The 144,179-nt window shown below is 40.9% G+C and overlaps 1 protein-coding gene and 1 non-coding gene across 4 annotated transcripts; one reads left to right on the top strand and one right to left on the bottom strand.

The window, feature by feature from the left end:
* Positions 1-46,412: 46,412 nt before the first annotated feature.
* ZFX (zinc finger protein X-linked) lies at positions 46,413-101,017 on the bottom strand. Of its 3 annotated transcripts, none has more exons than XM_047076016.1 (8): positions 100,798-101,017; positions 77,977-78,065; positions 74,526-75,095; positions 52,793-52,942; positions 52,430-52,573; positions 51,907-52,056; positions 51,232-51,372; positions 46,413-50,387 (listed from the first exon to the last, which is right to left on the bottom strand). In XM_047076016.1, the coding sequence occupies exons 2-8, from the start codon at positions 78,035-78,037 to the stop codon at positions 49,204-49,206; spliced, it is 2,400 nt and encodes a 799-aa protein (XP_046931972.1). In that variant the 5' UTR covers positions 78,038-78,065; positions 100,798-101,017; the 3' UTR covers positions 46,413-49,203. The 3 variants fall into 3 exon arrangements, with proteins under 3 accessions (XP_046931972.1, XP_046931973.1, XP_046931974.1); XM_047076017.1 differs by lacking the exon at positions 100,798-101,017 and adding an exon at positions 83,948-84,327; XM_047076018.1 differs by lacking the exon at positions 51,232-51,372 and having other exon boundaries at positions 48,822-50,387.
* Positions 101,018-114,001: 12,984 nt separating this feature from the next.
* On the top strand, positions 114,002-114,103 carry LOC124509766 (U6 spliceosomal RNA). Its single transcript, XR_006961532.1, has one exon. It is a non-coding gene; the product is annotated as a U6 spliceosomal RNA (small nuclear RNA).
* The last annotated feature ends 30,076 nt before the right edge of the window (positions 114,104-144,179 follow it).

Here is a 144,179-nt window from a genome sequence, read left to right as displayed (position 1 = left end):
AGTCACGGTTAAGAGCAGGAGTCCTGGGACCGCCTCGGTTCAATCCCCTATCAGTAGTGGTTGTGTGCCCTCCAACAAGCTCTGGGCGTGTTGCTTCCTGCCTGTGAACTGGGGACGAGGAGGATGATAATGGTTTCTTATCACTTAGGGTTGTTATGGGAATGAAGTCGGGGAGTCTGTGCTCAGAACTGTGACGGAGCACAGATGAGCACGGATACGCGCCGGATAAACACAGCCAGTTAAGCTTACGAGTTGGAACTGCACGGGCCCTGCTCAGACGGCGTATCCAGTAACCAACACCGGGGGCTTCTCTCACCCCCCTCAGCTGAGCTGCAAGTAGGTAAAAAGCAGATTCTAAAACCGCCCCCCCAAAAAGAGGAAAGGAGGGTTTAACAACCGTTTTTCTGGGAATACCCCCCTCCCTCTTCAGATGGGGAGTACTCCCTTTCAAAAGAGAGTACTGTGTGACTCGGTGGAGCCGTTAGAGTCACAGTGGGTCGTCGCACGCTTCGTCTCGGGGCAGCAGGGCACGTGAGCCTGGCAACGGCACTGGGAATTCCGTCACGTCGCCCAGCCGCTCAAAGCGGCATAGGCTTGGGTGCGTGTCATTTCAGGGGTCCCGTCACTATCAGCCACCCACTCAATCAGTCATTCATACATTGATTCATTCACTTATTCATTTAGCAAATACTTATTTAGCACCACGTGGAAGACATATGATAAAATGTAACTGCTATGTTCATCATATACCCTTGATCCTCTGGAGTCCCCAAACGGATTGACCGACACATAGTTCACATCCTAGTCATTTACAAACAATAGATAAGATAAATGAGTAAAATGTGTGGTATTTTAAGACAGTGATATGTGCTAAGAAGAAAACATAAAACAGGGAAAGGGATACCGAAATGTCAGGGGATGAGTGCTGAAACTCTAGATAAGTTGGCCAGGAAACCAAAATCAGTATCCTTCCCGGTTCTCCAGAGAAACAGAACCAACAGGATGGAGACAGAAAGCATGGGAGATTTTAAGGAACTGGCTCACAAGAGTGTAGGGCTGGCAGGTCTGAAATCCGCAGGGCAGGCCAGCAGGCTGGAGTCCCAGGGAAGGGTCGATGTTGCAGTTTTGAGTCCAAAAGCGGTCTGGAGGCCGCGTTCCTTTTCCCGGGAGGACCTCAGGCTTTTTCACTTAAGGCCTTCAGTTGATTGCCCGAGGCCCACCCTGTTGGGGGAGGTCATCCAGAGGACATAACCGCTAGTTGACCCTTAAGCTGGACCTGGGCAGTCAGAGGCTCCCTCCCCTGTCCTTGGAATGTTTGTTCGGCTTACCGGTCCCACACTAGGAACCGGTTTCAAGGACACAGCCTTGAGAGCGTAAGGTGTTTCTGAGCCCATCTGGACTGGATACGTGGCAGAATCCTGGTAGAGCCCCTACATAAACTTTTAACATTCTGGCAGGGGGTGTGGAGATCTTGTCCCATGGTGCCCAAGACAAGCCTCACAAGTTCCCTTGCTTATTAAACCTGCCACCCAAATGTAGAGTGGCCTGCCTCTTTCCTCAGTCTCTCCTTGCCCTCCTCATCCGGGGGCCAGTTCACAAACCAACGACACCCACATTGTGGAGGGTAATCTGCTTTCCTCAAAGTCTACTGAGAAGGGGACTTTTGAGAAAAAAATAATCAGAAAATGAGAGAGTGAGCCACACAATACCCGGGAAGGAGAAAAACAGGTAGAGTGAGCGGAACAGGGCACAAAGGCCTTGAAGTGGGAAAATGCCAGGAGGCGAGTGAACAAGGGGAAGACGACTGGAGAGGAGACCAGACTTGCAGAGGGCAGACCACGCGGGGCCTTGTGGGTCTTCGGAAGCACTTCGGTGTTACTCTGAGTAAAATGGGGGGGAGGGTTTCAACGAAGGAATGATGGCTCTGACTTGGGCTCTAACAAGATTGCTGGCTGCTGTGTGGAGAACGGGCCGCGGGTGGGCAAGAACGGCGGCAGAGAGCCCAGGCGTGAGGCTGTGCTGGTAACCCAGGACGGATGACGGGGGGCTCGCGTCAGTGTGGTGGCAGTTAGGGCTCGGGAGAAAGGTCGAGGAGAAGTCCTTGAGTTCTGAATGTAGTTTGAAGGTGGAGCCAGGAAGACTTGCTGGCAGACTGGATATGGCATTGGAGCTGCCATTACCTGGGGTGGTGACGTTCGCAGCAGTAGCTTGGAGTGCAGTTGTGTATAGCAAAGACTCTGGGCCACATAACGGGTTACCTAACACACAGCAAAGCGGAGGTGTCATACAGGCGGTTGGATGTGCAGGTCTGGAGTGTGGGAGTGAGGCCCGTGTTGGGGATATAAATCAGAGATTAGCAGCATGCAGATGGTGTTTACAGCTCCGGGGCATTCCATGAAATCACCCAGAAAGTGAGAGCAGATACAAAAGAGGTCCCAGGAGTGAACCACAGGCCACGTCGACACTTGGAAGTTGGGAAGCTAAGGAGAAGCCGACAAAAGGGATGAGAAAGCGTGATCAGAAAGAGAAGACCAGGGGCGCCTGCGTGGTTCAGTCGGTTGAGCCTCTGACTCTTGATTTCGACTCAAGTCTCCATCTCACGGTTCCTGGGATCCAGACCCGAGTCGGGCTCTGCGCCGACAGTGCGGAGCCTGCTTGGGATTGTCTCTCTCCCTCTCTCTGCCCCTCCCCTGCTTGTGCTCTCTCTTCTCTCTCAAAGTAAATAAATGAACATAAAAGAAGACACAAGAGGTGAGTGGGGTATTGTGGGAGCCAAGGAAGAAAGCGTTTCAAGGAGAAAGTGACCAACATGTCAAATGCTACCGCTGAGGACTGCGAAGTGACCATTGGCCTTAGCAACGTGGGGTCGTTTGTGATTGGGGCAGTTTTGGTGGACAGATGGGGACAAGGTCTGATTGGGTGGGATCTTGGAAGAAGAGAAGCAGAGATCTCAGGGACTGGGGACAGATGCCACTGTAGTATTTAATATAGAAGAAATAAGGGCACATGTATATGCTGATGGGAGACGTCCAGGAAGAGGAGAAAATTGGAGATGCAGTGAGAGAGAAGACTGCCGCGGCCATGGCCTTGGGAGGGACGGAATCTGGCGCACAGGTGGAGGGTCTGTTCCCGGCCAGGAGCACAAACCAGTTATCCATGTTATTGGAGTGGAAGTAGATGCGGGGTGAGGGCGGCGGTGTTGCCTGGACCGTGCACAACTTCTCTTCTAATCCTGGCCATTTTCTTAGTGGAATAGGGAGCTAGGTCAAGCTCAGGTCAAAGTGAACACGGAGGGCAGGGGGAGAAAAGAGGTCGAGAGTTTGAAGCAGAATTGGTTTTTTTGTTTGTTTGTTTTTAAACCCAATGCTGAATTTTGCTTCAATTTCTGTGAGTTGGAAGCAGGCTGTCTATCCAAGAGTCAGAGCACAGGACACATAGAGCCTGGAGCGAGCCAACCCAAAGGCTTAGGTCCATAGAAGCATCAGTGTCCACAGAAGGGAGGGGGAGGAGAGCAGAAAGGACCCCAAGATGCCCGCGGCAAGACGGGAGGCACCCCGGAAAGGACAAAGGGTACATCAGGTAGGAACTGGGGATACCGGTGTTTAGCCACGTCGGCTAGTGTTAGAGCCCATTGTGAGGTCTGTCGGTGCCTCCAGGAAACAGCAGATGAAGAGCACTCCCTGCATCGTGAACATTTGCCGCCTTCAAATGGAAGATGGGACGTAGAGGGTCAAGTAGGGCCTCCCTTCCCCCACCGCTGAGTAGCAGCCCAGCTCCTCTGTTGACACTGAACGTGACAGTGGGGTGGGCCAGGGGGCTGTTAGGAGGAAGGAGAGGGGAGGGCCCCATTCCAACTCCTACACTCCAGTTCACCAGCGTGGTCCCTGGACCAGCGGCACGCATTTCACCTGGGAAACTGAGGAATGCAAAGCCTCGGGCCTCACCCGCGACGTGGGGGCCTCTGAGGGAAGGGCCCAGCGGGCTGTGTTTTACCCAGCTCCTCTGCTGTCCACCCGAGTTTGAGAAACATTGCTCCAAGGCAGCCGGGAAAAGTCTCTCTCTGCTCTTATCCAGTACTGCCACCTATTGGGCAAGCTCTCCAGGCGCTGGGAGGTTCATCTAAACTCGAGGGTTTCCTTTAACAGATTTAAACACTTTACAAAGCAAAACCAGAGAGCCGCCTTCTCGCGGCCCCTCACATTAGGTAAACACTAAGTTCACACGGCTGTGACAAATATATTGAAACTCCTATACTTTGGGTTTTTAAAAAATAAAACATTTTGCGTTCACTTTCCACGGCCCAGTAGAACACAGTCATTCCTTTTCTTGTACCGTGCCATCATAATACAATTGCGAAGTCACGGTGACCACATTTTTCGAATGTGATAAACTAGACATATGGTGCGACTGAGCATAAATCGACAGATGGAGACAACATGACCTAATATTTGGAATTAATACCATCCTGGGAAATCTTAGAAGTTTGTTATTGTATCACAAATGAGGCCATCATTTCCATGGTTTTGAGCACTCGAGCTCTTTACGGTTTTCAGTAGTTACAAAGAATAAAGCAGTAAGCACCTTCGCATAATAAACTGGTTTTCAAAGGTGATTTCTTTAGGATTACAATAATAAAGTAAAATTTCTAGCCCAAATGGCATAACATCACAATGGTACCTAAAGAAAGTTGAAAGAAAAACTAGAAGGAACGCAAACATTTTAACAAAAGAATCAGTCAATTGTGGCGCCTTCATCACACGCTGCTCGGCAGCTGCCGTAAATCACATTTACAACAAGCTTATACCATCGTGTCAGGGAATCTGGTCCACGTTCCGGCCTCCCATTATCTTGGGAACACCCTTCCTCTGTCGGTCCTGCCTCCCTGGTAGAAGCCAGAAATCTTGCTTCCTCAGCTTCCCGTGCAGATAGGCTCACACGTGACGTAGGAGTCATCCGTCACACGGACAGAAGTGAGACTTCGATTCAGAAGTGAGCATCGTGAACAGTCAAGAAACACGTGGCATGTGGCGCCGGCAGCCGAGGGTCCAGCGCCTGCTCCCCAGCCCTGCAGGTGCAGGCCGTGGCGCCGTGGCCGTGGTACTCACGGACCCCCAGCGGGACGGTTTCACCGCCACTCCCGGCTGAGAGGCCTGGAAGCCGGACACTCTGGCCCTCTCAGAGGTTTGCAGACTCCGTGATTTTCTTCAACAAATCCCCTCTCTGCTTGTGTGCTGGCTCTAGTACTTCTGCTATAGAGCAAATCACCCCAAGGCTCAGTGGATTGTGTGGCTTAACGCAGAATTTCTCAATCTCAGCACAATCAACATTTGGGGCCAGATAATTCTTTGTTGTGAGGGGCTGTTCTGTGTGCTGTACAATGTTCAGCAGCACTCCGGGTCTCTACCCGCTGGATGCCAGGAACTGTCCCCTCCTGCCAAGTTGTGACAACCAAGCATAAGGTCTCCAGACATTGCCAAACGTCCCCTGGGGGGAATCCCCTCCAGCTAAGATTGACTAGCTTCAAACAACAAAGTATTGGAGAATGTCTTGGCTGGAAGGTTCTGGCTTGGGGTATCTAATGCGGTTGCAGTCAGCTGGTAGTTAGAGCTAGGGGCTGGCTGGTAATGTTTGTCTTCCCATGGAGTCTCAGGGACCCTCCACGTGGTTTCTCTATGTAGGCTAGTTTGGGCTTTTTCACCACATGATGACCTCAAAGGAGTTGAAGTGCTTACGTGGAAACTCAGCGCTCCAAGAGGACTGGTACCCAAAAGAACTGGGTAATGCCTTTTAGAATCTAGCCTCAGAATGGGGCGCCTGGGTGGCGCAGTCGGTTAAGCGTCCGACTTCAGCCAGGTCACGATCTCGCAGTCCGTGAGTTCGAGCCCCGCGTCAGGCTCTGGGCTGATGGCTCAGAGCCTGGAGCCTGTTTCCCATTCTGTGTCTCCCTCTCTCTCTGGCCCTCCCCGGTTCATGCTCTGTCTCTCTCTCTGTCCCAAAAATAAATAAACGTTGAAAAAAAAAATTTAAAAAAAAGAATCTAGCCTCAGAAGTCACGTGGTTCCACTTCCAACATAGTCACAAGATTCGAGGGGAGGGGACAGAGACTCTGCCTCCGGATGGGAAGAGTGTCAGAGTTACACTGTAAGATCCTGTGGGATGGGAGGTGGTGTTTGAAAACGATCTGAAAACTGAAAAACTATCTGAAAATCTGTCACAGTGCTCTACAACGTTACTCATCAGAGAAGTGCAAAGCACAATGAGACCCCACTGCATACCCACCAGAATGGCTAAAAACAAAACGATCGACAGCACTAGGTTCAGACAAAGACATGGAGCAACTGGAACGATATTACTGACGGAATGTAACTCAGTATCACCAACCTTGGAAAAACTGTTATCGGCTGAAGCCAAACCTACGCCTAGTCTATGACCCAGCGATCACTTTCCTGGGCTCGGAACCCAAGGGAAATGAATGCGTATGTTCAACCAAAGGCACAAACAAGGATGTTCATAAAAGCTTTATTCGGCGTAATTAAAAACTGGGGGGGGGGAGGGGGGAACACGCGCATTGGGGCGCCTGGGTGGCTCAGACAGTTAAGCGTCCGACTTCGGCCCAGGTCATGATCTCACAGTTTGTGGGTTCGAGCCCCGCGTTGGGCTCTATGCTGACAGCTCAGAGCCTGGAGCCTGCTTCCGATTCTGTGTCTCCCTCTCTCTCTGCCCCTCCCCCACCACTGCCTCTCTCTCTCTCTCTGCCTCTCTGTCTCTCTACTTCAGAAATAAACATAAAAAAAATGTCTGTCTGTAGGAGAAGGCATGTATAAATTGGGATCTTCTCAAGGGGCGCCTGGGTGGCTCAGTTGGTTGAGAGTCTGACTTCAGCTCAGGTATGTCACGGAGCCCACTACAAATACTCTGTCCCCCTCTCTCGCTGCCGCTCCCCCACTCACACTCTCTCTCTCTCGAAAAAGAAATAAAACATTTAAATAAATAAATAAATAAATAAATAAATAAATTGTGATTTTTCTCATCCAAGAGAATGTTACACTGCAGGGGGCACCTTGAGTGCCTCTGTCTATTAAAGGGCCGATTCTTGATTTCGGCTCAGATCATGATCTCTCGGTTCGTGAATTCGAGCTCCGCATAGGGCTCTGTGCTCACAGCATGCAGCCTGCTTCAGAACCTCTGTCTCCCTCTCTCTCGGCCCCTCCCTCACTCGCATGCATGCTCTCTCTCTCTCTCTCTCAAAAAAAAAAAAAAATAGATGTTTTAAAAAAGAATGTTATGCTGCAATATAAAAGGACAAACAACTTATACACTGAACAAGGATGAATTTCAGAGACACTGTGCTCAGCAAAGGAAGTCAGACATACACATGGTGTAATTCCATTTAGATAATGTTCAAAAAAAGGAAAAACTAATCAGTGGTGATGGAAATCAGAGGAAATGGTTACCTGTAGTGGGGGAAAGGGATGAATACCAACTGCAAAGAGACACAGAGAACTTCTGGAAGGCTGGGGATAATCTATATTTTGATCTGGGTGGTGATGACACAAGTGTATATATATGTAACAGGTAATTGGGACACTTCAATTCGTGTGTTAGTGCCCTGTAAGCACTTTATTTTATCCCTCAATAAAAAGTAGAAATAAAATTCCTTTTCTGCTTAAAGTAGCTACTGGATTCTGTCAGTTACAACCGAGACCTTCACCACCGGACGGCCGGGTCTCCCGCCAGAGCCACCAAGTTCCTGTGTGACTGGACCCTCTGCAAATTAAGCCCTCTAGAAAACTATCTCCGCTCAGGATGCACCCAGGGGAATTTTCCTACAGAAGAGAGGTCCACCACCAAGCATTGTAACCCTAAAATATTAAAAACTGATGAACAAAACCATGTAGCTGTTGACTATCAGTCAGGAACATCCTACGCACAGCTGAAAGATAAATTAGGGCACAGAGAAGTTCCATTGAGAAGCTTTCCCAGAACACAGTGCAAAGAGATAAAGGGAGGAAAGGAACAGAGGATGTAAAGACACATGGAGGAAAGATTCAGTAGTTACAATGTTCTCTTAAAGTTATTTCCAAAAGGAGATAATCGAAGCAACGTTCAAAAAATGGTAATAGTCAAGAAATTCCCAGAACCCAAACACAAGTCCTTAGATTGAGAGAGACAGAGTGCCAATCGATATTAAAAAAAGAACAACAACCACCCACATCTAGACAATGTGGCAAATTTTCAGAACAAGAAGGACAAAGCAATTGAGAGGGACAGCGAGTGCCAGTCAGGGTTTAAAAAATAACAACAACCACCCACGTCTTGACAATGTGGCAAATTCTCAGAACAACAAGGACTGAAAGATACTAGAACAAAATGACCTGAACAAAATAAGAATGAAATTGACATAGACTTTTCCATCAGCAAAACACATGCAGAACTTTGTGATAAATTGCTGATATGAAGTGATAGATACTTGGGAGTTCATTATATTATTCCCTCTACTTTTCTGTAAGATTAGACTTTTTCGCAGTGCAAAGATTTCCTTCGTTGTTTTTCCTTTTGTTGTCTACTGGAGGGTAAATATATTTGAACTTTGAATTCTGTATCCATTCATATTGTGAAAGATGAAGACAAAATGAGAACATTTTCACATTATAAGGACTCAAAGCTATTATCACACCAGATGCTCCAAGAGAACTTCAACAAGGAAAAAAGTGCAACTAAAACAAGTAAATGGGATGAAAGTGACTAGGAAAAGGGTTAACATTGGGCAGGGAGAGATGAGGGACCTTCAGGGAGGCAGGCTGCAGCTGCAGGGGGAGGCTGAGGAAGCGGCAAGGGCAGTGGGAGTTTGGGGAAAGGAGGATGAGATCAACCTGTTCCGGACCCGCCCGGGCTGGATGCCGTGCATGGAGTCTCACGAACCCTCTGGTAAGGCCCCAGTAAAAAGTCAGGGACAGAATCCCTCAGCGGCTACCCCCTCAGGACCCCTCTCACTCTTGGGCACTTTGTATTTTCCCTCAAGAAACTCTCTCGCTTTGCTCACTCTCTGTTGTCCGCGAGATTCATTCTTCCACTCCATGAGACAAGGACCAGCGTCTCCCCCACCCTCCTGTAACAAAAGGGGCAACGGAAGGCAAAGAAGTCCATAAAATACGTGGTAAAACTAAATTATGATCGCTTATGAAAATGATGGTCTTTAACACCAAACCGTAACTAAATTCAAGATACATCAGCATGGGAGTCCTAGGAGAGTGAGGAAGGGGTGGAGTTGAGGGCAGTAAAAGCTTCTAAGGGTCTAATTGTGTCCAGCTCAGTCATACAGAAGCAAAGTGGCCTTTAGCCGAGTACGCCTCACACTTGGATATGTACATGAATCACCGGGGCCCTTTGTTAAAGAGCATTTTCTCTTTTTTCCTTGTTTGTTTGTTTGTTTTAATTTAGAAAGACGGAATCCCAGGCAGGCGCCGCACTGTCAGCGCAGAACCTGATGCGGAGCTCAAACCCATGAACCCCGAGATCATGACCTGAGCTGAGGTCGGGACACTTAACTGACTGAGCCACCCGGGCGTCCCTAAATAGCGTTTTCTGATTCAGCAGGGCTCAGGTAGGCCTGGGATTCTGCATTTAAAACATACTGCACAGACCACATTTTGAGCAGCAAGTCTTTAGGCTGTATTGTGGTTAAGGATTGTGCTGACTCAGGGCGAATAAATAGCTAAACTTCCCTCATTCTGTTTCAAAAATGTAAAAATGGTAAATACAGTGTTTCAGAAAGTATTCCGGGACATGATTTGTAAAAATCACAGACCAGAAGCGAAGTGGAAACCCACGGCTGTTTAAGTGTGGGCCCTTAGAGACCAGGAAGGACCTGACCCAGGCAGTAAAGTCTGGAATTTCAACTCCAGCCAAGGAATAACTCCAACCGCCGCATCCTCTCCCCCCACCCACAGTAGGGGAACAGATGCACTGAGCTCATGGTCCACCAGCCCTATCTGCAGGCTTACCAAATTCCACGTGTCTGCTTCAGAGCAGAACTCGAAACAAACTGTACATATTGTGTGAGCTCCTGGTTTGGAACTGTGATACATGCCTGCAGGGCAAAAGCCCTGAGCCCCTGGTTTCTGTCCTCAAGACACTGGGCTGAAGCAATCTTAAAACCACTTTTCAGGGACACTGAGTGGGAAAGAAAACAAAACCAAAAAAAGCCTCCACAAAGATGAACGTTCACAAAAATTTTTACAGGGGCACCTGGGTGACTCAGTCAGTTAAGTGTCTGACTTCGGCTCAGGTCATGATCTTGTGGTTCATAGGTTCGAGCCCCATGTCGGGCTCTGTGCTGACAGCTCAGAGCCTGGAGCCTGCTTCGGACTCTGTGTCTCCCTCTCTCTCTCTGCCCCTACCCTGCTTATTCTCTCTCTCTCTCTCTCTCTCTCTCTCTCTTTTCTCTCTCTCTCCCCCTCAAGATAAACATTAAATTTTTTAATTTTTTACAAAGGCCACAATGAAACCCAGCACTGCAAAAGGAGGCCACATGTAAGAAGAGTCACATAAAATAAAGTAGAAATAATAGAACAATCTGGAAAGGATTTTAAAATGTGTATTTAAAATCAACAAAAGGAGGAGGTTATGAATCAAGAACAGATGAAAATCTTGAAAATTAAAAAACAAACAAACACTGACACCATTTTTGGATGGTAGATTAGCCGAAGTCCAGTCAGGAAAAGAAAAATCTCTCTAGATACTTCCAACAGAGGGAACTTGATACAAGGAGTGTATCACACAGGTAAAAGAGGAACTGAGAAGCTGAGAGGGGACAGTGAGGCATCCCAGAGATCAAAACCAGCAAGAGGCTGCTACCACGCCTGTGGCTGAAGGGACAGCAGAGAAGGCTGTGCTGTCAGAACCCAGCATTTAGAGCCACGTGACAGGAACTAGAGCCATAGCAGGAGCTGCCACAGTGGAAGGTGCAGCTTTCCGACAGAAGACGGAGGCACAGAGGAGACACAGTCCCTTCTGGAGACACTGCCCAACACCCAAACAGGAGGGAAATTCCTCTCCCCGGAGGCATCTGCCAGTACCTCCCATTGGCCAAACCTGCCCAGAAGGGATCATGGGATACATAGGTCCCTGCAATATGGAACAGGACAGAGTAGGGTGGGGAATGAATCAGAGAAAAACCGACAAATGACCAACGTAATGAGATCAACAGGAATGGGCGCAAAAAGGGGATTCGTCATTCAGAAGACAGAGCTGAGGAAATCACTCAGAGGCGGCGCAGTGATAAAAAGATTTAAAATATGAAAAAGTAATTTTCATGGAGGGGGATCGATTGAGAGGCACCAAAACCTATTTAATGGAAGTTCCAGAGAGTGAAACTAGAAAGAATCAGGAAGTAGCAATATTTAAGGAGGTAATGTCTGAGAATTTTCCAGAACTGCAGAAAGACAGCCCCTAGATTGAAAAAGCTATTTCCAGGGGCGCCTGGGTGGCGCAGTCGGTTGAGCGTCCGACTTCAGCCAGGTCACGATCTCGCGGTCCGTGAGTTCGAGCCCCGCGTCGGGCTCTGGGCTGATGCTCAGAGCCTGGAGCCTGTTTCCGATTCTGTGTCTCCCTCTCTCTCTGCCCCTCCCCCGTTCATGCTCTGTCTCTCTCTGTCCCAAAAATAAATAAACGTTGAAAAAAAAAATTTAAGAAAAAGCTATTTCCAGGGAAGATCAGCTGTATTAATGGTACCATGAATCCCCATGAAAATAACTAAAGCTATGGGTAAAAATTTTTAAATCTTAACAGTGTTAAAGAAAAGTAATAAAAAAGCAAGCAAATACCAGGCCAAAATTCAAGAGAAACCAGGAGCCTGTAGAAAGAAACAGAATTTCAAAGCACAGACTTACTTTTACCCCCAAGGGATTTGCTAATAAGGAACACTTGTGCTTCAATTTTAGCCGCTTAATGGGAAAATTTGGACATAAAACAACGCCAGGGCCGGCTGAAGGTAGAGAAAGTAACAGGAGGCCTTTCCCATGTTAAGCTGGGACCCCATTGGCTTGGAGATATTTAAGAGCAGAGAAAAAAAATCCTTCCCTGTGAGGTTGTGACCATGAACTTGCAGCTCAGGTTCACACTGCCTGAGTGGTTCTGGGAATTTAAAGCTATGTACCTGATTTAAAGCGGTTGCAGACTGGGGCTAAGCCAAGAAGAAAAAGCAAATGCAAAACTTTATTTTTTTAAGAAAAGCAACTTCATCCTAGGCTTCAGTGAATCTCCAACAAAATAATTTTTCAAGTACAATAAACCAGCATCAAGTAAAAAATAACCAAACATATAAGAGAACGAGTCACCATGAGTGGGAACCAGATAAAACAACAGAGTGCAGAGTCAAACTTAGCAAAACGTCAGACAGAGATTAATTGGAAAAAAGGTCCTTACTGCATTTGAAGAAATAAAATACATGATTAAAAATATCTGCAAGAAGAAAAAACTATAAAAAGTGATCCTTACTGGTTTCTAGTGCTATTCTCCAATAAAAGGCATCAGGGCTCCTTGGAGAAACGATTGTTTCTAGAACTGGAGCAGGAAAAATACACAGTGAGCCTGGAGCACCTTGAACTGCCAGAAAATAAGGAAGTGCTCAAGAAACGAAATGTTAAGAGTATCTCAAAGGAGCACAGGAGACAACCCGAAGGAGCCACTGACAGCCAGAGCTGGGACAATTGGGGCAAGAGAAACAAAATACAGAAAGTAGTATTGCATTATAAACTAAAGTTATATTTACAAAATAAATATCTATGAGTCCATAATGATACAAAGAAAAAGTAATGGGGGAGAATAGACAAGTCACAGAATTCCAAACAGTTGATGTAGATACTCCCCCTCAAGGAGGTGAAGCTTAACTTTCTACCTCCTCCTTGTGGGCTCTGCTTTGAACCTTGCTTCCACAAAGGACAGCATCGAAAGGAAGGAAAGGAACTTAACAGTGGAGCGATCTGGCAGGTGCTACCTCAGCCAGGTGACCAAGGTCAACATGGCCAGAGAAATTGCGGAAACATATATTAACTACAAAGAAGAAACAGACAGTGGACTTTGCAACAAAAAGAACAGAGGCCAGGAGAAAATAGATAATTTCAGTGAGCTGAAAGAAAATAACAGCCAACCGAACAATCCATACTCAGTGAAAAAATATCCTTCAAGCATAAATGTGAAAGAAGAGAAGCAGAACCAGAGCAATCCGGACAATGAAGTTTTTAGAGAGAGACACAGACACAGAATCCGAAGCAGGCTCCAGGCTCCGAGCTGTCAGCACGGAGCCCGATGCGGGGCTTGAACCCACAAACCACGAGATCACGACCTGAGCCAAAGCCGGCTGCTCAACCGACTGAGCCACCCAGGTGCCTCAAAAGAGAAGATTTAAAACTCTGGCAACAAAATTCGAAAGTGTGAAGAGGGGTGCCTAGGTGGCTCAGTCAGTTAAGCGTCTGACTCTTGATTGCGGCCCAGGTGATGATCTCACGGTTTGTGGGATCGAGCCCCACATTGGACTTCGAACTGACAGCGCAGAGCCTGCTTGGGATTCTCTCTCTCCTTCTCTCTCTGCCTCTCTCTCTTTCTCTCTAAATAAATAAATAAACTTTTAAAAAAGTGTAAATAGAATCAATTGGGAATCCAGAACAAAAAAAATACAGTAATTGAAATTAATAACTTGAGTGATGGGTTTAACAGCATTATTATACGCAGCTAAAGAGAATTGATGAACTGGAAGATAAGCCAGGAGAAAAAATATCTGTGACAAAGTAGAAGGGGAAAAAAGGAAAATATAGAAAACAGTGTAAGAGACATATAGGTTATGATGAAAAGACCTAACAAAAGGGTCGTAGAAGCCCCAGAAAGAACAAAGAGGCAAAATGGGACAGAAACAATATTTGAAAAGACAATAGCTGGCAATTTTCCAAAACTAATGAAACATACAAGCCATATATTCACGAAGCGCTGTTAATCTGAAGAGGGATAAATACAAAGAAAACCATACGCAGGCACATCATACTCAAACTGCTGAAAACAAAAGCCAAAAAAAAAAATCTTAAAACACGCAAAAAAAGACAAGTACCTTCAAAGGAGCAATTATGACACTGACAAATAATTTTTAACACAACAAGCGAGAGGAAAATGAAATGATATCTTCACAGTGTTGAGGGTCATTAGCTGCCCGTCCCGAATCATGTATTCAGTGACAATACCCTTCGAAAATGATGGTGAAAAAAAAATATTTTCAGACAAGAGACTGATGGAAATCCTCACCAGTAGAATTTCCTTAAAGGAAATAGTAAAGAGTGTCATTCAAGCTGAAGGAAAATGATGCCAGATGGAAATTCGGATTTGCAGGAAGGAATGAAGTACAAGTAAAAGTGTAAATATGTGGGCAGTTCGAATATTGACTGTTCAATACAATAACAATAATTGCGGGGAGGCTTAGCATACACAACTGCAATGGCGTACGGGTCAGGGGCGGGGGTATAAATGGAATGTTCGAGGTCCTTGCATGGTCCCGGAAGTAGGCAAAAATACCGTTTAACATTAGATCTTAATCAATCAAAGACACCTGTTTAATCTCTATTACAACTACCGCCCAGCAATCGTACTCCTGGGTATAGGCCCCAAAGAGATGTGTAGACACGTGCACCACAGGAGAAGGGTAAGAATGTTCGCAGTAGCAGTATTTGAGACAGCCCCAGATGTTGATGGAGAAAGGATCAATAAATTGAAGTCTATTCATCCAGGGGAACAAAACAGAACGAGGGAGGGAGTTCCAGAGAGACTCTAACTGGAGGAGCTTGACAATCTTTCCCGGCGTAGCCACCGGAATGAATGAATTGATTTGCTTCGCTCCGTTTAGGATTAAAGGATTAAAAGTTCCAGGAGAATGAGTCAGCCTCACATACTTTACACAACACGCTGACACTTTGGCTCTACTGCAGTCATTAGAGGAAGAATCTGGCAGCTGGAGCCTTCAGGGGCCTCTTTAGTTTCTGTAGCAGGAGTTCTGCCAGATCCTCAAGTTATCATTCCACCAAAGATGGTGCCCACCTAGGGAATCGCCCAGAAGTAACCGTCCTTGCTGTTGGAGGAAGGGATGGATCGCTGCGGGCTGGTACCCCCTCCCCTCACAAAACAATCCATCCTTTCGGTCGCTCATTATTCATATAACCCATCTGCCCCTAGAGACGCTTCCCCAAATGCTGGGGTCTAAAATAATATAGAACGCGCTCACTCTTCCCAAAGAGAGGCACACCGAAGTCTCCTCGGTTTCTGTATCCAGCTGCAAGAGAAAGCTCTCTGGATCAAATCTGCTCCTCTTCTAATTCCACCACAGTTCTATGTTGAGAAAGGAGTGAGTCACAGATACGAGGAATTCTTTAAAATTCATAAATGTACATATTTGGCAAGGAAGAAACTTTGAGGATCAGAAATGGTCTTGTTTTTGCAACTAGTTCTGTGGTTTCCCTCCTCCATCATGCAACCCTAATTCTTCCTGCCTTGCTGGCGTGAGATGTCCCAAACTTGAATTTCTCAGAGTCTATGCCCCTGTCAGTCCTGCCGGGTCAGGTGTCCAGTAGTCTTGCCCAGGGGGGCCCGAGTTCCATCCGTCCCCTGCCCTACCCCCATAGCAACCTATTTTGTATGAATCAGAGGCGGTGGATTAAGCCAATATCACAAGCCCCTTGTTTTGCCTTCTCACAGCAATATCGGGAAGAGGCAAGAAGTTTCTGCACCAGATAAGCCCAGAGGCTCTCTAGATTAACATCCCAGCTGAAACCAGTCGCTCTTCCTCCCCACAAAGGGAGAGGATGCGCGTGATCTCAATTTCTCACAGGCTCTCCCAGTGCTATCAGCAACGGGCAGCTGATGCTCTCAGAACTGATATGCGACCCCCCCCTGGGTAGCTGGCATCCAACTTCAAATCCACACCCTCCTCACCTCCCCCAACCTCCCTCCCACACAACTGTTCTCCTAGAAGCCCTGTAAAAAAAGGGGGGAAAACCTGCCAAGAAATATACAAAAGGATTTTCAACCTCGCCGATAACCAAGGGAATGCAAACTAAAACAACAAGAAGTCATTTTTCACCCATCAGAAGGGAAGATATGACATTTGGGCAAAGTTTAGGGCAAAGAGGCACTTTCATTACCGCAGGAAGTCTAACTTGGCACAGCCACTTTGCCGAGGAATATGGTGGTGTCACTAAGTCTAAACACGCACATATTATATGATTCCGCATCTGCCCTTTTAAGTATCTGCTCTAGAAAACACACTCTGAAATAGACAGGAGATGTTCACCTTGGCATTGTGTATAAAAGTGAAAATCTGGAAACAACCTAAAGGTCATCAGTACAAGGTAAGTAAAATGTGGTCTTTTCATCACATAGCTAAGAATGAACTAGATGCCCAAGTATCAACAGGGATTTCAGAACTGGATGAGATGGTTGAGAGAAAAAAAAAAAAAAAAGCAAGGAGAAGTGAAAAGAGTGAACGACCCCGATAGGAGTGTATCATTTTTGCAAAAACAGGCACATGCGTGTTTACGCATATACTTTTTAAGTTCTGGAAAGATTTACTCCAGATTCATAATAAAGAGTGGAGAGGTGGGGAACAGAGGGACTTAGATCAGGTTATTTTCAAAGGTGACTTAATCTTTATTTATAACATACTTATTTTCATCAGGAGAATGGGTTCATGTTTTATTCTTACAAGTGAAAATTAATAATAAAAATAACGCATGTTACTCTGGAAAGTCTACTTACCTTAAAATGCTCACTCGCTTGGTGTATGATGAAGATCCGCCTTTGGTGACATCTTTTATGCAGGACCATAGACCAAGGGGCCCTAGAAGCTTCCAGGAGTACTCCCTTGGAGATACAAGGTCTAACAGGCAAACCAGGCAGGCACAGCAGAATGTCTCCATGAGTTTTAAGCCAAATTTAAACAGGAAGCTTCTAAAGCTTTTGAAAATCCACCAAAATTAGTGAGCTAACAGTGGCCCTTAAATGACTTATCGACTGCTGCATAAGAAATTATCCCAAAACATCATGGCTCAAAACGACACTTATTACTACACAGTTTTTGTGGGTCAGGAACCAGGGACTCTCACAGTGCTGCAATCAAGGTGTTGACCGGGGCTGCAGTCTCATCTGAAGGCTCCGTGGAGGGAGGCTCCACTTCCAAACTTGTTCAGGCAGTTTGTTGGCAGGACTGTGTTCTTCACAAGCTGTTGGATTGAGAATCTTGGTTTCAGTGAAGGCCTAAGTTTCTGATTGGTTGTTGGCCAGAGACTGCCCTCAGTTCCTTGACATATGGACCTCTCCGTGGTGTCGATCACAACATGGCAGCTGGCTTCATCAGAGAAAGCAAGCAAGACACATCAGACAGAGAGAGAGTTGTGACCAAGACAGAGGTCATAGTCTTTTGTGGCCCAATCTTAAAAGGGACAACTCATTGCTTTTGTCATGTTCTATTCATGAGAAGCAAGTGACTGGAGTGGCATACTCAAGGAGAGACAAGCATCATTAGGATCCAGATCAGAAGCTGCTACCATCACCACATGGGAATTCTGGGTTGTGTTTATGCTGTGTTATAATGGGGCCAATAAGGGGGAGGGGGGTGCCCCAAGCATGGAGGAAATATTAGTATCCAAGAGTCCTGAAAGAGAATTCCCAGTGTTCGAGAGAATATTAGTAAATCCAGTAGATGGCACCCTTCACTATGAGCTGGTACATACTCCCTTGAGAACAGCATCTTCTGACACAGCCTACCCTGGAAATAAAGAGATTTAAGCATCCAACTAAATATTCTTATTAATAGGGATTATGATATATACCTATTGATGACCAATTTTCAAAGAAAAATAATACAATTCTGCTACATTTCAAATTGATTTCTATGGTTACCTTTTTAAAATTCTGTTGCAGATTTTGGCATGTATGGTGACAAATTCTATCATAATGACATGTAAATTTTTTGTGTGTAAGCCAGGATCTGACTACTACTAAGTGAGCAGTCTTTTTAAACTACAAGTACCTCAATTCGGCATCACAACTGATAAATTCAAGATCATGTGTCCGTTTGTGCCTAACAAAATATTGTACTTCCAGAAAAATGGCCATACCATCAATTAACTTTTAAGCCTTTCTTCACATGGTTAAAGTCTCTGGGTAATTATAAACATTAAGGGTCATCCAGCAGTGATTTTCAATCTATAGTATGTGACTTACTAGTGCGTCAGAAGGGACATTCCCATGGGGGCTGAGCAGTCTTCTCGGTGGTTAATTTGACAACTACATGTGGAGTGCTCTCTCTCTCTCTCTCTCTCTCGCTCGCTCTCTCTCTCATACCATGTTCTCCAGGAGCTCGTGCTGAGCAGCGAACAGCAACAACGTGTACTCTCTGCATAAAACTCCCCCGGTAAGCCAGCGAGCCCCAGCAGAGACGCAGGCAGACAAGCTTCCCCCACTCTGCTCCAGCCCTATAATCCTTGAAACAAACTTCGTATCAGACCAAGCATCACAGCCACACGAGCAGGAATTCTCAAACACAAACACAAACATGCAAAACTCAGAGAACGTTTGAGGGGATCCATTGCCATGAAGGACAGGCACCAAGCTCACCCAACACAAGAAACACCAGAGTTGCCTCTCGTATTTATGGCGGGATGGTTGTGTGTGTGTGTGTGTGTCTTCTTCCCACTCCATTTTGAGGAGTCTGAAACATCTCAAAGCTGAAATAATAGGAGGAGGCTTTTTTTAAAAAATGTAATTAAAAGCTGAGAAGGAGTCACAAGCTCTTTCACAAGATATACACCAACAGGAAGTTGTCCTCCACAGAAATGTCTGATTGGTTTGTAACTATCTCTCCCGAGGGTCACCTCACCCCCATGAACTCTTCCGCTGTCCACGTCCACCCGCAGGACCTGAAACTTTCTCCTCCTCCCTCCAGGAGGGGAACTGGGTGGGGTACAGTACAACTGGCGGCCAATAATAGACTAATAAAAAGATCAAGGCATGTGGGAAAGAAGCAAAGATGTTGAAATGGTTCAAGGAAGTCGCTCTCTACTAGCGAAGAAGTGGACGCAGGCCCACAAGATGGGTGAACGGATGAGGACAAGCCACCAAGTTCTTCTTTAGACTCCATACGGCCTGGATTGTGAGGTGAAGAGTTCATCGTGTGTGTCTGGTTGGCTGAGGTGTGGGTATGCTGCATCTCTTCTCTCTCAGTCACTTACCAAGCCTTGCTTTCTCCTAAGGAGAAGACGAAGAGAGGAAAAGGTCGTGCATGGGGTTGTTATTGACCATCCCATCCCTTCCCCAACAAAGCAAAAGTCCTTAAGCCCAGACCTCATTTTGAGGCACTCTAAGCCATCTTGGTGTTTCAAGGTGTGATATTCAGCTGGACTTCAGATTAAAACTTTCGTGTTAAACAAGAAAACATTTCCACCATAAATGTCAGACTATAGAAACAATGATGTTGAAGAACGGGAGTTGCCCGGACGCAAACTGCAATAGCTCTGACATTCACCCCAGATAGCCCAAAAAGTGGGGGGGATGGAAATTGTGAGACAAAGCGGCAAATGTGGGGGAGAACAGGCTGTTGGAACTGCGTATATTAGAGAGAAACCAAACACACGCAGCGTTTGGTAAGTCTACCAAATTGAGCAAGTCTGAAGTCGTAAATCATGTGGCGCTTCAAACATAACCTCCACAGATGAAGAAAGAGAAGTTGTTCCTGGGTGGAGACAGAGGTCTTGTGACCAACACGGGTCCCCCCTAAGCTCCACCAGTGCCACTAGCCCCCTGGGACTTGGGAGCCTCTGTGAGGCTGGTGATAAATGGACGCTTTAAAGTCACTGATGTAGAACACTTGCCACCAGGAACAGGAGCAATTGGTGAGGCGGATTTCTTAAGGTACCAGATCGGAAGACTTTGATCTGTGATTAGAGATGCCAATGAAATGGGACAAGAGCAGAAGCCACAGGAGCAGAGGGACTATGAAGTGATTCCCATGTTAGGGTCGTTCACGGCCTCTAGGTCACCAAACTGGGTTTTTGTTTGTTTTTGAGGGAACAGGAGAATGGACGACGGCTGCAATCCGTAGGCCCAATTGATTAGCACAAGTTGGTGAGAAGGGGGACAGGCACCGCCTGCTCCTCCAGACCCTCTACAGCAGGGACCCCCTGGGAGAGAAGACAGCAAGGCTGGAAGGGCCAGAAGCACCAAGAGCAGAGCTTCTCAACCTTGGCTGCACGTTGAGTCACCTAGGGAGCTTTCAGAAAATACCAGTACCTTGACTCCTCCTCAGAGATGCACATCCTACCGGCCTGGGCTGAGTCCTGTGCCGAGAAACTTTTTCAGAGGATCCCAGGGGAGTCTAATGTGCAGCTAGAGTTGAGAACTTCTGACCCAGATTAAAAGCCTGTAATCCTGACGTATAGTCGAGATTTATTCAGCCATCTTCGTCTTCAGCTTAATCTTCAGAATTCTCACCAGGGGTGAAGCTAATCTGAGGAAGGGGAAAAGGTCATCATATCTGTTCTCCAAAAGCAAGATTAAATGACCAAGCTCCCACTGATCCAAGGGACAGAAGCGATCCAAAATACAAAAGTGGACCTGAGATCAGTAAGATCCCCAGGGTTTAGACAAAGCAGGATCCGAAGTCTGAGTAGGGCCCCCTCCCAAAAGTTCAGCTGGGAGACTCCACGGACTGATTTGACTTCAGTTGAACAGGATGAATCACGAAGGGACTGGCAGTGAGTTTTTAGCCACTCATACCCCAGCGTTCGGGAAACCCAGACACACGTAGATGAAACCTGAAGTGCCACCTCCAAACATCGGGAGGATCCACATGGCCTGGGTTTGTTTCAAGTTGTTAGGGAAGACCGCCAGCAGCGAGCGGCCCGCAAACATAAAGATACCTCCTTGGAGAACGTCTTCTCGTTTTCACACAATATAGGGCAGAAACGGCAGCATGTGCTGCGCTCTGGCTCTAAAGTACGGGCAAAGAAATCACGACGAACTTGGAGTGACGGGGTGGCTCAGTCGGTTGAGTGTCCGACTTGGGCTCATATGATTTCTCAGTCCGTGGGTTCGAGCCCCGTGTCCGGCTCTGTGCCGACAGCTCAGAGCCTGGAGCCTGCTTTGGATTCTGTGTCTCCTTCTTGCTCTCTGCCCCTCCCTAGCTTGTGCTCTCTCTCTCTCTCTCTCTTTCTCTCTCTCTCTCTCTCTCAGAAATAATAAACGAGGAAACTTGAAAGAAAGAAAGAAAGAAAGAAAGAAAGAAAGAAAGAAAGAAAGAAAGAAAGAAATCATGATGAACTCAGTCAAGCTCAGCATGGCCTGGCCTCCACAAGGCCAAAAAAGGAGTTAAAGTCACGTGAGCAGCAGAAGGATGGAGACTGAACTGGAGAAGTAGTCTTTGGATGCCACTCTCAAATACTGGGATTCTCTCTGCAGAAACTTGCAAATACTTCCTCGGGAAAAGCGCTAACAGGGACAACAATTGTATAGAATAAGCACACACGGTCCTCCCTCACTGTGTTCAGTTTCTAAGGAGAAAGAGTCTTTTTCACGTTGCAGCTCTTGGGTTTTCCTTTGTTGCAGAGAATCCACAGGTAATGCACATAGAGATTTTTAAAAATATAAAAAACATAGAGATTCCAAGTTGGAAGAAGAGCAATGCATTGGGGGCAGGGGGCGGGATAAGAAGCTTTGTGGACTAGATATTTGAGGGGATTTGAGAGGGTTGGAAGAGATTTTCAGAGATCTCTTACCAGCAGTGTAAAGTTTATTGGGGAAGCAGCAGTAGGGAGGAGGAATATTTAAGATGTTAGGTAGGCATTAAAAACGCATTTCCTCTTTGGTTTTTCTCAAGAGACCAAGTAAAGCTGTAAATTACTCATCATGAATGTTGGCTGCTGACCTAGATTTCTTTGGATAGATTCCTTGCAATAAATGGATCACATAAAGTCCTGCAAATTAAAATTATTAAGAGTAGATGTAGCACACAGAAAATGACTTAGAATTAATTAGTAATATCAGGAGAAAGATGAGAGAGGCTATCACATTCGTAAAACAAGAATTGGCTCTTCAGAAATAAACGAGTTAAAGATTGGAAAACAAAAAATTGAATATCAAAAAACACTCTAGCTGAAGAACATGTTTTTCTGAGTGACATTCTCAGAACACAGTACAAAAGGGGGAACAAAAGAGGTAAAAATGTGAAAGAAAAGTTAAGAGAACAAGGACAAATTTAGAAGAATCAGCACTGATCTAATGCAAATTCCAGAATAGCCAAAGGGAATAGAAGGGAGAATACAGTAAAAGAACTGAGATAAAAATCTCCCAGATGTGAAAAAGAGACATGAGCTTTCATATTTAAAAAGCCAATCAAATGCCAAGTAAGATAATTTTTAAAATATTTATCTGGGTCTACTATGATGAAATATCGGAACACCAAGAATAAAGAAAAAAATCCTTTAAATTCCCAAAGAGGAAAAACATATTGCCTTCAAAAGAATTGGAATAGCATTCTTGTCAGATTCTCATCACTGCTTCTAAATACTGTAAGAAAGGAAATAATATAGCTTCAACTACCAAGAGTGAGAACAGAATAGACATATTCAGACAGGCAAGGACTCAAAGTTTACTTTCCCAACCCCCTTTTTTAGGAATTTAGATGAAGTGTTCCAGCGCATGACTGTATAAGCCTAGAAAGAGAAAGACACAATGTTAAAGAAACAGTAAATACAATCAGGAAAACAAGTAGAAATAATTCAAGGATAGCAGCTGCACAAATAGACCTGGAGACAAATCAAGCCAGTTGAAACAGGGGAAGGAGGATCCCAGAGAAAAAATTTTCTGAATAAACCCAACCGTCCAAATGCTGAATTAAAATAAAAAGTTCAAAAACGGCAGTGCCATGGTAAAATGGTGGCAGAGGAACATCAACGATAAACTGAGAATTAACACTAAACTAGAAATTATGTTTATAGAATGGAATGTGAATTTCAAACACCTTGATGAAGTACAATAAAGTAACTCATAAAACATGGAATGTACATTTTCTATTTCTGGTGACTGTAGATTAATTTTGTTGCATACAAACTCTTTCACAAAGTACAAGCAGAAACACCAGGTTAGATGTTTTTCAAAATCTGTTTGAAGGTATCAGAGCCAATGCAGCGAGGACTTGAGAGCCAAGATAAAAGAGATGAGAAACATACAAAGATGAGACCAACATTCGCTGCTGACTTCTTTTCCCTTCGAGGCCTTTACTGATTCTAAAAAAGCAGCTGAAAGGCTGAGAAGCTTAGCAAAAGCAATGACTCATAGACTGAGGAACTGAGCGCTGCTTCCAATAGTCTCAAAGGGATAGGGGGGAAATTAAAGAGTTTAGGGTCCACTAAGGAAAAGGGACACTGATAAACACTCCATGTTTTCAGCTGAAATCTCTGAAGGGCCATATATTAGGAATAAGAATGAATCAGAAATGAAAAAGCGCTCAAAAAGACTTACTCCCAGCTTCAAATCAGTTTAATCCCTGATTATATTAGGGAGAATTGCCTCTCTTTCAGCTTCCAGCCTGAAGCTAAAATAAAACTATCCTGTAAGAAAATAACTCTACAGTGAATCAAATTATCCCTCTCTTTTTTTTTATATACACAATGCCAAACATTCCATCAACAATTATTAGAAGGATTCTGGCCAAGATGGAGTAAGGGGACTGAATGTGCCTTCCTATCTGAAACAACCAAAAGATGGGGAAAAAAAAAAAAAAAGGAAAAACTAGGTTACAAGACGCTGAACTTAAGGCAACAAATGACAGTGTTGGGGAGAACTGAGAAACAAGGTGATCGCTAGAACTGCCCCACGTTACTCCCTTGAGTTTCGAGCTCCCAGTGCAGGAAAGGAAAATTCAGGCACAGCCTGGCAACCTCCCCACGTTGAAGAGACAGAGCTGGAAATCCAGGGAGATCCACATGGCGAGAATCTGCAGGAATGAGTTTCAGAGAGGAAACAACTGAAAACACCGAGAACTCCAGCTATCTACAGAGAGAGCCCCCTTGAGTATTCAGCAGAGTGCTAATCAGCACGAGCATGTCAGCAAGCTGCCCAAAGCAGGGAAAAAGCTAAATGAAGAGGGACAGTACTCAAGCTTACACAAGGCCAACAACACTGCGTGTTCCCACCAACCAGACTGGACAACCTCAAAATTCACAGGAAATTTGGCAGAGTACTCAGAAGAATCTTAGGTCAGTTGTGGAGATAATTAACCCTAGACTAAACACTGTTCTGGTCCTGTCTAACAAATCTTAAAAGCAATACCTGAGAGGATCAAATTGTTTCCAAGTGACTTAACTGTGTCACAGAATAAAACTCAAGAATGTTTATAGGAATACAGAATTACCCGGCATTCAACAAGGTAAAAGTCACAATGGCTGGTGTCCAATTAAGAAATTACTAGGCATGCAAAGAGACAGGAAAATACAACCCAAAATGAGAGCGGGGGCAGGGGGGATAAATCAACCAAACCAACCCAAAATGACACAGATGTAAGAATTAGTAGACATTAAAAGACTTAGAACAGTATTTCATATGATCAGAAAGTTAAGACATGGAAGATATATATTTTTTAAAAGACCCAAATCAGCCTTCAAGAGATGAAAACTACGACGTCTGAGAGGAGCTTACACTGGATAAGATTAATAACACATTAATAATAGCCAAAAATTTTCCAAATATGATGAAAACTATAAATTCACAGATCCAAGAAGCTCAATGACTCCCAGGCACGAAAAAAAACCCATGAAGAAAACCATTACAAGGCACATCATAATCATAGTGCTCAAAACCAGTGATAAAGAGAAAATCTTAAAAGCAGCCAGATAATTAAAACACATGTCACACAGCATATTTCTCTTTGGAACAATGCAAGGAAGAAGACAGTGAAGAAACATCTTTAGTGTATTAAAAGAACAAAAGTCCACCTAGAATTCTATGCCAAGTGGAAATTTTCAAAAATTAAGGGAAATAAAGACTTTTTCAAACTTACAAAAGCTGAAAGAAGTCATCACACAGTAGGGAAAGGAGAGTCTGTCCATAAATGATGTTGGGAAAACTGAATCTCAAAGAGATACCTGCACTCCCACATTCGCTGCAGCGCTATTCACAATAGTCAAGATATGGAAACAATCTAAGTGCCTGTAATGAATTAATGGATAAAGAAATTGTGGCGCATGCACACACACACACACACACACACACACACACTGGAACATTATTCAGCCTTAAAAAAAAAAAAAAAAAAAGGAAATCCTGCCATTTGCAACAACACGGATGAACCTGGAGGACATTAAGCTAAGTGAAATAAACCAGACACAGAAAAACAAATACTGCATGATCTCACCTACATGTGCGATCTAAAAAAGTTGAACTCATAAAAGCAGAGTAGAATGGCGGTTGTCAGGGCCTGAGGTTTGGTAAAGGAAATAGGAAGATTTTGGTCATAGGATACAAAGTTTCAGTTATGCAGGATGAATAAGTTCTGAAGATTTAATGTACAACATAATGACTATAATTAATAATACTGTATTGGGGTACTGAGCCTGAGTGGCTCAGTCAGTTAAGCATCCGACTGTTGACCTCAGCTCAGGTCTTGATCTCAGGGTTGTAGTTCAAGCCCCACATTGGGCTCCACACTGAACGTGGAGCCTACTTAAAAAAAAATACTGTCATCGAACACTTGAACTTTACTGAGAGTAGATCCTAAGTGTTTTCACCACACACACACACAAAAAGGTAACTGTGTGAAGTGATGGATATGTTAATTAGCTTGATTGTGGTAATCATTTCACAATGTACATGTAGATCAAAACATTACAGTTTCAACCCTAAATATGTACAATCTTTATTTGTCAGTTACACCTCAATAAAGCTGGGGGTGGGGAACAAAGGGAACAAAGAACAGATGGGACAAACAGAAAACTAGCAAAAGATACAGACTTAAACCTAAACATCTCAATATGCACATTGAATGTAAATGGTCTAAACACCCCAATGAAAAGGAAGAGATTGTCAATTGAGATTACCAACAAGACCCAACTATACGTTGCCTATAAGAAAGGGAGCTTAAGATATACCAGTCTTATAGTAATAAGAAAGCTGGAGTGGCTATATTAATTTCAAACAAAGCCTGTTTCAGAACAAAGACCATTATGAAGAACAAAGAAGAGCATTTAATAATGATAAAGGGGTGAGTTAATCAAAATGGCATGCAAGTCCTAAACATTTCTGCATCTAATAACAGAACTCCATAATAATTGAAGCAAAAACTAATAGAACTGCAAGAAGAAAAAGACACATCCACAAATGTGGTCAGAGATTTCAATACCCCTCTCAATGATTTATAGAAGTAGGAAAATCAGGAAGGATATGGAAAACTTGAACAAAACTACCAACCACCTAGACCTAATTAATTGACATTTACAGAACACTCCTCCAACAACAGCAGAACACACACTCTTTTCAAATATTTGGTAATTAAATAACACACTCCTATATGACTCATGGGTCAATAAAGAAATCACTGAGGGGGGCACCTGGGTGGCTCAGTTGGTTAACTGTCCAACTTCTGCTCAGGTCATGATCTCATGGTTTGTGGGTTCGGGCCCTGCATCGGGATCTGTGTTGACAGCTCCGAGCCTGGAGCCTGCTTTGAGTCCTGTGTCTCCCTCTCTCTCTGTCCCTCCCTGGCTCGTGCTCTGTCTCTCTCTCTCAAGAATAAATAAACATTTAAGATAATAATAATAATAATAATAATAATAAAATCAATGGGGTGCCTGGGGACTCGGTCAATTGAGCATTCGACTCTTGATTTCAGCTCTGGTCATGATTCCAGTGTCATGGGATCAAGCCTTACATCGAGCTGCTGGCTGAGTGTGGAGTCTGCTTAAGATTCTCCCCCTACTCTCTTCCTCTGCCCCTCTCCCCCAAGGTCTCTTTCTAAAAAATAAATAAATAAACGAGGGAATTAGAAAGTAAACTGAGCTATCTGAAAAAGGAAACACAGCATTTCAAAATTTGTAAGATGACACTAAAATAGTATTAAGAGAAGAAATGTTCAGGACTAAATGCCCAAATTAGAAAAGAAGTAGGACTCAAATAAATGACTTTATTTTCCACCTTCAGAAACTAGAAAAAGTGGGGCACCTGGCTGGCTCAGTCGGTAGAGCATACGACTCCTGATCTCAGGGTTGTAAGTTGGAGTCCCACTTCGGATGCAGAGATCACTTAAAAAAAATTTTTTTTTAATATCAAAAAAAGAAACTAAAAATAGAAGAGAAAATTAAACCCAAATTAATGAGAAGAAAGATGATACACAGATCAGAGCAGAAATTAATGAAGTAGAAAAAAACCAAGAAAATAAACGAAACCAAATGCTGGTCTTCGGAGAATTTTAATAAATCTGATAAACCACTAGCCAGACTGATCAAGGGAAAGAAAAAGAAATCATCACAAGATATGGAAACCACAAGCCAACATCTGCCACGAACATAGATACAAAAATTCTCACCATCCCTCAAACCAACTTCTCCTCCCCATGTCTCTGCCATTGTTCACGCATCACCATTCAAGTCATCCCCAAATCCCGTTTTCTACTTCTCTTTTGCTCCGCTCCCATATGCAATCAGTCAACTTGTCTCCGATTTTCCTTCCCCACTCAGGGGTTTCCAGGCTGCCCCTCTTTCCCTTCTACCATCCCTGCTGTGGCTCAGGTCCTTCCTATCTCACAGCTGGGCTCTTGCAGTAGCCCTCGAACGGCATCCGCATCCGAATCCAGTCCGCCCAGGACACCTGTACACTGCTACAAACCAGCTCGACCTTCCGCGAGCACCAGTTTTGTCACCACCTTGAACTAAGTGCCTTATGTCAACAAGCACTAACCACAGTGTATTGTACGTCATCAGCACTCAAACATTGTTTACTGAATGAAACGAACGAGTTCCTCGGGCCACGGACCGTGTTGTTGTTTACCACTGGATACTCACGATCCAGCACAGTGTACGATAGCAGCACTCAATCAGTGTTTCAGTGAGTGAATAAACCAAAGGTTGCCACTGACCTACTCAAAGCTTGTCCAGGGCTCCCTCTCCCTATCGAATCACTGCTCAAACTGCTTAGTCTGGCATTCAATACACTTGATAAAATATTTCTGTGTTAGCCAAGGCTCTTTATGTTTTGAGAGATTAAAAATACAATTCTAAAGAATTTGCGCATGAGAAAGGGAACTTACTGGGGGACCCGGGTGGTTCAGCCAGTTAAGCATCCAACTTCGGCTCAGGTCACCATCTCCCGGTTCATGAGTTCAAGCCCCGCATCGGGCTCTCTGATGTCAGCACAGAGCCCGCTCCAGATCCTCTGTCCCCCTCTCTCTTTGCCCCTTCCCTGTTCGTGCTCGTGCGCGTGCTCTCTCTCCTGCTCTCTCAAAAATAAACATATTTTTTAAAAGTTGGTTTATCGGCTCGTGTAACTAGGAAGTCTAAATATCAAGAACAGGATCAGCGGAGCCGCTGGGTTCACAGTGGGCTATGGCATCCCAAGATGTCTGAGGCAAGATCTTGGGGGAAAGTCTGCACAAAGTTAAGTGGAGGCTGAAGAGACAGAGATGATGGGGAGCAGCGGGGGAGTGACTGATAGGTGCTTGAGGCAAATCGTGGAGTCTGCAATCCTGGGTCATTTGTGTGAACAGAGCAGGTCCACTTAAAGCAGCTTCGGTGGGTAATCCGCTGGTGGGTGTGAAGGACGAAAGGCCAGGACTGCTCGACCTGGGGGTGCGGGTGGAGCGAGGTGCTCAATGATGCCACACGGGGGTACAGTTAGTCAGGAACTTCTACCCGGTAAGAAAGACATTTTCACCTGAGAATACATACCCGTCTCCCCACCCAAGTGAAAATTATTTCCTTCCTGTCAAAGAAGAATATCAGGGTTGCTGATGGCCCTGGATAACTTCCACACTCATATGCCTAAAATCAGGCACCCGCACCAGAGGATTGCTCCCTGTGCCTTTCACTGCTCCGATTTCCTAGCTGTTGGCTTTTGTCAATAACATGGGGTTTCCCCAAATCAGAGAAGAGCTGATGGAAGTCAGTCATATATATACATATGTATATATATATTTGGAAATGTACGTGTCCCCAGGACCCAAAGCTAGACTCTGGGATTAGAAAACCAAGGCAATGAGGTTAACTGTAAACACTCTGGGAGTTTCTTCATAAACATGACGGGGTACTGCAGTTCAAAAGAAAATTCTTTATAAATAAACATCACACCTTGTACAAAAATTAACTCAAAACGGATCATAAATCTAAATTGAAATTGTAAAACCATAAACAAAATAGGAGAAAAATCATCTTGACCTAGGGTTAGACAGAGTTCTTAGGTATGATAGAAAAAGCATAGGGGCGCCTGGGTGGCGCAGTCGGTTAAGCGTCCGACTTCAGCCAGGTCACGATCTCACGGTCCGTGAGTTCGAGCCCCGCGTCAGGCTCTGGACTGATGGCTCAGAGCCTGGAGCCTGTTTCCGATTCTGTGTCTCCCTCTCTCTCTGCCCCTCCCCCGTTCATGCTCTGTCTCTCTCTGTCCCAAAAATAAATAAAAACGTTGAAAAAAAAAATTTAAAAAAAAAAAGAAAAAGCATAATCTAATCCAGCACCCTTTCTTAATAAAAACCCTTGAGAAAGTCGGGATAGAAGGAACATACTTAAAGATCATAAAAGCCATTTATGAAAAGCCCACAGCTAACATCATCCTCAATGGGGAAAAATTGAGAGCTTTTCCCCTGAGATCAGGAACACGACAGGGATGCCCACTCTCACCGCTGTTGTTTAACATAGTGCTGGAAGTTCTAGCATCAGCAATCAGACAACAAAAGGAAATCAAAGGCATCAAAATTGGCAAAGATGAAGTCAAGCTTTCGCTTTTTGCAGATGACATGATATTATACATGGAAAATCCGATAGACTCCACCAAAAGTCTGCTAGAACTGATACATGAATTCAGCAAAGTTGCAGGATACAAAATCAATGTACAGAAATCAGTTGCATTCTTATACACTAACAATGAAGCAACAGAAAGACAAATAAAGAAACTGATCCCATTCACAATTGCACCAAGAAGCATAAAATACCTAGGAATAAATCTAACCAAAGATGTAAAAGATCTGTGTGCTGAAAACTATAGAAAGCTTATGAAGGTAATTGAAGAAGATTTAAAGAAATGGAAAGACATTCCCTGCTCATGGATTGGAAGAATAAATACTGTCAAAATGTCAATACTACCCAAAGCTATCTACACATTCAATGCAATCCCAATCAAAATTGCACCAGCATTCTTCTCGAAACTAGAACAAGCAATCCTAAAATTCATATGGAACCACAAAAGGCCCCGAATAGCCAAAGTAATTTTGAAGAAGAAGACCAAAGCAGGAGGCATCACAATCCCAGACTTTAGCCTCTACTACAAAGCTGTCATCATCAAGACAGCATGGTATTGGCACAAAAACAGACGCATAGACCAATGGAATAGAATAGAAACCCCAGAACTAGACCCACAAATGTATGGCCTACCCATCTTTGACAAAGCAGGAAAGAACATCCAATGGAAAAAAGACAGTCTCTTTAACAAATGGTGCTGGGAGAACTGGACAGCAACATGCAGAAGGTTGAAACTAGACCACTTTCTGACACCATTCACAAAAATAAACTCAAAATGGATAAAGGACCTGAATGTGAGACAGGAAACCATCAAAACCTTAGAGGAGAAAGCAGGAAAAGACCTCTCTGACCTCAGCCGTAGCAATCTCTTACTTGACACATCCCCAAAGGCAAGGGAATTAAAAGCAAAAGTGAATTACTGGGACCTTATGAAGATAAAAAGCTTCTGCACAGCAAAGGAAACAACCAACAAAACTAAAAGGCAACCAACGGAATGGGAAAAGATATTTGTAAATGACATATCAGACAAAGGGCTAGTATCCAAAATCTATAAAGAGCTCACCAAACTCCACACCCGAAAAACAAATAACCCAGTGAAAAAATGGGCAGAAAACATGAATAGACACTTCTCCAAAGAAGACATCCGGATGGCCAACAGGCACATGAAAAGATGTTCAACGTTGCTCCTCATCAGGGAAATACAAATCAAAACCACACTCAGATATCACCTCACGCCAGTCAGAGTGGCCAAAATGAACAAATCAGGAGACTATAGATGCTGGAGAGGATGTGGAGAAACGGGAACCCTCTTGCACTGTTGGTGGGAATGCAAATTGGTGCAGCCGCTCTGGAAAGCAGTGTGGAGGTTCCTCAGAAAATTAAAAATAGACCTACCCTATGACCCAGCAGTAGCACTGCTAGGAATTTATCCAAGGGATACAGGAGTACTGATGCATAGGGGCACTTGTACCCCAATGTTTAGAGCAGCACTCTCAACAATAGCCAAATGATGGAAAGAGCCTAAATGTCCATCAACTGATGAACGGATAAAGAAATTGTGGTTTATATACACAATGGAATACTACGTGGCAATGAGAAAAAATGAAATATGGCCTTTTGTAGCAACGTGGATGGAACTGGAGAGTGTGATGCTAAGTGAAATAAGCCATACAGAGAAAGACAGATACCATATGGTTTCACTCTTATGTGGATCCTGAGAAACTTAACAGAAACCCATGGAGGAGGGGAAGGGAAAAAAAAAAAAAAAAAAGGATGTTAGAGTGGGAGAGAGCCAAAGCATAAGAGACTGTTAAAAACTGAGAACAAACTGAGGGTTGATGGGGGGTGGGAGGGAGGGGAGGGTGGGTGATGGGTATTGAGGAGGGCACCTTTTGGGATGAGCACTGGGTGTTGTATGGAAACCAATATGTCAATAAATTTCATATATTAAAAAAAAAAAACCAAAAAAAACCAAAAAGCATAATCTATACAAAGAAAAAACCCTGAAATGTTGGACTTTAAAAAATTTTAAACTTCTGATCTGTGAAAGATGATGTTAATACAATCAAAAGATAAGCTACAGACCAGAAGAAAATATCTGAAAGTCACATGCCCAACAAAGGCCTGATACCCAGAATACATAAAGAAAGTCCACAGTAAGAAAACAACAATTCCATTAAAAGTGGACAAAATGCATTAATTGATGCTAAAAGAAAGATACATGGAGAGTAGACATATTGTAAAATTCCATTTCTTTGAAATGACCAGAAGAGCAAATCTGTAGAGATGGAAAGTAGATTAGTGGTTGCCAGAGGCTGGGGGAGGCGGGGGGTAGAGGAAGCCATGAGGATGAGATTTCTTTTGGAGAGATAAAATACTCTAAACTTACATCATGGTGATGGTTGCACAACCCTTTGATGACACCGAAAGTATTGAATTGTATACTTTTTTGAGAGAGAGAGAGCACAAGCGAGCGAGGGGCAGAGAGAGAGGGGGAGAGAGAGAGAGAGAGAGAAGCGGGGCTCACCCGATGTGGGGCTCAAACTCACAATCCGTAAGATCATGACCTGAGCAGAAGTCAGAGGCTTAACCCACTGAGTCACCCAAGTGCCCTGAATTGTATACTTTAAATGGGTGGATTTTATGGTATGTGAATTATATTCCAATAAAGATGTTTTTAGAAAAATGTAGTATATTTGCAGAAAAAGACAAATGACAAGGACAGACAACAAAACAGAGAAATAGACCCGCATACGTAGGAATATAGTATTCTACATATTAGCCAGCTTTGCAAGTCAGGGAGCAGAGTATTGGTTTTTTGATGGGGTCCAACTAGTACCAGTTTGAAACAAACAAACAAACAAACAAACAAACAAAAAAACCCTTAAACTGGATGCCTAATGCATACATATCCTAAAACCAACTGTGGATTAAAGGCTCGAGTAAGGAAAGTCAAACCATAGAGCTTTTAGAAGATAACATGAGAGAATATCTTCTTCATAGTAGGGAAGGGAGGTCCTTCCTAAGACATAGAAAGCACTAATCATAATGAAAATACCTGTTTTATTACTTTATTTTTTTTAAGATTTTATTTTTAAGTCATCTCTACACCTAACATTGGGGCCCTAACTCACAACCCCGAAATCAAGAGTCTCACGCCCCACCAACTGAGCCGGCCAGATGCCCCTCAATTTTACTACTTTAAAAAATTGGGGGTGCCTGGGTGACTCAGTCGGCTGAGCATCCAACTCTTGATTTCAGCTCGGATCATGGTCTCATGGTTCATTTGTTCAAGCCCCACATCAGGCTCTGTGCTGACAGTGCAGAGCCTACTTGGGATTCTCTCTCTCTCTCTCTCTCTCTCTCTCAAAATAAATAAATAAACCTAAAAAAGTTTTTTAAATGAAGAACTGTTCTTCAAAACACAATAGAGGGGCGCCTGGGTGGCGCAGTCGGTTAAGCGTCCGACTTCAGCCAGGTCACGATGTCACGGTCCGTGAGTTCGAGCCCCGCGTCGGGCTCTGGGCTGATGGCTCAGAGCCTGGAGCCTGTTTCCGATTCTGTGTCTCCCTCTCTCTCTGCCCCTCGCCCGTTCATGCTCTGTCTCTCTCTGTCCCAAAAATAAATAAACATTGAAAAAAAAATTCAAAACACAATAGAAAGAGGTGAATGGCAAGCCACAGATCAAGAGAAAATATTTGCAGGGATTGTTAAATATCAAGGACTAATACTAAGAATATATAAAGGACGTTTGTAAATCAACAAGGAAAAGGCAAACAATCGAACAGAAAATGGACAAAAAAACCCCACCCTATACAGGCACGTCACAAAAGAGGAACCACAAATAATTAATAAACATGTGAGAAGATACCCAGTATTATTCATTAGAATACGCTAATTAAAGCCTCAATGAAATATTTTTTTAACATGCACAAAATTGGCAAAACTAAAGTCTGAAAATATCATGCTTTGGTGAGAATGCATAGCAATGACAATTCTCATATAATGCTGCACATCTTTGCCAAAACTGTGTTTTCAGATTTTGCTGGTGGGAGTATAAATTGGTCCACTTGGAAACAAAGCTTGGCATTGCATGTTACATTTGAATAAGGTGAGATAAGATAATTGGGGACAATGGGAATGTCTGCTCTCATAATGCTCTAATTATTTTCTTTAATTATTATTATTTTTTTTGGAGAGAGTCTGAGTGGGTGAGAGGGGCAGAGGGAGAGAGAGAATCTTTTTTTTAAGTTTATTTATTTATTTTTTAGAGAGAGAGAGAGAGAGTATGCAAACAGGGGAGGGACAGAGAGAGGGAGAGTGAGAATCCCAAGCAGAACCCGACGCAGGGGTTCCAACCCACGGACCATGAGATCATGACCTGAGCCAAAATCAAGAGTCAGATGCTTAAATGAATGAGCCACGCAGGCACGCTGAGAGAGATTTTTTTTTTTTAATTTACATCCGAATTAGCATATAGTGCAACATGATTTCAGGAGTAGATTCCTTAATGCCCCTTACCCATTGAGCCCATCCCCCCTCCCACACCCCCTCCAGCAACCCTCAGTTTGTTCTCCATATTTATGAGTCTCTTCTGTTGTGTCCCCCTCCCTGTTTTTATATTATTTTTGTTTCCCTTCCCTTATGTTCATCTGTTTTGTCTCCTAAAGTCCTCCTATGAGTGAAGTCATATGATTTTTGTCTGGCTCTGACTGACTCATTTCACTCAGCATAATACCCTCCAGTTCCATCCACGTAGTTGCAAATGGCAAGATTTCATTCTTTTTGATTGCCGAGTAATACTCCGTTGTATATATATACCACATCTTCTTTATCCATTTATCCATCAGTGGACATTTGGGCTCTTTCCATACTTGGCTATTGTGGATAGTGCTGCTCTAAACATGGGGGTGCATGTGTCCCTTCGAAACAGCACACCTGTATCCCGTGGATAAATGCCTAGTAGTGCCATTGCTGGGTGGTAGGATAGTTCTATTTTTAGTTTTTGGAGGAAGCTCCATACTGTTTTCCAGAGTGGCTGCACCAGCTTGCATTCCCAGAGATTTTTAAAAAAATTTTGTTTTAAGTTTATGTCTTGAGAGAGAGAGAGCAAGCGGAGCAGAGAGAGAGGGGAGAGGGAGAATCCCACTGTCAGCTCAAAGCGTGATGCATGGCTCCAAATGACAAACCGTGAGATCATGACGTGAGCCCAAATCAAAAGCCAGACGCTTAACCGACTGAGCCCCCCAGGCGCCCCAGGAAGGACATAGAATCTTAAGCAGGCTCCGTACCCAGCTCCGAGCCCAACAAGGGGCTGGATCCCATGACCCTGGGATCATGACCTGAGCCAAAATCAAGAGTCAGAGGCTCAACTGGCTGAGCCACCCAGGCGCCCCAATAATGCTCCCCTTCTTGCTAGCTTAACAAGACTTAGAGCATTCCAGGAAGGAAAGATATGGGGAACGCTTATCCAGCACTAACTATATGCTAAGCATTAAGTTAAGACCTTTTCACATGCTTCTTTGAAGCTGAGGCAAAAGGGGTGTCCAGAATGCTGTCATTCTATGACACGAAACTTCTGGCTGAAGTTCCTTCTACTAAAGAGAAATATCTCAGGAGCACTCTTACTCCATCAGGACAAGCTACACATTTACAAAGATTACCATTCTCTGGCTTCTTTCTTCAAGAGACATTGGTTCCAAACATTTCATTTTTTCAGTACAATCACGATCACACACTAGGGTGTGAGAATAAAGGGATTTTTCTCATCGGTGCCATTTTATGATGATGAGACAAATCCAGGAGATCTTATTTGTGAATCACAGGAATGCCCAAAGAAGCAAGATGCCAATCAGAGAAGTAATAAATACAAACATAAGAAAATTTCCTTCAGCTGAATAGGGACTTGAGTCATCCTGAAGAAAGGGCTCAACAAATAAACTCCAGACACGGTTAGGACACACGTGCGCACGCACACGCAAACGACAGATCCCGGTGAACCTTCTGAATTCCAAAGATAAAGAAAAAAAATCATATACCCTTCAGGCAACAAAGGAACAGGCAACATATAAACAACAACAGCAACAACAACAACAACAACAACAACAACTACACTAGCATCAGACTTCTCCGAACACTGAAGGTGGAAAACAGTGAAACATCTATGAACTCTCAGAGAAAAGGGACCGTGACCCGAAGTTCTAACCTCTCAACTAAGATATCATTTGTTAAGGCAAAGGAGGTATTTGGGGGTAGTCAAGGCCTCAGAAAGAATATACACCCACACAGCAGACATGAGGGAGCAAACATGAAGTATATATCAATCCAATGACAATTTATTCAGCACAGAGATGTCACATGGGGAAAGATAAAATGACTAAGAAACAGCAGTAACAATAAATCCTGTGGTGTATTGTACATTTACATCTAAGTAGATTATGAGAACATGACTGAGATTTGTAATGTAACAGATTAAAAAAAAAGATTGTTGAAATAGAAAACACATCAGATAAAACAGAATTCAAGATCAAATATGTTAAGGAGGACACAAATGATGTTCTGTAAAAGGCACAGTCATGAAGATTACATGTATGTAACAAAAATCTATATAGACACCAAATACATAAAGCAAAACTTGAAATACAAGGAAACTGCATAAAACACCCTTATGGGGGTTGATTTTAATATTTTTTGAAACTTAAAAAATTAAGTAGTCAAAAATTACCAAGGATGTAGAGGATTTGAAAATACAATCAACAAGCCCAATTTTACTTACAGATTTATACCAGATATGGAAAAGTAAACAGTATACTAATACAAAACCTATTATACCTCACCCAAAAGAAAACTTGAAACATTCCCCCAAAATGTAGAGGTTATACACACCATAGTTTGAACCCAAACCAATAAGACTAGAGATCAACACTAAAGAAATTAATAAAAACTTTTGCTATTTAGAAGTTAAACACTATTGGGGCGCCTGGGTGGCTCAGTCGGTTAAGCGGCCGACTTCGGCTCAGGTCATGATCTCACGGTCCGTGAGTTCGAGCCCCACGTCGGGCTCTGTGCTGACAGCTCAGAGCCTGGAGCCTGTTTCAGATTCTGTGTCTCCCTCTCTCTGACCCTCCCCTGTTCATGCTCTGTCTCTCCCTCTCTCAAAAATAAATAAAACGTTAAAAAAAAAAGAAAGAAAGAAGTTAAACACTATTGTAAAGAGGAAACCAAAACTGACGTGTAGAGCTGTCTTGAAAAGTATGAAAAAAAACAATTAATATGCAATGGGACACAGCTAAAGCCATATACCAAATAAAACGCACAGCTTTCAAGAAGTTCATTTAATAAGCAGTGAAAATAAGTGAAATACGAAACATGAGACATTTTAACTAGATAACAAAATAAACTAGAAGAAAACAGGAAAAGAAAACTAACAACAATGCAAGAGGAGATTAAATAGAAAACCAAAATATACAAGGAAAAAACAAAATTAAGAGCCCTTTCTTTGATAATATCTGTAAACAGCTAAAACTCTGAAAACCTGTTTAAAGAAACAGAGAGAAAGGGTGCCCTGCCGGCTGTGTCAGTGGAGCGTGTGACTCTTGGTCTCAGGGTTGTGAGTACGAGCTCCACATCGGGTATAAAGATTACTTAAAAATAAAGTCTTAAAAAAAATCGGGGTGCAAAAGGAGACAAAACCAGAAGTGCAAGAGAATAAAATAATTATGAGAGAATATTGTGTATGTCTTTAGGATAATAAATTGAAAATCTAGAAGACTAGTTCTTAACCTTGGCTGCACACTGTAATCGCCTGACGAGCTTAGAAAATTCCTGATGCCTGAGCCTCACTCTCAGAGATTCTAATTTAGTCGGTCTGGGGTGTGGCCTGGGCCTGGGGGAGACAAAGGCTGTGCCAAGTGATTCTGATGTTCAACCAAAATCTAGAACCACTAAGTCTTTACAGGGCTTGGGCCATGTGGTCCGTGAACCAGCAGCATCAGCACCTCCAGAGACCTTGTAAGAAATGCGGAATCCCAGCCCCCACCCCCCAGACCTACAGAATCAGGATGAGCATTTTCATGACATCTCCCAGGTAATGTATATGCACGTTAATATATGAGATGTACTGATCTAGAGAAAATGGAAAATTTCCAAGGGAAATATGGATACTAACATTTATTTAAGAAGAAAAGCTGATGGATTAATTAGTCAATTAACTAATGTAGAAGAGATCAGAAAAGTAAAGACCTACCACTTATAATAAGGCATCAGACTCAAATGCTTTCACAATTGAGTTCTATCTAATCCTTAACGATCAGATAATGCCTCCAGTTTTTAAACCATTCGTAACTATAGTGAAGTTTCCAAGTTCATCTCATGCAGCTAGTATTACATTCACATTCAAACCTGATGCCGTAGTACAAAACAAGAAAATTATGAACACAATTATGAACACAGATACAAAAAATTCTAAATAACACATTACCCAATTTAAGCAACACTCTATTTACAGAACAATAAAAATTGCCTAAGTAGGGTACTTTTATCCTAGAAATTCGAGCATGGTTTAACTTTAAAAAATCTATCAGTGTAACCCAGTATACTTTATGACATTAACAAATACAAAATGAAAATCAAGTAACTATGTCAATAGGCGGCTAAAAGGCACGTGATAGTATTAGCAGTTCCTAATAAAATCTCTAAGTAAAAGAATAATGGAAAGAAATTATCTAGCCTTGGTAAATGCTACTTTCCAAAACCGACATTATACTAAGTGGTTCAATACTCAAGTATGGCCATCCAAAGGAGCAATAGAGAAATGACTGCTATACTATATATTATTCAGCATTGTTTTAGAAGTTCTAGCTATGATAAGACACAAAAAGGAAATAATTGACATCTTTTTGTGGTGACTACACACACAGAAATTCAAGAGGCTACTAAAGTACAATTAGAATTGGGATGATAGTATGGTGGATTCGCTGGGTACATAAAAGTATATAGGGGCGCCCAGGTGGCTCAGTCAGTTGGGCATCCGACTTTGGCTCAGGTCATGATCTCACGGTTTGTGAGTTCGAGCCCCGCATTGTGCTCTGTGCTGACAGCTCAGAGCCTGGAGCCTGCTTCGGATTCTGTGTCTCCCTCTCTCTCTCTCTGCCCCTTCCCCACTCACACTATGTCTCTCTCTGTCTCAAAAATAAATAAACGTTAAATTTTTTTTTAAATTTATAAAAACCAATAGTTTTTCTCTATACACTAGCAGCGTCTAGGTAGCCAAAAAATTATAATGTACTCATGACAAATATGACCTATATGAAGAAAGCAGTCGTACTTTATTAAAGAAGGCAAAACAAAACCAGAATAAATGGAGGAACATGTACGTGAAGACAGTATGATACAAATATTAGGCTCAATTTAGTATTAAAAATTCATGCAATTTGGAGCAAAAAAACCCAATTCAATGGGTCTTCTAAGGGAAGCTAGGTAAAATGATCTCAATGTTCCTTTGGAAGAATAAATGTCGACAGAACAGTGAAAAAGAAAAGGACTTGCCTTTTGATATTAGAGCTCAGCGTAGAGTGCTGTGAGTAAAACAACATGCCAATGGTACAAGAATAACAAATAGATGAATAAAACATAACACACTTCATAAATAAATCCAAGGTTATACATGAACTTGGTACATACAATGTCATTTCAGTTCATCGGGGTCAAGGATGACCTACTATAATGATTCGCTCTCTAACCAAGAGAAAAGGGAAACTAGGCCCCTTATCAAATAACATATACCAAAATAACTTTAACTGTAGAGAAGTCCAAACAAAATTAAAACATCACAAGAAAATCTAGGTGTGTATTTGTGGAACCTTGGGGTAGAAAAGAACTTTTTAAGTAGGACAAGAAACCCTAGGAATCATAAAAGGGGGAAAATAAATATATCTGATTACACAAATATTACAGATAGCAGGATAAGCCATAGACTGAAAAATTGTGCAGCAAGTGTATCAAAAAGCTAACAGGCCCCATGTTCAAAGGACTAAGTAGGAAATGGGGCACAGCATTTGAACAGGTGATTCATAAAACTCAAAGGGCTATTAGCCATGTGAAAGTTTTACTTAGCTCCACCAGGAAATCAGGTCAAGGCTTACTGAAACAAGGATGGCATCTAGGCAGAGAGATTATTTTTGTATCCATGATACTGGCCCAAACAGCCAGTGTTTGTGAGACTGAGGCGAGCGGCTACAGCCTGGAAAACCTGAACATCCAGCAAGGATTTCTTTAGCATTTGCTACGTGCCATGTTGTTCTAGGTGAACAACAATGAACAAAACAGACAAAAGTCCCTGCACTCCTGGAATTTACATTCTAACCAAAAATAATTTGCCGATATCTAGTAACATTTTCAGGGGTGCCTGGGTGGCTCAGTCGGTTAAGCATCCGACTCTTAATTTGGGCCCAGGTCATGATCTCACGGTTCGTGAGTTCAAGCCCCAGCGTCGGGCTCTGCGCTCACAGCGCAGAGCCTGCTTGGGATTCCCTCTCTCTCTCTCTCTCTCTCTCTCTCTCTCTCTCTGCCTCTCTCTGTGCACCTCCCCCCTCACAATAAATAAATAAACTTAAAAAAAGAGCACATACCCTCTCACTTAGTAATCACATCATGGGGGAATCCACCCTACAGATATTGAAACACAAGTATGTAAGGATTATATGTACAAGGACAATTATTCCAGCATTCTTGTAGTGGCAGAAAACTGGAAACAACCTAAATGTCCATTAAAGGGGAATGGTTGACCAAATTATGGTGGGTTCGATCTCTGGAGAGTTATTCAGCTATTAAAGAGAATGAGATAGAGTTCAGTCCAGTGTCCCAGAGAGATGGACATGATATGTTAAGTGACATGCAAAGATATGCAATCTGACTTTGGTCAAAGTGTGAAATCTCTGCTTCACCTGCTCTCCCAGATTCCTCATACTCCCTTTACGTTATCCATCTTTATACGGGTTTGTATGAGTATAGAGGGAAGACACAGTCTGTTAACTATGACTACCAAAAGGAAATGGTTTGCAGAAAGCGTGAGGGTGAGCTCTAGGTTGTCTATAAAGACACATACTCATTTTGTATTCTATAACACTTGTGACAGTAACAGGTATTTTGCAACTGGAAAACCCAATAAAATTAAAACTCAGTACAGGTATTCTTTAAAAGACAGTATGTTCATCTAGATATGTCTCTTGAGGGAAGGGAAACAAAGCAAAAATAAACTGGTGGGACTTCATCAAGACTAAAAGCTTCTGCAGAGTGAAGAAAACAATCAACAAAACTCAAAGGCAACCTACTGAGTGGAAGATATTTGCAAATGACCTATCTGATAAAGGGTTAGTATCCACAATATATAAAGAACTTGTAACACTCAACACTCAAAAAACAAAAAATCCAATTTAACAATGGGTAGAAGAGGGGCACCTGGGTGGCTCAGTTGGCTAAGCGTCCGACTTCGGCTCAGGTCATGATCTCACGGTTTACAGGTTCGAGCCCCGCATTGGGCTCTGTGCTAACAGTTCACAGCCTGGAGCCTGCTTCAGATTCTGTCTCCCTCTCTTTCTTCCCCTCCCCTACTCATGCTCTTTCTCTCTCAAAAGTAAATAAACATTAAAAAAAAAAACTTTTTACAAAATGGGTAGAAGGCATAAACACACATTTTTTCAAAGAAGACATACAGACGGCTAACAGACACATGAAAAGATGCTCAATACCAATTATCATCAGGGAAATACAAATCGAAACTACAATAAGATATCACCTCACACCTGTCAGAATGGCTAAAATTAACAACACCAGAAACAACAGGTGTTGGTGAGGATGCGGAGAAAAGGGGAACCCTCTTGCACTGTTGGTGGGAAGGCAACCTGGCGTAGCCACTCTGGAAAACAGTATGGAGGTTCCTCATAAAAGTTAAAGCTAGAACTACCCTACGATCCAGCAATTGCACTACTAAGTATTTATCCAAAGGATACAAAAAACACTAATTCAAAGGGATACATGCATCCCTATTTTTATAGCAGCACTATTTTTTTTCTTTTCTTTTTTTTCAATATATGAAATTTATTGTCAAATTGGTTTCCATAGAACACCCAGTGCTCATCCCAAAAGGTGCCCTCCTCAATACCCATCACCCACCTTCCCCTCCCTCCCACCCCCCATCAACCCTCAGTTTGTTCTCAGTTTTTAACAGTCTCTTATGCTTTGGCTCTCTCCCACTCTAACCTCTTTTTTTTTTTTTTTCCTTCCCCTCCCCCATGGGTTCCTGTTAAGTTTCTCAGGATCCACATAAGAGTGAAACCATATGGTATCTGTCTTTCTCTGTATGGCTTATTTCACTTAGCATCACGCTCTCCAGTTCCATCCACGTTGCTACAAAGGGCCATATTTCATTCTTTCTCATTGCCACGTAGTACTCCATTGTGTATATAAACCACAATTTCTTTATCCATTCATCAGTTGATGGACATTTAGGCTCTTTCCATCATTTGGTATAGCAGCACTATTTACAATGGCCAAGATGGAAGCAACCCAAGGGTCCATCAATTGATGAATGCATAAAGAAGATGTGATACGCACACACACACACCGGAATATTATGCAGCCATAAAAAGGATGAAATCTTGCCATTTGCAATGGCACGGACGGAGCTAGAGAGTATAACGCTAAGTGAAATAGGTCAAAGAAAGACAAATACCATATGATTTCACTCAGGTGGAATTTAAGAAACAAGACAAATAACGCAAAGAGAAAAAATAAGAGACAAATCAAGAAATAGACTATTATGGAGAACAAACTGATGGTTACTAGAGGGTGTGTGTGTGGGGGGGATTGGTAAAGTAGGGGATGGGGATTAAGGAGAGCACTGTCATGATGAGCATCGGGAGTTGTATGGAAGCGGTGAATCACTATATCGTACACCTGAAACTAATCTAACACTGTATGTTAACTAACTGGAATTAAAATTAAAACTTTTTCAAAAACAAAAAAGATAGTATGTTCTAGGTAATGGGATTGAAAAAGGAAGGTGTTTTACTTTCTTCTCAGTACCATACCGAATCTTCCATATTGTCTCCATAAAGAATGTGCACTAAAAATTTTTTAAAGACAACCAATAGATATGGAAATAGTTGATGTTTGAAATGAAAATTCCTGAACACAGAATTGATGCTGCGGTAACGAGACAGATAAAGGATTCCCATGTACAAAGACTGGAAGAGAACAAAGATGAACCCCTTAAACAGAGCAAGTGGCATCGTGGGTGATCGTTTTTCTAAATTTTGTGACATGTAATAAAAATAACTTGTGAAGTTATCATCTTTGAATAAGCAAACTTGCCCTTGAAAAGTTAGTTTTCGGAGGAAAAACTAAAGTATACTGGCCTAGAAGAAACAGGAACTAAATCTTTAAGTCTGTCACAACAACCACCTGAAGAGCGGGCAAATAAAAGTTTACTGGGGAAAAACAACAAATATTTAAGGCTAAAGGCGAGAACCTCACATTCCGCTAGTGGGCTAACACCAGAAGGCAACCCAGAGCTGGACTAACCCTTCCTATTTTATGAAGATGGCATGAGGGGACTTCTCTGCCTTCTGTGAGTCCTGGCCTAGGAGAGCTGGTGGGGGTGGGGGTGGGGGGTTGCTGCAGCCATTCTGTCCCACTTGCTCCATTTCTCTGGTGGGAGACCAAGCAGTCTCAAGAGCTCCGAGTGACTTCGGGTGACTGGCTGCATCATTCGAAGCCTAAACTGAGGGGAACGAGATTTGGCCTCTGCATCCCTGATTCGATTTTACCAGAAGTCACACATTGAACTGGTGTTGTACGTCACTTCCCAATGTGGTTCGAACCCAAAGAGGAGAATGGGTGTAATCAGAGCCCCCCAAACCCCAACACACGACTGCAACAGCTCTCCTTATCTCAAAGAAGCTCGGACAAAAGGAAATGGCTTCTGAACGTAAAGCCAAACACAACCATAAAGGAGAAGCAGAAACTCGCCTCTCTTGAGAAGCATAACAGGGGTGCAGTTAGCTATTCTGTTTTCATCAATGAGTTTAGGTACTTCTGCGGTCATTCACATGACGGGAACAATAAAGGCCACCGAAAACCCCTAAGCTGGTTTTCTGCAGCCAAGTATCACAGCGGCTTTACGGTATCAGCAGATCACAATGCCATCCTTCGTGTCCACCAGTATCAACAATACAAGTAACACGAGAGACCGTGGGAATAGGAAAAAAAAAAATAAACGAAAATAATTCTTGAGGTTGACCTCAAACTTGGTAAACTAAGAATTCATGAAAGTCAAGAAAATGATTTTAAAGTCAGAGTAGGTGCAGATGCGATAGTGGTATCTCATCGATGCTAGAAATGCTGCATGGAAGGGGTCACATCACTTGCAGTTTGAAGTGTTGGGGACTTATTAACTTTGTGATTTAAGCCTCCCCATTTGTGTGTGTGTGTGCGTGTGTGCCTTGTCTATAGCCAACACTCCACTAGGGTAACTTAAAACAAAATAGGAATTTATTTACAACAGCAAAGATGTCAAAAATAACAGAAACGATATATAACAAGTCCAAGAATTATTTTATGAAAAAGGCAAACAATATATACACAAGAGATAAAATAAAATTCAAAAGGGCAAACTTAATTTTGACCTCATCAAAACAGCTGCAGAATGTGGCAAAGCGGTCTTTCAGGTATGAATTGCTTAAGTAATGTTGGGCCAATTAAACACATGCACTTTTCAGCTTTTCTCTCTTGCTGAGTCTTCTTCCTCTGAATCCTATGGACCTTTGAGGACTGTAACGTAGGGGAGGCCATACAAGATTTACAAGTGTAGGCTGTTTACATGGGTACTGAAAAAGGTATGCTGTCTGGCGGGCTCACACTTTTTAAAAAAAGGTAAACCAAAGGTACAAGCGAAGTCCCATTTCACCCTCCCTGCTTATTTCTGGGGTTGTGTGTGTGTGAGAGAGATCGTCTTGCCTACCACACAAAATGTTGCACCAGTAATCCTTCCAGCTCAAGTGCTCTAAAATGTTTTCCCCAACTTGAACACGCATCAGAATCACTCAGAGGGCACAGTAAGACACAGATCACTGGGTCTCGAGCTCCGTTTCCAGATTCAGTGGGTGTGGTGCGCGGCTGAGAATTTTGTTCCTTAACCAAGTCCCAAGCGATTATGATGCTGTCAGTGCTGCCAGACCACACTTCAAAAACCACTGCTCTAAAATATCACACCCCTTTAGGATTTTGACCAGTCACGCTTTTCCCAGAGGACAGAGCAGTACATTATGCGACCGCTTGGGATCAGACTGGTAAGATGCTGTCTACCAGGCATTCTATTGCAACTAAGTTTTTCACACGCCACGGTTTTGTGTGACTTACGGATCGGGACAGCGACACCATGTTCTCTTGACCATTTATCTCAAGTTCTAATTAGTTACTATTTCAACTATTAGGCAAACACTTGTACCTACGATAGTTGAAGATCTGAAGGATCTCGTCTCTAAAAAGAAAGATGGCTTGCGACGCCTGGGTGGCTGTCGGTCGGTTAAGCGTCCGACTACCGGTCAGGTCACGATCTCACGGCTCACGGGCTCTGTGCTGACAACTCGGAGCCTGCAGCCCGCTTCGGATTCTGTGTCTCCTCTCTCTGCTCCTCCCCTGCTCGTGCTCTCTCTCTCAAAAATAAACATTAAAAAAATTAAAATAAATAAAAGAAAAAATAAAAATCAAAGACGGCTCAAATCCATCTGTTACTCTTTGAACTCCTGGTAGCTCTTACCTAACATCTGATTTTCACATGACAGTGGCCGTTCTCTAGTACCTTAGCGTCTACTAACTAAAGCACTCCAAACTTGGCACAAAGGTGTCACTGGAGAGCAGGGCTTCTCTGCTGTGGAGGTGAGGACAACACCCAGGGATTAAATGTGCTGTGGGTTGATGCTGCAACGAACTTTAAGTGCGCTCAAAAACAACTTTATGCAGGGCAAATTCACGTCAGGGGAAAAGGAGAATGCTAATAAAACAAATCCCTTATGAAGATAAAAGAAAAAAAAAAAAAAAGAACTTCAAGGACATGCTCATCAAAGGACTCACCAATCACCTCTTAAGTTCTCTGCTATATGACTTGCAAATTCGCAGGGCTCAACTAGTATGAGTATTTGCACTGAGTCACAAAATTCAAAGCAATCAAGCATTTTGCATTCCACTGTTACGTAAAAGGAATTAAGAAATGGGGAAATGAAAATAATCCACTGCTTTTGATGTTTATTAGGTTTACAAAAACTGTACATTTTTTTCCTTAAGAAAAAGCATTAACTTAGTACTGGTATCAAATAGACTAAACATCCATTAACAGGAAAATATTCTGATTTTTATTTTTGCACGTTATTCTCAAGTACACAATTACAATAATGTCACACATCCCTATATGATTTTCTTTTTATGTATTTTACTTTTTTTACAAAGTGTACAGAGGGAGGGACATACAATATTTAATAGGATATTTCTACAGAACAATAACTTATATTATGTCCTTGTAAAAATCTGTACCTCTTTAAAACATTTAACTGAAACATCCATTTTTTTTAGCTTTGCTAATCAAAATTGTTTTAAGAATTAAAACTAGGTTGTAACTAATGTCAGTACATAACAGTGACTACAAGTTCATTTTCTCTTTATACAGACAAATACATCTTATCATATTCACTTGACCAAACCCTTAAATACCTTTTAAAGGTTTCAATATTGTGCTTTAAAAAGAAAATAGCTGTGTATGATTCCAGACTATGTAAGAGAAATATAAAGTGTGTACAGTGTTGTGTTCTTTATCTTTCAGTTTATTTAAAAAAATATAGTTAAATGACCAATTCTTTATATTTTCTGTACTAATTTTACAGCATGTTTTAAAGTTAATAACTTTCCACTTTCACTTAAGTGTTTTCTTTTACATGACTTCTGGGAAAAAGAAATTAAGGGAGATTTTAAAGGTTCTCACAAAAAAACAGACAGAGCTTTCAAGAATAGTACTGCAGGGCAATGAATCACACAATTGTAAGTTACGCTTAAAAAAAAAAAAAAAAAAAAAAGAATGTTTATGGGGCCAAGAGAGCACAGGAGCTCCCGCTGGGATAGGCCCATGCCTTGGCTTTAACTGGCATTCAGGCTGGAGTTCATACACCAGCCTAAAGCACTTGATTTCCAAGTGGATGAAATCAATCTAGCACTTCAGAGGCTTGCCAAACACCAAATATTTAGATTTCTAACCCTATAAATAGAATTCTTGAATACAAGTATCAATGGCAAAGAGAAAGATGAAAGGTTAAACCCGAACAGCACAAAGGGGAAGGAGCACCATCATGAAGTGGCAAGGCAGCTATCAGGTGGGAAGAAAAGTCCTTACTAAATCTCCTACAACGTGCCGGATACTCACATGCTGACATCCCATCTAAAGGACCCCAAAAACTGTTCTCCATTTTCCAAGATCCATCTTCGCATGATCCAATTCTAAGTAACTGACTTCAGTGTATGCGTTTCTGAACTGATTCAGAACTGTTTAAAAAATACCAACTCTCAAAGAAAAACAAAACCGTGAAAGACTTGGGGATGTTCCAAATAAGGCCTCAGATTTTCCTCATGCACTTAAACACACCTTTATCTTCTAACCAAAGCCAATTTGAGTGTTCAGGTTTTTAAAGTTTGCTAACTGTAACTAAGACATAACAGAGCAGGCTGGACCTGCCAAGCGGAAGTCATCGTTAGCACCCAATCTCTGGGACACGGAGCTGTGGCTTCCTTAATCCCCCTTCACTGGGTGACAGACACAGAGTTCCCTCAAGAGTTTCTCTGAGAGAACGGAGGGAGTTCTGCCTGGATGCTCATTAGCTTTTCAGAAAAATATAAAGGCATGGAGCTGAAGTTGTATGAAAACATTCTATCTAGAAACATCGTAACGTCTATTTTTCAATTACCAAAGATATTTAAAAGAAAATACCTTTAACTCTTTAAAAATACTAGTGTCCTTATTTTCCTTCTAATTCTTCACCTGAGTAGTCTCTCTGAAGAGCATGATTTACAAAATGCTCTCTCATGCATCCCTGCATCTTTCGTGTTATTGTAAATTTAATACTTTTCATTATAGATCTTAAACAACTACTACTGGGGTTGTGTGTATAAATATGTAAAATAAGCAATACACACAGATACATGTTCTCTATATATGTGCATATATATAATTCAGGGTACATTTACATATATAAAGTCGCAAAAGATCCTACGAGCCACAAATTACCTCAAGGAGATTCCAAAATGCAGTCCTCGATAATCTCATTTGTAACACACAACCATTCCGAGACAAAGCAGCACAGACGGAATAATCAAAATACAACATGACCAAGCAAAATTTGTCAAGGAAGTTTTCTAGAAGTCTGCTATGCTGACAAAAGATGTAAATACACCAAAGAAAGCCCCCCCACCCCCCCTCCCTGCAAAAAGTACAGCTTGTCTGCTCAACGAAATGAAAAGTAAAGACGAACCCAGCCACTGTTCTTTCCTCAGCGATGCCCCGGTGGCAAAAGCTCAAATGGAAACTTTCACTGTCATGTGGTCTGAGAAGAGCAAGCAAGACAAGTCAAGGACTTCCATGTTAGGATAATTAGACCTGACTGTAAAATCTCCCGTTTATGTTAGTAGATGTCTCTGACAATTTTATTGTGAGAAATTCATGGGGAAAAAAAAAATGAGTCAACACGAATACTTTCAGAGTTACCAATCTAAAGTTACCTTAACTTTAAGTTAAATGGTCTTAGAAGAGTACCATCAAGGTAAGCAAGGTAAATATTTAAATAAATATAAAACTTGTAAGATAGAAAAATCCAGTATAGCATCAAGGATTACTTTATTAAAAGCAACTTATTTGTTGCTGCTTTCCCCCATTTATTAAACAAACTGAATAGAATTCAGAACACACTATTAAACAAAATGTAAAAAAAAAAAAAAAAACAAAACTCAACTAGAAGCAATAATTCTATTTGTACACAGCATAAATCAATATACAGTATTGTATGTGAACGAGACTGACTGGCTTTAAAATGAGATTTCTGCTTCAAGGCCAACATCTCCATAAATGTCTGTAGAAGGACTATCAGGGCAGGCCAACCTCCTTATGATGTCGCATTATGTGCTGGTTCTTTTCTGAAGGTCGTCGGAACCCCTTCTTGCAGTACTCACAACGGTGAGGATAGTCTTTCGTATGAATGGAGATAACGTGCCGTTTAAAGCCCGAGGCGTCTGTAGTGCTATACTCACAGTACTCACACTGGTACACTTTCCTGCCACTGTGTGTCTTCATATGCTTTTTAAGCTCGTTCTGTTGCCTAAATCCCTTTCTACATCTCTTACACCGAAACGGAAGATCTTTTGTGTGAACTGAGAGAATATGGCGACTTAGAACAAACGGATCTGCAATCTTAAAGTCACAATGTCTACACTGGTGCATTTTTTTACCCTTGTGGGCAGCCACGTGTTTCTTGAGTTCAGAAGGCCTGTGAAAGCCTTTATCACACATGTCACACTTGTGGGGGTAGTCCTTCGTATGGACTGAAATTATGTGTCGTTTCAAGTCGCTCGAGTTCGAACTCTTGTGGTCACAGTGCAAACACTGGTGTGTTTTGCTTTCTTGGTGGATAAGAGCATGTTGCTGCACCTCTTTGGTATCTGAGAAAGTCAGAAGACAGATGTCACACTTGAATGGCATCTCTTTACTATGCTTAGTTTTTACATGCGTTTTCAAGTTAGAAGAGTCTGCAGACCTATATTCGCAGTACTGGCACTGGTACGGCTTCTCCCCAGTATGGATTCGCATGTGCTTCTTGAGCTCTGACGGGTGACGAAAACCTTTACCGCACTCCACACAAATATGAGGAAAGTTCTTGCTGTGGACCGCCAAAAGGTGGCGATTCAATAAGCCTTGTTCAGCTGTCTCGTATTCACAGAATTTACACTTGTGCATTTTGTTGGCTCCTTTCTCCTTATGCACCATTTTGTGAGTAAACAAAGCCCCAGCGTGAGAGAAATGCTTCCCACACTCATCGCATTCGATGGCCTTCTCGGCCTTGCTGGTCAGCTTGTGGCTCTCCAGGTGGTTGTGTAAACTTATCTTCTTGTTGGTAGTGTAATCACAGTCAGTACAGCGGTACTTCTTCTTGGTAAGGTGTTCGGGATGGTTTTTCATGTGCCTTTTCAAAAAACCTCTGGACTTAAATTTTTTCCCACAAATCATGCAGGGATAGACAGTCAAGGGATGTCCATCAGGGCCAATAATTATTGCTAAGAAAGGAAAAGAAAGGAACATGAGTGATCAAACCAAGTTCTGTTTTGGTTTCTTCAAGCATTCAAAGTGTGCGTTCTGAACATCATTAAGCAAGTGTTCCTACGTTAAGCTATTTGCTACTTAACATTCCTTCTGCCAGTTTTCAATGTAAGAGAGACAGCAACCTGGTCATAAAGAGAACCCTGGTCTGAAAACTTCATTCAGGCTGACTGTACCAACCTCAGTCCCTCCAGTTTGAAAAATCAATCAATAAATATGTGACTCCTACCAACTAACGATTGAAGCTGTATCACTCGGTAGAAAATTATTTTGAAAAATAAAGTGTCATAATCACAATTCCTGCTTTGCCGATTCCAAAAAACGTAATTTTGTGTCAACTTACAGTAGAGCTTAAACCCACCTATGAGAAATTTCATATGCAAATTGCCATACACAAATAGACAGGAATAGGTCACATGAACTCGAGTACCCGTCCTCCTGCTCTATAAAGTATGCCTACTTTATGCTACCAGAATCAGATTCTTTGTAGTCATTGAGTTTTTAAAAGAGTTAATGCCTGCGACATATTTGAGGGATTTCTTCTCATTTCCACATAAAAATCACCCACGTTTTGAATTTTTTTCCCATCCGTGTTCGATCCATTCCTTGTGTCTTTTTATCCCAGGAAATCATTCATGAATATCACTGAATTCTTAAAATTATATTTTCAAATTCAGTACACAGAAGCTACAATGTGGTCTAGCAGCTAGAATGCCATCACAACACCTCCGTGGACACACGCTAGGGTTTCATCTGAGAGCTCGCAAAGCACGCTGCGCTGTGGAACTCATGTGCCCTCACCTGTTTGGTACTGCCTGGAATCAGGTCTTCTCCTTTTCTTTGGTTTTTGTTTAGCCAGTCTGCCGAGCCCAGCAGACTCATCTATGTGCAAGAGGGCACTTGCAGTGCCATTCCGGGTTTCAATTCCATCAGAATTATTACCTAACAATGCGCATTAAAAAACAAAATTATACAGTATTATAAATTATAAAAAATTAGGGATTCTTTATTAACTATAACAATGAAAAGTAAGCCATGATACTCATGAATGACAGAGAGTCCCCATTCTAGGTAATGGGTTGTATGACCACGTTCATTATAGTGAGACGGTAGGAAATGCCTAGCTTCCAGATCTAAAAAACACAGGTCAGCATTGTGCCCCATGGACTCCCCTGTCGTCTCCCCAAATTGCAAAGTCATGGGCCAGATACAATCAAGAGGAAAAGTTTCGGCTGGAAAGCCTGTGCATTTCTTGCAGTACTCCCTTCTACGTGATAAACACATGAAGGAAATTCCTGTTAGAAATAAAGACAAAAAGTAGACTTTATAATCTTCCTCTACTTGTGTTCAAATCAAATAACCCTTACAGGGCACTGGTATTTCGTATTTCGGAACCCTAGGACAACAGGCACCGTTTCCAGGCATGGAGTCATGTTCACGAGCCAACGGCGTCCAAGGAGCTGCTGAGCGACTTACCGTAAGCTGCCGCCCACGCTATTGGCATGAAGGTCTTGATTTCGTTGTCGTCCATCTGCTGCTCGTGCACGGCGGCGGCCGCCGCGGCAGCAGCGTCCTCCTCTCCCACGATCACCTCCATATAAACTTCATCAGCGATTTCAGCAACATCTGAATAGGAAGTGATATAAACCTTTGTGACCGTGTTTACAGAGATGGCAGGGGAGACGTCTGTACTCAGATTCGGTGAAGAGGCAGGTAGAAAGGCCCAAACGTTACACACCTAGAACACAGCTTCCACACAGTCGTGAGCAGTCAACAGATACTTGCTGAATGAACCCTCCTCCATTCCTTGGCTTTCACCCTAACCCGTTTTTAAAGCAACATTCGAAGCGTACGTAGAGTCGCGGATACTGCCCCTGGGATACGGCAGCATAATAATCTGTACAGTAATGCTACTCGTTTCCTTCAAATTCTGACCAGATTTAAAGAGGGCGCTACAGAAACATAAAATTTTTCTCCCACAAAAAGGGCACCTACTTACTTAAATCTTCGTCTTCTTGTTGAGAGTCGTTGACAGTCATATAAACCATCTTTTCCCTTGGCACACGAATACTGCTATTCTGATCAAGTAATTCAACTCCGTGGTCATTCTCAGGTTCACTCTCCACAATGTCTACAGTGCCACCTATCAGGGAAGACGACAGCTCCAAGAATTTATCTGAAAACTTCATTTCCATCCGGGTGACTTACTACATTTTACAGACTTTTCTCCCCCTACATGGAAATCCTTGCTTAAAAGTTATCTTCCGAATAGGTTTCAAAGGTTCTCAATCCAGACCACCCAAAAGTCATCAGGTTGAAGTGGCTGATCAGGATGCAGGTTATGCTGAAACTTTCCTCTTACCTAAGTCATCCTCTCCAGGGTCGGCTTTAAAAATGTACACCTTGATGACTTCAGGGCAAGTGCCATCCACTTTACAAGGATCGATTTCCGACTCTGCATCCATGGTCATTCCAGAGGAACCATCGTGTTCTATTTTGCCAGCATCATCCACTGAAAACGCAGGGAATGCATTACAAATAACAATAGCAGATACTTAAATAAAACGTTACCGTTTTTAAAAGTCTTTTTTACGAATACAATCTCTAACATGAGTCATATGAAACTGGATAATTTTCCCTAGACAAGTAGACACGCAGGCACGGTGGGAAATGTGGCTGTCTGCTAAGCCAAAGCTGGGGTCACGGAGGGCCTTGTGCAACCAGGCAGAGGAGCTCAGAGACTTGACAGTGGTAGGCCAGAGGTTTCTCAATCGGGTCAGATGTCAGTATCTCTTAGGGAACTTAAAAACACAGGCCCCAGCCCAGCGGCACTACAGAATCAGAATCTAGGGGTGAAGCCAGGTATGTGGGCAGATTTAGAGATTCTGATCAGAGACTTTTAAGCCGAGCAGCGACAAGGGCACAGCACCATTTTTGCTACACCGCGCTGGCCTTTAGAAAAGTGGATGCAAAGGGATCAAGACAAAGCAAGGATACCACTTGTGAGTCTATAGCAATAAGGCAGGCAAAGGATGACGAGGCCTCGAATCAGGACAGAAGCAGATGGGGAAGAGGGCTGGACATGAGCCCCGTCTCAGGACTGAAACGGCAGGACTTAAGACCCAAAACTGAACATGACAGAGGAGCCAAGGATAACTATGGGGTTTCTGATTTAGGTGACTGAGTGACTGGAAGAGGAAACATCAAGAAGGACCTCTCTTCCTGCATGATTAATTAATTTAAGGTCCGAGAGGTAACATCCCTAAAAGCTCTCAGAGCTGGTGCCTGCCCCTATCCTTTTACATTCCCAGCACCCTTTGCTTGTTTCTCGCAGAGTATGCAGTTCCCTGTATTCACTGTCAGGGATCTTCCCCCATGCCTCCGACTGACAGAGCAGAACCTGCCATTTCATTATTCAGTCTTTCAGGACCGAGTCTGGTGATGGTGGATGCTCAGAATACTGATGAACCAATGATTCAGTCGACGAGATGTGTGAGGTCAGTTGCTGAATACTGGGAGTCTGAAAGGCTGAAGGCGGACACAGATTTGGAGCCACCAAGTCCGTGTCAACTAGCCCTGAGATCACACGGTGAGGACCTGCAGCGTGAGCGGAGAGGGCCAAGGATATCCTGAGGAACATCACGGTTTAAGGGAGGGACCAGATGAGTTCACAAAGGAATCCGAGAAGGGAAAGCCGGAGAGGTTGGTGGAAGATCACAAAGGAAGCTAGGGAGTTATAAATTCCAAGAAGCCTAGTGAGGCCCATGGCAGTAACGCAGCGTGCGCACGACTGAAGGAGGAAGGTCTGTAGTGACCACAGCAACCTGGAAGTCACTCCTGCTCCTGGTGAAAAACAGTGTAGTGAAGGCTAGATGGGGTCAGATTAAAGTGGAAGGTGTGCATTTCTTCAAGAAGTCTCATTCTAAAATGGAGAACAAAGGGGCACTAACTAGAATGGGTTGCACGGTCAAGGACTTTTCTGTTTAATTAATAAAAATACCCAAGCATATTCAGTCTGTGGGAGCAAGTACAATAAGGAGCTGAAGCCAGAGGACATGGTAAAACTTCTGGATCAAGATCTTAGAGGAAAAAGGGAAGATGAAACTGGAGGCAAAGATGAAGAAATTTCCCTTAGACCGGGGGAGCAATATGTTATCCTCTTGAAACTCGAGGTGGTAAACATGGATGCAAACGGTACGTTTGGGGGAAGGTACGTTAAGAGGGAAGGTTGTAGTGTCGGAAGCTGGACGAGTTCAAGGCTGATGGCTCCAACTGTGGATATGAAACTGCAGGCAAGGGCTGCAGTTATCAGTGAGAAGATGGCAGACTGGGTGAAGAGCTTAATAAGTTTGAGAAAATGAGCTGATCCGGGACAAGCTTCACGATATGAAGGTTCAAAGAGATCAGCTGGTTAAGCTCTTTGTGGTTTAAAAAAATAAAGAGGGGCACCTGGGTGCCTCAGTCGGTTAAACATCTGACTCTTGATTTTGGCTCAGGTCATGATCTCACCGTCCTGAGATGGAACCCTGAGCAGGGCTCTGCACTGGGCATGGGGCCTGCTTAGGATCCTCTCTCTCTCTGCCCACCACTCTCTAAAAACAAAAACAAAAACAAAAACAAAAACAAAAAACAGCAACAAAAAAAACCCCAAAACCAAAACCACAAAAACAAAGAAAGGTTCCCTGAACTCTGCACATAACTACCTAAATTCCAGTATCTTGACTATGCTTTATAAAAATGGTTTGTAGGGAGAAAGATTTGGGATTAAGTCCTTATTTCTGGCCTGATATGTATTTACCCTTTTTCAAAGCTAAATATTTTTATGACATACCCAGCTGACTGAGCCAAGGCTATTTTCTTAAAGGGAGCTTTGGAATTTCAAACTGAGGTAGCATTAGAAGGATGAAGATCTCACCAAACTCATAGGAGAGTCCTGAGTAAATCTGTTACATCTTCAGAGAAATCATCTCTGAACCCTTTGATGCTGTTAACGAAGCTTGCCCTTCGTCTGTCAAAACTGATTTTAACAGGTACTGGAAAATCAAATGTCCTTGTGTTTACAAAAAACAAGGTCAGGCTAGCTGTTTTGTACAGGTTAGTTTGTTGGTATTCACAAGATAAGATGTTTGATGACTGAGAAATCTAATCATTTTGGAACTTGCAAAATGTCATGTATTTAATTTACCTATAATCCGGAGTAAAAGACCTTTCTGTTTGCTTTCATAAATGTGTGGGAAAACACATTTGAAATATACAGGCTCACCTGAGCCAAGCAAAGCTGTTCTATTATCAAACAAAAGCAGAATTCACCTTCAGATTTTCACCTTGAGAATCTATCCCGCTAACTGAACTTAGGAAATTATTCTGAATATGAAATATTACAGAAGTGATTTGTTAAAAAAAAAAAAAAAGGCCCACGTCGATGGTTCTGTTAACTACTCAAACTTTCCCTGTGATTTTAGAGCTACCATTAAAAATGCATTTCTAAAACCAGACAAAGGTGCCTTTGATAAAACTGAGTCATCATACGTATGATTTCTGCCTAAGTGCCTTCTTCTAATGTGGTAATGAAGGACTAGAGCTTTGGTACTAGGCCAAAAGAGAAGAGCATAATTTCTGGAAATTAAGACTACTTCTAATAATAACTACCATTGGCATGACATTTTGCTATTTCCTCATCATTTGTATGTACTGTTATTTTGATTCTTACCTTTTCCAGATAGAGAGAAAAAGACTCGGAGATGGCATGTGACTTGCCCAAAGTCAGTGAACTAATGAGTGAGGGATGAGAGAAGAGGCGCCTATCTTTAGAACCCAGACCTTCATTTTCATCTTCTGATTCTTTTAAGACATGTATGTTTACTGTAAAATTTAGAATTACAACAAAACAAAACGCCAATAGTCCCACCAACCAGTTCCCATCACTATGTTAGTAAATTTTCTTGGCAGTTTTTCTAGTTTTGTTAAAGCAAAATTGGCATCACAGTTTCCTCAAGCCTCACATAAGAATAATCTTTACATCTCATCCGACATTTTAAACTTCAAAACTGAGAAACATGTGACTTATCGACAATCTCATTAGTAACAACAAAACTATAGCAAAATGTAGGCAGTATTTTATACTGCCTCAAAGGAGCGTCAGTAAAATCTCTCAGAGACCGAAAATCGAGGATGTTTATGTTCAATGTTAATAAATAGCATGGTGTCTAAAAACACAGTTCGTTAAGATTTCAGAAACCCAGTACTTTCTGGAAAAGAAAAATTACTGGGGTGGGCGGGGGAGTACACTACTTCAAGTCAACTGTTAAACGAATGTTGATCTAATTAAAAAAAATCCCCCAAACTAAACTGATAAACAATCTACATAGCAAGGAAGGATGGTGATTGTGACGGAGAACGGGAACATTTATGGACCCTGGACCTCATGGCGAGCATGATGATAAGCCCTTAAAATGTCCCATTTACTCCTCACAAAAACCTTACGAAATAGGTAATATTGCTTTGTCATTCTCACCTAAGTTTCTAGACAAATTTCATTACAATATTTGCCAAAATAGAAAAACTTGTGATACTGGATTGCAGCGGAATTGCATTTTGTACAAATGAACATAAGAAAAAAGATCTCTTCACCATTTGATCTCTCTCTTCCTACGTTTCCTACCAAAACCCCCTAGACACAGCCCTTAGTCAGCTTCCCTAAAATGAAGATCCAGTCCCCTTACTCTCTAGCCTACAATGGTACCCCATTTCCTACCAAATAAATTACAACCTGCACAGTCTAGCCACTGACCTCTGAGCAAAGCAGAGTGCCTTCTGCCTTCAGTCTCATCTCCCCCAGGAGCCCCGAGACAACCTCAAGTGCCCTGAACTTAGACAATACGTTATTTTTCTATTTCCATTCCTTTATGCTTCTTGTTCTTTGCTATATATATAATTTCTTGTAGAAATTATACAGCTTACTATTTAAGAAAAGTATTTTTAAAATACAAAAGGAAATAGGGGCATCTAGCTGACTCAGTTGGAAGAGCATGTGACTCTTGATCTTGGGGTTCTGAGTTCAAGCCCCACGCTGGGTGTAGAGATTACTTAAAAATACAACCTTAAAAGGAAATAAAAACGTGACCAAATCCCACCACCTAGTGGGGCACCTGGGTGGATCATGTCAGTTAAGTGCCCTACTCTTGATCTCAGCTTAGGTCTTCATCTCAGGGTAGTAAGGTTGGGCTCTGCGCTGGGTGTGGAGCCTACTTAAAAAAAAAAAAAAATCCTACCACCTAGAATTATCAATTTACAGATCATTCTTTAGACATTTCCCTATGCATATTTATAAATAAAAGGAAAAGCGAACTGATATTTTAATGAAAATTGGATACTGTAATATGCCCTTTTTTATTAAATTTTGGAGACAGCGCGCACACGACCAAGTGGAGGAGAGGGGCAGAGGGGGGTGGGGGGGAGGGAGGGAGGAAGGGAGAGAGAGGGGGAGAGGGAGAGAGAGAGAGAGAGAGAGAGAGAGAGAGAGAGAATGAATCCCAAGCAGGCTCCATGCTCAGAGCAGACCCCCACATGGGGCTCAATCTCACGACCCTGGGATCATGACCCTAGTCGAAATCAAGAGTCGGAGGTTCAAGGGACTGAGCCACCCAGGCGCCCTTTTAACATGGCATTTTTAAATAAAAATTATTACAATTTACTTGAAATCAACACCAAGACAAATCTAATTCCACGGTCTATCCATTCCCTTGCTCTCCCATCCCTTGCCCTACCCCTTCCTTTCATTTCATCATAGTGGCTTGGCAGAACCACAATCTAGCCTAATTGCAATTTTCCTCTACGCCTCTCCACCAGCACCTATGCAGCTAAATCTGACCAGAAACACACATGCACTCTCCCATGCATGCACGCACGCTGGTTTCACTTTAAATTCATGACCCTGAACCTGAAGCGAACCTCTCCTGCTACCTTCCCTCCTGTTTTCTAAGTCTGTCTCCTCAAATCTCTAATTTCACCTCCCCATTCTTGCTCTCAGTTGATCTTCTTACTTCACTGAGAACTGAAACAACTGGAAGATCCACTAACAGATCTACGCACCTACCCGGAACTAAACCCGGCATGTTCCCATAGACAACTCACCTGTATTCCTAGCTAAAGCCTGCCCCCCTCTCCCCCACACCTTCTGCTGGATCACTTTCATCAGCATATAAACAAACTATTCTTTGTCCCCCTTTAAAGCAAAAACTCTGGATCCCATTTCTCCAATTCTTGTTATTCCATATCCTCTAAACTCACTTTAGTCGGGACCATGACTTGACCAGAAGTGTTCATCAAGGTCACCTGTTCTCTGCATTCATTTGACTCTACTTCACTTTCCTCACTTGGCTTCTAGGACACAAGCTCTCTGGTTTCCTCCTCCTTCACTGGCCATACCTCCTCAATCCTTTTCAGGGGCTTCCTCTTGGCCTCTTAATGTCGTAAACCTCAGGACTCAGTCTTGGGTCTTGGTTTATTTACAATCACTCCTTTGGCAATGTCACTGTTTTATAGCTTAAGTTTCACCTATATGCCAATAACTCCCAATTTTGCATCTCCACTCTAGTCCTATCTCCCAAACTCAGATTTGTACGTGTCAAGTCTCTGCTCAAATGTCACCTTCTTAGCAAACCCTGGCCACATTTGCAACCCCAAATCCTCCTTATACTCTTTTCTTCTCCCAACAAGGTATCACTTATACCATATCACTTATTTATGTCAGTGTACCTCTGCTAGAATATAATCTCCAGGAGGGGAAGGCACGGACATCTGTTTCGTTCACTGATGTATCCCAAGTGCCTACAATACAGTCTGACATACAGTACAGATACAACATTCATTTCTTAAATATATGAATGCTGATCTTCGAGTAAATGTTTCGTCATTATACGAGTTCTTAACCTTCTAAAGATAATATACTACAAAAACATTTACAGTCATATTTTGCTTATAATACATGAATCAATTTTAAAGCCAGTATCTGCTGTCATCCTACTATGAAAGATGTGGAAATTAACACACTGACATACCTCCATTTCCCAAATATTTTATAGTTTGGTTCCCAAATATTTTATAGTTTGGTACTAAGTGAATGCCAGTACTCACTACCAATCCTTTTATCAGTTTCTCCATTCTACGGTTCTAGTGACTGACCCTTCAGTTTGCTAGATTCATTACCAAATAGGGTGGGCTGTCAAGAAGGGCTAATGGATACTACAGTTCCTGAGTTCTTGAATACATGAAAATGTCAGTCCGTGGCCTTTACTTGAAGAACAAATTGGCTGGCTATAAAATTCTTAAGTTACATTTTCTCAGAACTTTGTAGAGTTGTTCCACTGTCGTCACACACTGAGTACTTCTGTGTGGATGTCATTATACTCTTTATCCTTAAAGTTCACTAAACGTCACTACTGATTATGACTTGCTAGTTTTATCATTCTGTTAATTTCTTGAAACAAGAAAGATCTGATCCTTATTTTAGGAAAATTCGCTAAAAGATTCTAATCTTTATGTTAGGAAAATTTCTTCCATTGTAAATATTTTTGTATTTCACTGGTTGTTCCCTTCTTTCAGAATTTCACTTGTGTTTGGCTCCTTTACCTGTCTCCCGTATCTAGCCATCTTCTCCACATTTTTGTATCCTTTTTTTCCTTAACCATTTCATTATTGTGATTTCCTAAAGCTGGGCCCTCTGCCCATGCTTATTTACTGAGATATATTTATTCTTATAGTTGCTTCTATGGTGGCTTTTATCTTTTTTTTTTTTTTAATTTTTTTTTTTTCAACGTTTATTTATTTTTGGGACAGAGAGAGACAGAGCATGAACGGGGGAGGGGCAGAGAGAGAGGGAGACACAGAATTGGAAACAGGCTCCAGGCTCTGAGCCATCAGCCCAGAGCCTGACGCGGGGCTCGAACTCCGGGACCGCGAGATCGTGACCTGGCTGAAGTCGGAGGCTTAACCGACTGCGCCACCCAGGCGCCCCATATGGTGGCTTTTATCTTGATCATATTTTTATTTTTCTCTTTAACTTCTTTCTGATTAGTTTACTTTCTATCTGCCTCATACTGTCTTGTAATATATTCTTTGAACTTCTGCATCACTTCTTTGACTTTTAAAAAAGAGAACATGTTTTTTGCAATTTCACTGAGCCTATACAGACCAGTGCTAACCAATAAAACGTTCTGCGATGATGGAAATGTTCTACATCTATATGTGCACTAGCCACATGTGATTATTGAGCACTTGAAATGTGGTTGGTGCAACTTAGGAACTATATACTTAATTTTATTTAATTTTCACTTAATTAAACTTAATGAGCCACATGTGGCTAATGACTACCATATTGGAACACACAGGTTCAGACAGATGTTGGGATATATACTTTCTGTGTTTGAAATTTCAGAGATTCTTCTTGCAATATATTAAATAGAAGTATTTCAGAGAGCTGAAGAACATGAATCTTTAGATTCAAAGGGCTCACCGTGCATGAAAACATAATGCATGAAAAAGACCTACACCAAACTAAGCACAACTGTATGGTATTTCATACCAGTAGGGATAAAGAGAAGGTCTTTAAAGCTTTCAGAAGAAAAAGAAACACCTACAAAAGAATGAGAGTCAAAATGGCATCAGGCTCCTCAACTGTAACACTGGATGCCAGGTGACAGTGAAACATGGCATCACACATTCTCGGGGAAAATTCTTTTTAACCTAGAAGTCTGTACCTAACCAAATGATCAATCAAGTATAAGGTAGAATAAAACTTTTTTTTGTATACAATCTATACTCCTTAAGAAGTTATTTCAATATGTGGTCTATTACAATAAGGGAGTAAGTCAAGAACAAAGGTGGCATGGGGATCCAGAAAACAGTGGATTAATCTCAGGAAATGAGAAGGACATTTTCAGAAAAATGTCTGCATGACATTAAGCCTAGAAAGCAACTACTTCAGAATGGAGCTGAACAAGAAAAAGCTTTGAAAGGAAAATCACTGGGAGAAGGAAGACTCAAAGGAAAAAAAACCTAAGAGGATGGAGAAGTAGGTCAAACTTAAGGATATATTTCTTGGAAGGCACAAACAATTCAGAAGGAAATCCCATGCTAGAGGACAGAATCAGTCTCTAAGACAGTCTAATTAAGTTTGAAACCTATAAACCTATGGACCAGTACCCACAGGGAAGACAAGGATTCAGTCACAAAATCCCAGCCTTCCAGAACTAGAAGCTACCTGTAAATCTTGGAACAGGTTAATGTGAAAGAAAAATAAAGACAATTTCACTTCCTAAATAATTTACTTCAAGGGACAGACAGTCTGAATACACAAATCTTTTCCCAAGTTTTAACAGGATCCCCAGGCGTGAATGTTAGGATTAACATCAAGGAGGGAGATCGGGCCTTTTAAGAAGAGCTGCAGTCAGTATTGCTGTGGAAGAAAGAAGGAATTTGGTTCTCTGAATCAAAAGCCTGTTCTAACTTACTCTGACAAGTCCAACAGTCTTACTACTTAATCACTTCAATTGTTAAACCTCTAAACCCAAAATCCAATCAAAAGAAAAAAATTACAGAATAAAAGCTTGATACTATTCAACGAGTCCTAAGACTGCCTGTGTGGGCGGGTAGCTACTTAATTGGTAAAGATGTCACAGATGGGCAGTTCCTCTTAAAAGGATACTTGAGCTCATAAGCAACTGTTAGGTCCCAGACACTGTGGTGAGTGGTGTCCCTCTCTTTTATCATGAGATCAATCACAACAGCCTGATGACAGGTGTTTTGTCCACCTTACGGGCGGGAAACCAGAGCCCCTAAAAAACTAAGTAACTTGCAGGAAGCATTCTGCTGAGTAAGCAAATGTTCTTGTAGGTAAATACACTTAGAAGTTCACTTTTGGACCTCCCTTTCTTAGCTTCCTCCTCAGGAACCCTTTCTGGGATTAAAATCCCATCTTATTTTTGTTACATAGCCTATAAAAGATTTCAGAGAATTACTTATAATCTGATCTCCTTTTTAATTCTTGAAACTTCCCTGGACAGGTTCAAAGGTTTAATGAAATTAGCCTTAATCTGTAGAAAGGGAATTAAAGGATCAGAGCCATTCAAGCACCCGTCTTAAGTCACAGTGATCTCTAGCATGGTGTTGGAGATAGAACTAATGGAAAATATTCGCCGAAGTGCACTACTAAAATGGCACTAACTAAACCTAGTTAACCAAGAACTGGCTTCTTAATTCCATAAATTCAGGGGGAAAAGAAAGGAATGACTATTACAATCCCACCCTGTGCCTGCCTTTGCCCAGGAATTCCCTGATGAGACAACAGGAAGGTCTTAAGTAAAGCCAGTCCTGAGTAAGTCCTGCCAGCCTGGTTGATGCCACCAACGGGAGAGACTCTGTGGATGACAATGACCAGAGTTACTGACAGGCAGGCTCCATGCTGGGTGCCTGGTACATGGGATCTCTGATCAGCCCACAGGTCAGGTAGTAGGACTGCCATCTTACAAATAAAAAAAAAAACCAAGGCCAAAGAGAAGTCCGTAATTTGCTCAAATTCCTACAGCTAGCGAGCAGCAGGGCTGGTGTCCGTATGGAAGGATGGCTGGCTCTAAGCTGCAGGCACTGATTCCACTGCTTCTGAAGCACTGAAGAGCTTCTCGAAGAGCCTCAAACGAAAGGCACGTTCTCTCTCTCCCTCTCTCCGCCTCTCTCTCTTCCCTCCCCAACCCCCATCATCCCACAAAGTAACCACAGATCTGTTCAAAGGGCAAGCTATTGGACAATTTTGTCTAGGCTGCAAGCAGATAAACAATAAATAGGAGTCAGGAGGCCAATCTGAAGCTCCAAGTGCTTCTGAGGCTTTCAAGATACAGACTTTTCACCCAATGTGATTTTTGGTGGGGAGAGGGGAAGACAATATATTTGCCTTACTTGAGGGCTTTACAACTGATACAAATCTAACTGACATCCAGACTGAACAATGAACTGAAAACTCTTTAATTCCTTAATTTTGGTGATTTCTAAGTAAGTTTCAGAGTACCCACAGTAAAGACTATAGTTTTAGATGGATTAATAGCAATCTTTTTTTAATTTTATCAAAACAAGCTTAAAGCTTATTCAATATGTCTTTACTTTTTTTTAAGAAACATTTCCTTTTTAATTTTTTTTTAATGTTTATTTATTTTTGAGACAGAGAGAGACAGAGCATGAACGGGGGACGGTCAGAGAGAGGGAGACACAGAATCTGAAACAGGCTCCAGGCTCTGAGCTGTCAGCACAGAGCCCGACGCGGGGCTCGAACTCACAGACCGTGAGATCACGACCTGAGCCGAAGTCGGCCGCTTAACCGACTGAGCCACCCAGGCGCCCCTCAATATGTCTTCTTTAAATAAAACTTTTCTCACATTTCAGAAACATTCCCAGGAAGGTATGTATTTTTAAAATTCTAAAATTTTATTGTGGCTTACCAAATGGTTTGAGAAACAAAAAAAATGACAGAGTGCATATATAAAAATAATGGTAAGATACATAAACACCCAACCATCAGCCCACAGAACAAAGGAATAAATGACTATTTTACCGTCTCCTATGCTAACAGCCCTGAGAATCAGTAAATAAACCATCAGATTGCACTAATTCTCAGAGTTTGTGCCTTAAACACGGAAGTTTGGATTTATTTCTTCATTCATTCCCGGAATCACTTTTTACTGGAAGTCTACCACGACCAAAAGTTGTACTTAAGTAGGAGCTAACATCAGACCAACTGGTCAAAACACCTAAACTAGGAGGCCAGGGGCACCAAGGGGACATCGATATGTAGCAGCCGGACAGATCTCCGACATGTCCACACATGCTCCTCCTCTGGTAATTGTTTTGCCATCTGCCTAGCTGCACAAGCCAGAAACCAGAGAGGGAGCTTCGAACACTCCCTCTTCCTCAAGCCTAAATTTAACCCAAATTCTGCTCCCTAAATATGTCATGAACCAGTTTCTGCCAAAATCTACTGAGAGAACCTTATTTCAAAGTATTGTCACTGGTTTCTTATCTGAACTACTATCATCTCCCGTGGTGCAGTTTTTGTTTCTGATTTTACTCCTGTCTGCTTGCTCTCAACAATGCCAAGAGGATGATCTTTCTAAACAATCCACCTAACCACGTTGTTATTAATCTGCTTACAACCTTTTAACAGCTCCCCACATCAAAAAGGTAAAGTAGGCTTCTTAGTGCATTCAAAGGCCTTTATTTTGGGCCCTGCCTATTTTGCCAATCTTATTTCTCACCATTTCCTACATTCTCTTTGCCAAAGTTGTCATTTGCACTCCAAAGAGTCTCTGAACACTCCAAGATCTTTCACATCTCCTTGCCTTTAAATATGTCCTCCCTCCTCTGTGACATCCCTCCCTCCTTAGTCACCCGTTCATCCTTCAAACTGAGTTCACCTCAAATTATTTTTTAAAGATGTGATCATGACATTGTTTCATTTGCTTAAAAAACCCTTGTCTTTCAGATACATATACTGAAATAACCTATGAATGGAATGGCGTGTGGAATTTGCTTCAGAACAAGATGGGAGGGAAGGAAATGCATAGGATTGGAAATGAAATATGTTGACTTATGTCCTCAACCAAGCTTTCACAGAACTTTGGTTATACACCATTATTATGGTTTATTATTATAAATAATGCTTTCATAGGGATGCCTGGGTGGCTCAGTCGGTTGAGCGGCTGACATCAGCGCAGGTCATGATCTCGTGGTTCATGGGTTTGAGCCCCACGTCAGGCTCTGTGCTGACAGCTCAGGGCCTGGAGCCTGCTTCGAATTCTGTGTCTTCCTCTCTCTCTGCCACCACCACCCCCCCGCCCCCGCCCCTAGCACTCTAACATGAATAAACGTTTAAAAAAATAAACAATGCTTTCATAGCATGTAGCTCACTCATCTACCAAAAATTCCCCCACTATCTTCTTCCCTTAGTGCTTCCAAAATATTTTGTACATTCAGTTGTGCATCTTTTCACAATCAACAGTAATGATCTGTTTCTGTTTGTCTTCCCTCCAGGACTGGACTCTACATAGCCAGAGGCTTTCACTGCTTATCTCTAACAGCTACCAAGGTTCCTAGCTTATCGTGGCTGGTCAATAAATGTTTTTGAATGAATGAAGGCACAAGGAAAGTAAACATGGACAAGAGTAAAAATAATAGCTTATGTATGATTCCTTTTCCTCATTTAAACAAAGTTGAAAGAAAAGTAACATTTAGGTAGAAAACCAATGGAAGAGGGTTTGGAGGCTGTCTGCATGGTTTCTGCCATGAGTTAACTAAGAAACTGAGCCCCTTGGGGCTCCTGGGTGGCTCAGTTGGTTGAGCGTCCAACTTCGGCTCAGGTCATGATCTCACGGTTTGTGGGTTCGAGCCCCACGTTGGGCTCTGTGCTGACGGCTCAGAGCTGGAGCTTGCTTCAGATTCTGTGTCTCCCTCTCTCCCTGCCCCTGCCCCCCACTCACACTCTGTCTCTCTCTCCTTCAAAAATAAATAAACATTTAAAAACAATTTTTAATATAAAAAAAAGAAACTGAGCCTCCTAAATTATTGCTGAAATTGGGTATTCAATAATAAATTTTAACAATCACTGAATTCTGTTTGCCTCTTCCATCCACCAGTAAGCACTATTTAAGCCAAACGCTACTGCTCTGTAGTAATAGCTTTATATATAGACATATATAAATACACACACATACAAACATGAAGGAAGGCAATATGAGAGTGAAGGGCAGATAGACACTTTGAATAAAACACACTTGATTTCAAATCCTCCACCTAATGCCAGCTGGATGTGTAACTTTGGTCAAGTTACTGGAACTGTTCCTATTACCCAATCTGTAAAAAACAGTGATAACACCAACATTATAAGGCTGTGTAAAGAAAATAATATATACTAAGTACTGACACACAGATACTATCTATTGAAGGTTTACTATTACCTATTTTTGTTACCAACTTGTTAACAAATCTCCAACTAAATAATCTCTCTTGAACTAAAAAAGCTTAAATTAAAAAATATTTTTTTAAGTTGTCCAAATTGGCTTCATAACAATCAAACCACAAATACAGTCATAAATATTTTCCCCCTGAAAAGTGAGCTTTATTAACAACAAACCTCACCAAACGAACTTAATTCCATCTTGTGACAGAAATGCAAATTGACTCCGGGGTCATTAGAAAATAGGTCTGATGGGCTTGAAAGCATTTTGCACATATTAGCACCTGAGCTCTTTCCTTGCAATACTAATCCAAATGCACATCATTACACATATGCCACCAGACCAAAAGAGTTTAATAAGCATTAGTTAAGAACTAACCAATCTAATGACGTATTAACATTCAGCGTTTATACAAGCAGTTGCATATTGTAGAAAATAGTATTCCGAATACAACTTTATCTTAGTGAAAACATCTTTGGCCTTGAGAACATAAAAACAACTAAACTGGAGAGAACACAGCTATATATATTACTACTCCACACTCATTGTCATAAAATACTTTTATTAAAGTTATGGTCTGCACAAAGTAAAATTTCCAATTTTATAATCAACATGTTAAAAACGATGACATACTTTCATGTAACCAAACTAGTTTAAAGGGTTCTAGGCTTAAATTATTTGCTCGAGTTTTCTTAGTTTAGCTACTTTTAAACTGCTTAGAATAACTGAAAGCATGCATTTTATTAAAATGTATACGAGAAAAGAAGCATCATATAGGTTTATGTTAGAAAATAAACTCTCCGGCCAACCGTCCAGTTTTTGGCAGGAAGGATCCCATGCTCCAGAGGCGTATTAGTTGTTTCCTTTGAAGTTACTATAAAAGACAGACAGACCCAAGTACCCTTGTTTTCCAAAGGAACACATAATGTTGCCATCACTTATTAATTTTGTTACACCTTTTATGACCGAATTAAGCATTTTTGCCTGAGCTTTAAAATTTAGACTTTAATATTTAGGGTAGTAAATTGTGCAAATTCACTACCCACTCTGACAACATGGAACTAACATAAGGGTAAACATACAGATCAAGGAAACAGAGTTAAGAGTCCAAAAATTAATCCCTCACATTTACAATTATTTTTCAATAAGAGGGCCGGAAACATTCCATGGGGAAAGGAGAGTCTTTTCAGCAAATGGTGCTGGGACAACTGAATATCCATATGCCAAAGAATGAAGTTAGCTTCTTATCTACCTCACACCATCAACCAAAATAAACTCAAAATGGACCTAAGGCCTAAAGATAAGAACCAAAGCTATAAAACTTTCTTAAAAGGAGACACAGGTGTAAATCTTCATAATCTTGGATTAGGCAACAGTTTCTTAAATATGACACCAAAAGCTTAAGCAACAAATAATATATATAATCGGACTTCATCAAAATTTAAGACTTTTGTTCATCCAAGGACACTATCGAGAAAGTGGAGGCTATTGGCAGAATGGGAGAAAACATTTGTAAATGATAGATCTTATAAGAGATTTGTATCTAGAATATATAAAGAATTCTTTCAACTCAATAGTAAAAAGGCAACTCAATTTAAAAATGGGCAAGGCATAAGGGCACCTGTGTGGCTCCGTTAAGTGTCTGACTTCGGCTCAGGTCATGATCTCACGGTTCCTGAGTTCGGGCTCCGCGTCAGGCTCTGTGCTGACAGCTCGGGGCCTGGAGCCTGCTTCAGATTCTGTGTCTCCATCTCTCCGCCCCTCCCTGGCTCATGCTCTCTCTCTCTCTCAAAAATAAATAAACATTAAAAAACATTTTTTTTTTCAATGGGCAAGGTAGACATCTCTCCAAAGAACACGTACAAATGGCTAATAAGACCATGAAAAACCGTTCGACATCATTAGCCATCAGGGAAATGTAAATCAAAAACTACAACAGGATATTGCTTCACATCCACAATGATGGCTATGATTTAAAAAAAAAAAAAAGACACTATTAACAAGTGCTACAAAGGGTATGGAGACACTGGAACCCTCATACACTGCTGGTGGAAAAAAAAAGTGCAGCCACTTTGGAAAACAGTCTGGCAGTTCCCTAAAAGGTTAAACCTAAGAGTTACCATATGACCCAGGAATTGCACTCATATATATATATACACACACACACACACACACACACACACACACACACACACACCCAAGAGAAATGAAAACATATGTCCACAAAAGTTTGCATGCAAATGTTAATATTACAGATAAAACAGCCGAAAAAGTAGAAACTTACAAATGGACTAAAACTTACACCCAGACAATGGAGTATTCTTCAGTTATAAGAAGGAATGAAGCACTGACACGTGCCACAACATGAACGTTGGAAACATTATGCTAAGTGAAAGAAACCAGTCTCAAAGACGATGCATTATAGGATTCCATTTACATGAAATATCCATAATATGCAAAGCTATCCAGGCAGAAAGGAGATGAGGGGTTGCATAGATTTGGGAGAGACAGGGAGAAAGGGTTGATGGGAATGATAGCTAAAGGGTACGGAGTTTCTCCTTGGGTAACAAAAATTTTTTTAAATTAGATGATGGCTGCACAAGTTAGTGAATACACTAAAAACCAGTGAAGTGCACTTTAAATGGGTGAAACTGTATGACATGTGTTACGTGATGTTATATGTGTTAAAGCTGTTACCAAACAAAGTTTATTTTAACACATATGTTGAATCTAGGATTAGAAAGGAATACCTAGCTCCTGGTCATCTTCTACCTAACTGTTCTAATTAAAAGACATGGGATATGTCAACAAGACCTAAAGAATGACTTCTTGTTGATCACGTTAATATAAGAGGCACCCAGAGAATATTTTGCTTCCTGCAGCTGTTGTAAGGCAGTGCCTGACTCATGATCACCAGATCTTCTCCAACTTTCCCTATTGTACAAACTGATGTTTAACAAAATAGCATCTTGACTATGCAGCTGCAAAGTGAAACTCTGGGAGGCTGAAGACCACTGCAAAGAAATAAGGGATGTCTGGCAGCTGTCTTGGATTAAAGGAGAACTGAAAACCAATTTGGTTAACAAGTCGATGACTCAACATTCCATCTCTCAGAGACCCAGAAAACTCAGTACCACCATATCTAACCTAACCAGAACCAAGTAAGAACCACTAGCTTTCGGGAGGGAAGAAATATTATTAACACCTTAGATATGGCATGGTACCCACAGACTTTCAGCTATAGTCTTTATATATTCAACAAATATTTATTTCATACCTATCTGCGTTGGGCTTAATGGAGAAGATACATAAATGGCCAAGATGCAGTGGATAGTTATTGTACTCAGGAAACAGATCATCAAATTTAAAAGCCATCTTAACATCTAGACTGCAAAGACGAGATAAAGAGGTCATCCTGGCCTCAAAGGCAGCTCTACTGTGACAAAGGACATTTATGTCTATATACGCTATTATGACGATGTAAATAATGAGAATTGCTACTTCATCATCATTTTATTTTTTATTTATTTGTTTTATTTATTTTGAGACAGAGAACGAGCACACAAGCAGGGGAGGGGCAGAGAGACAGAGAGAGAGGGAGAGTGAGAATCCCAAGCAGGCCCCACACTGTCATTGCAGAGCCTGACGCGAGGCTCAATTCCACGAACAATGAGATCATGACTTTAGCCGAAATCAACAGACGCTTAACCGACTGAGCCACCCAGGTGTCCCCATCATCATTTTAAATGAGACCTTCAGAGCCAAGAAATCTGCCAAGATGGAAACTAAAGACTTTATAAAGCTGTTTATTAAGCTCTTAGATCCAATGACTTACTGGAATTTTTGAAGAGTATTTAGTTTCTGGTCATGTTCTTTGACCCATAAAGTGATGAATAAATATCACAGCGATTCATAGATACTACCATCTCTCACCATGTTATGAAAAGCATTAAAGTGGACTGCTAAAAATGGCATCTGTGCATTCTCTATCATGGAGAAAATCAGGCCATAGTTCCTCTATACGCTTACCACAAAGCTCTTGTCAATCGTAAACTTCTGAAATCAATTTAGGTTTTAAGAGAAAATGCAGCACTGGGAGGCAGAAACAAGAGAAATGCTAATTAATTCTAAAGCATCCAATTGGTTTGATTCTGAAGCCAATAGTAAATTACATTTTTAACATGACCACACTTTGAAGGGAAAAGAGACGATGGTGTGGAAGGGAGGAAAAATGAGTCAAGAAGTGCCTGCGTAATAGAGAAGACAAAAGACACAAGCAAAAACAAAAACAAAGACGTCACCATCTCTAAATCCAATTTAAAAGCAATCAAACCATTTCATTATAGTAAAATAAGGAGATTAGGTAACGTGTGTGTGTTCTTTGTATTCTTTGAGCTTGGATGTGACATTCTATTTTAAAAGGAAAACAATAAATTATCACTATGTTCTTAAAATACATATTTATATACATATATAAAATACACAAAAATACACAACAATAGCAGTTTGTGTCCATCCTTAAGAAACCCAGGGCCTAAAAGAAAGAGAACTGTAAGGTTTTTAATGAAAATTTTACAAGTCTGGACTCCGTAATACAATGTAAGAATCTAGTATACTATGTCAATCATTACTAAAGCAACTCCTGTTTTTTTGTTTGGTTTGGTGTTATGACATCCTCGGAGGGATGAACTTCCTAGAAGAGCAATAAAGGCAAGAGACAGTGATAGAATGCAGCTAAAGGTCATACCAACGCTATGCATTTCACTCCTGAGAAAACGAGTTTAAGTGCAAAGAGAAGTCAAGGAGAAAACCAAGAGGGCTTTTCTCCTGAATCTTTCATCTGGTCCTCTTCCCCTCGTCAAGCACGATGAACCCAACTCCTTACTTTCTCCAGCCTTGCCTCCGGGTTGCCTGGTCTTGCAGAAGAAAATCTGGCAGTGATACTTAAAAATGGCATTTTCATCCTAAATGCTGCATCTTACATACAAACTTCAGACTCCCAACCTCAGCGGGCCCCTCAAGGCAGCGAGGCAATCTATCCTTTGAGTTCTTAAGCTTCCCGCCCTGGTCCCTCCCTGTAAGACTAAGGTTTTTCAACTCTTCGTCTCTCTTCTTCAGCTTTCCACCCAACCTCTGCAGGTCCTTCCGTATCAGCAGGTAAATTTGCTACACAAAGAAAATAGCTCCCAACATTCGTTTTTTTTAAACATGCTATTTATTTAAAGGTTTTATTTTTAAGTAATCTCTACACCCAACGTGGGGCTTGAACTCACAACCCGAAGATCAAGAGTAGCAAGCTCCACCAACTGAGCCAGTCAGGTGCTCTGCTCCCAACATTCTAAAGCTTCTTTTACTGCCTCTGCCTCAGAGAAGGGGCCTCACCGAACAGCCCTCCACTGCTGCCCTGGACCTCATTCCCTTCCCCTTCTCTGGAACTGCTCCATCTGGTAGCCCTTCCCTTATCTTGAGTCTCTCTGTCCAACGGTTTGTGTCCTGCACCTGTAAGCCTATAAATATATGCTCAACACACGTTCACCATCCAGCCAAACATCAAAAGCTGTACTCCTGCCTCTTTTGTCCATTCACCGACCAAAATGGCCATTTATAGAAACTGCTTCACCTACTTCACTTCCACCAACTTCTCAATCCATTACAGCTCATCTCTTCCATCTCCACACCACTGGCCCATGCTTTATTGAAACTACTGTAATTAAGATACCAATGAATCTCCTAACTTCTCAATGAAACAGCTCCTCTCTCTCTTCTAAGCGACTGACACTTCCAGGAATTCTTTTCATCTTTAACAGTGTTAAAAACACTCTCTAAAGATTTTCCTCCTCCTTCTCTTCCCAAAACCTCCGGATTTTCATGGCCTCTTCTCTATCTACTTCTTAAATACCCAAAGGATCCATATTCGACACTCTTATTCTACAAGCACTCTCTGAGGAGGGCGCCTGGGTGGCTGAGTCAGTTGGATGTCTGACTCTTGATTTTGGTTCTGGTCATGATCTCGCAGTTTGTGGGATCGAGCCCCACATCGGGCTGTGCACTGACAGTGCAGGGCCTGCTTGGAATTCTCTCTCTCCTCTATCTCTGCCCCTCCCCTGCACATGTGCACACGCACTCTCTCTCAAAATAAACGTTAAAAAAAAAAAAAAAAAAGTACTCTGTGAGGGACCACCACCCATTTCCATATATATCTATATGCCGTTGTCCCAAATATCTTCCTGTAGCCACAAACTCTCTCAAAAGCACCAAGTTCGTATCATCAACTGCCTAGGAGAAACATCCACCAGATTGTCCCCAGCAAGCAACTCAAACTTCTAACAGGTCCTAAATCATGATCTTCCCACCAAATCTCCTCCTGCTTTCAGGTAATAGTATGACCAGGCACCCAATTCCCCAAGGTAGAAACCTTAGGGTCGTCCATGAATTCTCTTCCTCCCTCAGATCCCCACCCCTATTCCGTCACCAAACTTCTCTCGTTTCATTTACTTCCTAAACTCTCTTGAATCCAGTTCCCTCTTTCTGTCCCCATTCCTACGAAGGTACTTAGGATCTTCTTACCTCATAAACGAACCATTTCAACTACTCTCTACCGCTAGTCTCTCCCTCACCATATTCTTATTCTGTATAACTACCAAAATTATCTTGCTGAAATAAATTCAAACTTCAAACAGGCCACCATATTTTTCCCTGTCAGACTGGCAAAAACTAAAACAGAAAATAATACCCTGTGCTGGTCATTTGTTTAGGGAAATGGACATTCTCATAAACTTGGTGGGGGAGTTATTATTAGGCAAAATATTGAGATACTATCACCAGACTTATAAATGTGTATACCCTTTGATCTCACAATTCTATTTCTAGAAATTTGTTCTATCAAATTAACCAGAAAGTATACAAAGATATGTCTCCCTCCCACTCATGCCCTTCTTCACCTGGTAAAACTAGAGCTCATCCACGAGTTCAAAGGTCAGCAATTCCCTCTTGTGTCCACAGCAACTTAGTCACACCTCTGCATCACAGTGCAACCTATCTTTCTCTCCTGTAGTAAACTGTAAGCTAAGAACAATGGTTTTCGGTGTTTCTTTATCACCTATCCATATCTGCACTACTTACAACCACATCTAACACACGGTAAGGGGCCCCAATGCACATGTGTTGAATGAAGGCATTTTCTTCCTCTTTACACAAAGAAGTAGGATTTCTAAAATCTGGAACTTTTAAAAGGTATGTCCTAAAATGCTGGTGGACTCCAATATATGCTTACATTAAATTCCTGTATTATAACAGGTATTCAAGCAAAGCAAACAGTCTTGTGAATTTATATAAGCAAATAGTCTGTGAGTCTTTTTTTGTTTGAAGTTTAGTTCCTAAAGGCATGAGTATCCCCATACTGGGTCAGAACTGTGGTCTGTCCAGCTGAGGATTTTCTCTCTGAAAATGGTACCAAGAAATATGTTGTAAGACATAGCTATCCTTCCCGACGTTAGGTTAAAAATGTACAACTGTGTTCTAAAATACCTGACTTTTCTTCAATAACCTACCATGAGTCCATCATACTTGAAATTATGTTTTGGAATCATTTAATGTTTCGATACTACACCAGAGCTCTCTTCCATGCTATCTGTTATATAAATAGCATTTTACATGTAAGTAGAGTAAGTACATAAGTAGCACTCTACATCCATATACAAGAATGTAAGGAGTTTGGTTACGCATGTTTTTCCAAGTTGAACTCCTTTTAAAAAGTTTCAAGAGGATTCCTAACCCTAATAAAGGCTTCTAACAGCCTAATCCCATCCTTCATGATTTCAGAAAGTTCAGTTCTACTCCTTTCCGTCCTTGTCTTTCTAGACTGAAGAAATCTCATCTTTCTATTGTGTCCTTACAGAGAAACGACTCTTTACTCTGCACTATTTCACTTCTCTTCATTTTGAGTTATGTTACAGGATCTAAACTGAAACAACAATGTAGTTAGGTCTATGAGATTTACTTCAATTTTATAGAAGTCAAGAGAATTTCACCCCTGATGTAAATTAGGAAAGACAGCCTTCAAAATACCTTTGACAATCACTGTACCCCAAGACTTACAGGAAATCATAAGGTAGTCCTCACAGTTGCTTTTGTCATCATCTTGCTGGTCCACAGGGATCCCATTGGCATCTATGACTGCTTCAGAGCCACAATCTGCTACCAGTACTTCTTCTGAAACGACATCCGTTGTCAGAGGATCGGTGACAATTTCTGCTTCTACTACATTGTCATGAACGACATGTTCAACATGTCCAACATCAGACACATGTATGGATTCACTCGTCAAGACATGTTCTGGCATAGACATTGAGGCTGAAGTAATGTCGGAAGCCAAAACATCATCTGGGACCGTGCAATGTGCTAAAGAAACTTCTTCGGTTACATCTGAGTCCAGCACTTGCTCTGGAATGATGACCGTTTCAGATACATCTGCTTCTTCCATGATATCGGGGCAGTGAACATCTTCTATAACAACATCCTCAATAACATCTTGGATAACAACAGAGTCTGGGTCATCAGGAACAAAGTTATGCACAGTTATGTCTGAATCCACAACATCTGAAACAAAAACAGTCTCTTGTACTTCCACAACAATTTGATCACCATCCATGTGTGTAGCATCAGCTCCTTAAAAAAAAAAAAAATTAAAACCACAAATTTCAGGTAGGTGTGCAAGTCTACCTCAAATAATGTAAATGTTATTCGATTTCTAGCAGTAAAACAGACTAGTTCCACAGTTTTCTCAAACATTAATGTAGATTAAAGAAGAGGGAATCTATTTTTGAATCATATCAGAACAGAAATTTTTAATACATGAACTTTTATTCTCACCCCAAATCAAGTTAAGATAAGGAAATACAGAAAAACTAAGCAACCGAGCCAATCACACACAAAAAAATTCATGAAAGTCAAATTCTAGGCTCACTAAAGTTAAGCTCATATACACAGGTACTTAAGGGAAGATTATAAAACCAAGTGATGGAACTTCTGGTGGCAAATACACCATTTTCCTTGATTATATGAGTTTTTCATTTCTTTTTCCTTCTTGCTCTCTTTCTCCTCAATATTTTTTCTTCTTTCCATCTCTCACAAGTATTTTTTAATCCACTTTTTCCCCTTTCTCCCCCTCTGTTCTGGAGTAATATCTCACCAATAACCTCTATTTATGACTATGGAAATTTAGAAATTATCCTCTGAATCTAGGATATAAAAGGATTGGGGCATAAATGAAAAAGACGGCTAAAAGGCCACAGTTAAGAAGAAAAGACAACTGGTTAAGGAATCTCTGTGGACAGATGAAATGCACACAAGCGCAGGTGCTCTGGAGTGATGGAGGCCAAGGTCGACTGGAGTGGTGCCTGCCCCCACTTCACCAGGGTATTCCAGCTCTATCCAGCCTCCTCCTGTCCCCCCCGCCCCATACCCTAACTCCCCAGGCAGCTCCTCAGAATATAAGAAACCTTACTCTGCAGTTAAGGAATGAAGGTAGAAGGTTGAATCAATTGAAGCCCAGTGAGGTTAAATGACTTCACCAAGATCACACCGTTTGCACAGATTATGGTGCTCAATAAATATTACTCTGAATGAATGCCACAAATGGGAATCGAAAACAGATATCCTTGCCAGAAACTAACATAAGATAAAAGAAAACAAATCCAGTATCTTGGATCCTAGTGTAGGGAAAAGCAAAGTTTTATCAAAGTCTTACCTAAAACACCATTCTGTCGACTAGTGCTTCTGGATGGGACTCAGACCAGGCTGAGTCCAAGCAGCTGTCTAACTCAATGACTGTGTGTCACTGGCCAGGCCCTCAAAGACACATGGCTTTGTTCAACCAACACAAATGACCGGCCAGGGCCAAAAATACCATTAAAAATGTAAGAAATCTTAAAGCCAGTTAATATCCATTTTAATCACATCTAAAAATAATAAAACAAATATGTCTGCTTTAATTTCTATAGCACTTCTACAAAATGTTCCATACTCATTTGTTTCCCATATTTTCAATATTAGCACCAGCAACAGATCACTGTAACCTCCATTTTGCAGACATGAGGATGAAAGCATTTAGTGGCAAGAAGACTGGTTACAAAATCTAAATCAGAGAACAGAGTTTGGACACTGATTTGTTTTGTGACCTTGGGCAAGTCATTTAACCTCTGACTTTTGGTTTCCTCATCAATAAAATGAGGACAGTAGTATCTGGCATGCATACCTCACAGGACTGTTGTGATGATCAAATGGGAATGTATGGGAAGTGTTCTGAAAAACTGTAATGAGAGGTTTCATTATTATTAGGACATGAAAACGGAGGCCCTGACTGATTAAGTGACTTGCTCAAAGGTAAACAAACACCCTAAGTGTTACCAACCAGGGCTAAAATGGAACAGCCCTTCAATCCACCACTTAGCCCATGACCCAGGCTTGTCTGTGGCAAGATTAAGCCAGTAGAGAGTGTACATTTTTCTCCAAAGAGCCTAGTCTCTCTTTAAAGCACATTAATTATACTTCATGTTCTAATGAAGAATTATACCTCTGCATTGATCATTATCAAAGTGAAGTTACCAAATGTGAACTCAAAGACTATCCCAGGTTGTTAAGAGAAATACATATACCCCTGCTGGATTTAGAGACTTAAGAAAAGTTAAAGATTTAAAATCATTAATATTTAATTTCCTGATAAAGTTAATCACTATTTCTTTAACATACTGCAATACGATCAAGTCCAACGGAAAACCGGTCAACGTTTTATTTATAAGGGTAGCTAGCTAGTGTGATATAAAACCATTTTACATTGTAAAACCTAGCAAAATCACTTTACAATGTTACATAGTTGGAATCATGGGTAATCTGAAACTGTGAATACATTTTTTTATAGTATTAGAACTTCATGAATTTATTATTCCTTACAGTTTGGAGCGTGAGGTAAGACTGTCTTCCTGAAGCAAAGGGCTCCTTTTGTCCCCTTTTGAGAGACAGGGTTGTAAAAGTAGGAAAGGGTCACAATGCGCAGGGCCTAAGGTTTATACGTTACCTGCTGGGTCATGAACGGAAAATGGAGAAATGACACAATCCACATGTTATCTTATGATGAGTGTTTTAACTGGTGGGCTAGACAAAAGAGACTAAGGGTAAGGAAAATAAAAGTTACCGCAAACTAAGAATGAGATGACGGAGCCTGTCCATGTGGCAGAAAGTAGAAGGAAGAGATGTAAGCAAGGGAGAAATAATAGGACTCAGTGCTGGAAATGGGCAAGAGATTAACTGAAGAGGACACTGACGTTTTGAGACCGCTGCTGTCAAAGACAAGAATAGGAGTGTTGGTTATGAGGGAACCAGGTTTTTAACGAGGGACATAAGAATGTGCTCCCCTTAACCAACGGAGGCCAAAAAGATACAGGACAAAAAGATACGTAAGTGTGAATATCAACGTAAGAGTCTAGCAATCCGTCCACTTGACAGCCAACTCTGAATGTGGTAGTTGGAAGCGGAACAACCCGAGTTATACCTGTTGCATCAAAAAACGAGTTTGGCTCTTGTGGTTGTAATTCAAGTCCATCTTCATCCATGGCCTTTGATTCTCATCAGTCACAGCTCCTAAAGCAGAAAAAAAGGAAACCAAGCATGACTTTTTTTGTATCATGTATTAAAAATTTCACTGTGATTTATTTCTGAAGCACTCGAAATTATGTGAGAGATGAACATCTATCAAAAATGTCTCTCTCTAAAACAAAAGGGAACTAACTTAACTGCTGTCCAGTGACATATGGGCATCTGTAGGACAAGGCAAGGCAGATGAACAAGTCGGCCGCGCCTAGTTTTTTTAACTGAGATACTCCTTACATACATCAAGTATATAAACCCTGATGAATTCTTACACATGCATAAACCTGTATAATCACTACACAACCCAGACCAAGATCTGGAACATTTCCAGTACCCCAACACTCTCGTCTCCTCTCAGTCCATATATACACCCCATATTCCCACAAGGGTAAAGAGGTTTATTAAAGTTCAACCAAAACACACTCTACAGCTTACTGAGGGGAAATTTCTGCACGATTTTCATACTGCTTCTCTATATTTAATGTAGTCTATCTTTCAACCAGTACATTAAACCACCGTAAATATCCAAAACGTGTAACTGTAGTAATAAACAGCCTTTGGGAATTCTGCCTAACTTACATTGACCTCTTTTTTTTAAGTTTATTTATTGACTTTGCGAGACACAGAGAGAGAGAGACAGCATGAGTGGAGGGAGGGAAAGAGAAAGAGGGAGAGAAAGAATCCCAAGCAGCTCCACACTATTAGCGCAGAGCCCCACTTGGGGCTTGATCTCACGAACCTCGAGATCATGACCTAAGCAGAAATCAGGACTCGGTGGCTTAACCAACTGAGCCACCCAGGCGCCCCCTACATTGACCTCCCTTAACTGACCGTCCAAACTAGGTAAGTAAATTTCCACAGTGTATTTATACTCTCCTGGCCAGAGTTGACTGGCACTAGCTACAAAATGGTAAAAATAAGTTCATCTTTGAGCACCATAAAATCAAAGTCCTATCCCTGAGAATCTGAAACCATGAGCAAGGGTCAATCAGTCTTCTCCCCACTGCCATCACCCACCCTTGCTGTAACACAGGAGCTTGAGAAAGGCCATTTCCAACTACTGCTTAGACTAGTGAGATCACATTTACAAATAAAAAATAAATAGAATCCAGCGAATGCCCTGAGAAACAAAGTAGAAGGACCAGGGAGGGGAAGTTTACCAAAAGCTTTTTAGCTCCTGGTTCTAGACTTTTCTGAAGTACAGCTACAGGACCTTAAAAACTTAACCAATTAAAGAATACGCTCTCTAGCACTAATCGCTAATCAGGGATTGTGGTTTACTCATGTTCTAAGTATTACAGAAACCTCCTCCCCCACTGATTTCCTTATCTCTCTACTTTCTCTTTCTAATCTGCCTAAATGGTACTATTAGCCATCTTTCTTTTACCTTTATCATTTTTCACTGATGATGTAAGTGGTGAAAACTTCTTACTAAAATTTCAAATAACAGAAACAAGAGCCCTTTTTCTTTATTTTATTTAAGTGTATTTATTTTAGTAATCTCTACACCCAACGTGGGGCTCAAACTCATGACCCCAAGATCAAGAGTCGCATGCTCTTCCAATGGAGCCAGCCAGATGCTCCAAGAGTCATTTTTCTAAAGCATCAGCTAGATGACGTCATTCCTTGGTTCAAAAATGTTTAATGGCTCCCTGCTGCTTCCAAATAAAGTTCACACTCTTGCCATCTTCTAAATTCCATACCTAAACAATCTTTCCCTCATTCTGTCCCCTACCTTCCCTTCAAGTACCTCGCATGCATGCGCGCGCGCGCACACACACACACACACACACACACTTCAGCCAAACAAAAATGTCCAATGTCCTCATAAGACCCCAACTCTACACTGAGCTCAGGGTTTCTTCTACCTAGAACACCTTTCCCCCAAATCCTTTCCCCCACAAAAAAAGAAAAAGCTGAGGGGCACCTGGATGGGTTAAGCGTCCAGCTTCAGCTCAGGTCATGATCACATGGGTGGTGGGTTTGGGCCCCGCATCTGGCTCCACGCTGACAGCTCAGAGCCTGGAGCCTGCCATGGATTCTGGGTCTGCCCCTCTCTCTGCCCCTCCCTCACTCGCACTCAGTCTTTCTCTGCCTCTTGAAAATAAACATTAAAAAAAGGTTTTTTTTTTTTTAAAAGAAAAAGCTGAAAATAATCTTTCCCTCCTCTGAATTTCTCCGGCACTTTTACCATTTTTCTCTGATTTTACCTGTTTGCCATAAATAACTATTTACTTATATAGATCTTATTTTCAGACGCTAAACTTACATATAAATATTTCTTATTTATATACCCATTAGAAACTCAAATAACATTAATGTAATAAATTAATTTTCAACATATCAACTCTGAGAACCTTTCTATTCATTTTCAAGGAAGGACATGTTTCATGTTATTTATTCAAAATGCTTCAAATTAAAAAGAACAACAGGGGCGCCTAGGTGGCTCAGTTGGTCAAGCATCCGACTTCGGCTCAGGTCACGATCTCACAGTTCGTGGGTTCGGGCCCTGTGTCCGGCTCTGTGCTGATAGCTCAGAGCCCGGAGCCTGCTTCAGATTCTGTGTCCCCCTCTCTCTCTACTCCTCCCCTGCCCGGTCTCTCTCTCAAAAATAAGCAAACATTAAAAACAAATTTCTTGAAAACAACAAAACAATTTTCAACTCTGAAAAATGGAAACTTGTACATGCTTTGAAAAAGTTGTCAACTGCTCTCTCCCCATTAAAATCACCCCGGCCATAATGCTTTCTCTTCTTCCCAATTTAATAATGTAATTACAAAATGATAAACTGTAAATTAATCTTCTAAACATAACGCTATACTACTACTCGAAATTAATCCAATTAAGAGGGCAATAAACAGCATTTGTTAAGGTATTAAGGGCCCTCCTACCAATTTCCCTACATAAACCCAACCCCATCAGCTCTAAGGATTCTCAAGCTGCACACGAACTCCTGTGCTGGGTATTCATCCTCCTGGGCTTTTCTCTCAGAGTCTGACAGATAATCAGTCCCCCAGGTTCTGAAGTTCTCTCCTTCCTCAGTGTTCTTTCCACCTTCCCGGCCACCGGCTACTCTGCCTGCTGGCTCCTCACCGCAGCCTGGCCCAGCCCTCTGCCTTCCACTTTTATGCCACCGTCTCAACTACCATTTACACAGAGGTGAGTCCTCAAGTCCACATACTAAGGGCAGCACCTAACACTCCCACCAGACCCTCTGCGGACTATTTTCACCAGGATAGGACCCTGCTTTCTCCTGACATGACCGCTATGGCCTTTTCCTTCCTCCCTGCTTAAATTCAGTCAGGTTGTCAGACCTTCATTTCTTCTCCACAACCTCTCAGGAATCTGTGCCTTTTTATTCCCACTGTCACCACTCACTCTCAGCTTCCTATTTCCCGATCCCCCCCCCCCAGGGGATGAAAGCCCTGCTTTGTATCAGGGCACTCCCTTACTCAGAAAGCTTCGCACTTCCCCCATATGAAAGGTACTCTAAAATACTAACCCTAGCTACCACAACAGACTTATGCGCTATTTATTCCCATCATTTTATATTATATCCGTTTCTCTTTAAGTTTACTTATGTTGAGAGAGAGAGAGAGAGAGAGCCCGCACCCTCCCCCCACCAAAAGAGCTGTGGAGGGGCAGAAGGAGGAAGAGAGAATCTCAAACAAGCTCCACACGCTGTCAGAAGGGAGCCTGATGTGGTTCTCGAACCCACAAACCCGAGCTGAAGTCAAGAGCCGGACGATCAACCGACTGAACCACCCAGGCGCCCCTCCATTTATTTTCTAACAGATACTCTGGCCCAAATGGAGGGTAATCCACTCACCTTATTTTGACTTAGGTGAGCAGTAATTGTTAAAACAGTTTTGACTGCTTCATTTTCCTTCTATTTTGTCATTACAAAAACTCCAATGAGGAAAAAACGTGTTTTTACTTCTAAGCAGAGATGACTGTCCTTCAACTGTGTAACCCCTATGTGGTTAGAAGTAATTCTCTCTGACAACCAGAATGAAACCAATGTTCTTAGAACAGAACCTATTCACAAGAGTTCTCAGGACTGTGATAAAGTCTGAGAGTAGGGAACAGGCACAAATAATGTAACTGAAATTGTTCCTACCTTTGCTGCAAGAACCAAGCCCAGAGATCACTTGAATTTGGAGAATTCAAACCAGAATAGTTCACAGAACCAAGACTAACAATTTGGAGACATACTAACATTTTGTCTGATTATCAAATGTCCTCAAAATACTTCTGGGACCCCACTCTACCTCAAGCTCAGTAAAATATTCCCTTCCCAGTTGCAGAAGTTATGATCCTAAACATGGTGTGGAAGAATTCACAATAGAAAAACATACAGTTTTAAGGGAAATCATGGGTTGAGAGAAACTCAGGAAATTCACAAAAACTTTCTTTCATTCCTTAAAATAAAACAATAAAAATACCATACCAAGTTAATAGGTATAGCAAGGGTATTTATCGATCTTAAATTAGCGATAATGAATATAGGACATTTCCCTTGTGGATCTCTTGATGCCTAGACACTTTGATGATCTCCCTCGTGGGCAAGTTAAAAGGGTGCTTACATATAACTTCGCTTTTTGCAGCTAATACGCATACAGTAATTACTTTTCTGCTTTCGGCCTCCCAGAAACTCACTGCCTTTTAATTTTATGACTCAACTCTAGTCCCTCTCCCTAAGTCAAACTCAGAGAACCAGCTGTACTTACATATTGTAGATGAAATTACTCAAGCTGCAGGAAAGGCAAAAACCTGATCTGTCTCTAAAAGAATTATTATTATTATTATTATTATTATTATTATTTAAGTAAACTCTACCCACAACGTGGGGCTCGAACTCCTGACCCTGAGTTCAAAAGTCACATGCTCTATCAACTGAACCAGCCAGGTACCCCTAACAGAATTTTTCTTAGAGTGGAAGTGGAACTGGTGAAAATTTACATTTAAATCTTCTCTCTTAAGTTACAGTTCTTTCCAATTTTTCCCCCATGTTGTTTGATGTTGGCCATTTCTTCAGATACCTAATTTTCTTCTCTCTCTTTTTTTTTTTTAATATTTATTGATTTTGACAGAGTTCGTTCATGTGAGTGGGGGAAGGGCAGAGGGACAAAGAATCCCAAGCCGGCTCCTGTCAGTTCAGAGCCCGACACAGGGCTCGATCTTTCGAACTGAACTCTAAGATCATGACCTGAGCTAAAATCAAGAGATGGACACTTAACCAACTGAGCCACCCACGTGTCCCCGGATACCTAATTTTCACGTGTGGAATTCTATTTCACTTCTCTTACCAACTCAACCTTTAAATTTGTCTCTACACTAGCCACTCGTAAATTCATCAAGTCCTCTATTTTCACTGCTACCTCTCTAACAAGCTCTGGTGTCTTATATCCAGAACCCAACAGGCCCTTCCAATCAAAAGACTTGAACCCTTCTAAGGTGCGTCTGGCTGGCTCAGTCATAAGAGCATGCAAGTCTTGATCTCAGGGTTGTGAAGTCAAGCCCCATGTTGGGCATAAAGATTACTTGGGGGGGGGGGGGAAGGCTTGAGTTTTTCTTGAACTCAAGGAATTTTCTTCTGTTGTTTCTATACTTTCTTCCATTTTCTCTGTTCATTCATATTAGAATTTCTACTGTAGGATGCAAGGACTCCTAAAACTAGCCTCCATGTTACCTTAATTTTCCTCTCATATATTCTTTGTACTACATTCTCAGAACCCCTCAACTCTTTCTTCTAAGCTAACTACCTTGATTTTCACTCTATCTACTGAATTTTATCTAAAAGGTCATATTTTAATATCAAAATAAACTTTTTCACAGCAATCTTTTCTCTTTTAGTGGATACAGTATCTTACCAAATGTCTCTGAAGATTTAAAGTTAATTCTGTATTCTATATTAAACTGTCTCCTCTGCTGTCTCATTATTCAGTCAGCTGGATTTGGTGCCTCTCTTTCAGGCTGCTGATTTTCCTCAAAAGCATGATTCTTCTAGGTTGTCCATTCATATCTGTAGATGAAGATCTAAATCAGAGTTACATTCTGATAGCTAGGTTATATTTACCCAGCTCAAGTGAGAATCTTCGCTTGCAATGAACCTAAATTATGACCACATTTAGAGGTCTAGAGTCTAGAAGAATGAGTCCAAGGAAGACAAAGGAGTCATGCAACCAGCCAGGCTTTTTTTTAACGGTGGGCAAGTATCCCATCTTCCTGGTACTGGAGGTCCGCCATCCCTCAGGATAGCCACAAGCTACCTAAAGCACTGTTCCTTTTTCCCCACAGGACCTACTTTGGAATTTCCTATGGACGAATTTGCAAATCAGAAAGTTGAATTTCTGGCATTCTCTCAGGAGGAAACCCACACTAGAAGACACCTATACTAATAGGTAAATGACTTAGCTTTTCATACCTTTAATTATCTGGCTGTGCCCAAGGCTTGCTCCTCCTAGGACATGCCTGCTTTTGACACTGGGGGTAATGCAGAATATAATTTTTGGATGGTCCTTCCAGCCTTCTGAACAAGGCCACTAAGCTCTCTAGGGTTTTGCCATGAATTGATTCCCAAGTGCTTTATTCAACCAGAAATTTATCATATTTTGGTTTGCAAGTAACATACCTATCAGGTTCTTTTGTTTCCCTGAATTTATTTTTCTATTTCTTCCTCAATGTGATTTTGAAAGGGCAAAAAAAGTAAATTGTATGTTCTCTACTCTATCTTGAATTTAAAGTCATTATGATTTGTATCAAATAAAACAGCATGCAAATACATAAAAACAAAAAACTATGAGACAGAAAACAAAAATCAATAGTAGGGACAAATTACAACTCTTATCAACCCCTGACAGATCAAATACTCAAAAACTAAGGAAAGAGATGTATATAATTAACAATATTAATGTAATAGCTTCATTTCACATTCCATTCCTGAAGAGGAGAATACTTTGTTTTCAAACAACCTTGCCCACCCTCTATGACAAGAAGAGGAGAAAATGCATGCTGTTGTAAATTGCAGAGCCCAGGCCTTCCGTGTCCTGTCCTACTTGGAACTTTTGTACACTTGCTCAAAATTTCAATGCCAAGGTTTTGTTTCAGATTAGTTGTTTCCATAGAATCATTTTGAGCCAATAAATTTCACAGTTTTGTTTAAAGTCTAAGAGTTTGAACTTTCAACATCTATTAAAATTTGATCCTAAAATGACAAGCCTTCTTACCGCCTTATTTTTCCAAAGCCCTTATTCGTGCTCAGACTAAGAGTTGCCAAAGTACTTTCTGAACCTAGTTGCATTGATGTGCTGTCCACACTAAGCACTAGTTTTTAAATGCCTTTGCCTGTAAGACTGTAGCTTGACGTGAGGAAATGCATATACCTTCTAACTAGTTTTCCGTATGTAAAGCGGTACAGTCTCCTTAAATAAACACTGCCATTTAACACATTCAATAATTCATCAACCCATGCTCATTACACAACAATCTACTGTATGGGGTGGAAGGGGATGGGCAAAATAGGGGAAGGGAAGTAAAAGGTACAAGCTTTCAGTTATAAAATAAGTTAAGACATGAGGGGTACAATGTCCAGCATAGGGAATTCAGTCAAAAATATTAAATAACTTTGTATAGTGACAGATGGTAGGTAGATTTATCTTGGTGATTACTTCAGAAGGTATATACAAGTCGAGTCACTGTATTTTAATACACTGAATATATACAACATATACTGAATACACTGCAATATATGTAACATAGTAAAACTAATATAACACTGTCAATTATACTTCAATTTAAAAATAACATATAAAAACCCTTTTCTTTGGATCACTCTTCTTGATTTTGTCATGAAAAGCATTTTTAAAAGAGTTTATTAACCTTTGCTGAGATTTTGAACAGGAATTCAATTCACATATTTCCTCGAATGAAGTATTCTGCCTTCAGGTGCAGGTGTACTGGAGTCGAATGTGTCAAACACTTGATGTGATCAAAGGATAAGACAGTTTTCTGACATGATATGAAGTGGAAATTAATTTAAACTATACTGTACATGGAACAGTTAAACTAAATAAAACGGTGGGGGGGACTTTTTTTAAAGGTTAATTTCTGCCAAATGCAGTACATGAAGAAAGGCTTGTATTATCAGAAACTGTTTCCTCCACTTTTCCTTTTTCTTGCACCTGACATTTCCCCCCAAACTGGGCATTTAATACCCCTTTGAACTAACTGATCATTCCCAAAGTTGTTAACTGAGTAAGTGCTTTTCTTACCAAACTCCTTCTTAATAAGTAATGTCTCCTTATATTAGAAAATTTTTCTGATAATGCATTAGAATTTGGGTTTTTTTGGATTAAAGCAGTCTTACTTTCATTTTACTTCATTCAAGCTAACAAGGGCTTTTCTTAGTTTTCTATTAACTAGTTGTATAAATCATGTATCACCACTTCATAGTTTTATTATTTTTTGAGAGAGGGTGAGCACGCACGTGCGCAAGCCAGGGACAGGCAGAGAGAGAGAGAGAGAGAGAGAGAGAGAGAGAGAGAGAGAAGGAAAGAAAGAAAGAAAGAAAGAGAAAGAAAGAAAAGAAAAAAAAAGAAAGGAAAAGAAAGAGAGAAGGGGGGGGAGGGAGGATCCCAAGCAGGTTCTGCACTGTCAGCACACAGCCCGATGTGGGGCTCAAATTCAAACTCACCAACTGTGAGATCAAGACCTAGGCCGAAACCAAGAGTCAGAAGTTTAACCAACTAAGCCACCCAGGTGCCCCTACAGCTTCATAGTTTTTAAGCTATTTTTAATAAACTATGAAACTCTTTAAAATTACAGCAACTTGACTAATATGGACTCTACTCTTTCCCTCACCTGAATGATCACATGCTTGTTAATTGCTTTTCCTAAATACATTACCTGGGGTCTGTGAGGTTCTGTAAACTCAGCAATGATACTAACAAATGTTCACAGTACATGTTAAACACTGGCAAGAATATAACACCAAGCTTTTCAACAACTATAACAAAAAAAATTTTTTAATTGACAGTCGCAGAATCAGGGAATACTGATCTTTTGTCAATGCAATCAATAGTATGTTTTGCACCCATAACATACTAAATCCTTTAATAATTAAAAAAAGAGAGAGGGAGAGAGATCAGGCTAGACACCACAGGCACTGGTTTGCAATACACCTACTTTTTTCTCATTTATTTTTTTTTACAAACCCCTGTGTTGCAGGAACACCCGCTTCTTATATGACTAAGAATGACATGCTCCACTGAGTATCAGCTCCAGGTTAAGTATCGGCAACATTAATTCCATGATCATTCTCTGGAACAAAGTTAAGGAGCCAGCTAATTTATACTCCCCACCCAAAGGAACCCAAACCTGGCTCTTTCCAGGAGTATAGTAAAATACTACTAAATAATTATCTAAAGCAGGGAGTGGGGACTGAAAGCACAAACATATATCATTTGAAATGATAAAGAAAAAAAAAAACACAAAGAAAATGAAAATTTTCTAAGAAAATCTTCTATAATTCCATGCTACCATATTGAGGGGAAATATGTTATCGTTAATAAAGGAAAACCCAATCGCCATGAAATTAAGGAGAAAAAAACTTTAATTTTTTTTTAACATTTATTTTTGAGAGACAGAGAGAGACAGAGAACGAGCAGGGAAGGGGCAGAGAGAGGGAGACACAGAAGATGAAGCAGGCTCCAGCCTCCGAGCTGTCAACACAGAGGCAATGTGGGGCTTGAACCCACGAACCGTGAGATCGTGACCTGAGCTGAAGTCAGACGTTTAACTGACTGAGCCACCCAAGTGCCCCTAGGAAAAAAAAAATTTTTAATTTTTTTTTTTAAGTTTATTTATTTATTTTGACAGAGAAAGAGCACAAGCAGGGGAGGGCCAGAGAGAAGGAGAGATAGGATCCCAAGCAGGCTCTGCACCATCAGCACAGACCCCAACGTGGGGCTCAAACCCACGAACTGTGAAATCATGACCTGGGCCGAGATCAAAAGTCGGACGCTTAACCGACTGAGCCACCCAGGCACCATCTCCCCCAAAGAATTTTTTAATAAAGGAGAGTTGTCTCTTACCCTTTCAAAAAGCTCTAGGTTTTCTCCAAAGCTATCTGAGCTATGCCAGGACAGAGGAGAAAAGCTTTCTTGATTCCTTTTACAAAATTTTACCATTTTTAAAACCCCTAACAAAAATAATGTAATCAAACTACAAATTTGATTATGAATCCCAAGTGAAGTGTTTGTAAATGTGATCCATCTTGTAAAAAATATGTATGCGCACTCTCATGCACATGCACCTTGACAAAGCATGGTTAGTCTAGAATTCAAAGACAGAGCCAAATAATGGCCTGAATTAACAAGTTAAAAAAAGAAAAACCTAATTTTCTCAACAGATGCCAAAAAGTTGAAATTCAACCTCCATTTCTGTTGTTGTTATTTTGTTTTTGGTAGTATTCTCTCCAGGTTTCGACAGGGTAGAAATAATTTTAAACAATGAGTTAGGATGCCTCCTTTTTTTGTCCCTTTTTAATTTCCCATACTCTGAGAACATCTATTTTTTTTATTTAAGGCTATTCAAATTGGAATAGAAAAACATTTTAACAGTTAAAAAATACAATAGGAATGAAATACAAATACATGCTACAACATGGATGATCCCTGGAAAGAATATGCTAAGTCAAAGAGGCCAAACACAAAAAAAACCACATAATAAATGTCAAGAATAGGCAAATACATAAAAATGGAAAGTAGATTAGTGGTTGTCAGGGGTGGGGGGTGGGGGTAGTGATTGCTAATGGACACAAGGTTTCTTTTGGGGGTGATAAAACGTCCTAAAATTAGTGGTGATGATTTCACACCTTTGAATTTAATAAAAACCACCCAACTGTACATTTTTAAAGGGTGAATCTTATAACAATTTTATAAATTATAAACAACAAAGGAGTATATGCAAATCTTAAACTAGTTCATGTTACAACATGTGTTTTTGGATAAGAGAATGATGTATCAATTTATACAAAAAGGCATGGATTAAAACTAAGGTAAAACACTAAAAGTATTTCTTCTAAAGTCAATTAAGACAAGGATACCCATTATCACTCTTATTAAGATTATATGGGAACTTATAACCAATATGATTAGGTAAGATAATAAAATGCAAAATATAATTATTATTTGAAAGAATTAGACTTATTTATACATGATCTATCTAGGAAATCCAAAAGAATCAACTGAAAAATTACTATCAGTATGATTTCATAAACTGTGCTGGTACAAAATTAATATACTTGAAGACAAAAGCTTTCCTATGTAACACATTTAAATCCCATTGATAAAAATACTTGAAAACTCTAAGTGGGGTTAAAAAACACAAATAGGGGCACCTGGGTGGCTCAGTCTGTTAAGCGTCTGACTCTTGGTTTCCTCTCAGGTCATGATCTTGTGGTTCATGGCTTCAAGCCCGACAGCAGGCTCTGCACTGACAGTGCGAAGCCTGCTTAGGATTCTCTCCCTCTCTCTCTCTGCCCCTCCCCCACTCACACGCACTCTCTCAAAAAAAATAAAGAAGATGTTTCCATTTAAAAAAACACAGATAGGGGTGCCTGGGTGGCTCAGTCGGTTAAGTGTCCGACTTCGGCTCAGGTCATGATCTCACAGTTTGTGAGTTCGAGCCCCGCGTCGGGCTCTGTGCTGACAGCTCAGAGCCTGCAGCCTGCTTCAGATTCTGTGTCTCCCTCTCTCTCCTTTCCTCCCCCACTCACACTCTGTCTCTCTCTCTCAAAAATAAACATCAAAAAATTTAAAAAAATAAAATAAAATAAAAAATAAATTAAAAAACACAGATATATAAAGAAACCAATCTTGCTCTTCAAATCCACAACTACATTGTCAGCTAATCTTTGACAAAACAGGAAAGGATATCCAATGGGAAAAAGATAGTCTTTTCAACAAATGGTGTTGAGAAAACTGGACAGCAACATGCAGAGGAATGAAACAGGACCACTTTCTTACGCCAAACCCAAAAAGAAATGCAAAATAGATACAAGACCTAAATGTGAGACCTGAAATCACAAAAATCCTAAAGGACAACACAGGCAGTAGTACCTCTTTGACATGGGCCACAGCAACTTCTTTCTAGATATGTCTTCTGAGGCAAGAGAAACAAAAGCAAAATTAAACTGTAGAGACTTCATCAAAATAAAAAGTTCTACATGGCAAAGGAAACAACCAGCAAAGCTAAAAGGCAACCCATGGAATGGGAGAAGGTATCTGCAAGTGACATACCTAATAAAGGATTAGTATCCATAATATATAAAAAACTTATAAAACTCAACACCCAAAGAACAAATAACCCAATTTAAAAATGACTAGAAGACATGAAGACACTTTTCCAAAGATGACCCACGGATAGCCAACAGACCCATGAAAAGATGCTCAACATCATTCATCACCAGGAAAATGCAAATCAACACCACAATGAGACAGCACCTCACACCTGTCAGAATGGCTAAAATCAATAACACAAGAAACAACAGGTACTGGTGACGACGTGGAGAAAGGGGAACACTCTTGCACTGTTGGTGGGAATGCAAACTGGTATAGCCACTCTAGAAAACAGTATGGAGGTTCCTCAAAAAGTTAAAAACAGAACTACCCTATGATCCAGCAATCACATTCGTGAGTACTTACCCGAATACGAAAATACTAATTCAAAGGGATACATGTATTCCCATGTTTACAGCAGCATTATCTATAATAACCAAATTATGCAAACAGCTCAAGTGTCCACTGACTGATGAATAAAGAAGATGTGGTGAATATATATACAAGGGAATATTACTAAGTCATAAAAAAGAATGAAATCTTGACATTCGCAATGACATGAACAGAGCTAGAGAGTATATGCTGAGCAAAATAAGTCAGAGAAAGACAAATACCATATGATTTCATTCATATTTAAGAATTTAAGAAATGAAACAAATGGGGGGGTGGTGAGGCAAACAAGAAACAGACTCTTAACTATTCGACCAAACTAATGATTACCAAAGGGAAGGTGGGTGCAGGGGTGGGTTACATAGGTGATGGGGATTAAGGAGCACACTTGTTGTGATAAGCACTAGGTGTTGTATGGATTTGTATGGGAAATTACTGTATTATACACCTGAAATACTATATTCTATTATTTAACCAACTGGAATTTAAATAAAAACTTTTAAAAAATCTTGCTTTTCAGTATGATGAGTCAATAGTATCAATTTTCCCTTAATTAACCTCTACATTCAATCCAAATCCCAATACACTGTTGTTGTAAATCAGGTGACCTTACATATGTAGGTCTACTTTCAGACTATTCTATTCCACTGATCAATCTAGCTTTGTGCCCACTGTTTTAATCACTATAATTTTATAATAAACTTCGATACATAGTAGGGTATGTCTTCCAACTTTTTATTCAAGATTGTCTTTGCTATCCCTGGCCCTTAACATTTCCATATAAATTTGAGAACTGGTATATCCAAAAAAAAAAAAAAAAGTCCTGGTATTTTGATTGGAATTCCATCAAATCTCTATATATCATAACTGATGTCTTTATATAATATTGACACTTCTCATCCATAAACTCTGTTATTTCCCATTATTTTAATTCTTCATTAAGTTCTTAGTAAGGCATTTTACTAAAGATCTTAGTAAAATTTTTATTTATTTATTTTTTATAGTATTATTTATTTACTTTTGAGACAAAGAGAGAACACGAACAGGGGAGAGGCAGAGAGATACAGCAAGACAGAGAATCCCAACCAGGAGATTGACAGCACAGAGCCCAACGTGGGGCTCAAACCCACAAACCGTGAGATCACAACCTGAGCCGAAACCAAGAGTCAGACGCTTAACAGACTGAGCCACCCAGGTAGCCCAGTACGTTTTTATTTAAATTCCAGTTAACATACAGTGCAGTGTTAGTTTCAGGTGCACGATACAGTGATTCAACACTTCCATACAACACATGCTACTTCACCACAAGTGCACTCCTTAATCCTGATCATCTGTTTAACCCATCCCCTCAGGTAACTATCAGTTTGTTCTCTACAGTTTAGAGTCTGTTTCTCGGTTTGCCTCTCTTTCTCTCTTTCCCCTTTGCTTATTTGTTTTGTTTCTTAAATTCCACTTATGAGTTAGATCAGATGGTATCTGTCTTTGACGGACTTATTTCACTTAGCATAACACTCTCTAGCTCCATCCATGTCATTGCAAATGGCAAGATTTCATTCTCTTTTTTTACAGCTGAGTGATAGGTACTGGCTTTTAAATTCGATTTTCAAATTGTTTATTGTTAGTATAGACAAATACAATTAATTTTTGCATATCAATCAATGCTCCCCAATTGTAATGCAGTAAAATCAAAAATGTCCCGCGATAAAACAGGGGAAAAAAGAATCCCATAAATTTGAAAACAAAGTTCTAAAAAATTCAGTGGGCAATAAGAAAATTATGAAAATCACAATATATTTAGAACTAAACAATAAAAATTAATTCACGTCAAAATCACAGCATCTGGTTATAGTTCAGAGGGAAATTTATAGTCTTAAAGGCATATAAGAGCACAGATTAAATATTAATGAGCTAAATCTTCAACTTAAAAATTTAAAATATCAGAATAAATGCAAATAAAATAGAGTGAAAGAAATATTAATCATATTGGCAGGAAGAGCAAGGATCAATAAAAGAACTATTTGGAAAGCCTTAATAATACAATCAAGTTACTGGTAGTACTGATCAGAAAGAAAAGAAATAAATGAAATTAATATTTTAAAGTCATTAGAGAAGCCTATATTTTATACCAATATATTGGAAAATGTGTATTTTTCTGGAATATTGTTCATTTTGTATAAATAAACAAAAAAAAGAAAAGCCAAAATGACTTATCACCATGAAAGTATTACTATATTAAAAACCAAATCAGAAAAGACATGAATTAGACATGAGTTAGACATGAATTCTAACTTTCAAGAAAGATAGTATCTCTATTAAATACAAGTTGTTTCAAAAAAATAATTCATCTTATCAAGTTAGCATAACCTTGTTATCAAAACAAAACAAAGACTACATCAAAATAGACAGGTACATGGCAATGACAAAGGGATGCCAATATCCAGGGAATCCAAAGACAGTTTAAAATAGGAAATCTATTAATGCAATTTATCACACCGATAGATGCGGCAAAAGCACTAAAAAAATCAACTCCTGTTCATGAGGAAAACTCTGAAATGATAAGATAAACTAATAAATAATAACTAGCCCGTCCAAAAACAAATCAATACAGTATGGTATTTGATGATAAAATATTAGAAGCACTCCATTAAAGTACCTAGACAAGGATGCCTCCTACCAATGCTTCCATTCAACACTGTGCTAAAGGCATCGGTCAATGCAGTTCCAAGAAAAATAAAAAAAGAGACACGAGGCAGAAAAGTCATGGAAAAGAAGAAACAAAACCTTCATTATTCACATACAACTACTTAGAAAATATAAAAGAATTAGAAACTATTATTACTCACACATTTCAGTGAATCTAAAGATACTACCAACAAGAAGTTGCATCCTTGCTTTACATACAAAAAAAAAAAAAAAACCCTGACAAACTGATGCCGTACTTTGTTATTTAGAATGTTCAATTTAGATTGAGGCCATTCTTTTAGACTTAGACGTATATTATCAGATCCTGCACATACACAGAAAAGTAGAAGCAAAAAGAAATTGGTAGGGTATTCCTAAAACTTCACATTCAGGGTCCTACCGCGGATTGCTCTTCTACTCAAAGCCAGTCAGTCTTTCTCAACAATATTGCCCTCTGTCAAAAAAGTGTTGGTGATACAGCACTTCTTAAAATGCTCCATTATTATCTATAGGATATTCCTTCCAGTCAGACATCCACTTCGCAATTTATTCTGCCTTCAGTTGTACTGTCTGGCATGAAATAACACCACAGGGTACACGCTCATTTAAGTGGGGACAAAATGAAGAGTCCTGACCAAGTATGTGCACGTGTAGGCAATAATAACTGCATCGGACGACTGCTTGAACAACAGTGTTTATATGGTGATCTACGTCTACTAAAAACCTATTTTGATTTCAGAAATGCTAAAATGTAGAGGGGAAAAGGGCATCTCATAATCTATAAAACATAGTAAGAGAGAAGATCAGCAAGGTTACATGATCAATACATTTAAGTCTGCAGTGTTCGCTATGCATTAGCAGTAACTAAATAAAAATATTAATTAGTAACAAAATCCTATTCACAATAAGAACTGTGTAGTATCTGGCAAAAAAAAAAAAAATCAAAAGTTGTGCAAGAGTTTTATGAAAATCACCAGACCATGCTCAGATTCAAATCATCCCATTTCCACTACTTAGCATATATGTATCTATGTATTTACTCTACAAATTTGATGGAACTACAAAAATCCAATAGTTTTTCACAGACATTGACAAACGGACCCAAAAATAAACAAAGGAAAGAGTTTTAAAATTTCTGAAGAAAAAGAACCTATTATAAAGAAAAAGATTTAGTTATAAAGCTATCATTATTAAATCAGAGTGGTAGAGTCAAACAGACCAATGAAATCAGAAGAGACCAACGAAAAACGGATGTGTCTACATGAGACTACAATAAATCTCAGGAGTTTCATTAGGAATCAGGGGGCAGAAAGGCTCAACGAATCCATATTAAAAAGATAAAATTAGATCCTACATCACACAATAGAGAAAAAAAATTCCAGAAGAATTAAAGACCTAAATCTGAAAAGCACAGCATGGGTATGACTTTAGGGTAAGGGAACAATTTCTTACAGATACAAAAAACATAAGCCATAAACGAAAAAAAACCTGAGAAGACTACCTTCACCTTAGGAAGTCCTACACAAACAAGCTAAAAAAAAAAGCCACAGACTAGGAAATGGTATTTTCAGGATGTATAATTACAAATCATTAGTATTCAAAGTATAAAAAGACTATCCATCAACCAATGAGAAAAAGGAAACAATCCAATAGAAAAATGGACCAAAGATACGCACAAGCAAGTCACAGAATATTCAAATGCCCAATAAATATGGGGGGCAAAAAGCTCAGCCTCAATAGTAATCTAAGAAATGCAAAATGAAAACAGCAACGAGACACAATTTATACTCAACAGATTGGAAAAACTTGCAAAGGCTAATCTTTTGGCAGGAGTCTGGAGAAATACAGGCTCACACGCAGCTGGTGGGAGTGTCAGATGGAACACAATTTGATGATTAGGCAATTCCCAGTAAAGTTGACAAACGCACACTTTTGAATGTAGCAATTCTACATCTATAATCTCCAGAGAGAAGAACCCTGTATAAGGATGTTCACAGCAGCAATGTTTGAAACTGTACAAAACTACAAACATAAAGGCCCCTCCGTAAGAATAGATAAATAAAGCACAGTGTATTTATACATTGAAATATATGAACCAGACTGGTAGCTTTCAAACTTCTTGGTCTCAGGACCCTTTTTACACTCTTAAAAAATGAGGACCCCAAAGAGGTTTTCTCTATGTGGGTTCTATCTATAGATATTTACATTAGAGATTAAATCTTAAACATTTAAAAAATATTTATGAATTCATAAAAACTAACAAGCCAACGGTATATAAACATAACATTTAAAAATAGCTGTTTTTCAAAACAAAAAAATTAGTGAAGAGTAGCATTATTTTACATTTCTGCAAACCTCTTTAAAATAGGCTTAATAGAGAACAGCTGGATTCCCATAACTGCTTCTGTGTTCAACCTATTATGACATCATGTGTCGTGCAGCCTCTGTACAGCATTGTGCAGTGCACACAAGAACGCAGCCAGAACAATCTCAAGGATCCCTGGGAATTCCTACAGCACACTTTGAGAACTGCTGAACTAGATCCACGTACAAAATGGATGAACCTCAAAAACGGTGTTAAGTGAAAAAAAATCCATGAAATGACACACACAGTATGATGCCATTTATGTACAGTTAAAACACAAAAAGCTATACCTGATACTGGGTTTGGTACATATATATCGGGACAATCGTTACTTCAGGCAAAGAAAAGACAGGAATGGGATGGACACTCTTTAAATGAATCTGTGAGATTTTCTTTCTTCAAACAAACAAAAAAGTTATGAAGCAAATATGTAATAAAATATTTAAGATCTGTTAAATCTGAGTGACACTTGCTTTTCAGTAGTTCTGAAATTTTTCACAATTTAAAAATTTTTAATATATTTTTTTAAATCCTAATGGCTGTATATCCACTCCCCAGCTAGTTTTCCTTAAAGTGTTTACACTTTAATAAATGTTACAAGATACCTGGATTTTTATAAAAAATTGTTTGGAAAAATAATCTGACAGGAATAAGAATAGACTGGCCATATTAACCGAACAGTTAAGGAGCCAGGGTTACCCAGCTCATGTGGCGTGCCTTAATATGTATACTCCTTGTGGTCAAGGGACACATAGACTAGATGCTTTAATACTTGAAAACTAATCAACTACAAAGTTTTCTGCACCCAATAACCGAGATAATTGTTTTTAGAGGCAATGACCATGTGCCAGGTACTGCTGGAGGAGAAGAATAAAAGAGAACCTATCTCTACATTCAGAGTTTAGGGGAAAAAATGACAAAAATATAAACACACAGTTAAAATATAATAGCATTAAGTAAATTTAATGCTAAATTAAAGATGTCCACACTGCTATATGAGCTAGAGAAGAATGAGCCGGGAGAAACGACAGTGCAATTAACAAAAAGCAAGCTAGACAGCAAGACTTGTTTGAAGGACTCTGGGCTAAGAAAAAGAAAGAAACAGAAGATTTTCTATAAACAGTCTAGACATCTACAATATACCAGATAAATCTGGTTTCGGCCACGTTGAGACAATAACATACCTGGGTAGGAGATGGTCAGTAGGCAACTGGAAATGCTAGATGAGAAACACGGTAAAGAACACTGAAAACAGGGGCGAAGATTCAAGAAAAAGGACAGAGGATCGACCTTGAGGGAAATCCCAAAACAGAACACTGAGAGAGCACAGAGAATTTCTGAAACAAAGAACACTTTTATTTGATACACCCGATGACATGCCGTGTAAGTTTCTCAATTTCGGAAATAGTGGATTTAGGAATAAGTGCGATGAATAGAAATAAAAGCAATGGCGAAAGGAACAAGAAGACAAGCGAGGTTTTTTAACATGAGCAAACCTAGGAATGTTTCTAAGGAGAGGGAAAGGCACCAGCAGAGTTAGAGGGCAATGATGCAAGCGAGCAGCAGAATCACGGACAGAGCCCTGAGGACAGGCCTGAAGGAGGCCAATTCTTCCTGCAACGAAAGAACGCGAGGAAAGCCTAGGTAGAGACAAGAGGAAGAGCATGCAGTGGAAAGGAAGGAAACTCAGATGCTTAGATCAGATTGTTGTCTATCTTTCTGGTTTAAGTCAGAGATTAGATAATCTCTGCAGAGGCTGAGGGGTTTCAGGACGAGTTGAAGAGTTTTAAGAATAAAAAAGAAAGTCTTGAATCGCCAGTGTGCACAAACACAAATAACACAAGTCGTCAGTGACAATTACGATCCCAGATGGGGTTAAAGAGGAAGCATTTACAAAGAGCAATGTTGACAAAATTTTTTTTGTAATGCTCTGCGGGCACGTTTTTAAAAAAGGAACCTTGCACCTATCTGAAATATACACATAAATTAAAGACTAACACCTCATTTACCCAAAATGGTTGGGTAATAAGGTATTACACCAGTTTTCCAGATCATCAAGGTCTACCCTTTTAGGCAAAAACATTTAACAGTTTCCAATAGAAATCCTTCTGAACTACGTTATTATCTGTCTTCTTAACCATGCAACTTGAATCTCCTTAATCTTAACCATCCACTCATGCTGTCCTGAACACCTACTGCTGCTGTACTGTGTGCGCAGCTACACAATTTTCTCTTTTTTAGAGCTCTTCTACGTCTTTCCCAGCTGTCCAGACATAAAGCAACTGATTCTTCTTCTAAGTTTATGTTTATCCTTACCACCTCAACAACCGCAGCCCACTTGCTTAGCAACTTGCTTCTTGTCGGCCTCCTACAACACACTGTTTCTCCAACTTTTCTAAACCATGGCCCCTTATGATAAACACGAGAATCTTCAGTTCCCTCCCGTCCTCTCACAGAGCATCACTGCTATGACCTCTTGCAGTCCAGGAAAAACGAAAAACTGAAATAACTTTCTAGTGAATACTTATGCTACCTACAGATTTATATCATAAAATTCTAGGAAACACATTCCGCACGTGTGCATCTAGGACAGTCAGATATTAATCAAAACATGAGAAGGCTTGGCTTAGCAAACAGTCCAAGTCCCATATCCAACAAAAGGGTAGTTACTCTCACCAAGGGGAAGAACAGGGGTTGCAAAAGGCCATCTGAAGGCTGCTGCCTTTTTAGTAATCTTTCTTCTAACCTAACTTTTCAAACCGACTTCTTAAAAAAAATTACCATGAGAATACTTACAGGTTCATTGCTTACCTTCGTCAAGAAACCCAGAGCACTAGTGCTGCAATTCTCAACCCCGGAGATTGTGAAAAGTTAGAAACCTCTCACTCTTGTTTACTACAGAAATTGTAACTCAGAGCAAGAAGTTATTTGGAGCGAGAAGTGAGGACAGAAAAGAGGAGCAGCTGTTTAGTACAAACGGATCAGTTAAAAAGTAGCAAAACTGGCTGGCTTAACTTCTGAAGTCCTGATAATCATTCAGGCAGTGAGAACAATGATCCACTTGCTACTCTCATTATTTCCCAACCTGGAAAACTTTTTCTAGTCCAGTGGAGCCGCTAAGTGAACACAAAGCCCAGCTCAGGTGTGTCACCACCCTACCTGAGGGCTTTCCTGCCTCCCCTGTCATATAAGCCCCTCCACCTGGCAAGCAAGTCCTTCCACCTTTTCTAGCCGGGATTCCCACCCCACCCCCCACTTCACCATCTACTCCTGCCAAAACATCCCCCTCCCCAAATTCTTGCTCTTTTGCGAAGAAACTTCACCCTTGAAATGCCCTTTCCCCACCCCCACCTGTGCCTAACAAAGTCCTACCCAACCTTAAGTAACCTCAAAACGTCACCTACTTGAGGAACCCTTTCCTCATGCTCCAAACGGAAACCCTGCCTTCCTCTGGAACCCCAGTAATCGGTTGTACCTTTTACGCCAGCACTTCAGCGCATTTCACCTCGTCCCATCCGCCTCTGAACAACCACCGTCTGCATTACAAGAACCTTTCTAATCTTTATCACTCAGCAGCACAGCGCATCACTAACACTGGGTTCTGAGTTTACGGGGGAGTCGTGCAGTATGCAATCAAACGCCCTTTAACGGACGAGATGCCACTTAAAAATTTTCAAATTAAATAAACTAACACACAGGACAAGCACATGAACGATACTGCATCAAGAAAATTTTAAAAACCTGTGTCCTTCTCGCTCCTCAAAAAAAGTTCACACCAAGAGATCACTAATTGCTTAGACGCCCCCTGTGAGGAAAGTTGTTTTCAAATAAGCAAGTTGCAAAGACTCCTTAAGAAACTTATTCCTCCGTTTTCGTGCTGTGCAATTTACACTTTTCCCCCTACTGGATAGAACAGTTGTGAGAACTCATTTCCTATCAAATTTTATCTTTATTTCTTTATTCAGATACTCGAGAAAACATTTGAGCGTTGGAAAACAACCGCATCGAGGGCACCATGATAGCCACGTATGACATGGAGTGAAAATAAAATGTGGAGTTCCATTTGCCGTAGTGAACCCAGATGCCTGGGCTGCCACCCGTCCCGACGGCTCCCCGGGTGGCTACAGGAGGAGAAAGGCGCGGGGCCAGGAACGCTGAGGGACGAGATGGCCGCCTGCGGCAGCTCAGTTAAAATGCAGCGGAAGCAGCAACCAGTCACGGGGCTGCGGCAGGCAGGGCAGCAAGGTGGCGCTGCCGCCGAGCGCCTAGAGCCTGAGCGCCCATCATGGCGGCAAGGGCAATGGCCGCTGTGGGGAGCGAGCACGCCCCCTCCGCGCGCACACGCTGCCGTGCCGGGCCTCGGGGGCCCGTCACCGGAGCCGCCGCCGCCGCCGCCGCCGCCGCCGCCCGCTCTCCGACCCCCCCTCACGGGCTGTAGCGGAATTTTCTCTTCAGACGCCGCCTTCAAGATGGCGGCTCCCCCTCCCGACAACCCCCTCAATCTTCCCCTGCAGCAGGCGCCGAGCCGCCGCCATCTTGTCCCCCGTCCCTCCCCCCCTCGCCGATATTTACATAGCGAAAATCGGCCCGGCCGGCCTGCGGCCTTCACCTCACGCCTGCAGCCTTCGCCTCCTTGCCAGGCCTCGCCCCCGCGCGGTGCCCCCGGCAGGCCGCGGCGCCGACCCGACGCCCCTCCGCCGCCTCCCGGGCCACCGGGCGACCCTCCCCCAACCTCCGCCCGTTCACGGAGCGCGCCTCCGCCGCCGCTCGGGGCAGCCGGGCTCCTCCCCGGGCCTAACTGCGGCCTCCTCGGGGCCTGCTCGGCGCCACGCGCCGCACCGCCCGGCCTAGCGCGGAAGGGCGCCTCGCGGGCCGCCGACCAGGCCGGGACCAGGCCGCTGCGCGCGCGCTAGGCCCCACGGCCGCGGCGGCGCCCGGAACTCACCGGACGGGCGTGCGGGCGGTCGGCGACGGTGGCGGGTGCTGCAGGCCGGCCTTTCTCTGGAGCACTGGGCCGGGCTCCGGCTGGTGGGGCGGGCGGAGGGAGGGAGGAGGGGCCGAGCTCGGAGCTGACAAAAAGCGGCCCAGCTCCCCGGCACGGGCCCGCCGTCAGCACGTCACGTCACCGCCCGGGAGAGAGACCCAGGAAAATGCGGAAGGGTAGATAGGCCCCCTCCTCCGCCCGGTGTGTCCCCCTGGCGCCCCGGGTCGGCGCCGCTCACGCTCCGCGACCGGGGAGCCCAGTGGCCTCGCTGCGGCGGGGTCTCCGGCGGCCGGAGTCTCCGTGACAGCGCCCCCCTTCTTTCCACCTCCTCCGCGCTCCCGCCCGCCGCCGCTACACACGCGCCGCTGCCGCCGCCTCGGCCGTAAAGCCTGCGCGGGGCCGCGGTCCGCCGACCCCGCCGAGAGGCAGGCGGCCCGCACCCGACCCGGCCTGGCCGCCCCCCACCATATCCCGCGGGCCTCGGCCGCCCCCCGGGCCCTCCCCGGGGACCTACCGCCTCTCCGCTCCCGTCTTGGCCGAGGCGCCTGCTCGAGTTGTTTGCAGGCCCTCAGACCCCCGCCCGCAGTAAATGTGTTTTCTTCATCCCTGTGGCTGGAGAAGATAAATTTAGCAACCCCCGCCGTCCCCTGCCTTCGCTTAAAAAAAAAAAAAAAAAAAAAAAAAACTCTTTGAAATAAAATGAAAATAGGCTTGCCAGTCTAAATGGGTGTGTGGGCACGAGGAGGGGGAGAAGGGTTATCTCCAGCTACTACCAAGCCGTCTATTTTTTTTTTTTTTAAACAAGCATTCAGTCAAAGGACCTAGCTGGTTTTATTAGTTTGCGGAAAAAAGGATGAGGAAAAGGGTTACCTTTTGAAACTGGTTCCGCACATTGCAATGAACAGGGATTTTTAATGTATATTTTCTATATATCTGTATTTCAGAGTTTGGGAGCCTATGAAATATAAGTCTTGTGTAATTGTTTCATAAATAATGAGTTTTCCACAGCCTTAATATAGAGAGGTAGTAGAATTGGGTATGGATATTTTTTACAAACTACTTAAACAAGCGCTTAAAGTTTAAAAAGATTTAGGAGAAAAAGAAAACTGTATATTTGATTAAACAAGGGTTTATCAACTCCAAGAATGTCTATTTTGTGTTTTCATTAGTTTAAATTTTTATGCTCTTTCCATTCTGAACTTGGGACCCAAACTATGTTTACAAGTTACTAGTTAAACGTTAAACTGTAATCCTTACGTTAATCCAGAATGTGACATGTTTTCTTCAGTTCACTAAATGTTTGACAAAGAGATTTTTAAACAGTAAAGAACACAAAAGTTATCAAACAAATAGCATATTGGTGTGAAGTCTCTTTAAATACAGAGGCCATGTATTTTAGGTTCCTGTCATAACTTTCTAAAACTCCCACAATGCAAGTTGTCCATTCCCTCAGACATTTTACCATTATAAAACCCTTTCAAGAAGAAAAAACAAAGGTATAATAACAATAAATCTCTTGAGAACGTACTGGGAGGCAATTTTCCTCTCCAGGCTTTACCTTTGGTTTTTCTGAAGAGATAAAATATCCTTTCAAAAATGGTGAATGACAGCGTGTCTTCACCATTTATAGAAAATTGCATTAGGTTGTGATACAGACTGTATTCACAGAAAGGTAAATAAAACTAATATTTTTTCAAGTAAAAAATGAGAAATATCTGTACACACTAATACGATTTCAAAAAAGGGTTGATAACCAGTGTTTAAGTACTTTCCAAGGGAGTCCATTAAATGCTATGGTATGTCAAGAATGGGGTCTCATCATCGTGAGAACAGCAGCATGAACACAAAAATCTAATGTCAGCATTCTTGTTAGTTCTTCCATAATCACCATCAAATACTTCTAAGAACACCAGTATAAAGCACTTCAGAAAAGAGTATCAAGGAGGGTAAATAAAAAAGAGGTTTCCTCCATTTAAAAGTCCAGAAGTAGTTTAGGTCTTCAGACTTTTCAAGAGCCCTTTCAAACGTAAGACACTGTTAACTTTGATGGGAAACAAGGAAAGACTGCCCTAGTTCTATTAATTATAGTAGATAAAACTTGACTGCAGTACAACAAATATTCTGTAGATGATTGTACAGATGAACTCAACTCTTTTTGAGTTGTCAAAAAAGGGAAAGTAATTTGTGCTTCAAATCCATTTATGGAAGGCCATAAAGATGTGTATGATAAAAATCATTTTCCTAGAAATACACTCAATATAAAACACTCATGATAAAGTGAAGGAGCAAAGAAGGTATAAGCAGCAGAGATCAGAAATTGTTCAATGTTACTATAACATATAAAATATAGTTTGTGGAAATGTTCACAAAAAGACCAGCAGGACACCTAAGATCACTGAAAGCATTTGGTAATCAAGCAGTGAGTGGTGAAGGACTTGACACCTTGCACTTGAATGACAGCCTATCTTGCACTGATACTTTTGTTCAATGTTTTGGTATTTGGGACCTATAGAATTCTGGACACAGGGAGTAAAAATACGTGGTGCTTGCCCTGGGGGAACTGCAAACAAGGAAGCTGTGTGTGGCAGAATAAAAACATTCTTAAGTGCTTTCATTTTCTCACTTAAATAAACACACAATAGAGGGAAATTTTATTTAGGTAGATGGAGAGCAGAATATTTCAAAGGCATATGCTGTGAATACAGAATAGATGGTTTCAATGCAGTCACATGGATTTTGGTTATGTGCTACAATTTATTTGTTCCTTCAGAGCTGTTAATGTATATCAGATAGTTAAAAGCATCTACTCAAGGTTTTGACAGTGTTTTAATAACTTAACTAAAATCCCTGACATGTTTATAGGTCCTGGAGCCAAAAATAATACAAGGCCTTTCAATCACTTTTCCCAAGAAAGATTAGTCGAAAAGAAGCCATTAAAAAAAGAAGAACAAGAAGAAGAAAAGCTGTTGATTTTCACTCCACATCACTGACTGATAGAAATCCAAATGGGAAACAATAAATTATTGGCTTAGAAAATAGAGACCTTCTTGAATAAAGTTGTAGTAACTCGTTATTTTATATCCCAAAGGTTGAAAAATATTTACTTTCCCCTAGAGAGGCCCTGGTTTTATTGAACCAAGCATGCCCTATAAAAATGAACCATTTATCTGATACTTGATACTTAAGTCATACTTATCTTAACATGAGCAAGTTGCATCATGTTGGAATTCAGCTGGCTATAATTAATGTCAAGTAAGAATTTTTAATCTGAGCCTTTAAGCCACACACCCTCTCCAAGGGAAATAATTTTAAAATAAACAGTGACTGACAATTAGGTGATTTTCAAACAGTATTTTTTTCACACAAGTCATTAGTTGAATAAGACATTGTTTAATTACTGAAAGTCACCAATAGCCAAATTCTCATGGATTATAAATCACAGAACACTGCAAACAAATTAGCTCCACTACAAAGGTGAAAATCAATATGTGAGGCCCAGAAACAATGACCCGTCTGGTGCCCAGACTGGAGCCTCGATATACAATTTTCCACTAAAGGAACCAAGGTTTCTAGGAGAAATGACTGATTCCTGGGCTGAATCAGAAAAGTACAAAGTGAACCAGGAATATCTCCTCATAACAGAAAGCAAGGAAAGAAAATGTCAGAGCTTACTAGGGGTGTGTCAAAAGGTCTCGGGGGGCCAATTTAAAGAGGCTCTAGTTGGCTAAAGATGAAAATATTTGAATGTCAAAATAATAACTGCTATAGGGGCACCTGGGTGGCTCAGTTGGTTAAGCATCCAAATCTTGGTTTCGGCTCAGGCCATGATCTCACGGTTTGTGAGTTCCAGCCCCATGTCGGGCTCTGTGCTGACAGTGCAGAGCCTGCTTAGGATTCTCTTTCTCTCTCTCTCTCTCTCTCTCTCTCTCTCTCTCTCTCTCTGCCTTTCTCTCTCTCTCTCTCTCTCAAAGTAAATAAACTTTAAAAATTAAAAAAAAAAAGAATAACTGCTATGGAATGAAACACATCGAGTATGTTTGTGAGTTTATAATCAGACTTGAAAAATGATCAATTGCACAGCTTTGTGAATGTACTAGAAACTAGTGAACTATACAATTTAAAAGACTGAATTATATACCATGTGTATTATATTTTGAATTTTTAAAAATGATCACCTTTGGAGAGTGGTAGAGAACCAACTCATTGTTTTGCAAAAGTAAAGGGAAAGATGAAGCACTTATCCTAGATGAACTTTTCTCAGGCTAAACAAATAGCTGATAAAGGGAATTTTCTTTTAATAATTCTGCTAATATATGAAAAAGACTTGATGGAATTAGAATGTCACCATTTTGCAACCCCTAATGAATTAATGGATCTAGGCAATGACCATCAATGGCTGCTAACCAGAGTGACAACTAGACATATGCCTCATGACGAAAGTACACAAAGCCAGCACCTAAAAAAATCATACCTGAACCTGATAAACTCTTCAGTTCCAGTTGCCAATTTATAGGTAATACAGGGAACAGAGAAACATATCGATGAAACCTCAGGGATGCAATCAACAAAATTCAGATGGTGAGAAACACTAGAGGACCTGCTTTCTTCAACAAATAAATTATAGCAAAAAATTTAAGAGGAAACCAGTAATAGATAATAAAAGACTTAAAAGAAATTATTAATGGGGGCATCTGGGTGGCTCACTCGGTAAAGCGTCCGACTTCCGCTCGGGTCATGATCCGGTTTGTGAGTTCGAGTCTCGCGGCAGGCTCTGTGCTGACAGCTCAGAGCCTGGAGCCTACTTCAGATTCTGTGTCTCCCCTCTCTCTGCCCCTCCCATGCTCACGCTGTGTCCGTCTCTGTCTCGCAATAATAAATAAATGTTAAAAAAAATTTTTTAATAAAAAAATTATTAATGAAATGTACTGTATGAACTTTATTTCAATCTTGATTCAAACAAACGAGTGTAAAAAAATGATGAGACAATTAGAGAAATGTGAACACTGGATTATTGTCAATGTGAACTGGATATATACTGATATAAACAAATTACATTAGGTGTAATGATGATGTGATTATATCTTCAAAAGGGTCCTTACCTTTTAGAGATAAATTATCAAAATATTTACAGATAATATGATATGCTACTGAGGAAAGACCTATACTCTGAGAACTATAAAACACTGATAATAGAAACTGAAGATGTCACAAACAAATGGAAAGATATATTGTCCTTATGGACTGGCAGAATTTTTTTTTTTCAATTTTTTTTTTCAACGTTTATTTATTTTTGGGACAGAGAGAGACAGAGCATGAACGGGGGAGGGGCAGAGAGAGAGGAAGACACAGAATCGTAAACAGGCTCCAGGCTCCGAGCCATCAGCCCAGAGCCTGACGCGGGGCTCGAACTCACGGACCGCGAGATCGTGACCTGGCTGAGGTCGGAGGCTTAACCGACTGCGCCACCCAGGCGCCCCTGGACTGGCAGAATTAATACTGTTCAAAAGTCCATACTACCCAAAGCCATGGGTAGTATGGGATTCAATGCAAGCTCTACCAAAATACCAAAGCATTCTTCATGGAACTAGAACAAATAATCCTAAAATTCGTATAAAACTACAAAAGATTCTGAATAGCCAAAGCAATTTTGAGAAAGAAGAACAAAGCTTCAAGTATCACAATCTCTGACTTCAAACTATACCACAAAGCTACAGTAATCAAAATCAAAACAGTACAGTACTGGCACAAAAAAAAGACACACAGATCAGTGGAACAGGAGAGAGAGCCCACAAATAAACCCATTCTTATAAGGTCAATTAACCTAAGACAAACGAGGCAAGCATATAAAATGAGGAAAAGAAAATCTCTTCAATAAACGGTGCTGGGGAAAATGAATAGCTACATGCAAAAGAATGAACTGGACCATATTTTTATGCCATACGCAAAAATAAACTCAAAATAGACCAAAGACTGGGGCGCCTGGGTAGCTCAGTTGGTTGAGCATCCGACTTTGGCTCAGGTCACGAACTCGTGGTTCATGAGTTCAAGCCCCACGTCAGGCTCTGTGCTGACAGCTCAGAGGCCTGGAGCCTGCTTCGGATTCTGTGTCTCCCTCTCTCTCTCTCCCTTCCGCTGCTCATGCTCTCTCTCTCCCTCCTTCAAAAAATAAACATTAAAAAAAATTTTTTTTAATGGACCAAAGACCTAAACATGAGACCTAAAATGATAAAACTCCTAAAAGAAAATATAGGCAAAAATCTCTTTCACATCAGCCTTCTCAAAATATTTCTAGATATGTCTCCTGAGGCAAGGGAAGCAAAAGCAAAAATAAACTATTGGGACTACAACAAAATAAGATTTTGCACAGCAAAGAAAACCTTCAACAAAATAAAAAGGCAACAGAATGAACGGGAGAAAATATTTGATATATCTGATAAAGAGTTAATATCAAAATATATAAAGAACTTATACAACTTAACACCAAAAAACAAACAAACAAAAAGCAACCAAACAATGTGATTTAAAAAGGGGCAGAGAAACTGAGCACACATTTTTCCAAAGAAGACATACAGATGGCCAGCAGCCACATGAAAAGATGCTTCACATCACTAATCATCAGAGAAATGCAAATTAAAACACAATGAGATACCTTATATCTGTCAGAATGGCTAGTATCAAAAAGACAAGAAACGACAAATATTGGTGAGGATGTGGAGAGAAGGGAACCCTTTTGTGCCCTGTTGGTGGGAATGTGAATTAGTGCAACCACTGTGGCAAACAGGATGGCGGTTTCCCCAAAAATTAAAAATAGAAATACCATATGATCCAGTAATTCTACTTCTGGGTATTTACCAAAAGAAAACAAAGACACTAATTTGCAAAGATATATGCACCTCTATATTTACTGCAGCATTATCTTCTTTAATTTTTAAAAAACATTTCCTTTATTAAAAAAATTTTTTTTAATGTTTATTTTTGAGAGAGAGAGAGAGAGAGAGACCACAAGCATGCATGAGCAGGGGAGGGGAGGGGCAGAGAGAGAGGGAGACAGAGGATCAGAAGTGAGCTCTGCTCTGATAGCACAGAGCCCAACACAGGGCTCAAACCCACGAACCCTGAGATCATGACCTGAGCCACAGTCAGACGCTTAACTGACTGAGCCAACAGGCACCCCTATTTATTTTTTTAAGTAAGTTCTGTGCTCAACATGGGACTTGAACTCACGACCCCAAGATCAAGAGTCGCATGTTCCACCGACTGAGTCAGCCAGGCGTCCCTGCAACATTATTTATAATAGTCAAGAGATGGACTCAACCTAAGTGTCAACTGATAGATGAAAGGATGAAGAAGATGTGGGAATGAAATGGAATATTACGCAGCCATAAAAAAGAATGAGAGCTTACCACTGCAGCAACAAGGATGGACCTAGACGCTATTGTGTTAAGTGAAATAAGTCAGACAGAGAAAAATAAATACTGTATGATTTCATTTATATGTGGAATCTAAAAAACAAAACAAATGAATAAATAAGCAATCAGAAAACAGAAAGAGACTCATAAATAACAGAGAACAAACTAGTAGTTGCCAGAGAGGAGGTGGGTGGGGGCATGGGTGTGATAGGTGAAGGAGATTAAGATGTAAAACTTCCAGTTATAAAATAAGTCACAAAAATGAAAAGTACAGCATAGGGAATATAGTCAATAATCCTGTAATAACATGGAAAGGTGACAGATGGTGATTACACTTATTGTGGTGAGCATTTGATAATGTACAAACTTGTTGAATCACTATGTTGTACACCTAAAACTAATGTAATATTGTGTGCCAATTGTACTTCGATAAAATGATATGCATTATTCTCTTTGTGTATATACTTGAAATTTTCTGTAGCGAGTCAAAAAAAAAATATGGGGCGCCTGGGTGCCTCGGTTGGATAAGCATCCGACTTCGGCTCAGGTCATGATCTCACGGTTCGTGAGTTCGAGCCCCGCCTCGGGCTCTGTGCTGACAGCTCAGACCCTGGAGCCTGCTTCAGATTCTGTGTCTCCCTCTCTCTCTGCCCCTCCCCTGCTCGATCTCTGCCTCTATCTCAAAAATAAAATAAAGATTTAAAATTAATCGATTAATTAAAAAAAATAAACATACAAAGAAAAAATTACCTTCACATTTCAAAGAATCTTTGGAGCGGGGCAAGTATTACAGATATTTGTTGCTTCCCTTGTTGCTTTTCTGTGGACCTTATAACAGCACTTATTTTTAAAAACCATCAGCATAATTAAACAATGAAATCAACTAAACCACATATGATTAAGAAAACAGCCCTGGTTTTCAAACTTGCAAGCAGTATCTTGCTAAAGATGTGGGCTGCTGGCTCTCAATTCCTAGAAATTCTAATTTTTAGTAGGTACGGTATAGGGCTGAGGAATCTGCAGTTTAACCAGGAGCCTGGGTGATACATAGACAATTGGGCCACACACCAATATACTTTAAGAAACATTAGTACCTCTGGTAAATGCCTCTTTGCCCACATTTATAAGAGTTTTTCTTGGATTATAAAGAAGTAAAATTGCTGGATATGGCACCTTTTCAATATTACTATCCAAAATGAATGTACTAATACATATTGCTTCCAGTAGAAGGAGAGAATTCCCAATTCCCCGTTTCGTAGCCAACTCTTGATGTGCTCATACTTTCTAGTTTTTGCCAAGAACATAACTACCTTACAGAATGATCTTTCAGTTAGCAACATTTGCTAAAGCAGCTCTTGAAAAATCTGCCACATTTTGAACAAAGACTCCTTTTCAATGACATAATGACTTTTCACCCCAAAATTCGTTAACTAAATATGCTAAAAGAAGTGATAATTCAACATTACAGTTTAAGGCAAAAATATTCTCACCAATTACAAGACATAAGAATTCCTCAGCAGAGAATCTCATATGGAACAAATTTGAATTGTGCTCTATGTTTACATGAACCACAAATGTTTTTTGCTTGTTTTTGAACACAGACATCAAGCAAATAGAAACAAACATCCCAAATTGAGAACAAAACAGGAAGAAGCAGCTGGCAGAAATGTGGAAAGTTTCATAACTCTTGAAAAGGTGAGGGGAGCCGAGGACACGGCAGGAATGTGACGGAGTAAAATTAAGGTTCCAATGAAGTGTGAATTGTGCACGTAAGACTCAGGCGATGGGCAACGGAGTCCCCAGTTTATGGTCATGAAACTTCACATGAAAATGCAGTAAGAAGTAGTCAGAGCCTGACATGATCTGGTCCGGTGAGGAGTTGGGAAGGTTTTCCCCGTAAAGAAAGACCCCGTGAGTAGCCAGAAAACAAACGGATTATGAATAAAAGGGTTACCGAGTCCCGTGCTCTGGAGCACAGCCTCTGCAACTTTAAGGCGCACACAACCCCCACCCCGCACCCCCCCCAGCCCCCACCACCGGGGGCGTCGTGAACGTGCTGTTCCGCCCGCAGCGGGGCCAGGACCTCCCGGAGGCTCTGCATTTTCAGCAAGCCCCTAGGCCGGGCCTCCGGGCTGAGCAGCGGGGGTTCCTGGGATCGCCCGCGCGGTCGGTGGCTCCTCGCGCTGACCGCTCAAGTGTGTCGTTGAGAAGTCGTGTGCCGCTGCCAGAAGGACAGTGGGCCGGGCGAGGGACAGAAACTCATTCCCTAAGCGGCCGGGCCGGGGGCGGCCGGTCCCTTGTAGGCCCTTCCAGGGCCTCAGGGCCCAGGAGGCTGGGAGGAAGCCCTCCGGAGATCAATACCGGCACCCACGTCCCCGCCCCCGGGAACTCAACGTTCGGAGGTGGGGAGAGATGGTAGAGACGGGGAACACAGACCATCGCCCACAGACAGGTGCTCACCGCTCCTAGCCAAGAGACGCAGTAACGAAAGCTCGTCGGGGAACCAAGGTTTTCCTAAGCTTGGGGAAGATCTCTCTCTCTCTCTCTCTCTCTCTCTCTCTCTCTCTCTCTCTCTCTCTCTGTGCAGACTGAAAGAGCTCCCCGCACTTCGGGGAAAATCACCTACCCACGCACAGACACAGTTGGCAACAATCTGTAACCACAACTTGGAACTACAAAAAGCCCCACAACCACTGAGGCGGGAGGAAACCGTCGTTCGCTGAGGGCTCAGCCCGTGTTCTGCACGCTCCTCGCGGCTCTACTGAATTCTCTCCCCTAAACCTCACGGCTTCCAACCAAGCCGCGCGCGGTGCCCGCCTTGACGTCGACTGGCCTCGGGAACCCTGAGCGAGTCTGGCGGGAGCCCTGTGCGCTCCAGCCGCCTCCGCTGGCCTCCAGCCCTTGCCGGAGCAGACGGGCGCCTCTGGGCTCCCCGCGGCCCAGTCACCCTGGACGAAAGAGAGTGTCTTCCGGTCTCGCCGCGGAACCGCTCGGTCGGTTGTCTCTCTGCCGCGTGCGTGCCCTCGGGTCGGTGGCGGAGGCCGAGAGGCCGGAGTGAGATGACTGGCCAGAGGCTGAGGCCCCTACGGTAGAAGCCCTGGCAGAACGAAAAGGTCGGAGTGAGGGAAGACGAGCCGATGGATGGAAGGGAGGAAGGATGGCTTGGCCAGCAAGTGCAAAGGGCCCAAGGCGGGGAGGCCTAGCTAGGACTTGCCCCGCTTTACACACGATGGGGGCAAGGACTGCAGAGGTCAAGTAACTTGCCCAGTCACACATCCAGAGCTCTCCACCGCTAGGCTAGAAGGCAACAAAGTCAGTTTGATGTCAGGCTTCTCTGCAACATCAGTCTTCGGCAGAAAATGGACCAACAGCTAGGGTTTTAGAGAACAGGGTTATACCGGAGGATTCCTACGCGCGGCCAAATGGTCTTTCGCAGTAATGGCTGGCAAATACTAAGCACACGCTGGCAGGCACTCTTCTAAGTTTTAAGAGGGCCTCTGCACTACTACACCTGACCTACCAGAGGGTATGATGACACATGTTGCAAGAGGGTAACTGGGTAGGGATAGTGGCCCGTACCCTTCTTACCGTTCTTCTCTGGATATGGAACCTCTGCCCTGTGAGCAAGCTGGAGCAGGAGTGATCAGGTCCCAGGACTACGGCCAGCGGCGCATGCAGTAGAACTTCTGTCCCACAGTGGAGGCTGGACAGGGGATGGAATCTCTCTAATTCTCCTTAAACCTACCTGGATATATAGGTTCTGCAACACCGTTGGAGGTGATGAGAGATGCTGATGGCCCGCCTTTCCTGGAGGGAAACCGTAGTCCTAGAATGGGAGCTGGGAGGAAATGGAGCCCCATCTTTTTGGCTGCATCTTACAAAAGTAGACATTCCATCACGTTGATCTGGGAAGTAGGAAACAGTTTGTGGCACAAATGTCACAGACTCCCAATTAAGTAACAAGTTCATTGCTGAAGTTTTACTAGTAGTAGATTTTCTTGGATAAATGTTTCTCTATTTGCCATATGTGCTTAGGACAATTCCAGAGACTTTAAATGGCTGAGTTTTTTAAACAATTTTCACCAGTTAAATGGTTGTTTCACTGGGGAAAGTGTCCACCAACCTCACCTCCCCGTTGTGGAAGTCTGGACCTCAATCAGGTTTTTTTTAAGGTGCAAAATAAGTTTATTTGATAGTATTATATAAACTCATGAGTCAAACACATTCCATGTGTGTCAATCCACTGCCGTTTTTAAATTTTATTTAAATTTTATTTTTTTAATTTTTTAATGTTTATTTTTGAGAGAGAGAGAGAGAGAGAGAGAGAGAGGAGAGATGGAGTGTGATCAGGGGAGAAGGAGACAGAGAGGGAGACACAGAATCTGAAGCAGGCTCTAGGCTCTGAGCTGTCAGCACAGAGCCTGACACAGGGCTCGAACTCATGAACTGCAAGGTCATGACTTGAGCTGAAGTGAGATGCTTAACCAACTGAGCCACCCAGGTGCCCTTATTTTTATTAGAGAGAGAGAGAGAGAGCAAGCAGGGGAGAGGAGCAGAGGGAAAGAGAGAGAGAGAGAGAGATACAGAGAATTTTAAGCAGCTCTAAGCTCAGCGCAGAGCCTGACATGAGGCTCAATCCCACGACCCTGGGATCATGACCTGAGCTAAAATCAAAAGTTGGATGCTTGGGGCACCTAGGTGGCTCAGTTGGTTGAAAGTCCGACTTCAGCTCAGGTCATGATCTCGCAGTTTGTGAGTTTGAGCCCCACATCGGGCTCACTGCTGTCAGCCTGTCGGCGCTGAGCCTGCTTCAGATCTTCTGTCCCGCTCTCTCTGCCCCTCCCCTGCTTGTGCTCTCCCCCCAAATAAATGAATATTTAAAAAAAAGAGTTGGATGCTCAACCAACTGAGCCACCCAGACGCCCCCCCACACACTGCAATTACTTTTATTGATGCTCAAATTATCCTATGACTAGGGGGAACTTCTTTATTTTTTTTTTAATTTTTTTTCTATTTTTTTTCAATATATGAAGTTTATTGTCAAATTGGTTTCCATACAACACCCAGTGCTCATCCCAAAAGGTGCCCTCCTCAATACCCATCACCCACCCTCCCCTCCCTCCCACCCCCCATCAACCCTCAGTTTGTTCTCAGTTTTTAACAGTCTCTTATGCTTTGGCTCTCTCCCACTCTAACCTCTTTTTTTTTTTTCCTTCCCCTCCTCCATGGGTTTCTGTTAAGTTTCTCAGGATCCACATAAGAGTGAAACCATATGGTATCTGTCTTTCTCTGTATGGCTTATTTCACTTAGCATCACACTCTCCAGTTCCATCCATGTTGCTACAAAGGGCCATATTTCATTCCTTCTCATTGCCACGTAGTACTCCATTGTGTGTATAAACCACAATTTCTTTATCCATTCATCAGTTGATGGACATTTAGGCTCTTTCCATCATTTGGCTATTGTTGAGAGTGCTGCTAGAAACATTGGGGTACAAGTGCCCCTATGCATCAGCACTCCTGTATCCCTCGGGTAAATTCCTAGCAGTGCTATTGCTGGGTCATAGGGTAGATCTATTTTTAATTTTTTGAGGAACCTCCACACTGTTTTCCAGAGTGGCTGCACCAATTTGCATTCCCACCAACAGTGCAAGAGGGTTCAGGGGGAACTTCTTTAAGTTGGCTCCTGAGTCCTTTTGATATGACCCTAACAGTTGTTGACAGCTTTCTTACTGTCAAAATACTGTGTACTTTCTGTTCACTTTGGCAGTACAAATACTAAAATTGGAATGATACAGAGATAAACATGGCCCCTGTGCAATGATGACACACAAATTCATGAAGCATTCCATATTTTTTTTTAACATTTATTTATTTTTGAGACAGAGAGACAGAGCATGAACAGGGGAGGGGCAGAGAGAGAGAGACACACAGAATCTGAAACAGGCTCCAGGCTCTGAGCTGTCAGCACAGAGCCTGACGCGGGACTCGAACCCACAGACCGTGAGATCATAACCTGAGCCGCAGTCGGACGCCCAACCAACCAAGCCACCCAGGCGCCCCAAGCATTCCATATTTTTACACACCATGATTTCAGTCTTAAGTCGAACTTAAAAAACAAAACAAATGAACAAAGAAAAAAAGAGACAAGCCAAAACATGGACTTTTAACTATAGAGAACAAATTGATGGTTACTAGAGGGGAGGTGGCTGAGGGGATGGGTTAAATAGGTGAAGGGGATTAAGAATACACTTATTTTGAGAGCGCCTGGGTGCCCCAGTCACTTAAGCATCCAGCTCTGGATTTCGGCTGAGATCATGATCTCACTGAGCATCAGGCTCCGTGCTGGGTGTGGAGCCTGCTTGGGACTCTCCCTCTCTCCCCTTCTCCCTCTCTCTCTCTCTCTCTCTCTCCCTCCCTCCCTCTGCTGCTCCCCAGCTCATGCACATGCTCACTCATGAACACACTCTTTCTCTCTCACGCACAAAAAAAGAGTACACTTATTTTGGTGAGCACTGAGTAATGTACAGAATTGTTGCATCACTATATTGTACACTTGAAACTAATATAACTGTATGTTAACTATACTGGAATTAAAATACAGTTCATACATACAGTTCAAAATACATACATACATACATACTGTGTACATTACCCACAGAATGCTTTTGAAAAACTGAAAAGTCACACTTACCAGTATCAAAAGGAGTATATATGGCTTCCAAAGAAATGAAGACGATAAAAGCAAACACTCAAAAGGGAAAAAGAAATTTAAAATTCATAAAAAAATTTTTTTAAATAAGGAAACATTAAAAATAGCATAAATATATGACATTTATAATAAAAAATGTATTAGTGATCATGATAAATATAATAGAATCTACTCCCCTATTAAAAATTAAAATTCAGGGGCGCCTGGGTGGCTCAGTCAGTTAAGCATCCGACTTTGGGTCAGGTCATGATCTGACAGTTCATGAGTTCAAGCTTCACATCAGGCTCTGTGCTGACAGCTCGGAGCCTGGAGCCTGCTTCGGATTCTGTGTCTCCCTCTCTCTCTACCCCTCCCCCACTTGCACTCTGTCTCTCTCTGAGTCTCAAAAGTAAATAAAATGTTTAAAAAATATTTTTTAATTAAGATTCATAGGGGTGGTTGGCAACTCAGTAGAGCATGTGACTGTTGATCTTGGGGTTGTAAGTTTGAGTCTCATGTTGGGTGTAGAGATTATTTAAAAGTAAAATCTTGGGGCACCTGGGTGGCTCAGTCGGTTAGGCATACAACTTCAGCTCAGGTCATGATCTCGTGGTACATGGGTTGGAGCCCCATGTCAGACTTTATGCTGACAGCTCAGAGCCTGGGGGCTGCTTCAGATTCTGTGTCTCCCTCTCTCTCTGCCCCTCCCCTGCTCTCATTCTGTCTTTCTCTCAAAAAATAAATAATAAACATTAAAAACTATTTTAAGTAAAATCTTAAAAAATAAAAAGATAAAAATAAATAAAAATTAGGATTCACAAATTGGATTAAGAATTCTATTTTATGTTATTTAAATGAAACACAAAATGAAACAAAAATAGTAATGTAAAGGAAGGGGAAATATATAAAAGAAATGCAAATTTAGAGGAATCAAAATGTACTTACAAAACAAATGTACTTACATTAGTACAATTTGACATTAAAAAAATGACCTTGAGGAGCGCATTGGTGGCTCAGCTGGTTAAGTGTCCAACTCTTGATTTAGGCTCAGGTCATGATCTCACAGTTCATGAGTCTGAGCCCCACACCGAGCTCTGCGCTGCCAGTGTGGAGCCTGCTTGGGATTCTGTCTCCTCTCTCTCTGCCCCTCTCCTGCTCATGCTCTCCTTCTCTTTCTAAAATAAATAAACTTAAAAGAAAAATAAAATAAAATGACACTGAAATTTATAAAGCCAAAATATGAAGAAGGATAGAGACTCACTTAACAATATGATTAATAAGTCTCATTTTAATAGATTCCTGGAGAGAAACATGTATTGAATAGTAGATGATATACCGTTTTTGTTTCCTAGTGCCCATGCAGCATTCGTAAAACCTTGAATATATAGCTGTACTAACAGTGGCATGTAAGCAGAGTTCAATTGCTAAAGAAGATTCACAGGACCCAAAGTGACAAGGCTTACAAATGTAAAAAGTTTATTACAGGGGAAGGACATGTTACAGCAAGAGCACAGAAGTCAGACTATACATCCCAGCATATGGCTCACAGCAGGGCCTGGTGAGGCCAGGTGCAGTCTCCTATGGTCTTCTTGTGGTCCTACCAAACTGCATTCATCTCATATCTTCCCTGCCCCAACCCTAGAATCAGCCATTTCTTTAAGGAGCCCTGAATTCTTTTATTGGAGAATGGTATTTAGAAACAAAGATCTGGGGGCTAGGTGTGCTCATTGCTGCTGGCGTGTCACTGATTCCAGACCACTGCAGAAGCCAGAGCCAGAGCCAGAAAATGTATCTAAATATACTACCTTATGTATACATACATATCTATATTTCTGTATATTATCTACCAACTATAGTACATTTATGTACAGTTCTTTTTATTGTTGGTCTTCCATTCCCTGGTCAAAACACCATTTTTTCTTTCTTTTTTTTTTTTTTTTGTAATTGAAGTATAATTGACATACAACATTATATCAGTTACAGGTGTACAACATAATGATTTGATATTTGTATATACTGCAAAATGATCACCACAATAAATCCAGTTAACATCTGCCACACTACACACATTTCTTGTGATGAGAACTTTAAAGACTTCCTCTCAGTTATGTTCAAATATGCAATATGGTATTACTAACTCTAGTCACCATGCTGTACATTATATCCCCATGATTTCTGTATTTCATAACTGGAAAAGTTTGCACATTTCGACTCCTTTCACCCATTTTGCCCACACCTCACCCCTCTCCTCTGGTGGCCACCAATCTATTCTCTGTGTCCATAAACTTAAAAACAATTTTTCCAAGTTATTTAACTTTCCCACCTGCCTTCTTCAGTGAAGTTATGCCATCCATTTTTTTGTTTTGATTTTTAATTTATTTATTTTTTAATTTACATTCAAGTTAGCTAGCATATAGTGCAACAATGTTTTCAGGAGTAGATTCCTTAATGCCCCTGACCCATTTAGCCCAGCCCCCCTCCCACAACCCCTCCGGTAACCCTCAGTTTGTTCTCCATATTTAAGAGTCTCTTCTGTTTTGTCCCCCTCCCTGTTTTTATATTTTTGCTTCCCTTCCCTTATGTTCATCTGTTTTGTCTCTTAAAGTCCTCATATGAGTGAAGCCATATGATTTTTGTCTTTCTCTGACTAATTTCGCTTAGCATAATACCTTCCAGTTTCATCCACGTAGTCGCGAATGGTAAGATTGCATTCTTTTTGATTGCCGAGTAATATTCCATCGTATATATATACCACATCTTCTTTATCCATGCATCCATCGATAGACACTTGGGCTCTTGCCATACTTTGGCTATTGTTGATAGTGCTGCTCTAAACATGGGTGTGCATATGCCCCTTCAAAACAGCACACCTGTATCCCTCGGATAAATACCTAGTAGTGCCATTGCTGGGTGGTAGGGTAGTTCTATTTTTAGTTTTTTAAGGAACCTCCACACTGTTTTCCAGAGTGGCTGCACCAGTTTGCATTCCCACCAGCAAAAGAGATCCTCTTTATCTGCATCCTCGCCAACATCTGTTGTTGCCTGAGTTGTTAATTTAGCCAGTTGTGTCTCATTGTGGTTATGATTTGTATTTCCCTGATGTTGAGTGATGTTGAGCATTTTTTCATGTGTTGGTTAGCCATCTGGATGTCTTCTTTAGAGAAGTGTCTATTCATGTCTTTTGCCCATTTCTTCACTGGATTATTTGTTTTTTGGATGTGGAGTTTGATAAGTTCTTTATAGATTTTGGATACGAACCCTTTATCTGATATGTCATTTGCAAATATCTTCTCCCATTCCATCAGTTGCCTTTTAGTTTTGCTGATTGTTTCCTTCACCGTGCAGAAGCTTTTTATTTTGGTGAGGTCCCAATAGTTCATTTTTGCTTTTGTTTCCCTTGCCTCTGGAGTTGTGTTGAGTGAGAAGTTGCTGTGGCCGAGGTCAAAGAGGTTTTTGCCGGCTTTCTCCCCGAGGATTTCGATGGCTTCCTGTCTTACTTTTAGGTCTTTCATCCATTTTGAGTTTATTTTTGTGTATGGTGTAAGACAGTGGTCCAGGTTTATTTTTCTGCATGTTGCTGTCCAGTTTTCCGAGCACCACTTGCTGAAAATACTGTCTTTATTCCATTGGATACTCTTTCCTGCTTTGTCGAAGATTAGTTGGCCGTACATTTGTGGGTCCATTTCTGGGTTCTCTATTCTGGTCCATTGATCTGAGTGTCTGTTTTTGTGCCAGTACCATATTGTCTTGATGATTACGGCTTTGTAATACAGCTTGAAGTCTGGTATGCCATCCACTTTTAATACAATCAGATTATTTTGTCAGACTCTGCATTTCATCCTAGGATCACTGACAGAATGGTTTTTAAAAATTTGCAAACAGTGAAGTTCATTCTTGGTGATGTAACATTCTATGTGTTTTTTTTTTTTTTTAGTTTTCATTTATTCATTATTTATTTATTTATTTATTTTGAGAGAGAGAGAGAGGAGGAGGAAGGGTCAGTGAAAGAGGGAGAGAGAGAGAGAGAGAGAGAGAAAGGGAGAGAGAGAGAATCCCAAGCAGGCTCCGTGCTATCAGAGCAGAGCCCAGTGTGGGGCTTGACCTCATGAACTGTGAGATTGTGACCTGAGTGGAAATCAAGAGTCAGACACTTAACCCACTGAGTCAGCCAGGCGCCCCCATTCTATGGGTTTGTGACAACTATAGAGTCATAGATCCTCCACCATGCTTGTACCACCCATTACATACTCAATCCTTCCCTCTTCCACAAGCCCTGGCAATGACTGCTCTGCTTTCCATACTGTGGTAGACTGAATGATGACCTGAAAAAATACCCAAGCCCTAATCTCTGCAACCCACGAATGTTACGCCACATGGCAAAAGGGCCTTTACAGATGTGATTAAGTTAAGAATTCCGTGAGGGGGATATTATCCAGGTGAGTCCTAAATGGAATCACAAAGGTCCTTAGAAGAGAGCAGCAAGACTGACAAAGGAGTTAGGAGGAGACATGAGAAAGGAGGCAAGGCGGCGGCGTGATGTGAGGAAGGAGTCGCAAGCTAAGTCATACAGGCAGCCGCCAGAAGCCAGAAAAGTCACGGAAGCGAACCCTCTCTTAGATCCTCCAGAAGGAGCCAGTCCTACAACACCTTGACCTTAGCCTAGTGAAACTGATTTTTGAGTTCTGGCCTCGAGAACTGTAAGCGAATAAATTTGTGTTGTTGTAAGCCACCAAGTCTGTGGTAATTTTTACAGCGGCAATAGGAAACTAATACATCTCCCTCTAGTTCTGCCTTTTCCACAATGTCTTATGAATGGCATTATACAATACTTGTGGATCTTAGAATCTGGCTTCCTACCCTTGGCAAAATGCATTTACAATTCATCCGTGTTTATGTTACACATATTTTACCACTAGGAAAAAAGATTCACTCATGTTGTTGAGTGAATCAATAGATCTTTCCTTCTTATCACAGCCTAGCATCCCATTGTATGCATGGACCAGTTTATCCATTCACCTGTTAAAGGACATCTGGTAGTTTCTGATGAATAAAGCTGCTACAAGCATTTGCATACAAGTTTTTGTGTGCACATAAATTTTCCATTAACTTGGCTATTAAAGAAAACTCATAGGTATGCATAGCTTTCAGGACGTGGGGTTGCAATATAAATATCATTACCAGGGAAACACATTATTAAGTAATACAAACAGAAAGAATTACAGGCTTTTTAAGGCCAAAGTTTCGTTCACAGAACAAGCCGTAAGTTCTGAGTTCCAGATGTGTTACAAGACTCCTTCATTAGTAATAACATTTTCAAGGACATATCAAGAAACCAGAAAATCTTATCCTGTTGCTGGGATTTCTTACACCAGCAGCTAGGACAGCCTGTGGTTTTCGAGACCAAATGCTGAAATTCCTCTATTTCCAACTGAAAGAAATACAGACAGACCTAGGAAGTTTAAAACTCACTACGGAAAGGAAAAGGGCAAAATAGAATTATAAACAATTGGAATATTAGCATGGAATGTTATCCATCCTACAGTGTGAATAGCAAAAACCGACAATATCTGAATTTCTGGTTGATTATATTGGCAATCCATTCACCCCTAGTCCTTAGCACTGTCGCCACGAAACTTTTTCAATTAATTTTATGAAGTCATTAAAACTTACTTGTTTTTTCCAACAGATGTGCAGTGACACCTCTGTCAGTGGACTTCTGCCAAACATAAAAGTAGCAAAATTTTTCCCTAAGGGACCAAAGCTACAGAAGAATAATTGCAAGTCGTAGCCCTCAATGCAAAATCAGGTGCAAGTCACATACTAGCCAAAAGGCTTATAAAACTAACTGCAAAGTGCATAATAAGTATTAGTTGGGGGTTGAGATTTTTCTCCTATTTACAAGCGAACAAATTAGCCTGTTACCATTTCCTGGATGCTAGCAGCATGGTAAGCAGTATGAGCCTCATTAGCTTATTTGTGTGGGTTCCCCACTCCCCAGATCCCACAGGGGCCAGGCAGAGGAGCCCAGATAGACCCACTGTGTACATACTGTTAGTACTTTGGCATTGCAGCTGAGGAAAACTGGCCTTGGGGAGCTCACATCTTTTACAGCAAGCCCATTATTTGTTCAGAAGGAGATATCACCTCATCCCTCAAGGCAGTTCCCTACAAAGGAAGCCCTGAGAAGCGGCTCCTGCAAGAGGGTCTGAGTCTCGCATTCCAGGCATGTAAAACGAGCACAAGCAGTGACACTCTGGGCTGTGACAGATAGTACGTCGCAAAAATAGTGTGCCCAGAGAGAAAGGGCTGTGTATCCTTCCACTGGAAGTGGACAATAGGAGGTACGAGCAAAGTTTTGCTCCTAGGAAGAGTTTCCTTCACCCCTGTCTTTCAGGGGCTAGAATGCACCCACTTTTCAGCTGGTGCCAGCAAATGTGTGTAAACCGGGCCTGTGCTTTACCTGATAACCAGTCATAGAGAACTCTCTGGAAAGTCCTAAATGTGGGTTAAGGGAGAAGTAAATCAGGAGCAAGCGCCATGAGAGTTTAAAACACTTCTTCATGCAGTTTGCTTGTGCCTCCTGACCAGCTTGGACTCAATTGTGTTTATATAGCGCTACCATTTTCTTTATTTTTATTTTTTTTAATGTTTATTTTTGAGAAAGAGACAGAGTGCAAGTGGGAGAGGGGCAGAGAGAGAGAGGGAGACACAGAATCCAAAGCAGGCTCCGGGCTCTGAGCTCTCAGCACAGAGCCTGATGTGGGGCTCGAACTCACAAACCGCGCGATCATGACCTGAGCCCAAGTCGGACACGTAACTGACTGAGCCACCCAGGCGCCCCTAGCGCTACCATTTTCTAATGGAATACTGTTGTCACATCCAATTTTATGTTTCCATGGATCAGATGACACTCACTTTCTGATGGTCATTACAAGAGGCACACCTCACTCTCCTTTCACCTTCCAGATTTCCTGCCTGTGCTTTCCATTGAGTGAACCTACCCAGAAGCTGGAGGGCAAGGAAACCTATTGACACGGTCCCTTCCTACGGCACAGAGCAGGTAGAGAGGGTGGAGTGAATCTGGAAGGGAAAATGTAAGGTACCTAGCACAGCCCATAAATGGCATTGATGTCACTGGCGTGATTTTCTAAAACATTAAGCCATTCTTGGTAAAGCTCCAAACAAAACAACAGACACTCCTTTCAATTTACACAGTAGTTCCATTCCTGGAAAATTCCAGGGTATAAAACCATGCAAAAAATACTTCGAGTTATGCTCACTTCAGCAGCAATATACTAAACTTCAGAAGACAGGCATGGCCCCTGCACTAGAATGACATGCAGGTTTGTAAAAGCCTTCTATAGTTTTAAAAACACATTTCAGAAAGAGAAAAAAGTATGTTGAGTTTACATGTAAAATGAGATCAGGTTTAGGTTCAGATAATGACAAATAAGTTTTTCATATACACAAATGTCTAGGGGGACATTTGAAAATTATGTAAGATGTAGGAAAATTCATCCTTGTAAGAAAGTCACATGCACTGAAATGACATATGACATTCTTGGCTTCTGTCCAACTAACCAACAGAAGATCCCAGCCAGGGGATTCGTGTGAGTCACTGCAACAACCAAAGGAGCCCCACGTGTTTTCAAAGTAGACCCTTGTGTGGTACTGCCCCTAGTGAGACCCACTCTCCTAAGGTGAAACATTCATCCTGGCAGAATTTGAGTTTGATTCTTCATCCACTTAGCATCTGGAGGCAACACTCAATGGAAGAAATTACTTCTCAAATTATGGATTCTTGCTCAATCCAACATACACAAGTCGCTGATCCAAACTTGTGGGTCAGTTACCAAACACTTACTGCCATTTCTGGTGATGTATAATTGTGAATTTGAATTTTCTGATTTAGTATAAATCCAAAGTAAGAAGATAACGGAATGTGAAGCTCAAACTTCACATGGAGCCAGATAAAAGTTTATAAATAACCACGTTTTGTGTCATTTGATATCAAACTATAACATTTTTCTACTTTTTTTTTTTAGTTTATTTTGAGAGAGAGAGAGAGACAGACAGACAGAGACAGAGAGAACACAAGCGGGGGCGGGGGGGGGGGCAGAGAGAGAGAGAATCCCAAGCAGGCTCTGTGCCATCAGCACAGAGCCATTTGCGTGACTTGATCTCGTGAATTGTGAGATCATGACCTGAGCTGAAACCAAGGGTCAGACTGACTGAGCCACCCAGGCGCCCCACATTTTTCTACTTTTAACTAATATATTTTAAGTAATACATCCACATTATATAAAAATACAAAAATATATAGGGGCACCTGATCTCATGGTTCATGACACGAGCCCAGTGTTGGGTTCTTTGCTGATGGTATGGAGCCTGCTTGGGATTTTCTCTCTCTCTCTTTCTCTCTCTGTGCCCCCCCCACAGGAATTCATGTGAATACTCTCTTTCTCTCTCTCTCTCTCTCTCAGAATAAATAAACTTAAAAAAATACAAAATACATAAACAAAAATTAAAAATAAAAACATCACATTCTGTGGTAGACAGAATAATTGCCCCCCTCAAAGATGTCCATGACCTAATCCCTGGAAACTGTGAATGTTATGGTAAAAGAGACTTTGCAGCTGTGACTAAATTAAGGATCTTGAGATGGGCAGACTGTCCTGGATTATCCAAGTGGGCCCAATGTAACCACGAGTGTCCTTATAAAAGGGAAGCAGGAGGGTCAGAGGACAGAGAAGGTGACGTGATAATAAGAGCATATATTGGAGTGATGCAACCAGAACCAAGGAATGCAAGCAGCCTCAAGAAACAGAAAGATGTAAGCAATGGATTCATTCCTAGAGCTTCCAAAAGGAACCAGCCCTGCAGACACCTTGGTTTTAGTCTCATAAGCCTCTTTATACTTCTGACCTCCAAAACTGTAAAAGAAGAAATTTGTGTTCGTTTAGGCACTAGCTTTGTGGTAATTTGTTACAACAATGGGAAACTCATAAACGTTCACCACCCCCACCCCCCACCTTGTTAGCACCTTGGTACCTGGACTGCTTCCAGATCTTTTCCTGTACCATTATATGTGTGTGTGTATGTGTGTGTGTGTACTTCTCACAAAATCGGATCACAGTCGGTTCACATGCTATTTTATAACTCACTTTGTAAATTTTTAAAAATGTTTTACTTATTTTTGTCAGAGAGAGAGAGAGAGAGAGACAGAGCACAAGTGGGGAAGGGGTAGAGAGACAGGGAGACACAGAATCTGAAAAGGCTGCAGGCTCTGAGCTGTCAGCACAGAGCCCAACGCGGGGCTCAAACCCACAAAACGTGAGATCATGACCTGAGTGGAAGTCGGACGCTTAACCCACTGAGTCACCCAGGCGCCCCATAGTACTTCATGCTTTAAAACTAATTTTTTTGTGTCAAAGTTTCTCTAATAAATTTTGGAATGGCGGTCAATTAACAGAAGTTTAGGCAAAATTACCATACGAATTATTTGTTTCTTACTAACAATGTTTATTTACCCAAACAAGGCACATCTATGCTTTTAGAATGTTTTTTGAAAACAATGCAGTTTGATTCTTCATATTTTTTAAATGTTTATTTATTTATGAGAAAGAGAAGGCGGTGAGCCTGTGCGTGCACGTATGAGCAGTGGAGGGACAGAGAGAGAGAGACACAGAGAATTCGAAGCAGTTCTGAGCTGTCAGCACAGAGCCCAAGGTGGGGCTCAAACTCACAAACCGCGAGATCATGACCTGAGCCAAAGTCGGATGCTTAACCGACTGAGCCACCCAGGTGCCCCTGATTATTCATATTTTCAAGAAACGTGTGAAATAGAATTCAAAGTCCAAGCTCTGGACAACCACTTATGATGAACAAATATGTCCCTAATCTAAGCCAATCACTCTTGTCTTTAATATCTAGTAACATATATTTAATTTTTAAAATTATACAAGTAAATCTGTATTTCTTTTATTTCTGGTAAAAAGTTAAATGCTGTTAAATGTCCGCTGGAAGTAATGTTATGAATATTGATAAAAGAAAAAGTACTCAAGTCCATTTTGGTTTTGGGGGATTTTTTTTTTGGATTTGTTTTGTTTTGTTGTTTGTTTTTGAGAGCGAGAGAGTGCAAGTGGGGGAGAGGGGCAAAGAGAGGGACAATTCCAAGCAGGCTCCACGCTGAGTGTGGCTCGATCCCACAAACCTGGTGGGATCACGACCTGAGCCAAAATCAAGATTCAGATGCTCAACCAACTGAGCCATCCAGGCACCCCACTCAGATTTATTTAGAATAATTGTCTATTACTTTCAGGTTTAGCATAAGATGTTGTAGAACAAATAATTCAGCCTGACAAAAGCCATTTCCCAAAAGTACTACTTCCAGTCATAATTTCTCTATTGAATGAGACTTGACAGTAAATATTGTGAACTTTCTCACAACCACTCTGCACATGAATCAGTAAGTATAACTATAATGTATCTTCTAGAAGGTAGCAGGGCTGGCCTTACAGAAGCTTGAGGAATAATGGGTAGGTTCTTTGACCAAAAATATCATACCCACTAAAAAAGAAATTAAGTTATTTAAGTCAAAGACTTTTCTGGTACAGCTTCACATGTTCTTTAAAACTCTGTTCTGGGGTGCCTGGGTGGCTCAGTCGGTTAAGCGTCCGACTTCAGCTCAGGTCGCGATCTCGCGGTCCGTGAGTTCGAGCCCCGCGTCGGGCTCTGGGCTGATGGCTCAGAGCCTGGAGCCTGCTTCCCATTCTGTGTCTCCCTCTCTCTCTGCCGCTCCCCCATTCATGCTCTGTCTCCCTCTCTCTCAAAAATAAATAAACGTTAAAAAAAATTAAAAAAAAAATAAATCTGTTCTATGTCATGAAACTTTTTTCTGTATTAGTAATGCACTGAAGAGGCTGAAGGAATCTTGAAAAATGGGACTGGGTTTTATTTATTTTTCTGTCCTTGGGTCTAGTACAAAACCTGGCGCATTTTTTTTAACTTTTTTCTTTTTTTTTTAAGTTTATTCATTTTTGAGAGAGAGAGAAAGAGTGCACACGTGAGCAGGGGAGGGACAGAGAGAGGGAGAGAGAGAATCCCAAGCAGGCTCTGGGCCACTAGCACAGAGCCTGATGTGGAGCTCAAACCCACAAACCGTGAGATCATGATCTGAGCTGAGATCAACAGTCAGACACTTAAGTGACTGAGCCACACAGGCACACTATAACACTTGGTCGAGACCCAACACAGAGGCAGCAGTTTGAAAAGCACGTGGGTTACACGTGAAGGTGATTTGTTGACTAACTTAAGGGCATGTGCTGGAGGGGCAAAGATCTTTAGGAGCTTTCTCTGGAAACGGAAGTTTTGGCAGGCACCATTTATCTTATCCTCCTTCAGCCTAGCTAGCCAGATGCTTGTGGGGGTCAGTTCTGACAGTCTCTACCTACCTTGCTAGCACCTATTACCCCACTCTGGCATTCACCTATAGACCTGCCATGGCAGGTGCCTCTCCAAAGCAACTCCTACCCCACCACACCTGGTGGGCAGCTTCAGTTGGGACTGGCTTCCCCCCAAAGCAACTACCTCCCTGCTACACCTGGCAGGCAGCCCCAGTGGTATTGCATCCCTCCAAAGTGACTCCTGCCCCAGGAAGTGAGAGGGGGGGAGACAGCCCTGTCTGCCAGTGCAACCATAGCAGGTGTGGCCTGGTTCTGGAAACCAGGGGAGGCTGCACTACTCGGCACCACAGGATACCTTCTAAATAAGGCCACTACTTTCAAGAATAGGAGATGTAGCTGATCTACTTAATACATAGAAATAAACACAGAGAGTCAGACAAAATGAGGAGACAGAGAATATGTTCCAAACAAAAGAACAAGACAAAATCTCAGAAAAAGAACAAAACAAAATGGAGATAAGCAATCTACCTAATAAAGAGTTCCAAGTAAGGGTCATAAAGATACTCGCTGGACTTGACAGAAGACTGACAACTTCAACAAAGAGACAGAAAATATAAAACAGAACCAACCAAAGCTGAAGGATACAATAACTGAAATGAAAAATACACTATGAGGAATCAACAGCTTATTAGAGTATGCAGAGGAACAAATCAGTGATCTGGAAGACAAGGTAATGGAGAGCATCCAAGCTGAATAGCAAAAAGAAAAAGTAATTTCTAAACATCATGAGAAATGAAGGGATCTCTACAACACCATCAGTTGTACTAACATTCACATTATACAGGCCCCAGAAGAAGAAGACAGAGAAAGGGGCATAAAACTTATATGAAGAAACAATAGCTGAAAACTTCCCTAACCTGGGAAACAAATCAGACATCCAGGTCCACAAAGCACAGAAAACCCCAAACAAGATGAACCCAAGGAGGTCCACACCAAGACACATAATAATTAAAATATCAAAAATTAAAGATAAAGAATTTCAAAAGCAGCAAGGGAAAAGCAAATAGTTATGTATAAGAAAAACCCTATAGAGTTATCAGCTTATTTTTCAGCAAAAAATTTTCAGGCTAAGAGGGAGGGGCATGATATATTCAAAGTCCTAAAAGGAAAAAAACATACAACCAGCATGGTTGTCATTCAGAATTGAAGGAAAGATAGAGTTTCCTAGATAAACAAAAGTTAAAGGAGTTTATCACCACTAAACCGGCCTTATAAGAAATGTTAGGAAAACAGTATGGAGGTTCCTCAAAAAACTAAAAATAGAACTATCCTACCACCCAGCAATGGCACTACTAGGCATTTATCCACGGGATACAGGTGTGCTGATTCGAAGGGACACATGCACCCCCATGTTTTAGCAGCACTATCCACAATAGCCAAAGTATGGAAAGAGCCCAAGGGTCCATCCATGGATGAATGGATAAAGAAGATGTGGTATATATGTATACAATGGAGTATTACTCGGCAATCAAAAAGAATGAAATCTTGCCATTTGCAACTACGTGGATGGAACTGGAGGGTATTATGCTAAGTGAAATTAGTCAGAGCAAGACAAAAATCATATGACTTCACTCATGGGAGGACTTTAAGAGACAAAACAGATGAACATAAGGGAAGGGAAACAAAAATAATATAAAAACAGAGAGGGGGACAAAACAGAAGAGACTCATAAATATGGAGAACAAACTGAGGGTTACTGGAGGGGTTATGGGAGGGGAGATGGGCTAAATGGGTAAGGGGCATTAAGGAATCTACTCCTGAAATCATTGTTTCACTATATGCTAACTAATTTGGATGTAAATTTTAAAAAATTCAAAAGAAAATTAAAAAAAAAAAGAAACGTTAAAGCAGAAGAGTCCATAACTAGAAGTGACAGACTGATAAAAGAACAAATTTAACTGGTAAAAGCAAATATATAGTAAAGGTAGTAGATCAACCAGTTATAAAGCTAATATAAAGGTTAAAATACAAAAGAACTATGATCAATTCTATCTACAAAAATTAGTTAAGAGATACACAAAATATAAAGATATAAAATATGACATCATATACTTAAAGCATGGAGGGGAGAGTAAAAGTGTAGTGCTTTTAGAATGTATTCAAACTTAAACAGTCATTCACTGAATAAAGACTACTATATACGTAGGATGTTATATATGAGCCTCATAGTAACCACAAATCAAAAACCTGTAATAGGTACACAAAACATAAAGAGAAAGGAATCCAAGTATAACACTAAAGAAAGTCACATAATCATAAGGGAAGTGAACAAGAGAAGAAGAAAAAAATAGAGAAGAACTACAAAACAACCAGAAACAATTAACAAAGGGCAGTAAGTATAAACCTACCAATAATGACTTTTAAATGTCAATGGACTAAATGCTGCAATCAAAAGACAGAGGATGATTGAATGGACAAAAACAACAGCAACAACAACAAACAAGACCCATCTATATACTGACTAAAAGAACCTCACTTCAGACCTAAAGAGACACACAGACTGAAAATGAAGGGATGGAAAAAAATATTCCAAGCAAGTTGAAGCAAAAAAAAAAAAAAAAAAGGCTGGGGTAGTGATACTTAAATCAGGCAAGACAGACATTAAAACAGACTGTAACAAGAGACACAGAAGAGCATTACATAATGATAAAGGGATCAATCCAACAAGAGGATATAACAATTATAAATATCTATGTACCAACATAGGACCACCTATATACATAAAGCAAATATCAACAGACACAAAGGGAGAAACTGAGAGTAATATAATAATAGTGGGGACTTTAACACCCCACTTACACCAATGGATACATCATCAGGGAGAAAATCAATAATGAAACTGTGGCTTTGCATGACACATTAGACCAGATGGACTTAACAGATATATACAGAATATTCCATCCAAAAACAACAGAATCCATGTTCTTTTCAAGTGCACATGGAACATTTTCCAGGATAGATCACATGTTAGGCCATAAAACAAGTTTAAATAAATTTAAGAAAATTGAAATCATATCAAGCATCTTTTTCAACTACAACGCTATGAAACTAGAAATCAATTACAAGAAGAAAACTGGAAAAAAACACAAACACATGGAGGCTAAACAACATGGTGTTAAACAACCAATGGGTCAATGAAGAAATAAAAAAATATCTGGAGACAAGTGAAAATAAAAACACAATGGTTCAAAATCTTTGGGACATAGCAAAAGCCATTCTAAGAGAGAAGTTTATAGCCATAAAGGCCTACCTCAAGAAATAAGAAAAATCTCAAATAAACAATCTAACTTTACACTTGAGGAATCTAGAAAAAGAACAAACAAAACCCAAAGTTAGTAGAAGGAAGAAAATAATAAAGATCAGAGTGAAAATAAATGAAATAGGGGCACTGGGTGGCTCAGTTGGTTAGGCGTCTGACTTTGGCTCAGGTCATGATTTCATGGTTCATGGGTTCGAGCCCCATGACAGGCTCTGTGCTGACAGCTCAGAACGTGGTGCCTGCTTCAGATGCTTTGTCTCCCTTTCTCTCTGTCCCTCCCCTGCTCACACCCTGTCTCTCAAAAATAAATAAAAGTTAAAAAAAAGAAATAAAATGAAATAGAAAACAATTGTTTAAAAAACAATAGAAAAGATCCATGAAATTAACACCTGGTTCTTTGAAAAGATAAACAAAATAGATAAACCATCAGCCAAACTCCTCAAGAAAAAAGACATAGGGCTAAATAAATAAAATCAGAAAAGAAAGAGAAGTTACAACTGATTCCATAGAAATACAAAGGATTATAGCAGACTACTATGAAAAAGTATATGCTGGGGCGCCTGGGTGGCACAGTCGGTTAAGCGTCTGACTTCAGCCAGGTCACGATCTCGCGGTCCGTGAGTTCGAGCCCCGCGTCGGGCTCTGGGCTGATGGCTCGGAGCCTGGAGCCTGTTTCCGATTCTGTGTCTCCCTCTCTCTCTGCCCCTCCCCCGTTCATGCTCTGTCTCTCTCTGTCCCAAAAATAAATAAACGTTGAAAAAAAAAATTAAAAAAAAAAAAGTATATGCTAACAAATTGAACAGCCTAGAAGAAAGGGATGAATCTGTACAAACATACAATCTTCCAAGACTGAATTAGGAAGACATAGAAAATCTGAACAGACTGATTACTAGTAACAAAATTGAACCAATAATCAGAAAACTCCCAACAAATAAAAGTTCAGGACCAGATGGATTCACAGGTTAATTCTACCAAATATTTAAAGAAGAGTTAATACCTATCCTTCTTAAAATTTCTAAAAACAGAAGGAGGAGGAATGCTTCCAAATTCATTCTATGAGGCCACCATTACCCTGATAGCCAAAACAGACAAAGACAATACAAAAAAAGAAAAAGAAAAAGAAAAATATAGATGAATACGTCTAATAAACATAGATGCAAATATCCTCAACAAATTATTAGCAAACCAAATTCAACAATACATTAAAGGAATCATTCACTATGATCAAGTGGAGTTTATTCCAGGATGCAAGGATGGCTCAATATCCACAAATCAATCAACCTGATACACCACATTAACAAAATGAAGTATAAAAATCATATTATCATCACGATAGATGAAGAAAAAGCATTTGACAAAATGGAACATCCATTCATGATAAAAACTCTCAACAAAGTAGGTTTAGAAGGAACATGCCTAAACAAAATAAAGGCCATATATGACAAACTCACAGCTAACATCATACTCAGTGATGAAAAGCAAAAAGCTTTACTTCTAAAATCAGGAAGAAGACAAGGCTGCCCACTGTCCTCACTTTGATTTAACAGAGTACTAGAAATCCTAGCCACAGAAATCAGACAAGAAAAAGAAAAGAAAGGCATCCAAAATGGTAAAGTAAAACTATCACTATTTGAAAATGACACGATACTATCTATAGAAAACCCTAAAGACTCCACTAAAAAAAAAATACAAGAACTAATTAAATGAATTCAGTGAAGGTGCAGGATACAAAATTAACATACAGAAATCTGTTGCAGGGGTGCCTGGGTGGTTCAGTTGATTGAGCATCTGACTCTTAATTTTGGCTCAAGTCATGATCCCAGGGTTGTGGGATCGAGCCGTCTGCTGGGCTCCATGCTGAGTGTGGAGCCTGCTTAAGATTCTCTGTCTCTCCCTCTACCCCCCTCCCCCACTCTCTATCTCAAAAAAAAGAAAGAAAGAAACTTGTTGCATTTCTATACACTGATAACAAACTAGAAGAAGAGAAATTAAGAAAACAATTCCATTTACAATTGCATCAAAAAGAATAAAATACCTAGGAATGAAGTTAACCAAAGAGGTGAAAGATTTGTACAGTGAATGCTGTAAGATACTAATGAAAGAAATTGAAGATGACAAAAATGGAAAGGTAAACCATGCTGATGGATTAGAAGAATTAATATTGTTAAAATGTCCATATTACCCAAAGCAATCTACAAACTGAAGGCAATCCCTACCAAAATACCATAGTATTTTTCATAGAACTAGAACAAATAATCCTAAAATTTGTATGAAACCACAAAAGACTGTGGATAGCCAAAGAAATCTTGGGAAAGAAGAACAAAGCTGGAAGTATCACAATCTCAGGATCAAACTATACTACAAAGCTATAGTAATCAAAATGGTATGGGTACTGGCACAAAAACAGACACATAGATCAATAGAACAGGAGAGCCCAGAAATAAACCCATACTTACAAGGTTAATTAATTTGCGACAAAGGAGGCAAACATAAAATGGGGAAAAGACAATCTTTAATAAATGATGTAGAAAACTGTACAGCTATGTGCAAAAGAATAAAACTGGGCCACTCTTTTACACCATACACAAAAATAAACTCAAAACGGATTAAAGACCTAAATGTGAGCTCTGAAACCACAAAAACTCTTAAAAGGCAGTAAACTCTTGTGTATCAGCCTTAGCAATACTTTTCTGAATCTGTCTCTGCAAGCAAGGGGAATAAAAACAAAAATAAGGAGTGTCTGGGTGGCTCGGTCAGTTTAGTGTTCGACTTCAGCTCAGTTCATGATCTCACAGTTTGGGGGTTCAAGCCCCACATTGGGCCTCTGTGCTGTCAGCCCAGAGCCTGGAGCCTGCTCTTAATTCTGTGTCTTCCCTCTCTTTCTGCCCCTTCCCCTCTCGCACTCTCTCTTTCAAAAATAAACATTAAAAAAAAAAAAAGGAAAAATAAACCACTGTGACTACATCAAAGCAAAAAACTTTTTTTTAATGTTTATTTATTTTTGAGACAATGCGAGAGATAGAGTGCAAACGGCAGAGGAGCAGACAGAGGGAGACACAGAATCCGAAGCAGGCTCCAGGCTCCTAGCCGTCAGCACAGAGCCTGACACAAGGCTCGAACTCACGAACCGCGAGATCATGACCTGAGCTGAAGTCGGGCATTCAACCAACTGAGCCACCCAGGTGCCCCCAAACTAAAAAACTTTTTAAAAAGGATTTTAAAACACTTTTTAAAGTAATATCTACACTCAACATGGGGCTCAAACTAACCACACCAGGATCAAGACTTGCATGCTTGGGGCACCTGGGTGGCTCAGTTGGTTGAGCACCCAACTGTTGATTTTAGTTCAGGTCATGATCTTGTAGTTGTGAGATTGAGCCCTGTGTTGGGCTCCACACTGAGCATGGAGCCTGCTTAAGATCTCCTCTCTCCCTTTGCTCCTGTACCCTACTCACACATACTCTCCCTCTCTCTTAAAAAACAAACAAAGAAAAAAGAGTTGCATGCTGTACCGACTGAGCCAGCCAGGCACTCCAAACTAAAAAACTTTGGCAGAGTGAATGAAACCATGAACAAAATGAAAAGGCAACCAACTGAATGGGAGAAGATATTTATAAATGATGTATCTGATAAGGGGTTAATATCCAAAATATATAAAGAACTTTAATACCAAAAACACAAAAAATGGGCAGAACACATGGATAGATACTTTCCCAAAGAAGACATACAGAGAGCCAACAAACACATGAAAAGATGCTCAACATCACCAATCATCAGGGAAATGCAAATCAAAACCAAAATGAGATATCACCTCACACCACTCAGAATGGCTAGAATCAAAAAGAAAAGAAATAATAAGTGTTGTGAAAACGTGGAGAAAAGGAACTTCCGTCCACTCTTGGTGGGAATGTAAATTGGTGCAACCACTGTGACAAACAGTGTGGAGTTTCCTTAAAAAATTAAAAACAGATGGGGCGCCTGGGTGGCGCAGTCGGTTAAGCGTCCGACTTCAGCCAGGTCACGATCTCGCGGTCCGGGAGTTCGAGCCCCGCGTCGGGCTCTGGGCTGATGGCTCAGAGCCTGGAGCCTGTTTCCGATTCTGTGTCTCCCTCTCTCTCTGCCCCTCGCCCGTTCATGCTCTGTCTCTCTCTGTCCCAAAAATAAATAAACGTTGAAAAAAAAAATAAAAAAAAAATTAAAAACAGAAATACCAGGGGCACCTGGGTGGCTCAGTCGGTTAAGCGTCCGACTTTGGCTCAGGTCATGATCTCAAGGTCCGTTAGTTCGAGCTCTGCGTCAGGCTCTGTGCTGACAGCTCAGGGCCTGGAGCCTGCTTTGGATTCTGTGTCTCCCTCTTTCTCTGCCCCTTCCCCACTCGCACTCTGTCTCTCCCTCTCTCTCAAAAATAAATAAAAACATAAAAAAAAAAGAAATAGAAATACCATACAATTCAGTAATTCCACTTCTGGGTGTTTACCCAAAGAAAACACTAACAAAGAAAATGTACCCTTGTGTTTATTGCAGCATTATTTATAATAGCCAAGATATGGAAGCAACTTTAGTGTCCATCAATAGATGAATAAAGAAGATGTAGTATATATATGCGATGGAATATTACCTAGCCATAAAAGGGAATGAAAACTTGCCATTCAACACAACATGGATGACCTAGAAGGTATTATGCTAAGTGAAGCCAGTCAGACAGAAAGACAAATAGTATGACTTCACCTATATCTGGAATCTAAAAACCAAAGCGAATGAACAAACAAAACCAAAAACAGCTTCATAAATACAAACAGTTGATTGCCAAAGGGGAGGGTGTGGGAGGATGAAATAGTGAAGGGGATTAAGAGGCACACACTTCCAATTATCAAATAAATAAGTCATGGAGATGAAAAGTATATCATGGGAAATACAGTCAATAATAGTGTAATAACTTAGTATGGCAACAGATGGCAACTATACTTATTGTGGTGAGCATTGCATAATGTATGTAATTGTCAAATCAGGATGTTGTACACTTGAAACATTTATATAATACTGTATGTCAACTGTACTTCTATTAAAAATAAAAAATAATAGTGATAATAATTTTTAAAGTTTATTTATTTATTTTGAGAGACAGAGAACCAGTGGGGAAGGGGCAGAGAGAGAGGGGGACAGAGGATTTGTAGCAGGCTCTGCACTGACAGGAGCGAGCCTGATGTGAGATCATGACCGTGAGACGCTTAACCAACTGAGCAACCCAGGCACGCCAGTAATTATTTTTAAAACTTCAATGCAATAGATATTAATGGGCTATAAACCCAGAATGAGGATTATGTGGACTGTAGGTACAACTCCTATTTAAATTTTGGACTCCATCTCACTTTATCTATAAAAAGGGGAGCACTCTACACGCCAGATCTCACAATCCAGCCAGCCTTTGGCCAAAGAGCAACCTCAGTCAAAATAGACTGAAGTAACAGGGACAATACTGCCCTCTAGGGAACATTTTGGAAGCTTGTGGGTACTTTTTTGGACACAACTTGAGTGAAACCTGCAAAACATCAATGATAAAGGGATTCTTAAAAGCCACAAGAGAAAAAAGGCATTATCACTAAGAAATGAAAATTAGACTGTCACCATACTTTACACCACTTAACAACTGATACCAGAAGACAGTGGAATAATATTTTCAATTTTTTTTAACGTTTATTTATTTTTGGGACAGAGAGAGATAGAGCATTAACAGGGGAGGGTCAGAGAGAGAGGGAGACACAGAATCTGAAACAGGCTCCAGGTTCTGAGCTGTCAGCACGGAGCCCGACGCGGGGCTCGAACTCACGGACCGCGAGATCACGACCTGAGCCAAAGTTGGACGCTTAACCGACTGTGCCACCCAGGCGCCCCTGGAATAATATTTCCAAAGAGAAATTATTAGCAACATAGGCTTTTATACTTAGGTTAAATTATCATTCTACAGTAAAAACAAAATAGAGACATTTACAGAAAGAGAAGTAGTTTACCTCTCACAGACTCTCACTAAAAGAAATACAGTGTTTAAAAATTTTTAATTCCAGTATAATTAACATACACTGTTATATTAGTTTCAGGTGTACAAATAGTGATTCAACAATTCTGTGCATTACTCAGAGTTCATCTTAAGTGTACTCTTAATCCCCTTCACCTATTTCACCCATCCCCTCCCCCCTTCCCTCTGGTAACCATCAGTTTGTTCTCTATAGTTAAGAATCTGCTTTTTGGTTTCTTTTTTTCTTGGTTTGTCTTGTTTCTTAAATTCTACATATGAATGAAATCATATAGTATTTGTCTTTCTCTGACTGACCTATTTTGCAAGCATTATACTCTATAGAAAAGAAATGTAATTATCAAGAAAGATAGCACCCCTATTTCCCAGCCTCGGTGAAAGAGTTGAAGCCTAACTTTGATAAGCACCAATTAGCAAGTACAGCTGGCCTAATCACATAGACCAACCTCCCCCACTAATGTCCAGCACTTTTCACTAGCTCACCTCAATGCCTACACTTTAGAGGTGAGTTCAATCTCTCTCCCTCATTGCAATAGTTTTGAATAGTCTTTCTTGCCTTTTTAACTCATCCGGTGCAATTTTTCTTTTACAAAAATCTTGAAAAATGTTGCTGTTAGAATGAGTATATTTGAAGAAGGCAAATATTCTACAAATTATGCAGCTGTAGTTTATGCTAATATTGGAGAATCTCCCTCCCTCCATTTAGGGCAATGTAGAGCAATGGCACCGTGCAATAATTAGCAACTCCTATAGTCTCAAGTTGGGAACTCCCTAAAGGCTTGACCAGGGATCTGGCTAGAATTTATACTTCTGACCTCAAAGAATGAACTAAAAAAGGGGGAAAATGTATATAACTGGGGCAAGTGGAGAGCAAGTTCTGCAAAGGACTTTGAGTCTGTAAATGGAAACTGTTTCAAAAGTTGGTTTCTTCCAGAAACTCAAACTTCTTTCTTGCTATTGGTATCAATACTAACAACCTGTATTCTAATCACATCTTTCATGTATGTGGTAAAAAGCTAGTCTCCAATCCTATCTTGGCTTCCCACATAACTCAGGGTCCGATCTTAATCTTCCTCTCTCTTACATTAGAAACCCTCAAAAACATTTCTCCTAGGGATGCCTGGGTGGCTAAATCAGTTAACCATCTGACTCTTGATTTTGGCTCAAGTCATGATCTCACGGTTCGTGGGTTCGAGCCCGGTATCAGGCTATGTGCTGACAGCACAGAGCCTGCTTGGGATTCTCTCTCTCCCTCTCTCTCTCTCTCTCTCTCTCTCTCTCTCTCTCTCTGCCCTTCTCTCACTCACATGTGCGCTCTCTCTCTCTCTCACTCTCTCAAAAATACATAAACTTAAAAAAAAAAAACATTTCTCCTATCAAATAGGAATGGACACAAGCAAAGATAGTGTTGTCTTGTTCACAGTACCTAGCAAATGAAACAGATTTAATGAACATTAGCTGAACAAATGAATGAATTCCAAAGTTGAATGTTTTCAAAAAATGTTAAAAAATCAAAGAAATACTGTGGATGTACTGGTTTCTGGTGCCAGCTAAGATCAAGTAAGACCACTACAGTCTCTTCTCTCCAACTTATAACAACTAAAGTCTCTGGAAAAAAACACAACAAGCAGTTATCTCAGAATCTGAAAAGTGTGTAAAAGCAGGTGGATTGGGAAGGGAAGTAAAAATGTGATGTGACTTGTCCAGGGGTGAGTTACCCATACATTTGTATCTACTTTCTCTCCTAATATTGATCAGGGAAATCTCCAGCAGAGTTGCTATAGGAAACACAAGGAGAAAAACTCCAAGGAACCCCATATTTCTGGTCAGAGGAATGAAAAAATAGGCCCCTGAAAGCTGGAAAGTGTCACAAAGAAGAGAGAGCTGGAGAAAAGGATCCTTTAATTCTGTGTATGAACCAGTATACATCCCTGGCTCACCTCTGAGCTCAGTACGCATGGGATAGACCCAAAGCAATATAGCAAAGACTCTGAGAACTGAACTATGATATAAAACACCACTCAAACTAACCCCTAAGTAGACCAGATGTAGGATAAGCCCAAAGTATCAGAGCAAAGGCTTTGAAAACTGAACTGACATTTCAGTAGGTTCCAACTACACAGTGAGCTAGAATTTGTAGTTAGAACCTAACCAGGTTGATTGCCTGCTTTAAAAAGAAATCACATCCACTGGAGGACTTTATAACACAACCCAGATTCTTGCAACATAAGATTCAAAATATCCAGTATACAATCCAAAATTACTTGACATACAAAGAATCAAGAAAAAGTAATTCCCAAGGGAAAAGACATTCAACAGATGGCCAAACTCAAGATGACTCAGCTACTGAAATTTACAGAGTTCAAGGCTGTTATAATTATGCCCTGTGAGGTAAACACACCCTTTAAATAAATGAGAAAAGATAGTTGTCAGCAGAGTAAAAAGAAACTACAAAAAAATAACCAAATGGAAACTTTAGAGGATAAAATGACAGTATATTAAATAAAAAATTCACTAGATGAAGTCAACAGCAGAAGTATATATGTGATGTGTGTGTATAATATACAGAAAATCATCATTTTATATGATATATAGCTATATATACCAGGATTATGTGGACTGCAGGCACAATTCTTACTTTAAAATTTTGGAATCCATGTCATTTTGTCTTTAAAGAGGAGACTAGCCTAACCTTAAAGATCATGAGAGGCTGGAGATCTACAGCCCAGATCTCACTACCCAGCCACTCTCTGGCCAAACAGCAACCTTAATGAAGAGATGACAATAGTCTCTGAAGTGCTATGGGTGTAAAAGAAACAACACCGCCCTCTAGGGAGCATTTTGGAAGTTTGTGTGTGCCTCTTGGGGACAAAGACTTTTGGGGACACATTAGAGCGAAACTGCAAAATACCAGTGATAAAGAGAATATATATGCAGAGAGAGAGAGAGAGAGAGAGAGAGAATGGGAGAGATTCTAAAGATTTGCATAATGTGATTGTAGGGGTTGGAAAATTCAAAATCCTTCTCAGGGCAGGCCAGCAGCCTGGAAACCCAGGGAAAAATTGATTGTTGCAGTCTTGAGTCCAAAGGTAATTTGGAAGCAGACTTCTTTCTTCCTTAGGGCAGGTCAATCTTTTTTCTTAAGCCCTATGACTGACTCAACAAGGCACAACCACATTATGGAGGATAATCTGCTTTACTCAAAGTCTACTAATTTAAATGTTAATCACATCTAAAAAATACCTTCACAGCAATATATAGACCAGTGTTTGACCAAACAGTAGGTATCATAACTTAGCCAAGTTGACACATAAAATTAACCATCACAGGGGCACCTGGGCGGTTCAGTCAGTTAGGCATAGGACTCTTCATCTCAGCTCAGGTCATGATCTCATGGTTCGTGGGATCAAGCCCTGCGTCGGGCTCTGTGATGATGGTGCAGAGCCTGTTTGAGATTCTCTCTCTCCCTCTCTCTGCCTTTCCCCCACTTGCTCTCTCTCTCAAAATAAATAAATAAACATTAAAAAAAATAAAATTTACCATCACAGATGACAGGGAAAAGAGATTGTGAGCTTGAAGATAGGTCAAGAGAAATTATTCAATCTAAAGAAAAGAAAGAAGAGTGAACAAATTTAACAGAACCTCAGGCCTGAGAAAAACTATCAAAGAATCAACCATTTGCACCACTGGAGTCCCAGGACAGCAGAAAGAAATTAGTACAGAAAAAAATATTTGAAGAAATAATGGCTGAAATTTTCCAAAATTTGGAGAAGGATATGTCTATATAGTCAAGATCAGCAAACCGAAAACAAGATAAACTCACCAATGAGAAAAAGTTGTTCATTCTTCTCAGTTACATATAAAGCAATAATTAAAAATAACCAGATATAAGTGACAGTCTCAACAAATTTCAAAAAAATCAATAATAACAACAGACCTTACTCTCTAATAGAAAAGAAGAATAAAAAGATGTTTTTAAAAGATAAATGTTCAGTCAATTATACTTCAGTAAAGCTGAAAAAATGTGTAGAACAATAAAATGCTACTAATGACTTATGAGTTTAAGAGCAAATCATGATTTTGTAAAGGATTCTTAGATAGGATACCAAAAGCACCAGCAACAAAAGAAAACAGACATATTGGACTTCATCAAAATGAAAAACTCCTGTGCTTCAAAGGACATCATCAAGAAAATGCACAGGCAGAAAAAAAAGAAAATGCACAGAAAACCCAAAGAATGGGATTTGCCAAACACAAGTCCGATAAGGGATGTGTATTTAGAACATATAAAGAATTCTTACAACACAATAATAGAAAGACAACCCAATATTAAAAATGAGTCAAGGATCTGAATAGACATTTCTCCAAAGAAGAGGTACAAATAGCCAATAAGCACATTAAAAAACGTTCAACACCATTAACCAACAGGGAAATGCAAATCGAAACGATAATGAGATACCACTTCACACACACTTGGATGGCTAAAATCAAAAAGTCATAATAAGCAACAGGAACTGTCATTACTGGTGAAAATGCAAAATGTACAGCCACTTTGGAAGACAGTTTGGCAGTTTCATAAAAAACTAAACGTATTTTCTTACCATATGATCCAGCAATCACCGTCCTTAGTATTTACTCAAATGAATTGAAAACTCACGTCCACAGAAAAATCTGCACACGGATGATGTTTGTAACAGCTTTATTCAAAACTTCCAGAATTGGAAACAATCAAGCTGTTTTTTCAGATAAACAAACAGTGATACATTCATACAATGAAATATTATTCAGTGATAAAAAGAAATGAGTTATCAAGCCAGAAAGATATTGAGGAACTTTAAATGCATATTGCTGAGTGAAAGAAGCCCACCTGAAAAAGCTACATATTGTATGATTCCAACTATATGACATTCTGGAAAAGGCAAAACAATGGAGACAGTGAAAAGAACAGTGGTGGCCAGGGGTTTAAGGGGAAGGAGAAAGGGAGCTATGAGTAGGTAGAGCAAGGGGATTTGGGGGGCAGTGAAACTATTTTGTACGATAGTGTAATGGTGAATATATGTAATTATACAATTATCAAAACCCAGAGAATGTACAACACAAGGAGCGAATCCTAATGTAAATCATGAACTTTAGTTTAAAAAAAAAACTGTTGTAAACAATGTCAAGTAAAAAAGAATATAGCCAAAGGAGAAAATAATAATAACAACAGGTGTTGGTGGGATGTGGAGAAACAGGAACCCTAACATATGGGAATTAAAATGATGCAGCCACTTTGAAACACAGTCTGGCAGTTCTTCAAATGATTAAATATAAAGTCACCATCCAAACCCAGTAATTCTCCTCCTAGGTGTATACTGAAGAGAAATGAAAACAGATGTCCACACAAAAACTTGCACACAAATGTTTACAGCAGTATTATTCATAATAACCAAAAGGTAGAAACCCAGATGCCCATCATTGGACAAATGAATAAACAAAATGTGGTATATCCATACAATATAATATTATTCAGCAATGAAGAGGAATGGAATACTAATAGATGCTACAACATGGATGAACCTTGAGAACACCATGCTAAATAAAAGAAGCCAAGTATAAAATGCCACATATCGTATGGTTCGATATATATTAAATGTCTAAAATAGCCAAATCCATAGAGAGAAAGTAGATTAATTGTTGCCAGGGGCTGGGATTGGAAATAACTGCCTAATGGGTACAGATGGGGGTTTCAGGTTTTGGAATTAGATAGGGGTGATGGTTCCACAACATTGTGAATATACTAAAACCCACTGAATCATGTACTTTATTTTTTTTTTAAGTTTATTTATTTATTTTGAGAAAGATAGAGCACAAGCAGGAGAGGGCCAGAGGGAGGGAGGGGAGAGAGAGAGAATCCCAAGTTGGGCTCTGCACTGACAGGGTGGAACCCGACATGGGGCTGGATGTGGGGCTCCAACCCACCATGAACTGAACCTGAGCCAAAATTAAGAGTTGGACACTTAACCAACTGCACCACCCAGGCACCCCTGAATCATGTATTTTAAATGGGGGAGTTTAATAATATCCGAATTATATCTCAATAAAAAATAACACCCTGAGTTTTAAGAAACAGGATGGATCCAGCAGCTGCTCCTGGAAAAAGGGATTGATTTTTTTTTTTAAGTTGCAAAAAGAAAAATAGGAAAGGCTGAAAATAAATGAGTTATATACTCATTTCAGGACCCTAGGGTGAAAAAGGTAAACCCAAAAGAAGTAGAAAGACAGGTGTAAAAATGGAAGAGTAGAAATTAGTGATAGAAAACAAAATAAAACAGGAATCGACGAAACCAAATGTTGTTCTCTGAAAAAACTACCAAAACAGAAAAAATTCCAGTAAGTCTGATCTCCAGAAACAGAAGGAGAAAAAAGACAGTGAGAAAGAGAGAAAGAGAGAGGGAGGGAGAACAATATTAGGAACAGAAAAGGAAATATAATAAACAATAAGGGCAGAAATTTTTAGTAACATATGAGAATACTACGAACAACTTTATTCCAGTACATATGAAAACTAAGAACACATGGAAAGATTTTGAGAGAAATATAAATTACCAAAATAGAAACTGATAATCAAATGTTGCTCCTGATTAAAAAAACAAAACATTATGCCCATGGTCTTACTAAAAAGCTTTACCAAATCTTCCAAAAAAAAGATAATCTCTCTATATTAAACAATATATCTCAAGAAACAGAAGAAGTATAAAAGTTACTCAGCCCATTTTATGAGCTAATATAAACTTCATAACAAACTCACAAAACAGTAAAAGAAAGTAACATTTCAGATCAATCTCACTTATTAATATGCATGCAAATCTTCTAAATAACAACCCTAAGCAGTGTATTAAAATAAATAATGTGACATAATCAAGTAGAACTTTTGAAAAATGCATCAGGAAGAGTTCAACATTAGAAAATCTAGTAATATAATATTTTATAAAGGAAAAAAATATAATCATCACACAAGATACAGAAAAGACAATACACATTTATTCATTATTTAAAACAAAACAAAAATAAAACTCCTAAGATAATTAGAACTAAAGGGAAACTTCCCTAACCTTGAAAAAAATATCCATTAAGAAAAAAAAAGCCAACTACACACAGGCAAGACTTTCAAGGAAGGTGGAAGGCAAATTATGTCCCCAAAAAGTAACTATAAAGTTGGCAAAAACAATCATTTCAATGTTCTAGAAATCAACGGAGGCGGGGAAAGGGAGGATGGGAGAGAGAAGGAGAACACAAACTACCACTATCAGGAATGAAACAGGAAATATCACTAGAGACCCTGTAGACATAGAAAGGATAATAAGGGAACACTGCAAACACATGAAAACTCGACAACTAAGATGAAATGCACCACTTACTCAAAAAACACAAACTACCACAATGCACCCAATGTGAAATACATAATTTGAATAACCTTATAGCTCTTAAGGTGATTGAATTTTTAATCTCAAAAAAAAAAAAAACCCAAAAAGAAATCTCCAGGTCCAGATGGCTTTCACTTTTAAAGAAGAATGAACAACAATTATATACAAACTTTCCCAGAAAACAGAGAGGGAACACTTCCCAATTCATTTTGAAGCTAACATTTCCCTGACCAAAACCACAGAGACAATACAAAAAATGAAAACTACAGCCAGTTTCCCTCATCAATGCAGATGTAAGATCCTTAATAAAAATCAGCAGTATATAAAAAGAATTATATGGGTTCTAGGATCCAGAATATATATTTGAAAAAATTTCTACAACTCAATAACAAAAAGGCAAACGATCTACTTTAAAAATGAACAAAGGACTTACATAGACCTTTCTCCAAAGAAGATATATGCATGGCCAACAAACACATGAAAAGATGCTCAACATCATTAATCATTAGGGACTTGTAAACCAAAACTACAATGAGATTCCACTTTATACCCACTTGGATGGCCATAATAACAACAGCAACAAAAGGTAAAATGTAAGTATTGATGAGGATATGAAGAAACCGGACCCCTCATACATTCCTGGTGGGAATGTAAAACGGCAGAGCCACTTTGGAAAAGAGTTTGGCAGTTCCTCAAAAAGTTAAAACACTGAATTACCATTTGACCCACCAATTCCACTTCTAGGTATATACCCAAAAGAATTGAAAACAAGTGTTTAAAACAAAACCTGTTTGTTCATAACACCACTATTCACAATAGCCAAAATATGGAAACAACCCAAATGTCCAGCGACAGATGAATGCATAAACAAAATATGGCATATTATTCAGTCACAGAAAGAAGTACTGACAACTGCTATGACATGGATGAACCTTGAAAACATTATTCTAAGTGAAAGAAACCAGACACAAAAGGCCACATATTGTATAATTCCATTTATATGAAATATGCAGAATTGGCAAATCCAAAGAAACAAAAAGCAGATTAGTGGTTGACAGGAGCTGAGGGAAATGGGAATGTGG

Source organism: Lynx rufus, unplaced genomic scaffold, assembly GCF_022079265.1.
Source record: "Lynx rufus isolate CCGP_SWC_20201006 ecotype Redwood Valley unplaced genomic scaffold, mLynRuf1.p SCAF_14, whole genome shotgun sequence".
NCBI lineage: Eukaryota > Metazoa > Chordata > Mammalia > Carnivora > Felidae > Lynx > Lynx rufus.
Note: the sequence above shows the minus strand (reverse complement) of the source record. Positions and strands in the feature narration are given on the sequence as shown.

Coding starts and splice junctions, on each gene's coding strand:
- ZFX (XM_047076016.1), bottom strand. CDS start 78,037: ATGGATGAAGATGGACTTGAATTACAACCACAAGAGCCAAACTCGTTT. Junction 52,574..52,792: donor CCCTGGAGAGGATGACTTAG/GTAAGAGGAAAG, acceptor CTTCCCTGATAG/GTGGCACTGTAGACATTGTG. Junction 51,373..51,906: donor AGCGTGGGCGGCAGCTTACG/GTAAGTCGCTCA, acceptor GCGCATTGTTAG/GTAATAATTCTGATGGAATT.